The sequence below is a fragment of the Aegilops tauschii genome, chromosome 7 (assembly GCF_002575655.3).
Source record: "Aegilops tauschii subsp. strangulata cultivar AL8/78 chromosome 7, Aet v6.0, whole genome shotgun sequence".
NCBI classification, from domain to species: domain Eukaryota; kingdom Viridiplantae; phylum Streptophyta; class Magnoliopsida; order Poales; family Poaceae; genus Aegilops; species Aegilops tauschii.
Window position 1 is genome coordinate 545,657,665 of NC_053041.3, and position 144,179 is coordinate 545,801,843.

The 144,179-nt window shown below is 45.5% G+C and overlaps 3 protein-coding genes and 2 pseudogenes across 3 annotated transcripts; 4 read left to right on the forward strand and 1 right to left on the reverse strand.

Annotated features, from left to right (window-relative positions):
- The first annotated feature begins 24,816 nt into the window (after positions 1-24,816).
- Positions 24,817-90,333, forward strand: LOC120969052 (uncharacterized). The gene is made up of 6 exons (XM_073504373.1): positions 24,817-25,064; positions 86,299-86,859; positions 86,940-87,116; positions 88,961-89,243; positions 89,341-89,396; positions 90,098-90,333. Exons 1-4 carry the CDS (start codon positions 24,817-24,819, stop codon positions 89,049-89,051), a joined length of 1,077 nt encoding a protein of 358 aa, XP_073360474.1. The 3' UTR covers positions 89,052-89,243; positions 89,341-89,396; positions 90,098-90,333.
- A 3,963-nt stretch (positions 90,334-94,296) lies between these two features.
- On the forward strand, positions 94,297-95,673 carry LOC109737897 (probable xyloglucan endotransglucosylase/hydrolase protein 23; annotated as a pseudogene).
- A 6,900-nt stretch (positions 95,674-102,573) lies between these two features.
- LOC109737803 (probable xyloglucan endotransglucosylase/hydrolase protein 23) lies at positions 102,574-103,993 on the forward strand. The gene is made up of 3 exons (XM_020296934.4): positions 102,574-102,951; positions 103,044-103,237; positions 103,320-103,993. The coding sequence occupies exons 1-3, from the start codon at positions 102,694-102,696 to the stop codon at positions 103,732-103,734; spliced, it is 867 nt and encodes a 288-aa protein (XP_020152523.1). The 5' UTR covers positions 102,574-102,693; the 3' UTR covers positions 103,735-103,993.
- A 2,756-nt stretch (positions 103,994-106,749) lies between these two features.
- Positions 106,750-110,161, reverse strand: LOC109737690 (uncharacterized). The gene is made up of 2 exons (XM_020296815.1): positions 110,131-110,161; positions 106,750-107,666 (listed from the first exon to the last, which is right to left on the reverse strand). Exons 1-2 carry the CDS (start codon positions 110,159-110,161, stop codon positions 106,750-106,752), a joined length of 948 nt encoding a protein of 315 aa, XP_020152404.1.
- Positions 110,162-110,375: 214 nt separating this feature from the next.
- On the forward strand, positions 110,376-111,789 carry LOC109756234 (probable xyloglucan endotransglucosylase/hydrolase protein 23; annotated as a pseudogene).
- Positions 111,790-144,179: the final 32,390 nt, after the last annotated feature.

Below are 144,179 nucleotides of genomic sequence, written 5' to 3' on the forward strand. Positions count from 1 at the left end.
TGGGTCGGCCGCCCGCCCGGCGTCCGCCCTATTTTAGATATGGGTCGGCAGCGCGCCCAGCGCGCCGACCCATATGTGCCGGTGTGGCCGGCTGGCCGCCCTATTTTTGCATTGATACGAATTTGTATTTAATAAACATATAGTCAAATAGCATAGTTTGAACCGAATAAAAGAGCATAGTTTTATGAGCTGAATAAAAATAAAAATGTCTCACATAGTTCTCACAATAGTTTTTCAAACGAATAAAAAAAGATACATCTATTGGTTGCCAACATGAGCCCACATATGCTCTACCAAATTATTTTGCAGTTGCACGTCAGTTTTCCAATCACGCATGTCATGTTGAAATTGGGTGAACCGCGTTGTCGCTATTCCATGCTCAGGCACAACATTCTCACCCTGAAACTGAAAGCCTTGATCGTACAGACGCTCCGGGCGCTCGTCTTCTACGATCATATTGTGCATGATCACACAAGCAGTCACCACCTCCCACAGTTTCTACGTGCTCCAGGTATTAGCAGGATACCGAACGATGCCCCATCGAGATTGCAAAACACCAAAGGCACGCTCGACAGCCTTCCTAGCACTCTCTTGCTCTTGGGCAAATCTTTTCCTCTTCTCTCCGACAGGGTTGGGTATTGTCTTGACAATAGTGGTCCACTAAGGATAGATACCGTCACCCAGGTAGTATACTTTGTCGTAGTTGTGGCCGTTGACAGTAAAGTTCACTGGTGGGCTGTTGCCTTTGGCAAGCCTAGCAAACACTGGCGAGCGCTGAAGCACGTTGATATCATTGTGTGATCCGGCCATGCCAAAGAAAGAGTGCCAGATCCAGAGATCTTGAGACGCCACGGCCTCTAGTTGACAGTACAAGCCCTGACATGGCCCTTATACTGCCCTTGCCAAGCAGAAGGGCAGTTCTTCCACTCCCAGTGCATGCAGTCTATGCTACCAAGCATCCCTGGGAAGCCCCTGCTGGCATTCATCGCCAACAAACGGGATGTATTTTCAGCAGTCGGCTCTCTCGAGTACTCAGGGCCAAACACAGCAATAACAGCCTTGCAGAACTTATGCAGGGACTCTAGGCATGTAGACTCGCTCATACAGACGTACTTGTCAATGAGATCACCGGGCACTCCATATGCAAGCATTCAGATGGCAGCAGTGCATTTCTGATAAGAGGAGAAACCAATCTTGCCAACGGCATCCTCTTAGCACTCGAAATAGTCATCATAGCCGACCACCCCCTCTCTAATACGGTTGAAAAGATGCCTATTCATATGGAAATGGCGGCGGAATTTTTTATGTTTCAACAACGGGTTTGTTGTATCAAAGTAGTCCTTCCAAAGAAGGAAATGCTCGCTCTCTCGGTTGCGATTCAACGCCGGAAGGTGGCCCAGAATGGAGCCACGGGACAACGGGCGCTGGCTGTTGAGGTGGTGATGGACCAATACGGCAGCCAATATCTCCTCCTCGTCATCGGACGACGAATCGTCGGAGTCGCAAAGGAAATTGTGAAAAAAGAACTCGTCGGCGGAGTCCATTTTGTACCTTAGCAAACTGTCGAACAATTTGCGGGCGGCGACGAAGGAGACGACTGGCGAAGGGAGTCGCGGCGTGCACGGGCCAGCTAGCTGCCCTACCGGCGTCCGACGAGTGGGCCGACGTCCGATGAGCGTGCCGGCGAGGATCTGGCCGGGGCGGCGAGGCGGCTTCTTGGTCGGGGGCGGCTGTGTGGTGGGGGGCGCGGGGTGGGAAGCAGTCGGCTCCCCGGCGGCAAGATGGCGGTGGCGGGCAATGTGAGAGTGGGCGGCGTTGTTGGGCGGATGTGGAGGCACCGGCAGCTGGCAGAATCGCCGAAAAAAATGGACGGCGGCATTGGCGACGAAGGAGGCGGGCGAGGGTTGCTGTTGGATGGGGGAGGCCAATGTGCCACCGACCTGCGGGCCCGGGGGGAGCAGCAGGCGAGCGTGCGCGTGTCCGTGTCGACGCAAATCCGGCTCAAAAATGGACCGGGAATGGGTCGCCCGCGGACGAAAAGCGAACACGCGTCCGTTTGGGTCGGCGCGTTGGGCCGCCTTTTGTGTCTGCGCCGACCCAAACAACGGCGGCGCACGAAATGGGTCGCCCCATTGGAGTTGCTCTAATCGTTTGTTTCGAAAAACTATCAATTGCCGCACGTTTTCGCTCCTTTCTGACATCGTTAGTGTTAACCGCATGCACGGTCGTTATCAGGTGTGCATGTTTGATGTAGAGGGGCGAATTGAGCCTGGGTAAATCAGTTTACAACTACTCCGTGATTAGGATATCTTCAACCGCGACCCACAAACCGCCCGAAACTGTCTGGACCGTATAGTCTGGACGTGTTGTCATTCAACGTGTCCTTGCATCGGTCCGCAGGATTGTCAGATGTACTTTCTTCCGCTGTAACGCCCGGATAATTAGGCTACAGTAAAACTCTTCTGATGATGCCATGTCATCTCTGTTACTGTTGCTAATCAAGTGTTAGTTCCAAACATTTCAAATTCAAAAAAATGAATTAATGACAAACCCCCAAAGTTTTCAAAAGTCAAAACAAAAATGTTCGGTGGGTGCCAAATATTGCACTGGTAATTATAGTGGAGAAAATATTTTTTTAGAAAGTGCCTAAGTATTTTAAAGTGAAATAAAACATAAAAGAAAAATAAAGAAAAGAAAAGAAAAGGAACCTCCCCTCACTGGACCAGGCGGCCCAGCTCACAGGCCAGACCGGCCCACCTGGCCCAGCTGGCCAACCGCCGGCCCGCCTCCCCCTGCCGCCTCCTTCCCTGTTCCCCCGACCCGGGTCGGAACAGGGGCGCACTCCCGCCCGACCACCTCGCCGGCACCGACGCCGGAGAGGATAAGGTCGCCAGCGCCCCCCCCCCCCCGCCTCCTCGGGCCCCTCTCCCACTCGCCCCCGCTCTTCCTCTCGGCCTCTGCGCCTCCCCCCTCAGATCCACCTCCCTCTCCCCTTCGATCCCCACTGCCCGAGCGTGCTCGCCGCCGTTCTCCGTCGTCCCCGCGGCCACCGTCATCGCCCTGCACCCCCGACATGCCGTAGGCGTCCGTCGTCGTCCTCCACATCGACCGGTGCCCGCCGTTGGAGCCGGGAGGCACCACAGCGCCGGACCCACCTCGTCCCCTTCCGCCTCGGCCGCCGGTGATCCCCGTCGACCGCGGCCTCCCTCTGCGCTCCCGTTCACTCACGGGGCCTCCTTGCGCCCGCACGGTGAGCTCCACCCCTTCCTCTCCCCGTCCTAGCTCCGTTTACGCGCCGCAGCAAGCTGTGCGCGACGCGACGCCATTGCCGCGCCCGGGCGCCGCTGTCGAGCTCGTAGCCATCACGGTAGGGCTCGTCCCGGTCCGCCGAGCTCACCAACGCGTTCGTGGCTTCGAGTAGTCGCCGTAGGAGTAGCGCGCCGCCCCTTTTTGCCTCCGTTTCATCGCACGCGAGTTCGCTGTGCTTCGGGTCTCCGCCGTCCCTGTCGCCGGCGGCGGCTCCGGCCATCGCAGCTCGCGTGGCCACCCGCGTTGGAGCGTTGCTCACTCGTTCGAACGCGCCAACGCACGGGCCAAATGGCCCCCTGTACGTGGATTCCGGCGAGGTCCCGAGCGCCTCCGCCATGTTTTCGGTCGCCGGCGTTCAGCTGCCGGCCACTGCCAACGTGGCACACCTGGGCCCCACCCCTGGGTCACTGCCAGTGGGCCATGGGGGCCCCGTTGACTGGGTTGACCCAGTCAACGTGCTGACTGGGCTGCCCAGTGAGACTGACGTGCGGGTCCCACCTCCTAATCCTCTAATTAAAACATTTTAATAATTAAAACTAATTAGTTTAGTTAATTAGACACTGACAGGTGGGCCCAGTAGTTTTACTAACTAAAATAGATTAGTTTGAACTCTGTTTAACCCACTGTCTATGACAGGTGGGTCCCCCATGTCAATTTTGACCAGTCAACCGCACTGTTGACTGTTGACATCACACATACGTCATGCTGACGTCATAGTCCTTTTCTGTTTATTTAAGTAATTCCAGAAAATGATTAAATCTTTAGAAAATCATATAAAATAATCCATAACACGGATGAAAATACTTTCTACATGAAAGTTGCTTAGAACGACGAGACGAATCCGGATACGCAGCCCGTTCGTTCACCACACGTCCCTAGCATAGTGAACCTGCAACATTTCACCTCCGGTCCATCTGTCCGAAAACGCGAAACATCGGGAATACTTTCCCGGATGTTTCCCCCCTTCGCCGGTATCACCTAGTACCGCGTTTGGGCACACCTAGCCTCACACTTTGTCATGTCATGCATCGTTATGCATCTGTTTGCATTGTATTCATTGTTTCTTCCCCCTCTTCTCTCCGGTAGACTACGAGACCGACGCCGCTGCTGGTGCCCCTCCTTCTTGCCAGAGCAATCAGGCAAGCCCCCCCCGATCACCAGATATCGCCTATTCTTCTCTATACTGCTTGCATTAGAGTAGTGTAGCATGTTACAGCTTTTCGCTAATCCTATCCTGATGCATAGCCTGTCCTTGATACTACTGTTGTTACCTTTACCTGCAATCCTACATGCTTAGTATAGGATCCTAGTTTTCCATCAGTGGCCCTACATTCTTGTCCGTCTGCTGTGCTATACTATTGGGCCGTGATCACTTGGGCGGTGATCACGGGTATATACTTATATACTCTATACATGACACCTGTGGTGACTAAAGTCGGGTCGGCTCGTAGGAGTACCCGCGAGTGGATCTTTGTGGTGGAGCGACAGGGCAAGTTGAGACCACCTAGGCGAGAGGTGGGCCTGGCCTTGGACGGCATCCGCGGTTACTTCAAAATAACACGCTTAACGAGTTCTTGGTATTTGATCTGAGTCTGGCCATTTGGTCTATACGCACTAACCAACTACGCGGGAACAGTTATGGGCACTCGACGTCGTGGTATCAGCCGAAGCCTTCGTGACGTCAGCGACCGAGCGGCGCGCGCCGCATTGGACCGTAAGCTCGCACTTGTATTAAGGGGGCTAGGTATGCTTCCGGCCGCGTACGCAACGTGCAGGTGTGCAATGGGCGATAGGCCCAGACCCCTGCGCGCATAGGATTTAGACCAGCGTGCTGACCTCTCTGTTGTGCCTAGGTAGGGCTGCGACGTGTTGATCTTCCGAGGCCGGGCATGACCCAGGAAAGTGTGTCCGGCCAAATGGGATCGAGCGTGTTGGGTTATGTGGTGCACCCCTGCAGGGAAGTTTATTTATTCGAATAGCCGTGTCCCTCGGTAAAAGGACGACCCGGAGTTGTACCTTGACCTTATGACAACTGGAACCGGATACTTAATAAAATACACCCTTCCAAGTGCCAGATACAACCCGGTGATCGCTCTCTAACAGGGCGACGAGGAGGGGATCGCCGGGTAGGATTATGCTATGCGACGCTACTTGGAGGACTTCAATCTACTCTCTTCTACATGCTGCAAGATGGAGGCTGCCAGAAGCGTAGTCTTCGACAGGATTAGCTATCCCCCTCTTATTCTGGCATTCTGCAGTTCAGTCCACGGATATGGCCCTTTACACATATAACCATGCATATGTAGTGTAGCTCCTTGCTTGCGAGTACTTTGGATGAGTACTCACGGTTGCTTTTCTCCCTCTTTTCCCCCTTTCCTTTCTACCTGGTTGTCGCAACGAGATGTTGTGGCCCAGGAGCCAGACGCCACCGTCGACGATGACTCTTACTACACTGGAGGTGCCTACTACTACGTGCAGGCCGCTGACGACGACCAGGAGTAGTTAGGAGGATCCCAGGCAGGAGGCCTGTGCCTCTTTCGATCTGTATCCCCGTTTGTGCTAGCCTTCTTAAGGCAAACTTGTTTAACTTATGTCTGTGCTCAGATATTGTTGCTTCCGCTGACTCGTCTATGATCGAGCACTTGTATTCGAGCCCTCGAGGCCCCTGGCTTGTATTATGATGCTTGTATGACTTATTTATGTTTTAGAGTTGTGTTGTGATATCTTCCCGTGAGTCCCTGATCTTGATCGTACACGTTTGCGTGCATGATTAGTGTACGATTGAATCGGGGGCGTCACAAGTTGGTATCAGAGTCGACTGCCTGTAGGAATCCCCCTTCCACACTCCTTGGTCAAAGTCGAGTCTAGACATTCCAAAACTTTTACTAACATGGATGTGTGGCTTACGGGCCCACGTCGCCATTGGGTGGTACTAGGATCTTTTACTCCTCGACCTTTACTCTGGGACTCTGAACTCTCTTCTACTCGGGTTAAACGAATTTACTAACTCTAACACTAGGATCCGTGACCGCATTCACCCCAAAGTTGGATAAGCCATAGTTATTTCTTATAATAGTATTTTGAACAATTCCACACTGCCATTTGACTCCTTTGAAACATCTTTGCTTTCAGATGGAACCCACGAGGCAGGTCGTGCGCCACACGACGGCCATTGGTGCCTCGGGATCACCTGCTGTGCTAGCTGAGATGATGACCTATCTGGGTTATCGCTGGCACCCTGAGTACACCATCTACGAGGAGTACCAGGACTTTAACCAGGAGCAATACCGTGCCATCGTCCACCTCTACTCTTGGGAGTATGACTCCACTACTGTGCTGCACACCGCTCATGGTGTTGGAGTGACCATCGATATGGATGTCCACAGTGCTGCTTATGCTGCTCTGACACGTCTTCGTGGAGAGTATCGGGAGTTGGACACCTCCCCTTTCAGGCACATTGCTATCGCATCTGATGTTGGTGCGGAGGGATGCTATACTGTTGCCTACTCCACTGTCACCCGAGAGCCCTTCTACCATCAGAACCTGGTTCTGCATGCTGATGGGCTGGATCGAGCTAACCGAGCTCTTCGCCACGAGTTGTACACCACCCGTCAGCACCTTTACTGTGCTTTGACGTTGTTGCACCCCTTTGTCCGATCTAGAGAGCTGCCCCGTTCTGCGATCTACCCAGCCAGGACTGTGATGCCCCAGGGTGTCGGCTGGCCAGATGTGGGAGGCTACTCTCCCGCACTTGGTCCTCTTCTGCCAACTGAGCGTCAGGTTCTGCACCAGAGTATTCGCGGACCCCAGGTTGCTGACGTGGAGTTCCCGATGCGACACTACCAGCTTTCAGACTACACCTACCTCCACAGTACCTCTTGGGACTGATGTAGGCTTGCTTGTTAGTGTTAGATTCATTCGCCGCGAGCCTGTGTGCCGCCTATGGTGTTTTAGTCTATGTACTGAACTCTGTGTACTGAACTCTATGCATGACCCCTTTTGTAAGTTATGCCGACTACTATGTAGTAGCTATCGTGCTCCTTTCATTACGCATGTTTTATCATGAATGATTCTTGTCTTTGCAAATTTCTCAATGCTGAACTACCCCTGTTAAATATTAGCAGGATGGTTAGACCAGGTGGTCGTGGTAGTGGTGGCAATGCCCCACCACCACCTGAGACATGGCTGGTATGATCCAACAGTTCGAACTGAACCGCAATTCATGGAAAATATGATGGCTCAGTTTCCTCGCCCCAATATGAACCATCAGCCAACCCCAGTAACTCTGCAGGAATTCTTGCGCCTCAACCCAACTGTGTACCGCAGCTCAACTCAGCCTCTGGATGCTGATGACTGGCTCCGTGACATCACCTATGAGATGGAGTCTGCCGATGTAGCCCCTGCCAGCTATGTCACCTTTGCTTCCTTCTTCCTGAAGGGACCCGCAGCTCAATGGTGGGACAGCCACAGGCGTACTCTGCCAGCTGGAACAATCATCACCTGGCCAGACTTCCAAGCTGCTTTCCGTGCCCGCTTCATTCCTCAGGGAGTCATGGAGCGGAAGAAGCGTGAGTTCCGCAACCTCACCCAAGGCAACAAAATTGTTGAAGCTTATCAGCGGGAGTTTCTGGACTTGTCCCGCTATGCTGAAGAGGACATTGCAACTGATGCCCGTAGACAGGAGAAGTTCCGTGACGGCCTTCAAGCTGACATCAAGCTCGCACTTCTAGTGCATGACTTTGCTGATTTCGCCACCTTGGTGAACAAGGCCATCAATGTCGAAACTGGTCTGCAGGAATACCAGAGCTCTCACAGGCGCAACCGTGACACGGGCTCATCTTCGGGCCCGCCCTCGCAGAAGCGTAAGATATGGATCCCGAACAACATGTACCGTCCAAATGCACTTGCCCCAAGGCAGACCTATGCTGCACCTCGTCTGCCTCCACCACCATCTAGGCAGCCAAGACTTCCAGCTCCACCATCCCAAGCTCCTGTTCCCACTCCCAATAATGGTCTGTGCTACAGGTGTGGTCAACCAGGTCACCGTGCCAGGGACTGCAATCAGAATCAGAATCAACTTGCCCTTCCCGCAGCTGGCCGTGGTAACAACCAGCCCCGCAACAACAATGCTAAGTCTTATGGTCGTGCTCATGCCAACCACGTTGATCTGAACGAAGCTCAAGACCAGCCTGCTACTGTGATGGGTACACTCCTCGTAAATTCAGTACCAGCATCCATTTTATTTGATACAGGTGCATCGCATTCATTCATGTCAGAAGATTTTGCATACAAGCACGACGTTAAATGTGAGGAGATGAACACCTCGGTAGTGGTCAAAACCCCCGTGGGACAGTGTCAAACCTCCCTGGTTGGCATCGACGTCCCCGTGGAAATCGAAGGGTTGGAATTCTATGCCTCTCCCATTATCCTTAAGTCATCTAACATCGACCTCATTTTGGGGATGGATTGGTTGAAAGCGCATACTGCTTCTATAGTTTGCGCCACTAAGACCGTCCATCTACTTCACCCTTCAGATGAAATAGTTACTTACCAAGCTCATCTGGGGCAAAATGCCGAGGCCAGGCTCTATGCATTGAATGCATTGAACGCTGCACCACTCGAGGGCATTGAAAACATTCCCGTCGTGCATGAATTCCTCGACGTCTTTCCTGAAGAACTTCCAGGGATTCCCCCTGCTAGAGCTGTTGAATTCATCATCGACTTGAAATCAGGCACCACTCCTATAGCCAAACGATCCTACAAGATGCCGCCGCATGAACTCCTTGAGCTTAAGGAGGAAATTGACAAATCTCTTCGCAAAGGATTCATTCGCCCAAGTTGCTCTCCTTGGGGAGCAGCTTCTCTCTTTGTCAAGAAGAAGGATGGGACAAACCGATTAGTTCAAGACTACCGTCCTATAAACCAAGCTACCATTCAGAATAAATACCCTCTTCCTCGGATCAATGATCTGTATGATCAACTGGCGGGTTCATCAGTGTTCTCTAAGCTCGACTTGAGGTTGGGTTACCACCAGATCCGTGTTCGCGAAGAGGATATCCCAAAGACCGCCTTCGTGACTCGATATGGTTCATACGAGTACACCGTCATGTCTTTCGGTTTACCCAATGCTCCAGCCACCTTCTCTCGTCTGATGAACTATATATTGATGGATTACCTCGACAAGTTCGTCGTGGCTTATCTGGATGATATCCTGGTATTTTCCAAGAACGAAGAGGAACATGCTGAACATCTTCGTCTTGTGCTAGAAAAGCTACGAGAGCATCAACTATATGCCAAGTTCTCCAAATGTGAATTTTGGCTACCCGAAGTAACCTATCTTGGGCATGTCATCTCTAAGGATGGTATTGCCGTCAACCCTGAACGAGTCCAGGCTATCCTTGTTTGGACTCCTCCCAAGAACGTTAAGCAAGTCAGAAGTTTTCTCGGTCTCGCCAGCTATTGCCGTCGATTCGTCGAGAACTTCTCCAAGATCGCCAGGCCTCTGACTAACCTGTTGCATAAGGGCGTCAAGTTCCAATGGACAGACAAATGTCAGGAAAGTTTCCAGGCACTCAAAGACAAGTTGACTTCTGCTCCAATGCTTGCTCCACCTGATACTAAGAAGGACTTTGTCATTTACTCCGACGCTTCCCATCAAGGATTAGGATGTGTCCTTATGCAAGACCGCAAAGTGATTGCTTATGCCTCTCGGCAATTGCGCCCTCACAAAGAGAACTACCCAGTTCACGACCTCGAACTTGCTGCTGTCATTCATGCGCTGAAGCAGTGGCGACATTACCTTCTCGGTAATCGTTGCGAGATCTTCACTGACCACCAAAGTCTGAAGTATCTGTTTACTCAGCCAGACCTGAACCTCCGTCAGCAGAGATGGATGGAGATTGTTGCAGACTTTGACTTGGGTATTTCCTATACGCTAGGCAAGGCTAATGTAATGGCTGATGCCTTGAGCCGCAAGTCTTACTGCAGCCACCTTCAGGTTCGCAAAGTTTAGCCCTCACTTGTTGAAGAATTCAGAAAGCTGAACCTCCATATTGTTCCTCCGGGTGCACTCGCTCCCCCTCCTAAGGAGTTTCGCAAGATGAACCTCCGTGTTGTTTCCCAGGGTTCCCTCAATACCCTGGCTGTCGAACCTGATCTCTTGGACTCCATCAAGAGAATACAGGGATATGACTCTGAAGCCCACAAGATTAAGTGCTACCTCGCAGAAGGAAAGCCCTCATTCTTCACTATTGCTGATGATGGCACTTTGTACTTCAAGGGCCGCCTAGTGGTGCCATGTGGAGAGAAAAACCTGGATACGACTCAGGAAGTTATGAAAGAAGCTCATGATACGCCTCTATGTATCCATCCTGGTAGTACAAAGATGTACCAAGACATCCGTTAGAGATTCTGGTGGTCTAATATGAAGCAAGACATTGCTCGTTATGTTGTTGAGTGTGACGTTTGCCGTCGTATCAAAGCAGAACATCAAAGGCCTGCTGGAACTCTGCAACCTATCTCTATTCCTGAATGGAAATTGGACCATGTTGAGATGGACTTCGTCACTGGATTTCCCAAATCGCAGAAAGGTAATGATGCTATTCTTGTCGTCATTGACCGGCTTTCTAAGGTTGCACATTTTCTGGCAGTCAAAGAAACGATCACTGCTAGTCAGCTGAAAACGCTCTATATGTCCAGGATTGTTTTACTCCACGGTATTCCATTGGTTATCAGCTCAGACCGTGGCAGCTTATTCACTTCAAGATTCTGGGCAAGTTTCCTAGAAGCTATGGGAACTCATCTGTCATTCAGTACTGCGTTTCATCCTCAGTCGCAGGGGCAAGTTGAACGTGTCAACCAAGTTCTCGAAGACATGCTTCGAGCTTGTGTTATTTCCTTCGGCAAGAAATGGGAGGAATCTCTCCCGTATGGTAAGTTCTCTTATAATAATAGCTATCTAGCTAGTCTGAAGATGGCCCCCTTCGAAGTGTTATATGGACGAAAGTGTCGAACCCCTCTGAACTGGTCAGAAACTGGGGAATGTCCACTCTTTGGTCCGGATATTATCCAACATGCCGAAGAACAAGTCCGCATTATTCGTGAGAATCTCAAGACTGCTCAGTCGCGTCAGAAGAGTCAGAATGACCGTCATCATAAAGACATGGTCTATCAACCTGGCGAAAAGGCTTATCTTCGAGTCACACCAATGAAGGGTGCTCACCGCTTCGGAATCAAGGGCAAACTAGCTCCTCGCTATATTGGCGCATTCACTATTCTGGAAAGGCGTGGAAAAGTGGCATACCAACTGGAGCTTCCACCGAACCTTTCTCAGGTTCACGATGTGTTCCATGTGTCACAGCTCCGCCGTTTCTTCAAGGACCCAATCCAAGCAGTGGATCATGAAGTGCTCGAATTGCAGCAGGACCTCTCCTATAAAGAGCATCCGGTCCGCATTCTCGACCAAGCTGAACGCCGCACACGTCAGAAGGCGATCAAGTTCCTCAAAGTCCAGTGGTCGCACCATTCTGAGAATGAAGCCACTTGGGAACGCGAGGATCGCCTGCGTGATGAATACCCCGCACTGCTTCCTTCTACCTCCTAAATCTCGGGACGAGATTTCTTGTAGTGGAGGAGATTTGTAACGCCCGGATAATTAGGCTACAGTAAAACTCTCCTGATGATGCCATGTCATCTCTGTTACTGTTGCTAATCAAGTGTTAGTTCAAAACATTTTAAATTCAAAAAAATGAATTAGTGACAAACACCCAAAGTTTTCAAAAGTCAAAACAAAAATGTTCGGTGGGCGCCAAATATTGCACTGGTAATTATTGTGGAGAAAACATTTTTTTAGAAAGTGCCTAAGTATTTTAAAGTGAAATAAAACAGAAATGAAAAATAAAGAAAAGAAAAGAAAAGGAACCCCCCCTCACTGGACCAGGCAGCCCAGCTCACAGGCCAGACCGGCCCACCTGGCCCAGCTGGCCAACCGCCGGCCCGCCTCCCCCTGCCGCCTCCTTCCCTGTTCCCCCGACCCGGGTCGGAACAGGGGCGCGCTCCCACCCGACCACCTCGCCGGCACCGACGCCGGAGAGGATAAGGTCGCCAGCGCCCCCCGCCTCCTCGGGCCCCTCTCCCACTCGCCCCCGCTCTCCCTCTTGGCCTCTGCGCCTCACCCCTCAGATCCACCTCCCTCTCCCCTTCGATCCCACTTCCCGAGCGTGCTTGCCGCCATTCTCCGTCGTCCCCGCGGCCACCGTCATCGCCCTGCACCCCCGACATGCCGTAGGCGTCCGTCGTCGTCCTCCACGTCGACCGGTGCCCGCCGTTGGAGCCGGGAGGCACTACAGCGCCGGATCCACCTCGTCCCCTTCCGCCTCGGCCACCGGTGATCCCCGTCGACCGCGGCCTCCCTCTGCGCTCCCGTTCACTCACGGGGCCTCCTTACGCCCGCACGGTGAGCTCCACCCCTTCCTCTCCCCATCCTAGCTCCGTTTACGCACCGCAGCAAGCTGTGCGCGACGCGACGCCATTGCCGCGCCCGGGCGCCGCTGTCGAGCTCGTAGCCATCACGGTAGGGCTCGTCCCGGTCCGCCGAGCTCACCAACGCGTTCGTGGCTTCAGTAGTCGCCGTAGGAGTAGCGCGCCGCCCGTTTTGGCCTCCGTTTCATCGCACGCGAGTTCGCCGCGCTTCGGGTCTCCGCCGTCCCTGTCGCCGGCGGCGTCTCCGGCCATCGCAGCTCGCGTGGCCACCCGCGTTGGATGCGGCGTTGCTCACTCGTTCGAACGCGCCAACGCACGGGTCAAATGGCCCCCTGTACGTGGATTCTGGCAAGGTCCCGAGCGCCTCCGCCATGTTTTCGGTCGCCGGCGTTCAGCCGCCGCCCACCCCTGGGTCACTGCCAGTGGGCCATGGGGGCCCGTTGACTGGGTTGACCCCGTCAACGTGCTGACTGGGCTGCCTAGTGAGACTGACGTGCGGGTCCCACCTCCTAATCCTCTAATTAAAACATTTTAATAATTAAAACTAATTAGTTTAGTTAATTAGACACTGACAGGTGCGCCCAGTAGTTTTACTAACTAAAATAGATTAGTTTGAACTCTGTTTAACCCACTGTCTATGACAGGTGGGTCCCCCGTGTCAGTTTTGACCAGTCAACCGCACTGTTGACTGCTGACATCACACATACGTCATGCTGATGTCATTTTCCTTTTCTGTTAATTTAAGTAATTCCAGAAAATGATTAAATCTTTAGAAAACCATATAAAATAATCCGTAACTCGGATCAAAATACTTTCTACATGAAAGTTGCTCAGAACGACGAGACGAATCCGGACACGCAGCCCGTTCATTCACCACACGTCCCTAGCATAATGAACCTGCAACATTTCACCTCCGGTCCATCTGTCCGAAAACGCGAAACATCGGGAATACTTTCCCGGATGTTTCCCCCCTTCGCCGGTATCACCTAGTACCGCGTTTGGGCACACCTAGCCTCACGCTTTGTCATGTCATGCATCGTTATGCATCTGTTTGCATTGTATTCAAATTTTCTTCCCCCTCTTCTCTCCGGTAGACTACGAGACCGACGCCGCTGCTGGTGCCCCGACCGACTACGCTGTTGACGACCCCTCCTTCTTGCCAGAGCAATCAGGCAAGCCCCCCCCCTTGATCACCAGATATCGCCTATTCTTCTCTATACTGCTTGCATTAGAGTAGTGTAGCATGTTACTGCTTTCCGTTAATCGTATCCTGATGCATAGCCTGTCCTTGCTACTACTGTTGTTACCTTTACCTGCAATCCTACATGCTTAGTATAGGATGCTAGTTTTCCATCAGTGGCCCTACATTCTTGTCCGTCTGCTGTGCTATACTATCGGGCCGTGATCACTTGGGCGGTGATCACGAGTATATACTTATATACTCTATACATAACACCTGTGGTGACTAAAGTCGGGTCGGCTCGTAGGAGTACCCGCGAGTGGATCTTTGTGGCGGAGCGACAGGGCAGGTTGAGACCACCTAGGCGAGAGGTGGGCCTGGCCCTGGACGGCGTCCACGGTTACTTCAAAATAACACGCTTAACGAGTTCTTGGTATTGGATCCGAGTCTGGCCATTTCGTCTATACGCACTAACCAACTACGCGGGAACAGTTATGGGCACTCGACGTCGTGGTATCAGCCGAAGCCTTCGTGACGTCAGCGACCTAGAGGCGCGTGCCGCATTGGACTGTAAGCTGGCACTTGTATTAAGGGGGCTAGGTCTGCTTCCGGCCGCGTACGCAACATGCAGGTGTGCAATGGGCGATGGGCCCAGACCCCTGCGCGCATAGGATTTAGACCGGCGTGCTGACCTCTCTGTTGTGCCTAGGTAGGGCTGTGACGTGTTGATCTTCCGAGGCCGGGCATGACCCAGGAAAGTGTGTCCGGCCAAATGGGATCGAGCGTGTTGGGTTATGTGGTGCACCCCTGCAAGGAAGTTTATCTATTCGAATAGCCATGTCCCTCGGTAAAAGGACGACCCAGAGTTGTACCTTGACCTTATGACAACTAGAACCGGATACTTAATAAAATACACCCTTCCAAGTGCCAGATACAACCCGGTGATCGCTCTCTAACAGGGCGACGAGGAGGGGATCCCCGGGTAGGATTATGCTATGCGACGCTACTTGGAGGACTTCAATCTACTCTCTTCTACATGCTGCAAGATGGAGGCTGCCAGAAGCGTAGTCTTCGACAGGATTAGCTATCCCCCTCTTATTCTGGCATTCTGCAGTTCAGTCCACTGATATGGCCCTTTACACATATAACCATGCATATGTAGTGTAGCTCCTTGCTTGCGAGTACTTTGGATGAGTACTCACGGTTGCTTTTCTCCCTCTTTTCCCCCTTTCCTTTCTACCTGGTTGTCGCAACCAGATGCTGGAGCCCAGGAGCCAGACGCCACCGTCGACGACGACTCTTTCTACACTGGAGGTGCCTACTACTACGTGTAGGCCGCTGACGACGACCAGGAGTGGTTAGGAGGATCCCAGGCAGGAGGCCTGTGCCTCTTTCGATCTGTATCCCCGTTTGTGCTAGCCTTCTTAAGGCAAACTTGTTTAACTTATGTCTGTGCTCAGATATTGTTGCTTCCGCTGACTCGTCTATGATCGAGCACTTGTATTCGAGCCCTCGAGGCCCCTGGCTTGTATTATGATGCTTGTATGACTTATTTATGTTTTAGAGTTGTGTTGTGATATCTTCCCGTGAGTCCCTGATCTTGATCGTACACGTTTGCGTGCATGATTAGTGTACGATTGAATCGGCGGCGTCACATCCGCAAAATCAAAGACAAATGTGTGGGCTTTGAGGGCGTCCGAACAGCACCTATGCCCGCTTCTGACAGCTATGGCCACTCAAATGCTCTCCTCCTTCGCCTGCGCGTTCATGCCACTGTAGAGCGGCCGCTGCACATTGAAGATAACTTAGGGTGGACACGACCTCTCACTACCTCAGCCATTGAAGCAGCACGCCGGCTGAGGGCGTCGCCCGCTGCATGTCCGGTTGAACACGCCTCCTCACTGCATTCAAACACCTACATTAAACCCACGTGGAAACCGAGAAAGCTACTCTGGCCACACGTCTGCTCACGAGCGGACGGCATTAAACACAACGTCAGGCAAACTCCTTTCGTCCGTCCGCTATTTATAACAGGCCAGACACCAGGCAAGAATCGCACTACTCCGCCGCTCCCTATCTCCTCATTCCATCATTTTCTCCACCCTTTCGATGGCATCCGAGGAGCAGGAAAAGCAGTTCTCCAGCATAAAAGCTGGCTAGGTGGCCCGCAGAGTCCGCCGGATACGAGCGAGGCAACTCTCCGTTCCAAGCCAGCTCGCGGAAAAGTGGTGAGTTGCTCCAGGCTAGCACGAAGGGAGGACGACGGCAAGGGCATCGTCGTTGCCGTGGACGATGGCACGTCATACCATGCCTCCCGTGCCTGCGATTGCGCCATCTGCCGTCAACGCGCGTGTAACCCCTCGATGTCGGCAAAGAAAGAAGTCGTCTATGCGAAGATCGATGAGTCGGTGGCCAGCATGTCCGCCGCCAACATCGAGGGAAAGTAGAACACTCGAGGTCGCCGCCGCTTGGGTCCCAGGAAGGCCACTATTGGCGTGTCACCGGCTTGTACAGTCGGTGACCTATCCGGTACTTTATCTAAGACCATCGTCGGCCCCCGTCTGGGCTCCACGGAAGCGGAGGAGCCCCCCTTCTTCTCCAAATGAAGCACCCTCTTTGCCACTCCGATGAGCGACGCATCCGGACAAAAGGAATATACAGGGGAATAATTGGTCGGGAACGTAGCATGCAATTTCAAAAAAAATTCCAATGCTCACGCAAGATCTATCTAGGAGATTCATAGCAACGAGAGGGGGAGGGTGTGTCCACGTACCCTCGTAGACCAAAAGCAGAAGCGTTAGGTTAACGCGGTTGATGTAGTCGAATGTCTTCGCGATCCAACTGATCAAGTACCGAACGTACGGCACCTCTGAGTTCTGCACACGTTCAGCTCGATGACGTCCCTCGAACTCTTGATCCAGCAAAGTGTCGAGGGAGAGTTCCATCAGCACGACGGCGTGGTGACGGTGATGGTGATGTGATCCGTGCAGGGTTTCGCCTAAGCACTACGTGAATATGACCGGAGGAGTAAACCATGGAGGGAGACGCCGCACACGACTTGGAACAATTGGTGTGTCTCCAAGGGGTGCCCTTCCCACGTATATAAAGGTGGGAGAGGGAGGAGGCCGGCCCTAGGGGGCGCGCCATAAGGGGGGAGTCCTAATAGGACTCCTAGTCCTAGTAGGATTCGGCTCCCCTTCTTTTCCTTCTCATGGAGGTGGAAAGGGGGAGGAGAGGGAGTAGGAGAAGGAAAGAGGGGTGGCACCCCCTTCCCTAAACCAATTCGGCCTCCTCCCTTGTGGGGGGCGCACCAACCCCTTGTGGGCTGGTTAGCCTCCCTCCTATGGCCCATATGGCCCATATCTTCCCCTCGGGGGTTCCGGTAACCCCCCCCCCCCCGATACTCTGATATGTACCCGATACACTCTGGAACCCTTCCGGTGTCCGAATACTACCTTCCAATATATCAATCTTTACCTCTCAACCATTTCGAGACTCCTCGTCATGTCCGTGATCTCATCCAGGACTCCGAACAAACTTCGGTCACCAAAACACACAACTCATAATACAAATCGTCATCGAACGTTAAGCGTGCGGACCCCACGGGTTCGAGAGCTATGTAGACATGACCGAGACACATCTCTGGTCAATAACCAATAGCAGAACCTGGATTCCCATATTGGTTCCTACATATTCTACGAAGATCTTTATCGGTCAAACCGCATAACAACATACGTCATTCCTTTTGTCATCGGTATGTTACTTGCCCGAGATTCGATCGTCGGTATCGTCATACCTAGTTCAATATCTTTACCGGAAAGTCTCTTTACTCGTTCTGTAATGCATCATACCGCAACTAACTCATTAGTCACATTGCTTGCAAGGCTTATAGTGATGTGCATTACCGAGAGGGCCCAGAGATACCTCTGCGATACACGGAATGAAAAATCCTAATCTTGATCTATGCCAACCCAACAAACACGTTCCGAGACACCTCTAGAGCATCTTTATAATCACCCAGTTACGTTGTGACGTTTGATAGCACACAAGGTGTTCCTCCGGTATTCGGGAGTTGCATATTCTCATAGTCATAGGAATATGTATAAGTCATGAAGAAAGCGATAGCAATAAAACTTAACGATCATTATGCTAAGCTAATGGATGGGTCTTGTCCAGCACATCATTCTCTAATGATGTGATCCCGTTCATCAAATGACAAGACATGTCTATGGTTAGGAAACTTAACCATCTTTGATTAACGAGCTAGTCAAGTAGAGGCATACTAGGGATACTCTGCTTTGTCTATTTATTCACACATGTACTAAGTTTCCGGTTAATACAATTCTAGCATTAACAATAATAAACATTTATCATGATATAAGGAAATATAAATAACAACTTTATTATTGCCTCTAGGGCATATTTCCTTCAATAATACCTCTGGGGCTCCCGGCAATCCGATGAGCGGGCTGCCGGACATGGGGAAGACAAAGTGATCCATCGCGGTCAGCCGTAGACTAGTGTAGTGTATCCGTGTTGTGGGAGTGAAGCTCCGCGCGACTGTACGTGCATATAGTTTTATATTTTTAGTTAAAATATGTCCAAAATGTAACTGTTTTGGTTCGGTTTGTTTGAAATCCGATGTGTTGGATGACGGCCTCCCGCATCCATGTCAGTGGGCTGATCCCTTCCCCCTGTTTGTGGACGGATGCAGGAGGAAATTTGCGAGTATCGTTGGAGATGCCCTTATAAGAGCATCCTGTTGCGGAGTGGCAAAAGTGTGGAAGACAAATCTATTTTTGATTTTTGGAAACGTCTCTAACCCTATATCACCAACAAACTTAGTGGTTTTTATGTTATTAAGAAGGTTTTTTTCCTTGTTTTTTAGAAGAAACATCAGATTTATTCATCAACTGTCAATGTAGTATTATAAAGAACACCAGAAGTAAAATAATACACCCTTGTCTGTAGACCACCTAGCGACAACTACAAGCACTAGAGCGACCCGAAGGCGCGCCTCTGGGGCCTTGTTGTACGGAAGGGACTATGACTAAGTTTCCGAAGGCGCGTCGCTGTCATAGTCCCTTCCTTATACCTCTAGGGCATATTTGCTTCTAATTTGACCTATAGTAATAGAAAAATAAAGGACAAAATCGAATGTGACTAGTGTCAAAATACTATTCACCCGAAGCTGCCACTATTCACATTTAAATTTCTCTTTTTTGAATCACTAAATGTACATCAAGTCTTGAGATGGTTTTTTTAAGTTGTAGACATACCTTGCAGATATTTTGTTAAATAATTTTAGAATTTTTCAAAAATGTCTAAATTTAAAAAGAAAATAGTTGATCTCATTGATGTCACCTAATACGAGAGCCTATACTAGTCTCCCGTGTACCATACGTGCAGATTCAGCAATGGGCATGACCCGCCCCTAAAAAAGTAGCCAATACCAACGTAGCGGGCTAAAGATAGGTATCTGAATACCAGGCTACGCCTTCCCTACCCTAGCCGCCGCCATGCCTGGTGACTAGGGAGGCGATTTTCTTCCTCCGATCTCAGCCGGCCAGGGCGTTGGCCCCCTCTCCCTCCGGCTGCTCCGGCGGCAGGAGGGAGGGGAGACCCCGTTCCTCCACTCTGTAGTTAGGTTTTGCATTTGTAGGTCGTGGTGCACCGTTAGGGTGGTGGGAGCGGCGCCCGGACGAATAAATCTGCCTCAGCTTCACTCCCACATCGGCGGTGTCCTTCATGGCACTAGTAGAAAAAGGGTCAAATGTCAAGCACATTAGTGCCGGTTTGATTTTGAGCCGGCACTAATGTGTGCATTAGTGCCGGTTCCAACGGCTAGCCGGCCGCTCTCATTAGTACCGGTTCGTGGCGAACCTTTAGCACCGGTTCGTGCCACGAACCGGTACTAAAGTGAGTGGTGGCAGGATGTTGTCAGCCCGGGGACCCTCCAGCACCTTTAGTACCGGTTCGTGGCACGAACCCGTGCTAAAGGTCATCCTACATAAACCCTTCGTCCACCCGAGCTCGCTCTGTTCTTCCCCTTTCCCCTCTCCTCTCTGTTCTTCCCCTCTTCCTCTCGAGCTCGTCACACATTTTGCCCAAAATTTGTCAAGATTGAAGGCCCCCATCCATTCAAATGATCACAAAGGTTAGCAACTTTGTCCTTTCATCTCTCATTGCTAGATTAGCTCTTGCAATACTTTGTATAGTGATTAATTTATGAGTTTAGTAATTTTGGAGGAAATATATGTGCTACTATTTGATTTATATGCAATTTGAGGTCAAAAATAACACTTAGTTTGCATATGTAGGTGTGGTTTACTTAGTGCCTTCTAAATCTCCGTCGTAACCACAGTCGATTGCCCGCACCGTTCCGTCGCCGGCACCACCTTGTCGTGAGCCTCTTGTTCATGAATGTTTTACATTACCAAATTGATGTTTGCGTGATTTGGATATATAGTTACTCGTATAATTATCTTACCCGTACGTTGTTTTTTATACATAGTGCCATGGTTTTGATATCCGTCCCCGTCGGCCCTCGTCCTTATTATGATTCGGATGTGGTATATTCTCTTTTAAAACTAGTTGTTGCATTTCGTATTTATGACAAATTATGCCCATCAAGTTGACATAGATATTTTTGTCTAGGAGGTTTGTGAACCGGAACTTCCAACCGACCCTATTGTCGAGAGGTTAAATTTAGTTGAAAGAGAAAACGAGTATTTGAAAGAAAAATTGAAAAGAATTGAGGGGGAGAAGATGGAATTGGAGTTGCATGTTGCCGATGTCGTCGATGATCACAAGATCAAGATGGAGAAAATGCGCTTGAAGATTAGAAAGATTAGAAAATATGCCATTGATAGTGATGCTTGGTATCATTATGCTGTTGGATCAATTGTTACCTTAGTTGCGATCTTGATCGCATTTGTTGTTGCATTTACATGCTTTAGTTCGAGAGTTATTTGTTTGTTGCATTTAATTGGATATACGATGACCGATGCTCTCCCGAGTTCATTAATGGCGTGCAAACTTTTCTGCTTGCGGCTGAGGCAAACAAGCGGGCGGATGGTTTTATGCCTTGTCCATGTTTAGTCTGTAAGAATGATCACAATTACTCTACGTCAAGAACCATTCACGTCCACCTGTTTAAGTCATGTTTCATGCCCCACTATAATGTTTGGACCAAGCACGGAGAAAGAGGGGTTATGATGGAAGACAATGAAGAATAAGAGGACGACGACAGCTATCCTGGTCATGCGTTCCCTGAATACGATGATACAACAATGGGGGAAGAAGCTGAGCCGGCAATGCGGGAAGAAGCTGAAGAAGAGGCATCAGATGAGCCCGCTGATGATCTAGGTCGGGCCATTGCCGATGCAAAGAGAAACTGCGCAAGTGATTTGGAGAAGAAGAAGTTGCAGCGCATGTTAGAGGATCACAAGAAATTGTTGTACCCGAATTGCGAAGCTGACAAGAAAAAGTTGGGCCCCACACTGGAATTGCTGCAATAGAAGACAGAGAATGGTGTATCTGACAAGGGATTTGGAAAGTTGCTAGTAATGATAAAGAATATGCTTCCAAAGGACAACGAATTGCCCGAGAGTATGTACGAAGCAATGAAGGCTGTCTACCCTCTAGGTTTAGAGGTGCAGAAGATACATGCATGCCCTAATGACTGCATCCTCTACCGCGGTGAGTACGAGGATTTGAACGCTTGCCCGGTATGCGGTGCATTGCGCTATAAGATCAGGCGTGATGACCCTGGTGATGTCGAGGGCGAGCGCCCCAGGAAGAAGATTCCTGCCAAGGTGATGTGGTATGCTCCTATAATACCACGGTTGAAACGTTTGTTCCAAAACAAAGAGGATGCCAAGGCGATGCGATGGCATAGAGAAGACCGTAAGAAAGACGGAAAGTTGATAGTACCCGCTGACGGGTCGCAGTGGAGAAAAATCAAGAGAAAGTACAGGAAGGAGTTTGCAGATGACGCAAGGAACGTATGGTTTGGTCTAAGCGCAGATGGCATTAATCCTTTTGAGGAGCAGAGCAGCAACCATAGCACCTGGCCTGTGACTCTATGTTTGTATAACCTTCCTTGTTGGTTGTGCATGAAGCGGAAGTTCATTATGATGCCAGTGCTCATCCAAGGCCCTAAGCAACCCGGCAACGACATTGATGTGTACCTAAGGCCATTAGTTGAAGAACTCTTACAGCTGTGGAATGGAACAGGTGTACGTGCATGGGATGAGCACATGGGCGGAGAATTTGACCTAAAGGCCTTGCTGTTCGTGACCATCAATGATTGGCCTGCTCTCAGTAACCTTTCAGGACAGACAAACAAGGGATACCGCGCATGCATGCACTGTTTGGATGATACCGATAGTATATATTTGGACAATTGTAGGAAGAATGTGTACCTGGGACATCGTCGATTTCTTCCGAGCAGGCATCCCGTAAGAAAGAAAGGCAAGCATTTCAAAGGTAGGGCGGATCACCGGACGAAGCCTCGCCACCGTACTGGTGCTAATGTACATGATATGGTCAAGGATTTGAAGGTAGTCTTTGGAAAGGGTCCTGGCGGACAACTTGTTCCGAATGACGCTGACGGATGCGCACCCATGTGGAAGAAGAAACCTATATTTTGGGACCTGCCCTATTGGAAAGACCTAGAGGTACGCTCTGCAATCGACATGATGCACGTGACGAAGAATCTTTGCGTGACCCTGCTTGGCTTCTTGGGCGTGTATGGGAAGACAAAAGATACACATGAGGCACGGGAGGACCAGCAACGTATGCATGGAAAAGACGACATACATCAGGGTCATGCCAGCTACGCTCTTACCAAAGAAGAGAAGGAAATCTTCTTTGAATGTCCGCTCAGTATTAAGGTACCGTCTGGCTTCTCGTCGAATATAAAGGGGATAATAAACATGGCAGAGAAAAAGTTCCAGAACCTAAAGTCTCATGACTGCCACGTGATTATGACGCAACTGCTTCCGGTTGCATTGAGGGGGCTTCTACCGGATAACGTTCGATTAGCCATTGTGAAGCTATGTGCATTCCTCAATGCAATCTCTCAGAAGGTAATCGATCCAGAAACCATACCAAGGTTAGAGAATGATTTGGTGCAATGTCTTGTCAGTTTCGAGTTGGTGTTCCCACCATCCTTCTTCAACATCATGACGCACGTCCTAGTTCACCTATGCGAAGAGATTAACGTTTTGGGTCCTGTGTTTCTACACAATATTTTCCCCTTTGAGAGGTTCATGGGAGTCTTAAAGAAATATGTTCATAACTATGCTAGGCCAGAAGGAAGCATCTCCAAGGGCCATGAAAATGAGGAGGTCATTGAGTTTTGCATTGACTTTATTCCTGACCTTAAGCCGATTAGTGTTCCTGAATCGCGGCATAAGGGCAGACTGGATGGAAAAGGCACGCTAGGAGGGAATCGAAAAATATGTATGGACGGGCATTCTCTCACTGAAGCACACTACACAGTTCTACAGAATTCCGCCTTGGTGGCTCCGTATATGGACGAACACAAGAATTTTCTACGCTCCAAACACCCGGAGCGGTCTGATGACTGGATTACACGTGAACAAACCAAGAGTTTCGCCGGCTGGTTGCAGACACGTACCATGCATGACGCCTCTATTGAAGATGACCTGTACTCGCTGTCCCAGTTACCATCTTCGAATATAATGACTTTCAAAGGGTACGAGATAAATGGTAATACATTTTACACGATCGCCCAAGATAAGAAGAGCACCAACCAAAACAGCGGTGTCCGCTTTGATGCAACAACCAAGACGGGAAAGGAAACATATTATGGTTACATAGAGGAGATATGGGAACTTGACTATGGACGTGGTTTGAAGGTCCATTTGTTTTGGTGCAAATGGGTCAATATGACACGAGGCGGGGTAACGGAAGACCCGCAGTATGGAATGACAACAGTGGATCTCAACAATCTTGCGTATGCAGACGAACCATTCGTCCTAACTAATGATGTGGCACAGGTTTTCTATGTGAAGGATATGTATACCAAGCCGAGAAAAAGAAAAGATAAGGAAGCGAATGCATCATACGATGAGCCAAAGCGCCACATAGTTCTTTCTGGGAAGAGAAACATCGTGGGAGTGGATGACAAGACAGACATGTCAGAAGATTATGAAAAGTTTGATGAAATTGCTCCATTCACAGTGAATATTGACTCGAGCATCCAGTTAAATGATGAAGATTTTCCATGGCTATGCCGCAAAGGGACACACGCGAAGAAAAAGTTTCACACCGAAAGATCTGGGGTGTGATTGGCTTCACTATCATCACTTTCTTTTGTGTTTCACACCCAGGAGGGAATCTCTGTAATAGTTAGGGTAGTTATGTGTTTTGGCATTTGAAATGCGAAGAAATTTTATGTGCAAACAAATTCTTTCATGCATTTACTGATTTTTTCAGCTAAATGACCCTGAAATTCAAAAAGCATTTCAAATGAACTCAGAAAATGTTGAAACCTGGCATGGTATCATAATTTCACCCACATAGCATGTGCAAAAAAGTAGAGAGGGTTACCGCAAAAACTGGATGCACTTCGTGTACAAAATGGACAATCTCTTTCGAAGTATCAGGACCCTAAAGGCCCTTGCGAACCGGCGCTAAAGCCCGGTTCTGCACTAGTGTGGCGGTGTCTCGGAGTTGATGGCATCGTGTGTTTGCCGATCCTTCAGATCGGCTGTGTTAGGGTTCATGGATGGTGTCGGTGAGGTGGCGGCGGCGACTCCATCAGGTGTGTCTCTCCTTCTGCTCTGTCCCCGTTGTTGTGGCGTTGTCTCCACGTCATGGTGGAGCAGGGAGGTTTTATCGTCCAGGAGTACGTGCAGACGGTTGTCTGCGCAAGTGACAGCTGGAAGATGGTGCATCCCGTGCTGGGTTTGTGGTTGGTGGCTGACAGTTCAGGTTTCCTCCTTCGACGTCGTTGTCGTGCAGGGGTGTCAGACCTAGAGTTCGATGGCGTGTCCGGGGACATGTTGCCCCGGTCTGATTCTTTCAACGGCAATGGTTTTGCTTCTGGCAAACTACTTTCGAGGTCCGTAAAGCTGCTGAACAACGATGGAGCCGCGTCGAGCTCGGGTGAAGAGGTGATCTGTTTTCTTTCCCTTTGGTGGCCGCTTCGGTGGTGTCGGAGGAGAGGAATAGGCGCTAGTATTTTGCATAGGATTATCCTATCTTTTCAGTCTTGTAATGTTGGTGCTTACGTGCCTTGTAACCGGATCTTTATTTTATAAATAAGACACGTATTACCATGCAAAAAACAACAACATGGCATCAGATTTGTGAGGGGGCTGGAGCAAACGAATGGTTTGCTACGAGAAAGACCCTCGCACGAACAAACACGTTCGATATAAAAAAGAAAGGATTTGCCATGATGTAGGTAAAATAGGCAGGACTGAAAAATCCATCTTATACACAAAAAACTGCCACCTCTACTAAACATGGCAATATTTTAAAAAGGTTTGTACTGATTAGATGTCAAAAAATAAGATAATTTCAATTCCTAAAAAAAAAATCAAAGGCGACGGGTTTAGAAAAAAAGATAGTTGCATGGAAAAATTTAATTTAAGGAAATGTTCTCTAGAAAGATGGAAAATTTCAAAAATCCACCTAAGAATGACACGTCAGTTTTACCAAATTTATTTGAACATACCGTCGGAAAACTGATAAATGAAGTTTGCCAGGGAAACATTTGTATCTGATGAACACATGGCAATTTTAGCATGCCAAAAATTATTAAAAATAATTCACCATGGCAAAAATATTCAAATAATAAAATTATGAAAAGAATTTTCCATGGAATGTTCCACAAAATTGACATGGTGTGTTCAAGTAATTTACCATTGTGTAAATTTTTTACCATGATTTACCATCACATGACACAAATGTCTTTCAACTTTTCCATGGTAGCAGAATTTAAGTTGCCATGACAAAAATATTTGTTTCCATGGCAACAAAGTTTTTAGTTTTTCAATGATACTGATGCAAAAATTGAAAATTGATATAAAATACAAAGAAAAAGTGGCCATTACGGAATAATAAAATTTCCATCACATTTAAAAATTGATACGCTCTTAATAATAAAATGGCCATATATTATATTTTCTTTGTCATAACATAAAATAAGACACATAAAATTGCCATGATAGAAAATAATAAAAATATCATTATCTACCTAATAAAATTTGCATGCTGCCTAGACATAAAATTTACAAATGGAAAATTTAATAAGTTAGTTATTTGAAAAATATGGCAAATTTGGTAAAAAGAATCTCTAAAACAATCATGTTTTGGAATTTTGTAATTGGCATATGGCAAAGTTAGAGAATTTTTTCTTTGGAAATATGGCAAACTTTATGGATTCATAAAAAAGAATTTAGCATGTTATGAGCAGTACATGTATTGGACGCTACAAGGAAAAAAAATAGTCATGCTTCACATATTTGTTAAAGATGGCATCATATTAAGTTGAATTTAATATATTTTTCTTTTTACACATAATTTTGGATATATTTTTTTTGCATTAGGTTTTGTTGTTTTTAACAACATATTTATTTATTTTAACACAGTTCTCGCATCAACACTTGGGGCATCATCTAGTTTACTAAACATGGATATACACAGATCCTTATCTAGTAGTGGAATCATCATTTCTACTCGCTCTCTCTCAGTTTACAGGGCGTGCGCGTATCCCTAGGTCGTCAATTTGACCAACCTAATACAAGTCATATATTACAAAAAATATACCAATATAAACTTCAGATGTTCTATTTTCAAACGGTATAATTTTTGTGTTATATAGTTTATATTAGAGTGATAAATTGGCAATCTAGGTATACGCGCAGGGCTTGTAAACTGAAACGGAGGGAGTAATAGTTTTAAGGATTATGAAATATATGTGGTCTACTTGTATAGTTCTTCACATTTTTTGTAGTACGCAAACTGATTTTAGTGATTTTTCCTTACATAAAGAAGAACAATAGATTAAGCAAAATAAGAAATAAAAATAGAAAATTATTTCAGTATCAGACTATTAGAGTCAACGCCTCCGTACCTATAGCTACAAAAATGGGTGCATGCTTTCACAAGAAAAGAAATGGATGCTTGAGTAATCAGTTCTATTATTGCAATAGGGGAGAACCTAATTAATTGATGTCAAGAACTAGTTATCTCGTCGTTAGATTACTGAGGATAAAATTCAAGACTGCTAAATTATAAAACTAGATGGTACCTCATGCAGCGTTACATGAATTGGTTGCGGTACAATTCAATTCAGTGAGATTTGTTTGTACGTAACATGAATATTTTGATGAAAAGAAATGAAAAGTGGAATTGAAATACATATTGTTTATTGTATTTATTGCTTGTATATAGTTGAAAAAGATTATTGAATGTAAGTACCATGAATAGAATCAAAGCATTTTGTCATACATGATTGTAGGTGAGACTTTTTCCTAGGCATGGTTACATGCCGAGGTGACATACTTACATTTTCAAGTAACTGGGTTAGTGAAAATAACCTACTTATACTTATGTAGGATTAGAGGATCAGTGACCAGAACAGCCTCAACACGGTGACTGGAAAGTACATCACTAGCTATGCGGCATCGATTGCCAAGCCCAAACAATAGCAACGAGAGCTACAAAGGCAGTGTCCCAAGTATATTGAAAGCAAGGGAACACACACTTTTGGATTGGTCTAATGGCTACAAAGAAATACTTGTTCCACTTTGGATCCGTCGCTATTAAAGACCGATCATAAATTATATTCTGGGAGGATAAGTGGCTAGGCAATGCTACACTCCGAGAACAATACCCGGCTCCATACAATATTGTGCATCATAAGGGTAATACTATCATCACGGTTCTGAAATCCTTCCCGCCAAATGTGACGATCAAAAGAGATTTAATTAGTCATTGACTTGAATCGTGGAACACTTTCTTACTGACATTATCCACGGTACAAATGTCACAAGGAGCCGATGAAAGAGCCTACATGTAAATGGTAAATTCACGGTGTACTCTATGTATAGTGCACTCATCCAGTCAGAGGTGCTAATTGATAATAATAAGAAGATTTGGAAGATGAAGATACCGCTTAAGAATAAAATCTTTGCGTGGTATCTTCGCCGATGAGTCATTCTTACCAAAGATAACCTTAGTAAGAGGAATTGGCACGAAAGTACGCAATGTGTTTTTTGTCATCATGACAAAACAATAAAACACTTATTTTCAAATGCAATTTGGCTCATTCTATATAGTCGATCAGCTAAATAGATTCTGACTTGTACCCTCCACTTAGTGTTGCTGATATATCTGGCAACTGGTTACATGGGAGAGAGTACAAGTTTCAAATTCTTCTTAGGATGGGAGCGCTTGTTGTTATTTGGTCACTTTGGCTATGTAGAAATGATAAGGTTTTTAACGATTACTTCTCTTATGGAGGTTATCTACAGATGTACCGGTACGCAGATGCGGGCCCAGAACAAATTCTGACTGGGGGCACACCTTCTATAAAATTGTTGATTTTGAAGTTTTTCCTTTCAAAATATGCACAAATACAAAGGGAATTGGAAATTTTAAGTGGGGTCTAGGCCCACAATCGGTTGCACTTGGGTCCGCCCCTGCTGGTATGCTCCGTTTATGGTCGTCTTTATACAAGTGGAGAATCGATACCTGTTTATTGAGATGTGTACACGCATGAAGAACACGACGAGGGATACTTTTACTCAATATGGATGGCAGCATGATCTTAGGATTAGCCCTCCCACGTTTTAGGCGTCAAACAGTCTCTTCATGAATACTTGTATTTCGTCTTCTTTACTTTCTGAGACTGGACTTGATTTGGCCGTGTGCATCTTAGTTATGCAAAAGTCCGGGTGTAATACTTAAACCTTTTAAGTAATAACGAAAAAGGTTTCCGCTTCGCTTTATAAATAAAGCACCATAGCCCAACTAATACAAGCTGATGAGACACCCTCTTACAAAGCAGATCAAGGAAAGAAACATGAAAATAGGACGATCCACACCCTAACACAAAGCTACCGAAACTACCAACAAGGATGAAAGCTCGCCTCCAAGGAAAAGCTCCGGACCTTGTTGGACTGATCACGCCAAGCTGCCACCAGGGAGGTGCTACCTCTTGAGCTTGCGTTGGTTTTTCCCTTGAAGAGGAAAGGGTGATGCAGCAAAGTAGCGTAAGTATTTCCCTCCGTTTCGAGAACCAAGGTATCAATCCAGTAGGAGACAACGCGCAAGCCACCGAATACCCGCACAAACAAACACCAACCTTGCACCCAACGCGATAAAGGGGTTGCCAATCCCTTCACGGTTATTTGCAACGTGAGATATGATAGAGATGGATAAACGATAAAGTAATATTTTTGGTATTTTTAGTTTATGGAACGGAAAATAAGATTGCAAAACAAGGAAACGGCGACAGAAATTGGCATGTTGATGGGAAACTAATATGTTGTAAAATAGAACCGGGGGCCATAGGTTTCACTAGAGGCTTCTCTCAAGATAGAAATTATTACGGTGGGTGAACAAATTACTGCCGATCAATTGATAGGAAAGCGCAGAGTTATGACGATATCTATGGCAATGACATGAATATAGGCATCACGTCCGTGTCAAGTAGACCGAAATGATTCTGCATCTACTACTATTACTCCACACATCGACCACTATCCAGCATGCATCTAGAGTATTACGTTCATAAAGAATGGAGTAACGCTTTAAGCAAGATGACATGATGTAGAGGAATTAACTCAAGCAATATGATGAAAACCCCATCTTTTTATCCTCGATGGCAACAATACAATACGTGTCTTGCTGCCCCTACTGTCACTGGGAACGGACACCGCAAGATTGAACCCAAACCTAAGCACTTCTCCCATTGCAAGAAAAACTAATCTAGTTGGCCAAACCAAATCGATAGTTCGAAGAGACTTGCAAAGATATCAAATAATATTCATAGATAAGCTGATCATAAATCCACAATTCATCGGATCTCGGCAAACACACCGCAAAAGAGTAATACATCAAATAGATCTCCAAGAACATCGAGGAGAACTTTGTATTGAGAATCAAAGAGAGAGAAGAAGCCATCTAGCTACTAGCTATGGACCCGTAGGTCTGAGGTAAACTACTCACACTTCATCGGAGAGGCAATGATGTTGATGTAGAAGCTCTCCGTGATCGAATCCCCCTCCGGCAGGATGCTGGAAAAGGCCCCGAGATGGGATCTCACGGGTACAGAAGGTTGGGGCGGTGGAAAAGTGGTTTCGTTGCTCCCCTGGATGTTTTTGGGGTATAATAGTATATATAGGAGGAAGATCTAGGTCAGGAGGTCAACGAGGGGCGCACAAGGTTGGGGGGCGCACCCTACCCCCCTGGGCGCACCCTCCACCCTTGTGGCCGCCTCGTGGCTCTTCTGACTTGCACTCCAAGTCTCCTGGGTGTCTTCTGGTCCAAGAAAAATCATCGCGAAAGTTTTATTCCGTTTGGTATTCCTTTTTTGCGAAACTCTAAAACAAGGAAAAAACAGGAACTGGCATGCATGGAACAATCAAAAATTATATATACGTTGGAGTATCAAGCATCCCAAGCTTAATTCCTGCTCGTCCTCGAGTAGGTAAATGATAAAAACAGAATTTTTGATGTGGAATGCTACCTAACATATTTATCCATGTAATTCTCTTTATTGTGGCATGAATGTTCAGATCCGTAAGATTCAAAATAAAAGTTTAATATTGACATAAAAGTAATAATACTTCAAGCATACTAACAAAATAATTATGTGTAGCGACCAGACCTCAAATGGCCTGTGCTGCTGTGCACCAGTGTCATCCCTGGATGCTGCGGGTCCATCAAGCTGATGTGCGGCAAAACGCACTCTTTCCGCATCTGTGCATCCTGCAGTGGTCAACTCCCTTCCAACTTTGCGGAGCCAATCATCTGCTACAATCGGCTCGGTGCTACTGGAAAACACCAGCGGTTTTAGCCTTAGGAAACGGGCTAAGTGATCAACAGGTGGTGGTGGCGGTGGGTTGTTGTTGTTGTTGTTGCCTTCGTTCTGAACTAACACTTGCATTAGGGCATTCTGATGCTGAATCAACTGGGTGATCTCTGGCGGGAAAACAAATCCGGTGTCGCGTCTCGGAGGCATCTGATAGGTTTAGAAAAGATGAGAGTTAAGAGTAGAATGAGGTCTAGAGAGAAAACACTACCCATATGCTCATGAGACAAATTCAATCAATATCACTCAATTAATCCAAACAAGGCAAAACAATCGATCTAGCTAGCGTTACAAAGTGCTTGAACTATACTACTAAATGGGGGAAAACTACTACGAATATGGTGGTCTACTAGAAATTCTGATCCGTTGAAGACTCCATGATGTCTGCTCCAGCTTCATCAATCCATTCGTCTTCACTTGGTTCCGAGTCGGTGTCGTCGATGATGATGTAGTTATCCGGACAAGTGCATTCGTCGACTTCTGCTTTTGGCACTGGATTTCCCACGAATGATCCAATCTTATTCTCCAGGTCGTCAATCTTCCCTACTAGCGCGTTGATTTCCTCCAAGTAGTCTTCGCGTGTAGTCTTGAGTTCTTCTTGGAGTTCCTTGATCTTCGTGAATGCCTTCTTCAGTTCTTCCTTGTCCGTCCATATCTGATTCTCCTGGCGTCGAATATGTTGGTTCTGTTCCTGGATGAAAGCTGCAATTGATCCATCCTTCTTGGTCTTGATCATCTCCCATTGCGCGTCTCGACGTCCACAAATTTGGTAAATTGTATCCTTAAGCTCCTGGTGATAGACTTCTCCAATGCGTCCCATGGCGATGTGTGCGGCCATGCTCTTCCCTAAACTCCAAGTTGGTGCTTCGAAAACCAATCTCATGGCACTCAACATCCTTCCTGGAATGATAACTTGAATCTTCCAGCTCTCCTCTTCAGGTAAGGTGGCGTTGTAGGTTCTGGTGACGCTTGGTATTCCTATGTTCAAGTACTTGGTGACTTCCTTCAAGTGTCGACCAAACGGCGTGTTTTCATCTGGTTGCATGAACTTGCTCCTTGCATTCGCCATTCCTAAAAGAGTAGAAAGTGGAGAGGGGTCAGAAATGAGAAGAGAGAAGCTTTCTAGGGCTTAGGCTTAGTGGTCGTGTCCTACAATCAGCGTGTGCTCTGATACCAACTTTGTAGCGACCAGACCTCAAATGGCCTGTGCTGCTGTGCACCAGTGTCATCCATGGATCAGTAATGCTGACACGCACAATACAAATGGAGGATTTATAACAGAGTAGCAATCACACACTTATTACAACGAATATCTCCAAAGAGATTAAGTATGATAAGCATGGCTTAAGGCCATCTAATAACGATAACAGCGGAAGACTTGGAAGATAAGTGAGTCCATCAACTCCAGCGGCATCACTGAGTATAAGACCACGACCTAAGGCACCTTACTCGTCGTCTGAAAAGTCTGCAACATGAAACGTTGCAGCCCGAAAACGGCTCAGCACATAGAATATGCTGGTAATGTAACACATAGAGAGCAATGAACAAATAATAATGCTATACTATATGCAAATATGGCTGGTGGAAGGCTCTATGGTTACAGTTTTGCGAAAAGCCAATTTTATCCTACTGCAAAGGAATAAATTTTGTTTAACTATCATGGTGGTTGAAACATTGAGAAGGTACCTCCAACTCAATCCCAAGTAAGTATCATCATTAACCCAACAAAATTAATTATAAGTATCACGGTGATGAGATTCAAATGATAATCCAGGTACTAGATAATCAAGTTGTCCATAACCGGGGACACGGCTAATCATGATCAGTTTGTACACTCTGCAGAGGTTTGTGCACTTTTCCCCACAAGACTCGATCGCCTCCGTTTTATTTCTCGCACTGCATGGTGTTTGAGAAACGGATGACCGAGACACAGTCTTTCAGAAACAATCACTCTCTACTCTGGATGGACCGGTACACCTACTTTCCCCTACATCTGCTAGTCCACCTCTTCAAGAGATCCTGTAACCTACTCAGCTATGCTAGAGCCCATAATAGCTTGTGGCTACACACGGAAGTTTCTAGCATGAATAATCTTATGATCCCTTTGAGCCTGGGTGGCGGTCCTTATACAAACAGACAACACTGGGTTCTCCAGGTGCCTCAATCCACCCAGATGTGAGTTTTAGTTGCCACCTTAAGTAAACCATTATTAACAATCTCACATCTGTCATGAATATCTCTCAAACCCAATCCACGTCTACGAGCATAGCATGGCAATAATAAAAGCAACGTAGAAGTAACTCCCAAGGGTTTGATAAAGTAAAACAGGTAATAGGTACTACCTCAACTACTTCCCAGTTCCCACAATTTAATTAGATCCTAATCATGCAAGTGTTTGAGGAAAACAGATCTAATGCAATAAAACTGGGTATGAACGGGGTATGATCAAAGTGTTACTTGCCTTGCTGATGATCCGCAAAACCTAGCGATTCGAAGTAACAAGCGGCACACTCCGGGTACTCTATCGCAAACAAACAAGCATACAATCAGTACTCATCTAATGCACAGGTAAAACTCGAATGAAAGATCCAACCAGAAAGTTCAACTTAAGAACTCCGGTTTGCAAAAAGAATCAACTCGAAAGAAGCAACGAAAGTCAAACGGCGAAAGAAAGAAACTTCGTTTGCTAATCTGGATCTAGGTCAAATTTTACTGTAGCAAAAACTTGTTTGAGTAGATTAATCGGAAAGAGAATTTCGAGACGAAACTCTAGGCGCTTGAATCACCTGATTCCGATAAACGAGCGAGAAGTTAAACAGATTCGAAAATTCGATCAGAAATCGAATCTGAGAAAATAACGAGAAAATCCGACAAAAAGAAAAACGGGCGAACGGTTAAAGAACGGACGTTCGTTAACAGAGAAAAACCGACGAACGCGTTCGTTAAAACGAACGGTTCGGTGAACGCTCGCAAAATAATAAAACCGAAAAAAACTGATCTAGGGTTTTTTTTAAGACGAAGGGTTTTTTTTTTACAGAAAACCGGCAACGACGGAAAACGGCCGGCGGCAGTACCTCGACGGGCGGCTCCGGCGAGGGGCTCCGGCGGGCGCGGGGCTTGGCGGCGGGGCTCGGGGCTCGGGGAGGGGGTGCGGCGACGAGGGGCAGCGGCTCCGGGGCTCCCGGCGGCGGCGGCGGGCAAGGCAACCGGCGGCGGCGGCGGGCGGGATGCGGGCGGCGGCGGGGCTCCTCCGGCGGCGGCGGTGATGAAAAAGGAGAGGGGGGGCTATATAAAGGGGGGGTTCCGGTGCTTGGGGAAGGGGGCGGCCGGGGCGGCGTGCGGGCGGCGGACTCCGGCGGCGGCTCGGCGTCGTGCGGGAAGAGGAGAGCGCGGGCGGGCCGGCGCTCGGCTGGGCTTCGGCCCGGTCGGGCGTCGCGCAGTTTTTTTTTATAAATAAGTTCCGCAAAAAATATTGCGTAGAAAAATAAATAAAAATCAGAAAAATATGAAATAAATTTTCCCCGTCTTGTTAGAAAATCTAGAATAGGGTGAACATTTTTATAATCAAAAATAAATATTTTGAAAACATGCAATATTTTTAATGCAATAAAAATTGCAAATAAAATCCAAATAAATGCCAATAAATGATTTTAACATTTTTCCTCCAGTATTTCAAATGTTTTGGAGAAGTAGTATTTTCTCCTCTCGTTTATTTTAACAGGAAATATTTTTCCGGGGAGAAAAATAATTAAAACCCCAATCCTCGTTTGAAAAATCAAATTTAAGAATTCGAGAAAATCCCCAACTCTCTCCGAGGGTCCTTGAGTTGCTTAGGATTTATCGAGGATTTGTCAAAATGCAACAAAACATGATATGCAATGATGATCTATGTATAACATTCCAAATTGGAAATTTGGAATGTTACATTATGTCTTCTCAAAATAACATGGCCAAAGAAAGTTTATCCCTATGAAATCATGTAGTCTAGCTATGCTCCATCTTCATCACACAAAACATTCAAATCTTGCACAACCCCGTTGACTAGCCAATCAATTGTTTCATACTTTTGGCTTTCTCAATCCTTTTCAACTTTCACGCAATACATGAGCGTGAGCCATGGACATAGCACTATAGGTGGAATAGACGGTGGTTGTGGAGAAGACAAAAAAAGAAGGAGATAGTCTCACATCAACTAGGCGTATCAACGGGCTATGGAGATGCCCATTAATAGATATCAATGTGAGTGAGTAGGGATTGCCATGCAACGGATACACTAGAGCTATAAGTTTATGAAAGCTCAAAAAGGAAAACTAAGTGGGTGTGCATCCAACTTGCTTGCTCATGAAGACCTAAGGCGTTTGAGGAAGCCCATCGTTGGAATATACAAGCCAACTTCTATAATGAAAAATTTCCCACTAGTATATGAAAGTGATAACATAAGAGACTCTCTATCATGAAGATCACGATGCTACTTTGAAGCACAAGTGTGGCAAAAAGGATAGTAACATTGTCCCTTCTCTCTTTTTCTCTCATTTTTTCTTTTTTTTCTTTTCCCCTTTTTTTGGGCCTTCTTTTTTTTATTTGGCCTTTCTCTCTCTCTTTTTTAATTCCTCACATGGGACAATGCTCTAATAATGAAAATCATCACACACAACTGCAGGATGGTCCAAACGCGACACTACGATCAGAGACCCTGCTACCTCTTGAGCATGCGCTGGTTTTTCCTTGAAGATGAAAGGGTGATGCAGCAAATTAGCGTAAGTATTTCCCTCAGTTTTGAGAACCAAGGTATCAATCCAGTAGGAGGTTACGCACAAGTCGCCTCGTACCTACACAAACAAATAAGAACCTTGCAACCAACACGATAAAGGGGTTGTCAATCCCTTCACGACCACTTGCAAAAGTGAGATCTGATAGAGATAATAAGATAAATATTTTTGGTATTTTTATGATATAGATTGGAAAGTAAAGATTGCAAAATAAAAGACGGAAGGAATAGTAAATTGATAGGAAACTAATATGATGGAGAATAGACCCGGGGGCCATAGGTTTCACTAGTGGCTTCTCTCAAGATAGCATAATTTACGGTGGGTGAACGAATTACTGTCGAGCAATTGATAGAAAAGCGCATCGTTATGAGAATATCTAGGCATGATCATGTATATAGGCATCACGTCCGCGACAAGTAGACCGAAACGATTCTGCATCTACTACTATTACTCCACACATCGACCGCTATCCAGCATGCATCTAGAGTATTATGTTCATAAGAACAGAGTAACGCATTAGGCAAGATGACATGATGTAGAGGGATAAACTCAAGCAATATGATATAAACCCCATCTTTTTATCCTCGATGGCAACAATACAATACGTGCCTTGATGCCCCTGCTGTCACTGGGAAACGACACCGCAAGATTGAACCCAAAGCTAAGCACTTCTCCCATTGCAAGAAAGATCAATCTAGTAGGCCAAACCAAACTGATAATTCGAAGAGACTTGCAAAGATAATTAAATCATGCATAAAATAATTCAGAGAAGATTCAAATATTGTTCATAGATAATCTTGATCATAAACCCACAATTCATCGGATCTCGACAAACACACCGCAAAAAGAATTACATCCAATAGATCTCCAAGAAGATCGAGGAGAACTTTGTATTGAGATCCAAAGAGAGAGAAGAAACCATCTAGCTAATAACTATGGACCCGAAGGTCTGTGGTAAACTACTCACACATCATCGGAGAGGCTATGGTGTTGATGTAGAAGCCCTCCGTGATCGATTCCCCCTCCGTCGGAGCGCCGGAAAAGGCTCCAAGATGGGATCTCAAGGGTACAGAAGGTTGCGGCGGTGGAAATGGGGTTTCGTGGTGCTCTCGGATGTTTTCGGGGTATATGGGTATATATAGGAGGAAGAAGTAGGTCGGTGGAGCTGCGAGGGGCCCACGAGAGTGGGGGGCGCGCCTACCCCCTAGGCGCGCCCTCCTGCCTCGTGGCCTCCTCGCTTCTTTCTTGACGTCCACTCCAAGTCTCCTGGATCACGTTTGTTCCAAAAAGAACTCTCCTGAAGGTTTCATTCCGTTTGGATTCCGTTTGATATTCCTTTGTGTGAAACACTGAAATAGGCAAAAAAACAGCAATTTGCACTGGGCCTTCGGTTAATAGGTTAGTCCCAAAAATAATATAAAAGTGCATAGTAAAGCTCATTAAACATCCAAAACAGATAGTATAATAGCATGGAACAATCAAAAATTATAGATACGTTGGGGACGTATCAAGCATCCCCAAGCTTAATTCCTGCTCGTCCTCGAGTAGGTAAATGATAAAAACAGAACTTTTGATGTGGAATGCTACCTAGCATATTTCTCAATGTATTCTTCTTCATTGTGGCATGAATGTTCAGATCTGAAAGATTCAAGATAAAAGTTTAATATTGACATAAAAATAATAATACTTCAAGCATACTAACAAAGCAATCATGTCTTCTCGAAATAACATGGCCAAAGAAAGTTATCCCTACAAAATCATATAGTCTGGCTATGCTCTATCTTCATCACACAAAGTATTTAATCATGCACAACCCCGATGACAAGCCAAGCAATTGTTTCATACTTTTGATGTTCTCAAACTTTTTCAATCTTCACGCAATACTTGAGCGTGAGCCATGGACATAGCACTAAATGTGGAATAGAATGGTGGTTGTGGAGAAGACAATAAGGAGAAGATAGTCTCACATCAACTAGGCGTATCAACGGGCTATGGAGATGCCCATCAATAGATATCAATGTGAGTGAGTAGGGATTACCATGCAACGGATGTACTAGAGCTATAAGTGTATGAAATCTCAACAAAAGAAACTAAGTGGGTGTGCATCCAACTCGCTTGCTCACGAAGACCTAGGGCATTTTGAGGAAGCCCATCATTGGAATATACAAGCCAAGTTCTATAATGTAAAATTCCCACTAGTATATGAAAGTGATAGCATAGGAGACTCTCTATCATGAAGATCATGGTGCTACTTTGAAGCACAAGTGTGGTAAAAGGATAGTAACATTGTCCCTTCTCTCTTTTTCTCTCATCTCTCTTTTTTTTATATTTTTTTATTTAGGCCTTTTTCTCTTTTTATTGGCCTCTTTTTTCCTTTTTTCGTCTGGAGTCTCATCCCGACTTGTGGGGGAATCATAGTTTCCATCATCCTTTCCTCACATGGGACAATGCTCTAATAATGATGATCATCACACTTCTATTTACTTACAACTCAATACTTAGAACAAAATATGACTCTATGTTAATGCCTCCGGCGGTGTACCAGGATATGCAATGAATCAAGAGTGACATGTATGAAAGAATTATGAAGGTGGATTTGCCACAAATACGATGTCAAGTACATGATCATGCAAAGCAATATGACAATGATGAAACATGTCATAATAAATGGAATGATGGTAAGTTGCATGGCAATATATCTCAGAATGGCTATAAAATGCCATAATAGGTAGGTATGGTGTCTGTTTTGAGGAAGGTATATGGTGGGTGTATGATACCGGCGAAATGTGCACGGTATTAGAGAGGCTAGCAATGGTGGAAGGGTGAGAGTGCGTATAATCCATGGACTCAACATTAGTCATAAAGAACTCACATACTTATTGCAAAAATCTATTAGTTATCAAAATGAAGTACTACGCGCATGCTCCTAGTGGGATGGATTGGTAGGAAAAGACCATCGCTCGTCCCCGACCGCCACTCATAAGGAAGACAATCAATAAATAAATCATGCTCCGACTTCATCACATAACGGTTCACCATACGTGCATGCTACGGGAATTACAAACTTTAGAACAAGTATTTCTCAAATTCACAACTACTCAACTAGCATGACTCTAATATCACCATCTTCATATCTCAAAACAGTTATCAAGTATCAAACTTCTCATAGTATTCGATGCACTTTATATTATAGTTTTTATTATACCCATATTGGATGTTCATCATATTAGGACTAATTTTATAGCCAAAGCAAACTACCATGTTGTTCTAAAAGACTCTCAAAATAATATAAGTGAAGCATGAGAGATCAATTATTTCTATAAAATAAAACCACCACCGTGCTCTAAAAAGATTTAAGTGAAGCACTAGAGCAAAATTATCTAACTCAAAAGATATAAGTGAGCACATAGAGTATTCTAATAAATTCTGATTCATGTGTGTCTCTCCCAAAAAATGTATACAGCAAGGATGATTGTGGTAAACTAAAAATCAAAGACTCAAATCATACAAGACGCTCCAAGCAAAACACATATCATGTGGTGAATAAAAATATAGCCTCAAGTAAAGTTACCGATAGACGAAGACGAAAGAGGGGATGCCTTCCGGGGCATCCCCAAGCTCAGGCTTTTGGTTGTCCTTGAATTTTACCTTGGGGTGCCTTGGGCATCCCCAAGCTTAGGCTCTTGCCACTCCTTATTCCATAATCCATCAAATCTTTACCCAAAACTTGAAAACTTCACAACACAAAACTGAACAGTAAATCTCATGAGCTCCGTTAGTGTAAGAAAACAAACCACCACTTTAAGGTACTGTAATGAACTCATTATTTATTTATATTGGTGTTAAACCTACTTTATTCCAACTTATCTATGGTTCATACCCCCCGATACTAGCCATAGATTCATCAAAATAAGCAAACAACACACGAAAAACAGAATCTGTCAAAAACAGAACAGTCTGTAGTAATCTCGATCAAACGTATACTTATGTAACTCCAAAAATTATGAAATAAATTGGTGGACGTGAGGAATTTATCTATTAATCATACTCAAAAATAATCAACGTAATATCACTCTCCAGTAAAAAATCGCAGCTAATCTCGTGAGCGCTAAAGTTTCTGTTTTTTACAGCAAGATCATAAAGACTTCACCCAAGTCTTCCCAAAGGTTCTACTTGGCACAAACACTAATTTAAAACATGAAAACACATCTTAACAGAATCCAGATCAATTATTTATTACTAAACAGAACCAAAAAGCAAGAAACAAAAATAAAATTGGGTTGCCTCCCAACAAGCGCTATCGTTTAACGCCCCTAGCTAGGCATAAAGGCAAGAAATAGATCTAGGTATTATCATCTTTAGTATGCAATCCATAAGTGGCTCTCATAATAGATTCATAAGGTAATTTAATTTTCTTCCGAGGAAAGTGTTCCATGCCTTTCCTTAACAGAAATTGGAATCTAATATTCCTTCTTTCATATCAATAATTGCACCAATCGTTCTAAGGAAAGGTCTACCAAGAATAATAGGACATGTAGGATTGTAATCTATATCAATAACAATGAAATATAGGGGCACATAATTCCTATTTGCAACAATAAGAACATCATTAATTCTTGCCATAGGTTTCTTAATGGTGGAATCCGGAATATGCAAATTTAAAGAACAATCATCAAATTCACGGAAACTTAACACATCACATAAGGTTTTTGGAATCGTGGAAACACTAGCACCCAAATCACATAAAGCATAGCATTCATGGTCTTTAATCTTAATTTTAATAATAGTTTCACACTCATCGTAAAGTTTTCTAGGTATAGAAACTTCCAATTCAAGTTTTTCTTCATAGGATTGCATTAAGGCATCAATGATATGTTTGGTAAAAGCTTTATTTTGACTATAAGCATGAGCAGAATTTAACACGGATTGCAACAAGGAAATACAATCTATTAAAGAAAAATTATCATAATTAAATTCCTTGAAATCCAAAATAGTGGGTTCACTGCTATGTAAAGTTTTGACCTCTTCAATCCCACTTTTACCAATTTTTGCATGAAGATCTAAAAACTCCGAATATTGGGACACCTTTTAAATAAAGTTGACTCATCTCCAGTCCCATCATTATCAAGATTCATATTGCAAAACAAAGATTTAATTGGAGACACATCAATCACTTTTAGATCTTCATCCTTATTATCATGAAAACTAGAAGAACACGCCTTTACAAAGCAATCTTCCTTAACACACATCCTAGCGGTTATTTCCTTGCATTCATCAATGGAAATTATCATAGATTTGAGAGACTCATTGATATCATGCTTAGGTGGAATAGATCTAAGTTTCAAAGAATCAACATCAAGAAAAATTCTATCCACGTTCCTAGCCAATTCGTCAATCTTAGGCAATTTTTCTTCAAGCAAAGCATTGAAATTCTTTTGGGAAATCATAAATTCTTTAACACTAGTCTCAAAATCAGAGGGAATCTTAATTTCCATAAGAGTTGTTGTAGGAATTACCATAATTATTAGAGGAATTACTAGGAAAAGGCCTAGGATTAAAGTTTCCTCTATACGCGTTGTTACCAAAATTATTCCTACCAACAAAATTGACATCCATAGATTCATTATTATTCTCAATAAAAGTAGACAAAGGCATATCATTAGGATCAATAGGAGCACTCTTACTAGCAAACAATTTCATAAGTTCATCCATCTTTCCACTCAAAACATTAATCTCTTCTATCGCATGAACCTTTTTACTAGTAGATCTTTCGGTGTGCCATTGAGAATAATTAACCATAATATTATCTAGGAGTTTAGTAGCTTTTCCTAAAGTGATTTCCATAAAAGTGCCTCCCGCGTCCGAATCTAAAAGATTTCTAGAAGCAAAATTAAATCCGGCATAAATTTTTTGTATGATCATCCATAAATTTAATCCATGTGTAGGGCAATTGCGAATCATTAATTTCATCCTCTCCCAAGATTGTGCAACATGCTCATGATCAAGTTGCTTAAAATTCATAATATCGTTTCTAAGAGAGATGATCCTAGCGGGGGGGGAAATACTTAGAGATAAAAGCATCTTTGCACTTATTCCATGAATCAATACTATTTTTAGGCAAAGACGAAAACCAAGTTTTACCACGATCTCTAAGCGAAAACAGAAATAGCTTCAATTTAACAATATCATTATCCACATCGTTCTTCTTTTGCATATCACACAAATCAACAAAGTTGTTTAGATGTGTAGCGGCATCTTCACTAGGAAGGCAAGAGAATTGATCTTCGATGAAAAGATTCAACAAAGCAGCATTAATTTCACAAGATTCAGCATCGGTAAGAGGAGCAATCGGAGTGCTAAGAAAATCATTATTGTTGGTATTGGAAAAATCACACAATTTAGTATTATCTTGAGCCATCGTGACAAATAATCCAACACACAAGCACACAAGAAGCAAGCGAAAAAAAGGCGAACGGGAAAAAAAGAGGGTGAATAAAAATGGCAAGGGTGAAGTGGGGGAGAGGAAAACGAGAGGCAAATGGCAAATAATGTAATGCAAGGGATAAGAGTTGTGATGGGTACTTGGTATGTCTTGACTTGACGTAAGCCTCCCCGGCAACAGCGCCAGAAATCCTTCTTGCTACCTCTTGAGCATGCGTTGGTTTTCCCTTGAAGAGGAAAGGGTGATGCAGCAAATTAGCGTAAGTATTTCCCTCAGTTTTGAGAACCAAGGTATCAATCTAGTAGGAGGTTACGCACAAGTCGCCACGTACCTACACAAACAAATAAGAACCTTGCAACCAACGCGATAAAGGGGTTGTCAATCCCTTCACGGCCACTTGCAAAAGTGAGATCTGATAGAGATAATAAGATAAATATTTTTGGTATTTTTATGATATAGATTGGAAAGTAAAGATTGCAAAATAAAAGACGGAAGGAATAGTAAATTGATAGGAAACTAATATGATGGAGAATAGACCCGGGGGCCATAGGTTTCACTAGTGCTCTCAAGATAGCATGTGGGTGAACAAATTACTGTCGAGCAATTGATAGAAAAGCGCATAGTTATGAGAATATCTAGGCATGATCATGTATATAGGCATCACGTCCGCGACAAGTAGACCGAAACGATTCTGCATCTACTACTATTACTCCACACATCGACCGCTATCCAGCATGCATCTAGAGTACTAAGTTCATAAGAACAGAGTAACGCATTAGGCAAGATGACATGATGTAGAGGGATAAACTCAAGCAATATGATATAAACCCCATCTTTTTATCCTCGATGGCATCAATACAATACGTGCCTTGCTGCCCCTGCTGTCACTAGGAAAGGACACCGCAAGATTGAACCCAAAGCTAAGCACTTCTCCCATTGCAAGAAAGATCAATCTAGTAGGCCAAACCAAACTGATAATTCGAAGAGACTTGCAAAGATAATTAAATCATGCATAAAAGAATTCAGAGAAGATTCAAATATTGTTCATAGATAATCTTGATCATAAACCCACAATTCATCGGATCTCGATAAACCCACCGCAAAAAGAATTACATCGAATAGATCTCCAAGAAGATCGAGGAGAACTTTGTATTGAGATCCAAAGAGAGAGAAGAAGCCATCTAGCTAATAACTATGGACCCGAAGGTCTGTGGTAAACTACTCACACATCATCGGAGAGGCTATGGTGTTGATCTAGAAGCCCTCCGTGATCGATTCCCCCTCCGGCAGAGCGCCGGAAAAGGCTCCAAGATGGGATCTCACGGGTACAGAAGGTTGCGGCGGTGGAAATAGGGTTTCGTGGTGCTCTCGGATGTTTTCGGGGTATATGGGTATATATAGGAGGAAGAAGTAGGTAGGTGGAGCTGCGAGGGGCCCACGAGGGTGGGGCGCGCTTACCCCCCTAGGCGTGCCCTCCTGCCTCGTGGCCTCCTCGCTTCTTTCTTGACGTCCACTCCAAGTCTCCTGGATCACGTTTGTTCCAAAAATAACTCTCCCAAGGTTTCATTCCGTTTGGACTCCGTTTGATATTCCTTTTCCGCAAAACACTGAAATAGGCAGAAAAACAACAATTTGCACTGGGACTTCGGTTAATAGGTTAGTCCCAAAAATAATATAAAAGTGCATAGTAAAGCCCATTAAACATCCAAAATAGATAATATAATAGCATGGAACAATCAAAAATTATAGATACGTTGGAGACGTATCAGACCCTTCGACGAAACTGTGTGCGATGCCATAATCGCAAACGGTGGTGTAAAAAAACCGTCAAAAAGGGTGCAAAACATTTGCGATGACAGATGCATCAAACACGGTTCAGAATTTAGTTGCATGTGCGATGCAGGGCATACGGTTCAGCTCAATGAACTATTTGTGATGAGGACGCACAAAAGAAATGGGCAGCCAGATGAAGGCGCATGCGATATACATCATACGGTTCACTGGGATGAACTGTGTGTGATTAGGCAACACAATGGAAACGGTCCAACTGAACAAGATGTGCGTGATACGCGGCAAACAAGTCCGTAATCTGAAATGTGTGCGAAGACAAATAATAACACAGACGATTGCTGCTAGTAAGCCGTGTGAATTGCTCTGTTTACAGTAGAATAACATGTATATATATATAACTGAAATAAACATCCAATTACATAAGTGACTATACAGATCATTCGCACACACCTCAATAAACAATTGCATGCATTCTAAAGTAGGAGAAACGATCGTCTAGTCATCTACTTCTTGTGATGCTCCCGCCACTGCTATGTGGCTCGATCCCTCGTCTGGGTCAGGAAGAAGACAGTTCCTCATGTCAAAGATCCGCCTGTACATCTCATAGCTTGTGTACGCGTCCATGGCCGCGTACTTGACATGTTCTTCATCCAGTCTCTTATGCCACACACCGTGCCAGGAGTTCTTGTCCTTATTGCTCTCTTGCTTCATCTTCGCATAGTAGGGGTCGATGATGACCGAGGCGAGGTCAACCAGGGAGTTCAGTTTGCTTTTGTCGGTGCCCAAGACCTTGTAGTGGTGCTGGATGTTGACAAGATTCGGGCATTTCAAGTGCGAAACCTTGAGCGCTTTTAGATCGTTGGTGGTGTCCACAATAGCGAAACTGTAGTCAGAGCTCTTGATAAACCTGGAGAAACGCTCGCAAGGCCTTGTGGCAAGGTGGAAGTGGTAGACGAGGATGTCATGTCACACGCACAACTGGGCGACGGAAACCTTCTGATCGTGCCCGGCACGACCGATGGTGTACTCGAGGTCGAAGCCGACCACTCGGTACTTGTCCTTGGCAAGGAACTGCTCCATAGTTTGGACGGAGCTCTCCACCGAGACCGGATCGTTCGTGTACACCACAGAGAGGGCCTTCCCCCTCACGTGGGTGTCCACTACGTGATGCGTGGTGAACTGCCCGCCGTTGTCGTCGGCGACCGCTGGGAGCGCCATTGGAGCCACGGGGAGCGCCATTGGAACTGCTGGATGTCCTCTCTGTATGTGTCCTCGTGGGTGTGCTTATTGTGACGTGTGAGACGAGAGATGAAGGTAAAAGGCCGCAGGAATAAAAGGGGGCCGGGTGGCATGGATTCTCGGGGCGTCGGCATGGCAGTTTTTGCTGCGGGTAACTGCATCGTCGCGTCGCGCCCGGCGCAACCGCTTGCACACGAACGTGCGTGATCGTGCGCCAGCCCAAAACACTGGCAGCGCACGTGGAAGGACGAGGGCAGAGCACCCGGAGGGACGCGAGAGCAGAGCACGCGGCGCGGGACGCGAGTAGAGTGCGCCGCGGCCGCCTGAACCGCAAGCAACCACACGCATGGAGCAGTTGAACACGTAGCAAATGGTCGCCTACAAGCCGGCCGACAGTTGCCTCGCTGCGTAGAGAGCGGCCGTGTGGTACCACCTCCGTCTAGTCTATAGTCTCCTTTATATTCCGTGCCATACTTTGCCCTCAAATTTAACCAACAAAATGTTAATGCATGTTTTAAAAATTATATAATTGGAAACTATGCTCAAATACAAATCCAACTATATAATCTTTGGCGACATGCATTCATATTTTATTAGCTAAATCATACTTATAAACCAGGACGGTGGTATAGTAGGTAATTAAATCGCAAACATTTTTTTATTAATCGTATGTGTATGTGACCTTTCGTCCTCCTATCGCACGTCTTGTCACCCCGCTGCCGCAAACGGCTTATAGCGCAAGCTTGCGCAATGCGCGGGGGCGTTCTTTTTGCCAAACGGTGGCGCAAATGAATCGTCGGTGAGCCTATTCCCGCGCAACCTCACAGGTTCCCGCGCAAGCTTCCCGTCCGACTCGGTGAAATCCCCCAAAATCCCAATGCTTATCGGCCTGCTATAAAAACCCTCACGGTCGGCGAGTCATGCGTCGCATTTTCCCCTCCATCCCTGTAGCTTATCTTGTCTGCTTCTCCCACATTTGCCAATTGCACCGGTCCGTCGTCGTCTCTCAGCCACTCCGCCATCATCAGAGGACAGCTCCAGCTGGGAGGCTACACCGCAGCAGCGGCGCAGTCCTCGGCATAGTGTAGTGCGCATGGCGTCCCTGTTGGGTGTGCGTGGAACACCCCCACACGCACCGCCGTCGGTGCCCGTCGGCAGCTGTTGCCGGCCGCCGTTGCCGCCACACCACCGTCGAAAGCCAGGGCCATCGCCCGCTCCGCCGCCGCGGCCCGAAGGCGGGAGATGGCTGTCATGGCCGCCACCCCACTGCCAGCCACTGTGGCCATCACCCGCTCTGCCACCGTGGCCCGAAGGCGGGAGGTGGTGGTTGTGGCCGCCACCCCATCGTCGGCCGCCGTGGCCGCCAGCCCACCGTTGACCGCTGGGGTCAGCACCCGCTCCGCCACCGCCGCCCGAAGGCAGTAGGCGGAGGTGGATGCCCGCACGTGCGACAGCGACCTTGCGCGCTACACCGAGTTCCTGCGGGAGGAGGAGGAGTGCCTCGTCGAGCATGCAAAGAGCCTTACCACCGCACTAGTAGCGACACACGCTGCCTCAGAGGCAAGGAATCAGGAGATCTACGAGGAGAACCACCGCTTCGAGAGGGGTCGTCTGGAGCAGCAGAGGGTGTTCGAGGCGAGCGTCGCTGAAGCTGCATTAGCGGCAAGCACTGCATTGCGGTTGCCCAGCTCTTCGGTAGGCTCCTCCTCCTCTGCCTCTTACTGAGCGCGCTCGGCAGAGGAGAGGCAGCCGGAAGTAGTACAAAGCCCCTCCGCAGTGGTAGTAGTAGTATTTAGGGGCTATTTTGTTCAGTTCATCTGACTATAGATGTGGTGGAACTGTACGACGTACTTAAAATTAGCTAGTATATATAGTTGAACTAGCTATTTCAGTACGTGGTTGGCAACAATTGGGGAAAAGTTTGGTCAGTTCAGCTGTCGAGTTGAACTGTTTGTATAAATTAAGAACGACTGCTTAATCTATGAATGAAATCTATGCTTAATTACTGAATTTTAGTTGCAAAAATTAGATACTGCCAGGGATTTTTAGCTTCATATTTTGACAAATCGTAGTGTTACAAGGATCGACAAATCTTACCAAATTGTTTGTACGTGGTTCCACACGGGTCATCCAAAACAACCGTTTGCGTTGAAGGGATGCACAAATCCTACGCTGCTCTCACTTTGCATACGGGTGTTCTATCTAAAACGTTTGCGATAAAAAGCTGCAGAAATCTTGCTCGGCACATTTTCTCTTGGCTTCCTGGGGAAGCTGTCGGTTTGCATACGGGTGTTCTAACTAAAACGTTTGCGATGAGTGTTTTATATTTAAAAAGCGAATTAAGCTGCGGCTTGGGCACCATTAATGGAGAGGATGCGAGCAAGGAAGGCGGACATGGAAGTCAAAGGGCTTGCTTCCCAGTGAGCCTACGCAGCCTACAGCTCGCATGCTTACCGGTGAGCCTGCGCACTCAAGGACAGCTTGCATGCCTCTCGACCAGCCTGCGCACCGGACGACGCTCGCACGCCTCCCGTTCAGTCAAGGTCAAGCAGATGTCCGCACAGCGCCTCCTACAGCCATTAAAACCAAGACACGTGGCGTCACGTGAATGGTCAACAGAATTTTGGATTACTAGAATTTAAAAACCAGGCATCTCAATGTTTTGCCGGCAATCAACAGTGCCTTGGTGTTTGAAATTCATTCTCATTTCTTGCATGGGACCTAAGCATGCACCCAAGGACAAATATTTGATTTTTTTTCAACCAATTTATATGCGCTAGAGCATGTGCATGTAGTTTAAATTTGAATTATGCACATAAATGCATTGAAAACTCAGTTAATGCATAAAAATGTCCAAACAAACCCCGAAAAATCACAAAAAATGACACAACACTCCTGTTGTTCTATGTTGCACAAGAAAAAAATTGAAAGCAATAAGAGGCAATGGATATCGTTTCGTCCACAAAGGTGGGATGTTCCCTACCGAAACCATCATGCTTGTTGTGAGAAGCTCCAGTTTGTGAGAAGCATATACCCAAACCTGCCCCAAATGGGACAAAATTTGTACCACGGCATGTTGATGCCCGCTCCATGATAGCATGCCAAGTTTCATGAATTTCAGACGAGATTTGGATTTACTAGAATTTAAAAACCAGGCATCTCAATGTTTTGCCGGCAATCAACGGTGCCCCGGTGTTTGAAATTCATTCCCATTTCTTGCATGGGACCTAAGCATGCACCCAAGGACACAGATTTGATTTTTCAACCAATTTATATGCACTGGAGCATGTGTATGTAGTTCAAATTTGAATTATGCACATAAAATGCATTGAAAACTTAGTTAATGCATAAAAATGTCCAAATGAACCCCGAAAAATCACAAAAAATCACACAACACTCCTATTGTTCTATGTTGACACAAGAAAAAAAATTGAAAGCAATAAGAGGCAATGGATATCGTTTCGTCCACGAAGGTAGGACGTTCCCTACCGAAAACCATCATGCTTGTTGTGAGAAGCGCCGGTTTGTGAGAAGCATATACCCAAACCTGCCCCAAATGGACAAAATTTGTACCACGGTGTGTTGATGCCGCTCCATCATAGCATGCCAAGTTTCAAGAATTTCAGACGAATTTTGGATTTACTAGAATTTAAAAACCAGGCATCTTGATGTTTTGCCGGCAATCAACGGTGCAGCTGTTTGAAATTCATTCCCATTTCTTGCATGGGACCTAAGCGTGCACCCAAGGACATAGATTTGATTTTTCAACCAATTTATATGCACTGGAGCAAGTGCATGTAGTTCAAATTTGAATTATGCCCATAAAATGCATTTGAAACTCGGTTAATGCACAAAAATGTCCAAACGAATCCTGAAAAATCACACAACACTCCTGTTGTTCTATGTTGACGCGAGAAAAAAATTTGAAAGCAATAAGAGGCAATGGTTATCATTTTATCCCCAAAGGTGGGACGTTCCCTACCGAAAACCATCATGCTTGTTGTGAGAAGCTCCGGTTTGTGAGAAGCATATACCCACACCTGCCCCAAATGGGACAAAATTTGTACCATGGCATGTTGATGCCGCTCCATGATAGCATGCCAAGTTTCATGAAATTCGGACGAGTTTTGGATTTACTAGAATTTAAAAACCAGGCATCTCAATGTTTTGCCGGCAATCAACGGAGCCCCGGTGTTTGAAATTCATTCCCATTTCTTGCATGCGACCTAAGCATGCACCCAAGGACACAGATTTGATTTTTCAACCAATTTATATGCACTGGCCCAGTCAAAAAAATTTATATGCACTGGAGCATGTGCATGTAGTTCAAATTTGAATTATGTACATAAAATGCATTGAAAACTCAGTTAATGCATAAAAATGTCCAAACGAACCCCGAAAAATCCCAAAAAATCACACAACACACCTATTGTTCTATGTTGACACGAGAAAAAAATTTGAAAGCAATAAGAGGCAATGTATATCGTTTCGTCCACAAAGGTGGGACGTTCCCTACCAAAAACCATCATGCTTGTTGTGAGAAGCGCCGGTTTGTGAGAAGCATATACCCAAACCTTCCCCAAATGGGACAAAATTTGTACCACGGCATGTTGCTGCTGCTCCATGATAGCATGCCAAGTTTCAAGAATTTCAGACGAGTTTTGGATTTACTAGTATTTAAACCAGTTATCTTGATGTTTTGCGGGCAATCAACGGTGCCCCGGTGCTTGAAATTCATTCCCATTTCTTGCATGGGACCTAAGCGTGCACCTAAGGACACATATTTGATTTTTTTAACCAATTTATATGCACTGGAGCATGTGCATGTAGTTCAAATTTGAATTATGCACATAAAATGCATTGAAAACTCAGTTAATGCATAAAAATGTCCAAACGAATCCCGAAAAATCACACAACATTCCTGTTGTTCTATGTTCACGCGAGAAAAAAATTGAAAGCAATAAGAGGAAATGGATATCGTTTCGTCCCCAAAGGTGGGACGTTTCCTACCGAAAATCATCATGCTTGTTGTGAGAAGCATCTACCCAAACCTGCCCCAAATGGGACAAAATTTGTACCATAGCATGTTGATGCCGCTCCATGATAGCATGCCAAGTTTCAAGAATTTCAGACGAGTTTTGGATTTACTAGAATTTAAAAACCAGGCATCTTGATGTGTTGCCGGCAATCAACGGTGCCCCGGTGTTTGAAATTCATTCCCATTTCTTGCATGGGACCTAAGCATGAACCCAAGGACACATATTTGATTTTTCAACCAATTTATATGCACTGGAGCATGTGCATGTAGTTAAAATTATAATTATGCACATAAAATGCATTGAAAACTCAGCTAAAGCATAAAAATGTCCAAACGAACCCCGAAAAATCACAAAAAATCACACAACACTCCTGTTGTTCTATGTTGACATGAGAAAAAAAATTGAAAGCAATAAGAGGCAATGGATATCGTTTCGTCCACAAAGGTGGGACGTTCCCTACCGAAAACCATCATGCTTGTTGTGAGAAGCTCCGGTTTGTGTGAAGCATATACCCAAACCTGCTCCAAATGGGACAAAATTTGTACCACAGCATGTTGATGCCGCTCCATGATAGCATGCCAAGTTTCAAGAATTGCGGACGAGTTTTGGATCTGATAGAATTTAACAACCAGGCATCTTGATGTTTTGCCGGCAATCAACGGTGCCCCGGTGTTTGAAATTCATTCCCATTTCTTGCATGGGACCTAAGCATGCACCCAAGGACACAAATTTGATTTTTCAACCAATTTATATGCACTGGAGCATGTGCATGTAGTTCAAATTTGAATTATGCACACAAAATGCATTGAAAACTCAGTTAATGCATAAAAATGTCCAAACGAATCCCGAAAAATCACACAACACTCCTGTTGTTCTATGTTGACGCGAGAAAAAAATTTGAAAGCAATAAGAGGCAATGTATATCGTTTCGTCCACAAAGGTGGGACGTTCCCTACCGAAAACCATCATGCTTGTTGTGAGAAGCGCCGGTTTGTGAGAAGCATATACCCAAACCTTCCCCAAATGGGACAAAATTTGTACCACGGCATGTCGATGCCGCTCCATGATAGCATGCCAAGTTTCATGAATTTCAGACGAGTTTTGGATTACTAGAATTTAAAAACCAGGCATCTCAATGTTTTGCCGGCAATCAACGGTGCCCCGGTGTTTGAAATTCATTCCCATTTCTCGCACGGGACCTAAGCATGAACCCAAGGACACAGATTTGATTTTTCAACAAATTTATATGCACTGGAGCATGTGCATGTAGTTCAAATTTGAATTATGCACATAAAATGCATTTTAAACTCACTTAATGCATAAAAATGTCCAAACGAATCCCGAAAAATCACACAACACTCCTGTTGTTCTATGTTGACGCGAGAAAAAAAATTGAAAGCAATAAGAGGCAATGGATATCATTTCGTCCCCAAAGGTGGGACGTTCCCTACCAAAAACCATCATGCTTGTTGTGAGAAGCTCCGGTTTGTGAGAAGCATATGCCCAAACCTGCCCCGAATGGGACAAAATTTGTACATGGCAGGTTGATGCCGCTCCATGATAGCATGCCAAGTTTCATGAAATTCAGACGAGTTTTGGATTTACTAGAATTTAAAAACCAGGCATCTCAATGTTTTGCCGGCAATCAACGGTGCCCCGGTGTTTGAATTTCATTCCCATTTCTTGCATGGGACCTAAGCGTGCACCCAAGGACACAGATTTGATTTTTCAACCAATTTATATGCACTGGAGCATGTGCATGTAGTTCAAATTTGAAGTATGCACATAAAATACATTGAAAACTCAGTTAATGCATAAAAATGTCCAAACGAACCCCGAAAAATCACAAAAAATCACGCAACACTCCTGTTGTTCTATGTTGACACGAGAAAAAAATTTGAAAGCAATAAGAGGCAATGTATATCATTTCGTCCACAAAGGTGGGACGTTCCCTACCGAAAACCATCATCCTTGTTGTGAGAAGCGCCGGTTTGTGAGAAGCATGTACCCAAACCTTTCCCAAATGGGACAAAATTTGTACCACGGCATGTTGATGCCGCTCCATAATAGCATGCCAAGTTTCAAGAATTTCAGACGAGTTTTGGATTTACTAGTATTTAAAAACCAGGCATCTAGATGTTTTGCGGGCAATCAACGGTGCCCCGGTGATTGAAATTCATTCCCATTTCTTGCATGGGACCTAAGCGTGAACCTAAGGACACAGATTTGATTTTTTTAACAAATTTATATGCACTGGAGCATGTGCATGTAGTTAAAATTTGAATTATGCACATAAAATGCATTGAAAACTCAGTTAATGCATAAAAATGTTCAAACGAATCCCGAAAAATCACACAACACTCCTGTTGTTCTATGTTGACGCGAGAAAAAAAATTGAAAGCAATAAGAGGAAATGGATATCGTTTCGTCCCCAAAGGTGGGACGTTCCCTACCGAAAACCATCATGCTTGTTGTGAGAAGCTCCTATTTGAAAGAAGTATATACCCAAACCTGCCCCAAATGGGACAAAATTTGTACCATAGCATGTTGATGCCGCTCCATGATAGCATGCCAAGTTTCAAGAATTTCAGACGAGTTTTGGATTACTAGAATTTAAAAACCAGGCATCTCAATGTGTTGCCGGCAATCAACGGTGCCCCGGTGTTTGAAATTCATTCCCATTTCTTGCATGGGACCTAAGCATGAACCCAAGGACACATATTTGATTTTTCAACCAATTTATATGCACTGGAGCATGTGCATGTAGTTAAAATTATAATTATGCACATAAAATGCATTGAAAACTCAGCTAAAGCATAAAAATGTCCAAACGAACCCCGAAAAATCACAAAAAATCACACAACACTCCTGTTGTTCTATGTTGACATGAGAAAAAAATTTGAAAGCAATAAGAGGCAATGGATATCGTTTCGTCCACAAAGGTGGGACGTTCCCTACCGAAAACCATCATGCTTGTTGTGAGAAGCTCCGGTTTGTGAGAAGCATATACCCAAACCTGCCCCAAATGGGACAAAATTTGTACCACGGCATGTTGATGCCGCTCCATGATAGCATGCCAAGTTTCAAGAATTGCGGACGAGTTTTGGATCTGATAGAATTTAACAACCAGGCATCTTGATGTTTTGCCGGCAATCAACGGTGCCCCGGTGTTTGAAATTCATTCCCATTTCTTGCATGGGACCTAAGCATGCACCCAAGGACACAGATTTGATTTTCAACCAATTTATATGCACTGGAGCATGTGCATGTAGTTCAAATTTGAATTATGCACATAAAATGCATTGAAAACTCAGTTAATGCATAAAAATGTCCAAACGAATCCCGAAAAATCACACAACACTCCTGTTGTTCTATGTTGACGCGAGAAAAAAATTGGATGCAATAAGAGGAAATGGATATCGTTTCGTCCCCAAAGGTGGGACGTTTCCTACCGAAAATCATCATGCTTTTTGTGAGAAGCTACGGTTTGTGAGAAGCATCTACCCAAACCTCCCCCAAATGGGATAAAATTTGTACCATAGCATGTTGATGCCGCTCCATGATAGCATGCCAAGTTTCAAGAATTTCAAACGAGTTTTGGATTTACTAGAATTTAAAAACCAGGCATCTTGATGTGTTGCCAGCAATCAACGGTGCCGCGGTGTTTGAAATTCATTCCCATTTCTTGCATGGGACCTAAGCGTGCACCCAAGGACACATATTTGATTTTTCAACCAATTTATATGCACTGGAGCATGTGCATGTAGTTCAAATTTGAATTATGCACATAAAATGCATTTGAAACTCGGTTAATGCATAAAAATGTCCAAACGAATCCCAAAAAATCACACAACACTCCTGTTGTTCTATGTTGACGCGAGAGAAAAAAATTGAAAGCAATAAGAGGCAATGGATATCATTTCGTCCCCAAAGGTGGGACGTTCCCTACCAAAAACCATCATGCTTGTTGTGAGAAGCTCCGGTTTGTGAGAAGCATATGCCCAAACCTGCCCCGAATGGGACAAAATTTGTACATGGCATGTTGATGCCGCTCCATGATAGCATGCCAAGTTTCATGAAATTCAGACGAGTTTTGGATTTACTAGAATTTAAAAACCAGGCATCTCAATGTTTTGCCGGCAATCAACGGTGCCCCGGTGTTTGAATTTCATTCCCATTTCTTGCATGGGACCTAAGCGTGCACCCAAGGACACAGATTTGATTTGTCAACCAATTTATATGCACTGGAGCATGTGCATGTAGTTCAAATTTGAAGTATGCACATAAAATGCATTGAAAACTCAGTTAATGCATAAAAATGTCCAAACGAACCCCGAAAAATCACAAAAAATCACGCAACACTCCTGTTGTTCTATGTTGACACGAGAAAAAAATTAGAAAGCAATAAGAGGCAATGTATATCGTTCCGTCCACAAAGGTGGGACGTTCCCTACCGAAAACCATCATCTTGTTGTGAGAAGCGCCGGTTTGTGAGAAGCATGTACCCAAACCTTCCCCAAATGGGACAAAATTTGTACCACGGCATGATGATGCCGCTCCATAATAGCATGCCAAGTTTCAAGAATTTCAGACGAGTTTTGGATTTACTAGTATTTAAAAACCAGGCATCTTGATGTTTTGCGGGCAATCAACGGTGCCCCGGTGCTTGAAATTCATTCCCATTTCTTGCATGGGACCTAAGCGTGCACCTAAGGACACAGATTTGATTTTTTTTAACCAATTTATATGCACTGGAGCATGTGCATGTAGTTCAAATTTGAAGTATGCACATAAAATGCATTGAAAACTCAGTTAATGCATAAAAATGTCCAAACGAACCCCGAAAAATCACAAAAAATCACGCCACACTCCTGTTGTTCTATGTTGACATGAGAAAAAATTTGAAAGCAATAAGAGGCAATGGATATCGTTTCGTCCACAAAGGTGGGACGTTCCCTACCGAAAACCATCATGCTTGTTGTGAGAAGCTCCGGTTTGTGAGAAGCATGTACCCAAACCTGCTCCAAATGGGACAAAATTTGTACCACGGCATGTTGATGCCGCTCCATGATAGCATGCCAAGTTTCAAGAATTGCGGACGAGTTTTGGATTTACTAGAATTTAAAAACCAGGCATCTTGATGTTTTGCCGGCAATCAACGGTGCCCCGGTGTTTGAAATTCATTCCCATTTCTTGCATGGGACCTAAGCGTGCACCTAAGGACACAGATTTGATTTTTCAACCAATTTATATGCACTGGAGCATGTGCATGTAGTTCAAATTTGAATTATGCACATAAAATGCATTGAAAACTAAGTTAATGCATAAAAATGTCCAAACGAATCCCGAAAAATCACACAACACTCCTGTTGTTCTATGTTGACGCGAGAAAAAAATTGAAAGCAATAAGAGGAAATGGATATCGTTTCGTCCCCAAAGGTGGGACGTTTCCTACCGAAAATCATCATGCTTGTTGTGAGAAGCTACGGTTTGTGAGAAGCATCTACCCAAACCTGCCCCAAATGGGATAAAATTTGTACCACAGCATGTTGATGCCGCTCCATGATAGCATGCCAAGTTTCAAGAATTTCAGACGAGTTTTGGATTTACTAGAATTTAAAAACCAGGCATCTTGATGTGTTGCCGGCAATCAACGGTGCCCCGGTGTTTGAAATTCATTCCCATTTCTTGCATGGGACCTAAGCGTGCACCCAAGGACACATATTTGATTTTTCTACCAATTTATATGCACTAGAGCATGTGCATGTAGTTCAAATTTGAATTATGCACATAAAATGCATTTGAAACTCAGTTAATGCATAAAAATGTCCAAACGAATCCCGAAAAATCACACAACACTCCTGTTGTTCTATGTTGACGCGAGAAAAAAATTTGAAAGCAATAAGAGGCAATGGATATCATTTCGTCCCCAAAGGTGGGACGTTCCCTACCAAAAACCATCATGCTTGTTGTGAGAAGCTCCGGTTTGAAAGAAGTATATACCCAAACCTGCCCCAAATGGGACAAAATTTGTACCATAGCATGTTGATGCCGCTCCATGATAGCATGCCAAGTTTCATGAATTTCAGACGAGTTTTGAATTGAAAAATCACAAAAAATCACACAACACTCCTGTTGTTCTATGTTGACATGAGAAAAAAATTTGAAAGCAATAAGAGGCAATGGATATCGTTTCGTCCACACAGGTGGGACGTTCCCTACCGAAAACCATCATGCTTGTTGTGAGAAGCTCCGGTTTGTGAGAAGCATATACCCAAACCTGCTCCAAATGGGACAAAATTTGTACCACGGCATGTTGATGCCGCTCCATGATAGCATGCCAAGTTTCAAGAATTGCGGACGAGTTTTGGATTTACTAGAATTTAAAAACCAGGCATCTTGATGTTTTGCCGGCAATCAACGGTGCCCCGGTGTTTGAAATTCATTCCCATTTCTTGCATGGGACCTAAGCATGCACCTAAGGACACAGATTTGATTTTTCAACCAATTTATATGCACTGGAGCATGTGCATGTAGTTCAAATTTGAATTATGCACATAAAATGCATTGAAAACTCAGTTAATGCATAAAAATGTCCAAACGAATCCCGAAAAATCACACAACACTCCTGTTGTTCTATGTTGACGCGAGAAAAAAATTGAAAGCAATAAGAGGAAATGTATATCGTTTCGTCCCCAAAGGTGGGACGTTCCCTACCGAAAACCATCATGCTTGTTGTGAGAAGCTCCTGTTTGAAAGAAGTATATACCCAAACCTGCCCCAAATGGGACAAAATTTGTACCATAGCATGTTGATGCCGCTCCATGATAGCATGCCAAGTTTCATGAATTTCAGACGAGTTTTGGATTACTAGAATTTAAAAACCAGGCATCTCAATGTTTTGCCGGCAATCAACGGTGCCCCGGTGTTTGAAATTCATTCCCATTTCTCGCATGGGACCTAAGCAGGAACCCAAGGACACAGATTTGATTTTTCAACCAATTTATATGCACTGGAGCATGTGCATGTAGTTCAAATTTGAATTATGCACATAAAATGCATTGAAAACTCAGTTAATGCATAAAAATGTCCAAACGAACCCCGAAAAATCACAAAAAATCACACAACACTCCTGTTGTTCTATGTTGACACGAGAAAAAAATTTGAAAGCAATAAGAGGCAATGTATATCGTTTCGTCCACAAAGGTGGGACGTTCCCTACCGAAAACCATCATGCTTGTTGTGAGAAGCGCCGGTTTGTGAGAAGCATATACCCAAACCTTCCCCAAATGGGACAAAATTTGTACCACGGCATGTCGATGCCGCTCCATGATAGCATGCCAAGTTTCATGAATTTCAGACGAGTTTTGGATTACTAGAATTTAAAAACCAGGCATCTCAATGTTTTGCCGGCAATCAACGGTGCCCCGGTGTTTGAAATTCATTCCCATTTCTCGCACGGGACCTAAGCATGAACCCAAGGACACAGATTTGATTTTTCAACAAATTTATATGCACTGGAGCATGTGCATGTAGTTCAAATTTGAATTATGCACATAAAATGCATTGAAAACTCAGTTAATGCATAAAAATGTCCAAACGAACCCCGAAAAATCACAAAAAATCACACAACACTCCTGTTGTTCTATGTTGACATGAGAAAAAAAATTGAAAGCAATAAGAGGCAATGTATATCGTTTCGTCCACAAAGGTGGGACGTTCCCTACCGAAAACCATCATGCTTGTTGTGAGAAGCGCCGGTTTGTGAGAAGCATATACCCAAACCTTCCCCAAATGGGACAAAATTTGTACCACGGCATGTCGATGCCGCTCCATGATAGCATGCCAAGTTTCAAGAATTTCAGACGAGTTTTGGATTTACTAGTATTTAAAAACCAGGCATCTTGATGTTTTGCGGGCAATCAACGGTGCCCCGGTGCTTGAAATTCATTCCCATTTCTTGCATGGGACCTAAGCGTGCACCCAAGGACACAGATTTGATTTTTCAACCAATTTATATGCACTGGAGCATGTGCATGTAGTTCAAATTTGAAGTATGCACATAAAATGCATTGAAAACTCAGTTAATGCGTAAAAATGTCCAAACGAACCCCGAAAAATCACAAAAAATCACGCAACACTCCTGTTGTTCTATGTTGACACGAGAAAAAAAATTGAAAGCAATAAGAGGCAATGTATATCGTTTCGTCCAAAATTGTGGGACGTTACCTACCGAAAACCATCATCCTTGTTGTGAGAAGCGCCGGTCTGTGAGAAGCATCTACCCAAACCTTCCCCAAATGGGACAAAATTTGTACCATGACATGTTGATGCCGCTCCATCATAGCATGCCAAGTTTCAAGAAGTTCAGACGAGTTTTGGATTTATTAGTATTTAAAAACCAGGCATCTTGATGTTTTGCGGGCAATCAACGGTGCCCCGGTGTTTGAAATTCATTCCCATTTCTTGCATGGGACCTAAGCGTGCACCCAAGGACACAGATTTGATTTTTTAACCAATTTATATGCACTGGAGCATGTGCATGTAGTTCAAATTTGAATTATGCACATAAAATGCATTGAAAACTCAGTTAATGCATAAAAATGTCCAAACGAATCCCGAAAAATCACACAACACTCCTGTTGTTCTATGTTGACGCGAGAAAAAAATTGAAAGCAATAAGAGGAAATGGATATCGTTTCGTCCCCAAAGGTGGGACGTTCCCTACCGAAAACCATCATGCTTGTTGTGAGAAGCTCCTGTTTGAAAGAAGTATATACCCAAACCTGCCCCAAATGGGACAAAATTTGTACCATAGCATGTTGATGCCGCTCCATGATAGCATGCCAAGTTTCATGAATTTCAGACGAGTTTTGGATTACTAGAATTTAAAAACCAGGCATCTCAATGTTTTGCCGGCAATCAACGGTGCCCCGGTGTTTGAAATTCATTCCCATTTCTCGCATGGGACCTAAGCATGAACCCAAGGACACAGATTTGATTTTTCAACCAATTTATATGCACTGGAGCACGTGCATGTAGCTCAAATTTGAATTATGCACATAAAATGCATTGAAAACTCAGTTAATGCATAAAAATGTCCAAACGAACCCCGAAAAATCACAAAAAATCACACAACACTCCTGTTGTTCTATGTTGACACGAGAAAAAAATTTGAAAGCAATAAGAGGCAATGTATATCGTTTCGTCCACAAAGGTGGGACGTTCCCTACCGAAAACCATCATGCTTGTTGTGAGAAGCGCCGGTTTGTGAGAAGCATATACCCAAACCTTCCCCAAATGGGACAAAATTTGTACCACGCCATGTTCATGCCGCTCCATGATAGCATGCCAAGTTTCAAGAATTTCAGACGAGTTTTGGATTTACTAGTATTTAAAAACCAGGCATCTTGATGTTTTGCGGGCAATCAACGGTGCCCCGGTGTTTGAAATTCATTCCCATTTCTTGCATGGGACCTAAGCGTGCACCCAAGGACACAGATTTGATTTTTATCCAATTTATATGCACTGGAGCATGTGCATGTAGTTCAAATTTGAATTATGCACATAAAATGCATTGAAAACTCAGTTAATGCATAAAAATGTCCAAACGAATTCCGAAAAATCACACAACACTCCTGTTGTTCTATGTTGACGCGAGAAAAAAATTGAAAGCAATAAGAGGGAATGGATATCGTTTCGTCCCCAAAGGTGGGACGTTCCCTACCGAAAACCATCATGCTTGTTGTGAGAAGCTCCTGTTTGAAAGAAGTATATACCCAAACCTGCCCCAAATGGGAAAAAATTTGCACCATAGCATGTTGATGCCGCTCCATGATAGCATGCCAAGTTTCATGAATTTCAGACGAGTTTTGTATTACTAGAATTTAAAAACCAAGCATCTCAATGTTTTGCCGGCAATCAACGGTGCCCCGGTCTTTGAAATTCATTCCCATTTCTTGCATGGGACCTAAGCATGAACCCAAGGACACAGATTTGATTTTTCAACCAATTTATATGCACTGGAGCATGTGCATGTAGTTCAAATTTGAATTATGCACATAAAATGCATTGAAAACTCAGTTAATGCATAAAAATGTCCAAACGAACCCCGAAAAATCACAAAAAATCACACAACACTCCTGCTGTTCTATGTTGACACGAGAAAAAAGATTTGAAAGCAATAAGAGGCAATGTATATCGTTTCGTCCACAAAGGTGGGACGTTCCCTACCGAAACCATCATGCTTGTTGTGAGAAGCGCCGGTTTGTGAGAAGCATATACCCAAACCTTCCCCAATTGGGACAAAAATTGTACCACGGCATGTTGCTGCCGCTCCATGATAGCATGCCAAGTTTCAAGAATTGCAGACGAGTTTTGGATTTACTAGAATTTAAAAACCAGGCATCTTGATGTTTTATCGGCAATCAACGGTGCCCCGGTGTTTGAAATTCATTCCCGTTTCTTGCATGGGACCTAAGCGTGCACCCAAGGACACAGATTTGATTTTTCAACCAATTTATATGCACTGGAGCATGTGCATGTAGTTCAAATTTGAATTATGCACATAAAATGCATTTGAAACTCAGTTAATGCATAAAAATGTCCAAACGAATCCCGAAAAATCACACAACACTCCTGTTGTTCTATGTTGACGCGAGAAAAAAATTTGAAAGCAATAAGAGGAAATGGATATCATTTCGTCCCCAAAGGTGGGACGTTCCCTACCAAAAAGCATCATGCTTGTTGTGAGAAGCTACGGTTTGTGGGAAGCATATACCCAAACCTGCCCCAAATGGGACAAAGTTTGTACCATGGCATGTTGATGCCGCTCCATGATAGCAAGCCAAGTTTCATGAATTTCAGACAAGTTTTGGATTTAGTAGAATTTAAAAACCAGGCATCTCAATGTTTTGCAAGCAATCAACGGTGCCCCGGTGTTTGAAATTCATTCCCATTTCTTGCATGGGACCTAAGCATGCACCCAAGGACACATATTTGATTTTTCAACCAATTTATATGCACTGGAGCATGTGCATGTAGTTCAAATTTTAATTATGCACATAAAATGCATTGAAAACTCAGTTGATGCATAAAAATGTCCAAACGAACCTGGAAAATCTGAAAAAATCACATAACACTACTTTTGTTCTATGTAGACATGAGAAAAAAAATTGAAAGCAATAAGAGGCAATGGATATCGTTTCGTCCCCAAAGGTGGGATGTTCCCTACCGAAAACCATCATGCTTGTTGTGAGAAGCTCCGGTTTGTGAGAAGCATATACCCAAACCTGCCCCAAATGGGAACAAATTTGTAAGACGGCATGTTGATGCTGCTCCATGATAGCATGCCAAGTTTCATGAATTTCAGACAAGTTTTGGATTTACTAGAATTTAAAAACCATGCATCTCAATGTTTTGCCAGCAATCAACGGTGCCCCGGTGTTTGAAATTCATTCCCATTTCTTGCATGGGACCTAAGCATGCACCCAAGGACACATATTTGATTTTTCAACCAATTTATATGCACTTGAGCATGTGCATGTAGTTCAAATTTGAATTGTGCACATAAAATGCATTGAAAACTCAGTTAATGCATAAAAATGTCCAAACGAACCCAGAAAAATCACACAACACTCCTGTTGTTCTATGTTGACACGAGAAAAAAAATTGAAAGCAATAAGAGGCAATGTATATCGTTTCGTCCACAAAGGTGGGCCGTTCCCTACCGAAAACCATCATGCTTGTTGTGAGAAGCTTCGGTCTGTGAGAAGCATAAAGCCAAACCTGCCCCAAATGGGACAAAATTTGTACCACGGCATGTTGTTGCCACTCCATGATAGCATGCCAAGTTTCAAGAATTTCAGACGAGTTTTGGATTTACTAGAATTTAAAACCAGGCATCTTGATGTTTTGCCGGCAATCAACGGTGCCCCGGTGTTTGAAATTCATTCCCATTTCTTGCATGGGACCTAAGCGTGCACCCAAGGACACAGATTTGATTTTTCAACCAATTTATATGCACTGGAGCATGTGCATGTAGTTCAAATTTGAATTATGCACATAAAATGCATTTGAAACTCAGTTAATGCATAAAAATGTCGAAACGAATCTCGAAAAATCACACAACACTCATGTTGTTCTATGTTGACGCGAGAAAAAAATTTGAAAGCAATAAGAGGCAATGGATATCATTTCGTCCCCAAAGGTGGGACGTTCCCTACCAAAAACCATCATGCTTGTTGTGAGAAGCTCCGGTTTGTGAGAAGCATATACCCAAACCTGCCCCAAATGGGACAAAATTTGTACAATGGCATGTTGATGCCGCTCCATGATAGCATGCCAAGTTTCATGAATTTCAGACGATTTTTGGATTTACTAGAATTTAAAAACCAGGCATCTCAATGTTTTGCCGGCAATCAACTGTGCCCCGGTGTTTGAAATTCATTCCCATTTCTTTCATGGGACCTAAGCATGCACCCAAGGACACATATTTGATTTTTCAACCAATTTATATGCACTGGAGCATGTGTATGTAGTTCAAATTTTAATTATGCACATGAAATGCATTGAAAACTCACTTAATGCATAAAAATGTCCAAACGAACCCGAAAAAATCAGAAACAATCACACAACACTGCTGTTGTTCTATGTTGACATGAGAAAAAAATTGAAAGCAATAAGAGGCAATGGATATCGTTTCGTCCCCAAAGGTGGGACGTTCCCTACCGAAAACCATCATGCTTGTTGTGAGAAGCTCCGGTTTGTGAGAAGCATATACCCAAACCTGCCCCAAATGGGAAAAAATTTGTAAGACGTCATGTTGATGCTGCTCCATGATAGCATGCCAAGTTTCATGAATTTCAGACAAGTTTTGGATTTATTAGAATTTAAAAACCATGCATCTCAATGTTTTGCGAGCAATCAACGGTGCCCCGGTGTTTGAAATTCATTCCCATTTCTTGCGTGGGACCTAAGCATGCACCCAAGGACACATATTTGATTTTCAACCAATTTATATGCACTGGAGCATGTGCATGTAGTTCAAATTTGAATTGTGCACATAAAATGCATTGAAAACTCAGTTAATGCATAAAAATGTCCAAACGAATCCCGAAAAATTACACAACACTCCTGTTGTTCTATGTTGACACGAGAAAAAAAATTGAAAGCAATAAGAGGCAATGTATATCCTTTCGTCCACAATGGTGGGCCGTTCCCTACCGAAAACCATCATGCTTGTTGTGAGAAGCTTCGGTTTGTGAGAAGCATAAAGCCAAACCTGCCCCAAATGGGACCAAATTTGTACCACGGCATGTTGTTGCCACTCCATGATAGCAAGCCAAGTTTCATGAATTTCAGACAAGTTTTGGATTTAGTAGAATTTAAAAACCAGGCATCTCAATGTTTTGCAAGGAATCAACGGTGCCCCGGTGTTTGAAATTCATTCCCATTTCTTGCATGGGACCTAAGCATGCACCCAAGGACACAAATTTGATTTTTCAACCAATTTATATGCACTGGAGCATGTGCATGTAGTTCAAATTTTAATTATGCACATAAAATGCATTGAAAACTCAGTTGATGCATAAAAATGTCCAAACGAACCCGGAAAATCTGAAAAAATCACATAACACTACTTTTCTTCTATATTGACATGAGAAAAAAATTTGAAAGCAATAAGAGGCAATGGATATCGTTTCGTCCCCAAAGGTGGGATGTTCCCTACCGAAAACCATCATGCTTGTTGTGAGAAGCTCCGGTTTGTGAGCAGCATATACCCAAACCTGCCCCAAATGGGAAAAAAATTGTAAGACGGCATGTTGATGCTGCTCCATGATAGCATGCCAAGTTTCATGAATTTCAGACAAGTTTTGGATTTACTAGAATTTAAAAACCATGCATCTCAATGTTTTGCCAGCAATCAACGGTGCCCCGGTGTTTGAAATTCATTCCCATTTCTTGCATGGGACCTAAGCATGCACCCAAGGACACATATTTGATTTTTCAACCAATTTATATGCACTGGAGCATGTGCATGTAGTTCAAATTTGAATTGTGCACATAAAATGCATTGAAAACTCAGTTAATGCATAAAAATGTCCAAACGAACCCCGAAAAATCACACAACACTCCTGTTGTTCTATGTTGACACGAGAAAAAAAAATTGAAAGCAATAAGAGGCAATGTATATCGTTTCGTCCAGAAAGGTGGGCCGTTCCCTACCGAAACCATCATGCTTGATGTGAGAAGCGTATACCCAAACCTGCCCCAAATGGGACAAAATTTGTACCACGGCATGTTGTTGCCACTCCATGATAGCATGGCAAGTTTCAAGAATTTCAAACGAGTTTTGGATTTACTAGAATTTAATAACCAGGCATCTTGATGTTTTGCCGGCAATCAACGGTTCCCCGGTGTTTGAAATTCATTCCCATTTCTTGCATGGGACCTAAGCGTGCACCCAAGGACACATATTTGATTTTTCAACCAATTTATATGCACTGGAGCATGTGCATGTAGTTCAAATTTGAATTATGCACATAAAATGCATTTGAAACTCAGTTAGTGCATAAAAATGTCCAAACGAATCCCGAAAAATCACACAACACTCCTGTTGTTCTATGTTGACGCGAGAAAAAAATTTGAAAGCAATAAGAGGCAATGGATATCATTTCGTCCCCAAAGGTGGGACGTTCCCTACCAAAACCATCATGCTTGTTGTGAGAAGCTCCGGTTTGTGAGAAGCATATACCCAAACCTGCCCCAAATGGGACAAAATTTGTACCAGGGCATGTTGATGCCGCTCCATGATAGCATGCAGAGTTTCATGAATTTCAGACGAGTTTTGAATTTAGTAGAATTTAAAAACCAGGCATCTTGATGTTTTGCCGGCAATCAACGGTGCCCCGGTGTTTGAAATTCATTCCCATTTCTTGCATGGGATCTAAGCATGCACCAAAGGAGACAGATTTGATTTTTCAACCAAGAAATATGCACTGGAGCATGTGCATGTAGTTCAAATTTGAATTATGCACATAAAATGCATTGCAAACTCAGTTAATGCATAAAAATGTCCAAACGAATCCCGAAGAATCACACAACACTCCTGTTGGTCTATGTTGACGCGAGAAAAAAATTGAAAGCAATAAGAGGAAATGGATATCGTTTCGTCCCCAAAGGTGGGACGTTCCCTACCGAAAACCATCATGCTTGTTGTGAGAAGCTACGGTTTGTGAGAAGCATATACCCAAACCTGCCCCAAATCGGATAAATTTGTACCACGGCATGTTGATGCCGCTCCATGATAGCATGCCAAGCTTCAAGAATTTCAAACGAGTTTTGGATTTACTAGAATTTAAAAATCAGGCATCTTGATGTGTTGCCGGCAATCATCGGTGCCCCGGTGTTTGAAATTCATTCCCATTTCTTGCATGGGACCTAAGCGTGCACCCAAGGACACAGATTTGATTTTTCAACCAATTTATTTGCACTGGAGCATGTGCATGTAGTTCAAATTTGAATTATGCACATAAAATGCATTGAAAAATCAGTTAATGCATAAAATGTCCAAACGAATCCCGAAAAATCACACAACACTCCTGTTGTTCGATGTTGACGCGAGAAAAAAATTGAAAGCAATAAGAGGCAATGGATATCGTTTCGTCCACAAAGGTGGGACGTTCCCTACCGAAAACCATCATGCTTGTTGTGAGAAGCTCCGGTTTGTGAGAAGCATATACCCAAACCTGCCCCAAATGGGACAAAATTTGTACCATGGCATGTTGATGCCGCTCCATGATAGCAAGCCAAGTTTCATGAATTTCAGACAAGTTTTGGATTTAGTAGAATTTAAAAACAAGGCATCTCAATGTTTTGCAAGCAATCAACGGTGCCCCGGTGTTTGAAATTCATTCCCATTTCTTGCATGGGACCTAAGCATGCACCCAAGGACACATATTTGATTTTTCAACCAATTTGTATGCTCTGGAGCATGTGCATGTAGTTCAAATTTTAATTATGCAAATAAAATGCATTGAAAACTCAGTTGATGCATAAAAATGTCCAAACGAACCCGGAAAATCAGAAAAAATCACATAACACTACTTTTGTTCTATGTTGACATGAGAAAAAAATTTGAACGAAATAAGAGGCAATGGATATCGTTTCGTCCCCAAAGGTGGGATGTTCCCTACCGAAAACCATCATGCTTGTTGTGAGAAGCTCCGGTTTGTGAGAAGCATAAACCCAAACCTGCCCCAAATGGGAAAAAACTTGTAAGACGGCATGTTGATGCTGCTCCATGATAGCATGTCAAGTTTCATGAATTTCAGACAAGTTTTGGATTTACTAGAATTTAAAAACCATGCATCTCAATGTTTTGCTAGCAATCAACGGTGCCCCGGTGTTTGAAATTCATTCCCATTTCTTGCATGGGACCTAAGCATGCACCCAAGGACACATATTTGATTTTTCAGCCAATTTATATGCACTGGAGCATGTGCATGTAGTTCAAATTTGAATTGTGCACATAAAATGCATTGAAAACTCAGTTAATGCATAAAAATGTCCAAACGAACCCCGAAAAATCACACAACACTCCTGTTGTTCTATGTTGACACGAGAAAAAAAATTGAAAGTAATAAGAGGCAATGTATATCGTTTCGTCCACAAAGGTGGGCCGTTCCCTACTGAAAACCATCATGCTTGTTGTGAGAAGCGTCGGTTTGTGAGAAGCATATACCCAAACCTGCCCCAAATGAGACAAAATTTGTACCACGGCATGTTGTTGCCACTCCATGATAGCATGGCAAGTTTCAAAAATTTCAGACGAGTTTTGGATTTACTAGAATTTAAAAACCAGGCATCTTGATGTTTTGCCGGCAATCAACGGTGCCCCGGTGTTTGAAATTCATTCCCATTTCTCGCATGGGACCTAAGCATGAACCCAAGGACACAGATTTGATTTTTCAACCAATTTATATGCACTGGAGCATGTGCATGTAGTTCAAATTTGAATTATGCACATAAAATGCATTGAAAACTCAGTTAATGCATAAAAATGTCCAAACGAACCCCGAAAAATCACAAAAAATCACACAACACTCCTGTTGTTCTATGTTGACACGAGAAAAAAATTTGAAAGCAATAAGAGGCAATGTATATCGTTTCGTCCACAAAGGTGGGACGTTCCCTACCGAAAACCATCATGCTTGTTGTGAGAAGCGCCGGTTTGTGAGAAGCATATACCCAAACCTTCCCCAAATGGGAAAAAATTTGCACCATAGCATGTTGATGCCGCTCCATGATAGCATGCCAAGTTTCATGAATTTCAGACGAGTTTTGTATTACTAGAATTTAAAAACCAAGCATCTCAATGTTTTGCCGGCAATCAACGGTGCCCCGGTCTTTGAAATTCATTCCCATTTCTTGCATGGGACCTAAGCATGAACCCAAGGACACAGATTTGATTTTTCAACCAATTTATATGCACTGGAGCATGTGCATGTAGTTCAAATTTGAATTATGCACATAAAATGCATTGAAAACTCAGTTAATGCATAAAAATGTCCAAACGAACCCCGAAAAATCACAAAAAATCACACAACACTCCTGCTGTTCTATGTTGACACGAGAAAAAAAATTTGAAAGCAATAAGAGGCAATGTATATCGTTTCGTCCACAAAGGTGGGACGTTCCCTACCGAAACCATCATGCTTGTGGTGAGAAGCTCCGATTTGTGAGAAGCATATACCGAATCCTGCCCCAAATGGGACAAAAATTGTACCACGGAATATTGATGCCGCTCTATGATAGCATGCCAAGTTTCATGAATTTCAGACGATTTTTGGATTTACTAGAATTTAAAAACCAGGCATCTCAATGTTTTGCCGGCAATCAACGGTGCCCCGGTGTTTGAATTTCATTCCCATTTATTGCATGGGACCTAAGCAAGCACCCAAGGACACATATTTTATTTTTCAACCAATTTATATGCACTGGAGCATGTGCATGTAGTTCAAAATTGAATTGTTCACCTGAAATGGCTAGAAAACCAATTTAATGTATAAAATGTTCAAACGAACCCTGAATATTTCCAATTGTTTTACGACACACATATAGCGGCATGTTCACTCCAGATAAAAGGTCTAGCAATTCAAACACCATCCATTGCTGCTGTGACCCCATTATGTAATTCAAATCAAGATGAAAAATCAAGTAGATCGCACACAGTTTATTATGAACAACCGTGTGAGATGTAGTACAAAATATCTTGGAGCACCATCGGTGTATAGTACACCTATGGCTTACGTGAGAAGGTGCGTCGGCTACAGTCCACAGCCGGCGACTCAAACACACTAGCTCGTTCCCCAAATATCATTTCACTGTTCAATCGTCGCCGGTGAAAGATGGGCACGTGGACCCGCGTCGTGAGGGCAACTTCGGTGGCCCACTCCGGCGAGAGCACGGCCGCAGCCGCCATGCGCGTGCTAACAATGTGCATGAGCGCGGCCGCAATTTTCGACCGGGCGGCAAAGGCAGCCCAAACGGCCGCTGTTGCTTCTCAGGTGGCGGCAGCAACATCTGCCTCGGGGATAGCAACTGGCGAGAGGTGCACAGCAGCTGTCCGTTCCGCGGCGGCGGCCTTAGCCCTGATGGAGGCCGCCCACGAGCATGTCAAGGCCGCCCATGCCCAGCTCCTGGCGGTCACCGCACAAATCGAACGAAGCTTCTCTGACAATGGTCGGCAACCCACGGCCGAAGAGCCGGCAACTCGGCCTCTTTCTCCTCGTACATATGCACTCGGGGTGAGTCGTGTATAATATCGCAGGGCAATACAACCTCTGCACCGTACACCATGAAGAAAGGTGTGTATCCGGTAGTACGGTTGGGCGTGGTCTGCAGCCACCAGAGTACGGAGTCGAGCTCGTCGACCCAGTGTTTGTCTGATTCTTTCAAAGAATGCACTAGTCTGGGTTTGATGCCGCTCATGATAAGACCATTGGCTCGCTCGGCTTGACCGTTTGTTTGAGGGTGGTAGACAGAGGCGTAATCGAGCTTAATGCCCAGATTAGCGCACCAGGTTTTCACCTCATCGGCTATGAAATTCAAACCGTTATCGGTGATGATGCTGTGCGGTACACCGTAACAGTGTACCACATCGGATATGAATGCAATCACCGGTCCGGACTCGGCCGTTTTAACCGGTCTAGCCTCTATCCACTTGGTGAATTTGTCCACCATAACCAACAGATATTTTTTCTTATGGCTTCCCCTTTAAGGGGTCCGACCATGTCCAAGCCCCAGACCGCAAAGGGCCATGTAATGGGGATTGTGTGTAGAGGGGTTGGGGGCATATGACTTTGGTTGGCGAAGAGTTGGCATCCGATACAGCGTTGGACGAGGTCCTGTGCGTCTGCCCGGGCCGTAGGCCAGTAAAATCCTGTACGAAAGGCCTTGCTGACAAGTGCCCGAGCTGCGGCGTGGTGTCCGCCGAGACCGGCGTGAATTTCTGCCAAGAGTTGCCGCCCCTCCTCCTCGGAAATACACCTTTGAAGGACTCCGGTAGTGCTTTTCTTGTAGAGATCTCCTTCGTGAACTTCATAGGCCTTCGGACGCCGGACTATGCGGCGAGCCTCATTCTGATCTTCTGGGAGCTCCTTCCTATTAAAGTAGGCCAAGAATGGTTCGGTCCACGAGGTGGGCCGATGGTGTTACTTCGGTGGTTGAGCCTCCGATGATATCGGCATGTTCGTTATCCGAGTTTGTGTTCGGAAGGGGACTGTCGTTGCTATCTCCCCCTTGCCATACCACGGATGGCTTAAAGAGCCTTTCGAGGAAGATGTTAGGTGGGACCGTGTCGCGCTTAGCGCCGATGCGAGCAAGGACGTCTGCCGCCTGGTTACTTTCACGGGTGATGTGATGAAATTCGAGTCCCTCGAACCGAGCCGACATCTTCAAAACGGCATTGCGATAAGCTGCCATCTTTGGATCTTTGGCATCAAAGTCTCCATTGATTTGGGATATTGCGAGGTTTGAGTCCCCGCGCACCTCCAGGCGTTGTATGCCCATTGATACGGCCATCCGGAGGCCATGTAGCAAGGCCTTGTATTCGGCTGCGTTGTTGGAGTCTGTGTATAATATTTGGAGTACGTATTGGACGATGTCTCCTGTGGGGGACGTTAATACGACGCCCGCCCCTAGCCCTGCCAACATCTTGGAGCCGTCAAAATGCATCACCCAGTTGGAATACACGCCGTACTCTTTAGGGAGTTCGGCTTCTGTCCATTCAGCGACGAAATCGGCCAGTACCTGGGATTTGATGGCTTTACGTGGTTTGTATGTGATGTCAAATGGCAGGAGCTCAATGGCCCATTTGGCAATCCGGCCCGTTGCATCCCGGTTGTTAATTATATCATTGAGGGGCACTTCGGAGGCCACCGTGATAGAGCACTCCTGAAAGTAGTGTCGCAATTTTCTGGATGCCATGAAGACTACATATGCTATTTTTTGACAATGAGGGTACGGGGATTTGCATGGTGTGAGGACGGTGGATACGTAGTATACTGGCTTCTGGAGCGGGAATTTGTGTCCGTCCTATTCTCGTTCGACGACGAGTACGCCGCTCACCACCTGGTGTGTTGCTGATATGTATAAGAGCATTGGCTCGCCGGCGTTTGGTGCAGCTAGGATTGGGTTGCTCGCCAGAAGGGCTTTTAATTCTTCCAGTCCAGCCGTCGCCGCGTCTGTCCACTCGAAGTTGTCGGTGCGCCGTAGAAGGCGATAGAGCGGCAGTGCCTTTTCTCCCAACCTGGAGATGAAGCGTCTTAAAGCTGCCACGCACCCAGCGAGTTTTTGGACCTGCTTGAGTTCGGTCGGCGTGGCCAGTTGTGACAGAGCTCAGATTTTGGCTGGATTTGCTTCAATTCCTCTATTGGAAATGATGAAGCCCAATAGTTTACCGGCGGGGACGCCGAAGACGCACTTTTCTGGGTTAAGCTTGATGTCTTATGTGCGGAGGTTGTCGAATGTGAGACGCAAGTCGTCTATTAGTGTTTCCATGTGTCTGGTTTTGATGACGACGCCGTCCACGTAGGCCTCCACTGTTTTGCCAATCTGTTTCTCGAGGCATGTTTGGATCATGCGCTGGTAGGTGGCGCCGGCGTTCTTGAGCCCGAAAGGCATGGTGTTGAAGCAAAACGGCCCGTATGGTGTAATGAATACTGTTGCGGCTTGATCGGACTCCTTTATTTTGATTTGATGGTATCCGGAATATGCATCAAGGAAGCATAGCGAGTCGTGACCTGCGGTGGCGTCAATGATTTGATCAATGCGGGGAAGAGGGAAGGGATCCTTAGGGCAGGCCTTGTTAAGGTCTTTGAAATCGACGCATAGGCGCCAGGATTTATCCTTCTTTGGTACCATTACCAAGTTTGCCAGCCAATCCGGATGTTTAATGTCTTTGATCAATCCGGCCTCGATGAGTTTGGCTAGCTCCTCCCCCATAGCTTGTCGTTTGGGTTCGGAAAAGCGCCACAGAGCTTGCTTGACCGGCTTATATCCCTTTAGTATGTTGAGGCTATATTCGGCCAACTCGCGCGGGATTCCTGGCATATCGGAAGGATGCCAGGCGAATATATCCCAGTTTTCACGCAGGAAGTCTCGTAGTGCGGCGTCGACTGCAGGGCTGAGCTGTGCTTCAATAGACGTTGTCTTCTTCGGGTCTGTTGGATGGACCTGAAATTTGACTATTTCTTCTACTGACTTGAAGGAAGTGGATTTGGGTCGTTTATCCAGGATCACATCGTCCTTATCCACGGTGGAGCGTAGTGCGCTTAGTTTTTCGGCCGCAAGGGCCTCAGCCAGTGCCTCAAGGGCCAAGGATGCAGTTTTATTCTCAGCGCGGAGGGCTATGTCCGGGTCGCTGATGAGGGTGATTATTCCATTAGGCCCAGGCATTTTTAGCTTCATATACCCATAATAAGGTATGACTTGAAAGTGCGTGAAGGCCTCTCTCCCTAACAGGGCGTGGTACCCGCTGTTGAAAGGGGCCACCTGGAAAGTTATTTCTTCGGACCGATAATTCTCCGGCGTGCCGAACACCATATCAAGTGTAATTTTTTCTGCACACCGAGCTTCCTGGCTGGGAATGATACCTCGAAAGGTTGTGCTGCTTTTCTCGATGCGGCTCCTGTCTATTTCCATCTTGTGGAGCGTGTCCTCGTAAATGAGGTTTAGTCCGCTGTCGTCGTCCATGAGGACTTTTGTAAGTCGAAAGCCATCGACGATGGGACTGAGGACTAGGGCAGCTGGGGCTCGAATTGTTCTGTATTTAGGTTCGTCACTGCCATTGAAGGTTATGGCCGTGTCGTTCCAGGGGTCAATTGCAGCGACCTGGCAAACTTCGGCGAGATCGCGCAGGGCCCTTTTACGCTTGTTGTTTGAAGCGAATGTCTCGAAGACTGCCAATACTCTATTGTCGTCGTTTGTTGGAGGGTGTTGTTCTGGAGTGTCCTTGGTAAGGATGTCCTCGCCGCTCTTGGCTACCTGCCGGAGTATCCAACATGCTCTAAGGCTGTGGGTTGCCATGGTATCCAGCGTCGTGTGTATTTTGCATGGGCCATTGAGCCATCCCTCCAGAACGGTGCCGTGCAGCGGAATAGGTTTATGTTTTTTGACTGTTCGGTTGGTCGCGCCATGGGGGTGCGTCCTTTTTGCCTGTAAGGGGAGCCGGGATGGTTCCCAGCCGGCTGCCTGAGTTTTCCAGGCGCTTTCCATCGCGCTGTACTTTTGTACAATGGTTGCTAGGTCAGCGAACGACGATTGATGGCATTAAGGATACCTTCATCCGCGCAGTTGTTGCAGAATGCTGCTATCGCGTCTTCGTCGAGGCAGCCTTTTACCTTGTTTTTTACAAGGAGGAATCTGCCCCAGAAGTGGTGGACCGTTTCCTGAGGCTGTTGTTTGATGCTTCTGAGAGCATCTATGTCCGGGTGGGTGGGTGGAATTGATTCTGAACCCTGACCTGGTTTTGGATCCGGAGTTTGGAGGTCTACCGGGCCGGATAGTTCGGGCTACGGGATATCGACTGTTTTTTTAGGCTCGTCATCCGACTTTATGTTCGGAGGAAGAGACATGACCTTCGGCCGGAAATTATCCGGCTCTTCAAGATCGGCGACCCGAACATAGTTCGTCTTCAATATAGTGGAAGAGTTGCTCCGCTCCTTGACTACCGCTATCTGATGGGTGATCGGTGGAGTTTTAATTTCTCTCTGGTCGGGTTTAAGCCCGACCCGATCATAGTCTGTAGCGACCCCCAAGGCGGCCATGCGATCCAGGAGTTCATTCAACGACAACAACTCCACTGGATCCATGTGGGCGGAGTATTCGGGATCAACGCGGAGGTGATTTTTGATGACTTGAGAGGTCATCGTCGGCTTAAGGGCCGAGCCGGTGGTCATGACGAAGCCGCCGAGACGGAGGGTCTAACCTAGGGCCAGGACTCCTCCGGAGATGATATTATCCTTGACAACAAGGCGAGCCATCAACCCTCTTAGCGACGGCACAGAGGAACTCTCAATGAAAGCACCAATGTCGGTGTCAAAACCGGCGGATCTCGGGTAGTGGGTCCCGAACTGTGCGTCTGGGATCGATGGTAACAGGAGACGGGGGACACGATGTTTACCCAGGTTCGGGTCCTCTCTATGGAGGTAATGCCCTACTTCCTGCTTGATTGATCTTGATGAATATGAGTGTTACAAGAGTTGATCTACCACGAGATCGTAATGGCTAAACCCTAGAAGTCTAGCCTATGAGTATATGGTAATGAATCTGTCCTATCCGGACTATGCTCTCCGGTTTATATAGACACCGGAGAGATTTAGGGTTACATGAGGTCGGTTACATAAGAGGGAATCTTCATAGTCGGTCGCTTAGCTTGCCTCCCACGCCAAGGAGAGCCCAATCCGGACACGGGTATAGTCTTCGGTCTTCGTGTCTTCACAGCCCATCAGTCCGGCCCATGGATAACAGGCCGGACGCCCGAGGACCCCTTAGTCCAGGACTCCCTCAGGCGGCGGCAGAGATCGACGAGCACCAACCGTAGTAGTACTCTATGTTTTGTTTAATTAAGAGCGCCGGTCTTTAATTTGTTAGAGTAATGTTTAGGTCAGCTAGCTCTGTTTAATTGCTGAACTTGCTCGATTAAGAAGTGTGGGTGTGCTGTAGTCTCCTTTGTGTACCCAAATTATGCAATGACGTGGATGACCACTGTAACCATGGAAATTCGAACCAAAACTTTTGACGTTCAAACTCATCACACACGGGTTAAGCTATCTGAATCGTTTGTGATGTCCACATATCGTACACAGTTCTGAATAAGGGACCGTGTCTGATACTCTGATGACACTTTGCGCGTCAGTTTTTTGGCTGAAGCGATTCCAAATTTTCAGCTTCCGCGGAAATATCTACCTCCCCGCCCCCTCCCCCTTACCAAAAGCCACATTTCCCCTCTTTGCGCCTTCCTTTCCAAGTTGAAACCTTCACTCCTTGCTTGCAGCGCCGCCGCCTCCTCGCCGGCGACCCTCCTTCACGCTGCTGGGCCTCCTCTATCCAGGCAGGTAATCCACACCCGACCCCCATCCTCCTCCTCCTTCCACATCCCACATGCCTTGACCGCCGGCGCGAGCGCGACACCTTTCACCCAAATCACCGACCCCTCCACCAAATAAGCGCCGACCTAAGCCATGGTGCATGCAGTATAGCTAGGACCTCAAGGAGCATTTGGCAGCGGAGAAGCAAATCGCGGCCGCACGCGCCGACCCCCAGATCTTGGAGGAGCACCTTGCCAATTGCTAGCTACGCTGGTTAAGCATGCTCGGTTTACCCGTTGCGTGTGCTGCTCCTGCCTTTCCATCACAAAATCTAGTGAATTGTGCTATCTAATTTCACCATGCAATCTGTTGCTCTAGTGTATATGTTCTATATGTCGTGCAGTGTGGTGCTCACTTATTAACTGTTTTTTAATTAGTTGTCATCTTCAGTTAACCGTTTGGTTCAATTCTGCAAATGTGATGTTCAATTCTTCAGGCTGCAATTTTGTATTGTCTTCCATGTGAGAAATGAATCGAATTTATCTTTACAACATTGTGGGTGCATTCTGTTATTGTATACCATGTGAGGAATAAATTGAATTTGGCTATAGTAAATACATGAGAAACAAATACAATTGCTAAAATTGGTTGTAGTTAACTATTTGGTTAACTCTCTGATCTTCTATTAGGAGTATGTTATATTATGCAATGTCGTGCTCAGTTAATGTTTGGTTCATTTGTTGTGGTGCTTAGTTAACTGCTTGGTTCAATGTTATATTGTGCAATGTGGTGCTCAGCTAATGTTTGGTTCATTTGTTGTGGTGTTTAGTTAACTGCTTGGTTCAATTCTGCAATGCGATGTCCAATTGTCGTGGGTAGAATTTTGTATTGTTGTGCATGTGAGGAATAAATCGAATTTGGCTGCACTTAATACATGAGAAACATATACGAGTGCTATATTTCCTACTTCTTAATCATGCTTGGTTTGGGTCATGGGTTTTCCGTGTGGCTTCAATTAATCTGATGAATCTGCAATGTGCTTATTTTTCATCAACATATTTTACTGATAGCATGCGAACCCTTACTCAACCTGATGACTAACTACCCTATATGTGTTGCAGGGAAACAATGGGAAGCACTGAGGTTTACAATCGAGGTTAGCACGTGCCTGGTCCGTTGTCTAATAGCACATTATTGTGCAATTGCAGGAACCATTCTAATATTTTGGTTTTTAACAATTTGGTCTTGCACATGTAGGTCCTGCTGTTAGAGGTTTTGACCAACTGTTCGACCCTTTTTGCATATGGGGAAATGAGTTGTCCATGAATATCAATCAAATCAAGAAACTCAGAAAGATTGTTAGGATAAAGAAATTAGCAACAAAAAACAACAAGATCTTTGTCTGCATAATGAAGAAGACATCAGTTCACTACAAGATGGTACTAACTATTATACCTTGCCTTTTTTTATTCCTTTGCCCCATTTCCAATATAGAGAAGATATTTATGCACATCCTTGTTTTCAGGCCTTTCCAAAGCAGTTCACTGATGATTACCTCTCAAACCACCTCTATGGTCAGGAGGCGAGGAAGGTTTTCATACAAGACCCACGGTTCAATATTGAAGTGTTCCTGAAGAGGTCGAAGGACGGACGGTCAATCATCCACAGGCACTGGCCTAAAGTTGCAAAGACCTTCAACATGAATGAAGGCTCAATATTCGCCTTCCGCTTCAGCAGTTTTCCAGATGAGATGCATCTGTCTATATACCGTCTATGATGCTAATTTCGAAAGGTTCTACATGTTGCATGTGGAACTTGCTGCTGGTGCAGTTGTGTAATGGGGTAGCTAAGTGCTGAAGCTATATCATGTTGTACTCTAATGTATTTCAATTATGAAATTATGCTTCCTTAATATGGAAATGAAATATATTGTGTGCTTAATATGAATGTCAATTAGATTAATAAATGGATTATTAATAATAGGGCAATTAGCCTGCTAATGGCGAATTAGCCTGCTAATTGGGTTTTGATATTGCAAACGGTTGTTGAAAAAATACCGTGGGCGATGACCTCAGGCAACGCACACAGTTTCTAGGAATAAACCGTGTTGGATCAATGAACAATCACACACGACTTTCTCTTGAAAACTATTTGCGTTAGGCCACCTTGGGCAAACGTTTACCATATAAAAACTGTGTGTCATGGACAGCCTTTGCCACACAGTTTCTTCTAAGAACCGTGTGTGCTACATTCAACAACGCAAACGTTTTAACGGGAAAATTGTGTGTGATGTACCTGTGAACGGAAACGTTTTCCTTGGAGTGACTGTGTGGGATGTGCATACGAACGGAAACGTTTAGCGGGGACTGACTGTGTGGGATGTACTTGCGACCGGAAACAATTTTGCCGTATGATTGTATTTTTTTTATCTGTACTGTATGTATTTCCGTATTTGAGCGCTCGTCGGTCGCACACGACCTCATTTTGCCGAACGTGTGTGCCAGGAGGGCAAATCCCCGACGGTTTCTGGGTCGTGTGGGAAGGACCCCCTATCGCCCACACTCACTTGGAGACGGTCCCAGATGCCGACGCGGAAAGGGTTTTTAAACCGTTTGTTTAGGACCGACGTGCACCAGTGAAACTTCCATTTACTTACAACTCAAGAATTACAACTCGATACTAGAACAAAAATATGACTCTATGTGAATGCCTCCGGCGGTGTATCGGGATGTGCAATGAATCAAGAGCAACATATATAAAAACATGATAAATGGTGGCTTTGCCACAAATACGATGTCAACTACATGATCATGCAAAGCAATATGACAATGATGATGTATGTCATAATAAACGGAACGGTGGAAAGTTGCATGGCAATCTATCTCGGAATGGTTGTGGAAATGCCATGATAGGTAGGTATGGTCGCTGTTTTGAGGAAGCATATGTGGTGGGTTTATGGTACCGGTGAAAGTTGCGCGGTACTAGAGAGGCTAGCAATGGCGAAAAGGTGAGAGTGCGTATAATCCATGGACTCAACGTTACTCATAAAGAACTCACATACTTATTGCAAAAATCTATTAGTCATCAAGACAAAGTACTATGCGCATGCTCCTAGGGGGATAGATTGGTAGGAAAAGACCATCGCTCGTCCCCGACCACTACTCATAAGGAAGACAATCAAAAAACATCTCATGCTCCAACTCCGTTACATAATGGTTCACCATACGTGCATGCTACGGGACTCACAAAACTTAACACAAGTATTTCTCAAATTCACAACTACTTACTAGCATGACTCTAATATCACTATCTTCATATCTTAAAACAATCTTAAGGAATCAAACTTCTCATATTATTCAATGCACTTTATATGAAAGTTTTATTATATCCCTCTTGGATGCCTATCATATTAGGAATAATTTTATAACCAAAGCAAATTACCATGCTGTTCTAAAGACTCTCAAAATAATATAAGTGAAGTACGAGAGGTCATCAATTTCTATAAAATAAAACCACCGCCGTGCTCTAAAGATATATAAGTGAAGCACTAGAGCAAAATTGCCTAGCTCAAAAGATATAAGTGAAGCACATAGAGTATTCTAATAAATCACAATTCGTGCGTGCCTGTCTCAAAAGGTGTGTACAACAAGGATGATTGTCGCAAACTGAAAAGCAAAGACTCAAATCATACAAGACGCTCCAAGCAAAACACATATCATGTGATGAATAAAAATATAGCCTCAAGTGAAGTTACCGATAGACGAAGACGAAAGAGGGGATGCCTTCCCGGGGCACCCCAAGCTTAGGCTTTTTGACATCCTTGAATATTACCTTGGGGTGCCTTGGGCATCCCCAAGCTTAGGCTCTTTCCACTCCTTATTCCATAGTCCATCAAATCCTTACCCAAAACTTGAAAACTTCACAACACAAAACTCCAACAGAAAATCTCGTAAGCTCGGTTAGTATAAGAAAATAAATCACCACTTTTGCTACTGTCGTGAACTCCTTCTTTATTTATATTGGTGTAGTATCTACTGTATTCCAACTTTTCCATGGTTCATACCTCCCGATACTAGCCATAGATGCATAAAATAAGCAAACAACACACGAAAAATAGAATCTGTCGAAAACAGAACAGCCTGTAGTAATCTGAATAGTTCGCATACTTCTGTAACTCCAAAAATCTTGAAAAATTAGGACGCCCTAGGCAATTTGTATACCAATCTACTGTAAAACAATTCAGGATTTTATCATGCTTCTGTGATTTTAAACAATTCTGGGAATGAGCGCAAAGTTCTTTTTTTTCAGCAAGATCAAATCAACTATTACCGTAAGCTATCACAAAGGTCTTACTTGGCACAAACACTAATTAAACACAAAACCACATCTAACCAGAGGCTAGATGAAATATTTATTGCAAAACAGGACATAAAAAGCAAGAACAAAAATAAAATTGGGTTGCCTCCCAACAAGCGATACTGTTTAACGCCCTTAGCTAGGCATAAAAAACACAAATAGATCTAAGTTCTATCATCTTTGGCATGCAATCCATAAGTGGCTCTCATAATAGATTCATAAGGCAATTTAATCTTCTTTCTAGGGAAGTTTTCCATGCCTTTCCTTAAAGCAAATTGAATTCTAATGTTTCCTTCTTTCATATCAATAATTGCACCAATCGTTCTAAGGAAAGGTCTACCAAGAATAATAGGACATGTAGGATTGCAATCTATATCAAGAACAATGAAATCTACGGGCACATAATTCCTATTTGCAACAATAAGAACATCATTAATTCTTCCCATAGGTTTCTTAATAGTGGAATCCACAATATGCAAACTTAAGGAACAATCATCAAATTCACGAAAACCTAACACATCACATAAAGTTTTCGGAATCATGGAAACACTAGCACCCAAGTCAAACAAAGCATAGCATTCATAATCTTTAATCTTGATATTAATAGTAGATTCCCACTCATCATAAAGTTTTTCTAGGGATAGAAACTTCCAATTCAAGCTTTTCTTCATAAGGTTGCATCATAGCATCAACGATATGTTTAGTAAAAGATTTGTTTTGATTATAAGCATGAGGAGAATTCAGCATGGATTGCAACAAGAAAATACAATCAATTAAAGAACAATTATCATAATTAAATTCCTTGAAATCCAAAAGAGTGGGTTCATTGCTATCTAAAGTTTTGACCTCTCCAATCCCACTTTTATCAATTTTTGCATCAAGATCTAGAAACTCCGAATCATTGGGACGCCTTCTAACTAAAGTTGACTCATCTCCAGTCCCATCTTTATCAAGATTTTTACTGGAAAACATAGATTCAATAGGAGTCACATCAATCACTTTAAGATCTTCATCATTATTTTCACGGAAACTAGAAGAACACGCTTTTATAAACTAATCTTTCTGAGCACGCTCTTGACGGTTCTTTCTTTGCACTCATCAATGTAAATTATCATGGCTTTGAGAGACTCATTGATATCATGCTTTGGTGGAATAGATCTAAGTTTCAAAGAATCAACATCAAGAGAAATTCTATCCACGTTCCTAGCCAAATCATCAATCTTAAGCAGTTTTTCTTCAATCAAGGCATTGAAATTCTTTTGCGAACTAATAAATTCTTTAACATTATTCTCAAATTCAGAGGGCATCTTATTGTAATTTCCATAAGAATTGTTGCAGGAATTACCATAATTATTAGAGGAATTACTAGGAAACGGCCTAGGATTAAAATTACCTCTATACGCGTTATTACCAAAATTGTTCCTACCAACAAAATTCACATCCATAGATTTATTATTGTTTTCAATCAAAGTAGACAAAGGTATGTCATTAGGATCAATAGGAGCACTCTTATTAGCAAACAATTTCATAAGCTCATCCATCTTTCCACTCAAAACATTTATTTCTTCAATCGCATGCACTTTTTTACTAGTGGAAGATCTTTCGGTATGCCATTGAGAATAATTAACCATAATATTATCTAGGAGTTTAGTAGCTTCTCCTAAAGTAATTTCCACAAAAGTGCCTCCCGCGGCCGAATCTAAAAGATTTCTAGAAGCAAAATTCAATTCGGCATAAAAATTTTGTATAATCATCCACAAATTCAAACCATGAGTAGGGCAATTTCTAATCATCAATTTCATCCTCTCCCAAGATTGTGCAACATGTTCATGATCGAGTTGCTTAAAATTCATAATATTGTTCCTAAGGGAGATGATCTTAGCGGGATGAAAGTACTTGGAAATAAAAGCATCTTTACACTTATTCCATGAATCAATACTACTTTTAGGCAAAGATGAAAACTAAGTTTTAGCACGATCTCGAAGTGAGAACGGAAATAGCTTCAATTTAACAATATCATTATCCACATCTTTTTCTTTTGCATATCACACAAATCAACGAAATTATTAAGATGGGTTGCGGCATCTTCATTGGGAAGGCCGGAAAATTGATCTTTCATAACAAGATTCAGCAAAGCGGTATTAATTTCACAAGATTCCGCATTAGCATCGGGAGCAATCGGAGTACTAATAAAATCATTATTATTGGTGTTGGAAGAGGCAAGGCCACACAATTTGGTATTATCTTGAGCCATCGCGACAAAGCAAGCAATCCAACACACGAGCACACAAAAAGGCAAACAGACGAACGGAAGAGAGGCGAAGAAAAGGCAGAACTTTTCGAAAATCTTTTTAGAAGTGGGGGAGGGGAAAACGAGAGGCGAGTAGCGAATAATGTAATACGAGAGATGAGAGTTTATGATGGGTACTTGGTATGTCTTGGCTTGGCGTAGATCTCCCCGGCAACGGCGCCAGAAATCCTTCTTGCTACCTCTTGAGCTTGCATTGGTTTTTCCCTTGAAGAGGAAAGGGTGATGCAGCAAAGTAGCGTAAGTATTTCCCTCAGTTTTAAGAACCAAGGTATCAATCCAGTAGGAGACAACGCGCAAGCCACCGAATACCTACACAAACAAACACCAACCTTGCAACCAACGCGATAAAGGGGTTGTCAATCCCTTCACGATTATTTGCAACGTGAGATCTGATAGAGATGGATAAACGGTAAAGTAATATTTTTGGTATTTTTAGTTTATGGAACGGAAAGTAAAAGATTGCAAAATACACTACAAGAAATATGTCAACTTATGACCTTCTCTTAGTGACCCCAGCTGAATTGGTCGTAAATTCACGGCCATTTCGCTTGGAAGGGCTCAAACCCTGAAATTGCTTGCACCAAATGGTCACAAAGCAAACAAGAGGCGCCAATGACCTTATTTCTACCTGATTACGACCAATATAAATGGTCATGAGGTTGTGAACATGGATGCATTGGTACTTATTGCTATGACTAGGCGCCACCTCATCAGTTTTGCCTATGTGTCATGTCCATGTGACAATTTTTGCATTAGGTTGTGAAGCAACCTATATTTCTGTCATTCCAAAAATTCCCAAAAAAATTGGGCATTCTTTACTATCCAAATCATTGCCTCATGACAATATTCAACTCCATTTGCCTGGTAAATCTTCCTCGGCAAATTTACAAAGTTTTTGTTCAACTCGAACTGTTGTGAAGGAAGTACTAGCTAGGCATATCCTAATGAGCTGAATTTTTGCCACATCTTCTATATTCCCAAATCATAGCTCTCCACAAAATTTGAGCCCCATCTAACAATACATGTGAGTGTGGCTTCAACATTCATATTTCTGTCCAGTGTGGTACGTTGCAAAGCAAGTGACACCTAGGCTCCTCCATTTGAGCTGCAAATTTTCCAAGATAGTGTCCTTAGTAGATGATCATCCTCAGCCAAAACTCAGGCCCATTGGCCATGCGCATTTCCCGTACCACTAATCAAACACTTGGGGTGCTAATTCATGTTTGAGCTCAGTTCAGTCTCCTCGTGAGATTGTTCTATTGCCTTCTTCTTCCTGGCACCTATTAGGGGAGTGCCCAACCCACTAGACATGCCTAGGCCGCCCGGAACGGGTGGCAACACCACGGTCACGTGGTGACCACACGGCGGGCATGCGAGTCTACGCGCTTTGGAGTTGGGGCCCTGGGCCACCATCCAAACCTCAACATATCACCACCAAACCATGTGTTTCTGATTAAATAGATACTTATGTACCTATAAATATTTTTTGGAAAAAATAAAGAGCAAACTATGAGGTAGCTGCAGTTCAAATTTGACCCGCTTCCTACTCAATCATCGGAATTTTGTCTTTTTCACCAGAGGTGTATATGTACTTTTGATGACCAACCATTTTGTCAATTGTACATTAAATATGGCCTAATATATTATAAAAATTACCTGCTCCCATTTTGCAACAAATATATGGTAGGTCCGTCACAAAAAAACTCATTTTGGGCACTCGAAAAATGGAAAATTGATTTTTCGTCCAAAGAAAATGAAAACTCCCTTAGGCAACATTGTTTGCCATTCCAATATGCACCCTTGTGCACAATATAAGATCATTTGAACAAACTATGCCATGGATGTGGCCATAAGATAGATCATTTGGCTTGAAAGCCATGAATCTTCAGAGATGATAGCTCATTTGTGAGAACACTTTTTTAAAATAATTGCCGTATTACAAGTTCATTATTTTTCCTGGTAACTTGGTCACATATAATGACACAATGCGAAGGTTTTCCAATTATTTATTTATTTTTTGAATTTTTTTATGCCCGTTTCAAAATGCGGTCAAAATGGTGGGAATGACCGTTCCTAGCTAGTGGATGAATCTTGGAATTTTTTTGGTGTTTCTCTGATTAAATATTTATCTAGAAATGATTTTTGGAAAAATAAAGAGCAAACTATAAGGCAGCTACAGTTCAAATTTGACCCGCTTCCTACTTAATCGGCAAAAAATTGTCTTTTTCACCAGTGGTGGATCAAAACTTTTGACACCCAACCATTTTGTCAATTGTGCATTAAATATGTCCTAGTATTTTATAAAATTTATTTGGTCCAATTTTGCAACAAATATATGGTAGGTCCTTCACAAAAAAACTCATTTTGGGCACTCGAAAAATGGAAAATAAATTTTCCGTGCAAAGAAAATGAAAACTCCCTTAGGCAACATTGTTTGGAATTCCGAGATGCACCCTTGTTCACAATATGAGATCATTTGAACAAACTATGCCATGAATGTGGCCATAAGATTGATCATTTGGCTTGAAAGCCATGAATCTTCACGCATGGTAGCTCATTTCTGAGAACACTTTTTTAAAATAATTAAAATATTACAATTTTATTATTTTTCCTAGAAACTTTGTCACATATAATGACACAATGTGAAGGTTTTCCAATTTTTTGATTTTTTTTGAATTTTTTATGCTCGTTTCAAAATGCGGTCAAAACGGCGGGCTTGACCGTTCCTAGCTAGTGGTTGAATCTTGGAAAACTTTTGATGTTTCTCTGATTAAATAGATACTTATGTACCTATAAATGATTTTTGGAAAAAATAAAGAGCAAACTATGAGGCAGCTGCAGTTCAAATTTGACCCGCTTCCTACTGAATCATCGGAAATTTGTCTTTTTCACCAGAGGTGGATCAAAGCTTTTTACACCCAACCATTTGGTCAATTGTGCATTAAATATGTCCTAGTATTTTAGAAAATTTATTTGGTCCAATTTTACAACAAATATATGGTAGGTCCTTCACAAAAAAAACTCATTTCGGGCACTCGGAAAATGGAAAATGAATTTTCCGTGCAAAGAAAATGAAAACTCCCTTAGGCAACATTGTTTGGAATTCCAAGATGCACCCTTGTGCACAATATGAGATCATTTAAACAAACTATGCCATGAATGTGGCCATAAGATTGATCATTTGGCTTGAAAGCCACGAATCTTCACGCATGATAGCTAATTTCTGAGAACACTTTTTTAAAATAATTGCCGTATTACAAGTTTGTTATTTTTCCTGAAAACTTGGTGACATATAATGACACAATGCGAAAGTTTTCCAATTTTTTGATTTTTTTTGAATTTTTTATGCCCGTTTCATTATGGGGTCAAAACAGCGGGCATGACCGTTCCTAGCTAGTGGTTGAATCTTGGAAAACTTTTGATGTTTCTATGATTAAATAGATACTTATGTACCTATAAATGATTTTTGGAAAAAATATAGAACAAACTATGAGGCAGCTGCAGTTCAAATTTGACCCGCTTCCTACTAAATCATCGGAAATTTGCCTTTTTCACCAGAGATGGATCAAAACTTTTGACACCCAACCATTTGGTCAATTGTGCATTAAATATGGCCTAGTATTTTAGAAAATTTATTTGGTCCAATTTTGCAACAAATATATGGTAGGTCCTTCACAAAAAAAACTCATTTCGGGCACTCGAAAATGGAAAATGAATTTTCCGTGCAAAGAAAATGAAAACTCCCTTAGGCAAGATTGTTTGGAATTCCAAGATGCACCCTTGTGCACAATATGAGATCATTTGAACAAACTATGTCATGAATGTGGCCATAAGATTGATCATTTGGATTGAAAGCCACGAATCTTCACGCATGATAGCTAATTTCTGAGAACACTTTTTTAAAATAATTATCGTATTACAAGTTTGTTATTTTTCCTGGTAACTTGGTCACATATGATGACACAATGCGAGAGTTTTCCAATTTTTTGATTTATTTTTTATTTTTTATCCCCGTTTCAAAATGGGGTCAAAACAACGGGCATGACCGTTCCTAGCTAGAGGTTGAATCTTGGAAAACTTTTGATGTTTCTCTGATTAAATAGATACTTATGTACCTATAAATTATTTTTGGAAAAAATAAATAGCAAACTATTAGGCAGCTGTAGTTCAAATTTGACCCGCTTCTTGCTGAATCATCGGAAATTTATCTTTTTCACCAGAGGTGGATCAAAACTTTTGACACCCAACCATTTGGTCAATTGTGCATTAAATATGGCCTAATATTTTAGAAAATTGATTTGGTCCAATTTTGCAACAAATATATGGTAGGTCCTTCACACAAAAAACTCATTTTCGGGCACTCGCAAAATGGAAAATGTTTTTTTTGCCAAAAAACTCATTTCTGAAGACACATTTTAAAAGATATTTATCTTATTTCTTATTTGTTATTTTTCCTGAAAACTTGTTCACATTTGGTGATACAATGAGAAGGTTTTCCATTTTTTTTGAATTTTTCAGGTCATAAAATAGCCGACATGATTTTAACACGTTAATTTTAGTCAACCACGACCAATTTAGATTGTCATAACCTCATACTGTAATCTGATTGGTTCATGGACGTGTCACGCGGATCGTGCATCAAACACCGTCGGATGATCTGGGATCCAACGGCAGTCCTCAGCTCTTCCACACCATCCCCAAAACCCTAGCTATGTCCTGTGGTCATTTTCCATCCACCCCCCGCCTCCTTTCTTTCCCTCGCTCTCTCCTCTCCCCTTCCAGATCCAGCAGAGCTCCTCTCGATCCCCTCCCCTTCCTCCCCGCTGTCGCGACGTCGCACCCTCCCCGCTAGCCCCTCCCACTCCAGCCGCCGCCCCCATTCTCTCCAGATCCAATCCAAGTCCCCCTAGTCCACCGCCCCCTTCCTCCCATCACTACACCAACCTCGCCGCCGGCCCACCCCTGGTCCTCCCGGCACCTGAGCGCACCACCCACCGCGTCCACAGAGACTGCCGTGGACCTGCGGTGCGCGAGCTGGAGGACGGCGGGGGAGGCCAACAACCTGGCGCCGTGGGCCGCCGTGCCGCAGGACTGCGTGCCGCACGTGCACGCATACCTCACTGGCCCCGCCTACCGCTCCGACCTCGACCTCATCGCGGGGAGGCCTCCGCCTACGCCCGCGCCGCCGCCGCCGCCACCGGCGCCTGGGTCTTCGACGTCGACGAGACGCTGCTCTCCAACCTCCCCTACTACGCGCAGCACGGATACGGGTGGGCGACCCACGCTTGTCACATTCCGAGATCGCGGGCCTGCTATTAACACACACGGTTAATTTGCTGTTCGATTGCAGGCTGGAGCTATTCGACCACCAGGAGTTCGACCGGTGGGTGGAGACGGGGGAGGCGCCGGTGATCCCCTCCAGCCTCCGCCTCTACAGTGAGGTCCGCGACCTCGGCTTGAAGACCTTCCTGCTCACCGGCCGCAGCGAGGCCCACGAGGGTAGAAAGAGTTGCCGTGGACCTACTATGTACGTACGCCTCCTCTCCTAATCCCCACACTGCGTTCAGGTTCAGTCAGGAAGTGTCAAGACCATTCAGGTTCGGGTTCAGTTAGGGGTTGTCGGACATTAAATTCTCAACATCTGCATCGTGAGTAACACAATAGCGAGACCACTTTGTCAGTTTGGCTGCAGCTTGTTAGTCTCAGCAGGTTTCAGTCGACATCTAGCCGATTTAATTTCTGGGTTTCTTTTGTACCTCAACTTGGACTATAACATGTTGGTTGCAGTAAGTGCTGCAACTAGTAGATCAGTGTAGGAAGGCTCCACAGGGTAGAAAAAAGCATTGCTGGGAACAATTCTGTTGGTCCAGTGCACTGTGGAATCAATCAATCAATCCGGCAACAATTTAGTCTACTTATTCAGCCATAATAGCTCAATCCGTTCCAGTTATTGTCGTGCCTTTGTCCACAAATACACATTGTTCTACAATCAATCTCTTTCCAATTTGCAAATAGCATATGTTAACTCCGTCCGCTGTATTGCTTTTCAAGTCACTGTGTTGTTCTTTCAGTGGCATTTAGTCTGTTGTTGTATGGTTCAGAAGCTCGGATGGGATTGTGCAGACAATCTCTCTCTAGTTACTTTGCGCATGTAGTACGGATTAAGTTCAAGAACTGCTTCTGTAGCATCATTGCTTTTCCCCAGCAAGCTCAGTGAAAAGATGCATTGGTTGCTTTTGGTGCACATGGAGGAACATTTTTCTATAAAATAACTATTGTGTAGTGAATTGTACTGCTGGAGTAACATTCTTCTATGAAATAACTATTGTGTAGTGAATTTTGCTGCTGTAGATCAGATGGCATGGAATAGGCATTAGTCTAAAAAGATTTTTGTTTTATGGCGCCTATGGGTTCTTGGCCTTTGTTTATCTGTTATGCTGTGTGCTGTGCAAATATACATAAAGCACACTAACCTACTACTGCTATTTTCAAGTATGCCATCACAAAAGCCTTCTGTGTTGCTTTTGTCATGACATTCTTCTCGGTATTTGCCGTTGTGCCAGTCGGAGGTGCCGCTGCTACATTTGGCGGAGCTACCGCTGCCGCCCCAAAGGGCAACCTTCATCAGACACTACCTCATAACAGTGCCTCAAAGTTCTGTGCCCCATCTCCCCTCTTTCTAATTTACCGAAATAAAAACATTGTAAATACTAGTAGGAAAACATGTTAAATCTTTTGTGTATAGAACTGGAATAACCCTGCAGTTTGGTTCCGCAGAGTGGTAAATTCAAGCTTACACTTTATGGGTTTGTGTTCCTTTGTTTTATTTTCCTTTTGATCTGTACTGTCAGTTGGCTAGTTCTGCACTTGTCTTCTTTTTTTCAACCTTGTTTCATACTGGTAGAAAAATATGGAACCGGAACTATCATCAACTTTTGTGGGAAATACTGATCTTGACATTGTGACAATTCATCCTGGCGTGACGTGGGTACTGTTTGAGCATATTTTGTGTAGTGTCCACCTAAGAGCGGTGATTTCGTTGTTACGGTTCAGAATAGTGTTTTTATACTTGATCAGTGCACCTCTACTGTTCTGGTTACTTTTGCTTTCTTCTATGTAGTTCTCCAGGGCATGACAGTTTTATGTGTGGCTTGTTATTGTGTTACCAGCCTACTTTCTTGTACTGACTCTACAATCAGTGACACACCTCTTATGATTTTTGTATTACCGATGGCTTAATATTTAAACCGTTTAGCTTGATTTGAAATTGAAATCATAGGTTTTTTTAATCTCATTTTGAATTGTTTGTAGTTGCTCCAGGTCCTTCTCTAGCTGTGTTTATAACTGTCTTTGTTCCTTTTTTGATAACAGGACCAGTTTGACACGATTGACTTGTTGGACAACGAGATTGTCAAGCTTGAGAACTTCCCTTTCATGTATCGCCCAGGGAGCCCGCACCTGATTACAACTTACAATGAGAGGGAGCAGGTGACGCCCAGGGAGCTCAGCATCCGAGTCCCGGCCATCCTTCGCAGCAAGGATGAGGAGGGCGTCAAGGGCTGTCGCGTCGCCGGAGCCGTCAACAACTACACCTCCCAGCTCCTCACCTACGGATCATCATCACAATTGCCATCTTGTAAATCTTCCCGCCAATGTAATGTTCAATTAGATCATACGAGCTTCAGCACATCTCTTTTGGTTGACTGAATTCGTACTGAAGATGCCATGTTTTTCTGCGTGGAATACTGCAGATAACCTGATGGAAGCGCTCTTGTTCCTCTCACACTTCATGGGCGACATCGACAAGGTAGTACTCCTGGCAAACCCCCCAAGTGCCCGATTTTTGCAAGTGTTTCTGTTGCGGGTTGCAACTTAAGCCGATGCTTCTTGTTTATGTAGCCACTAAAATCTGTACTTCACCATGTAAGGCTAGTTCAGACTTGAGGCTGAACCCTTCTCTGTGTAGTATGATTCTGAGGAAACATATGTCAATAATGCTGAAACTTTTCACGTTGGCGTTGCTATGTTTGATGTGGTGGTGCCAAACAAAACTCATATGCTTATGCTGCGCTTACTTTTAATCTTGTGAACATGCTAATTTAGAGGATGTACTGTAGTTCCACTCATTTATTCTGTGTGATGAGCTTACTTTTGTACTGCATCCACCTTCTTGTTTACTTTGCTGAACCATGTCTTGTGTACTAATCATGAGTTACTAGCATTAATTAAACCTGATAAGTATGTATACTTCTTTGAGATACAACTTCGACATTGCATGTTTAGGAGGTTCAATTTCTATAGGTGTTGCCAAATGAATGTGTCAACGTGTCTCTCCTTAGGAGTTGATTAAACCGCATATGATCTACTGTATCAATTTCTTGCTGTTCAAACATTGAAATCCTGGTTCATTTTTCAAACATTGAAATGTTGTTGACCCTGTCTTTCTATGCTTAAATGATAAAATTTCGCATTTTGCTTGTTCTAACCATTTTGCTTGATAACTTGCAGATGCTGGCCTTCATTCATGTTTTGTCGTGAGGTCCAGGATGAACAAGTTGGGAGAAGCATTGGAGCTAGTTATACTGTGATAGCTGTGTTACCTGATGTGAACATTTTTTATTGTAAAACTAATGTGAACCATGTTTGGTTGTAATAATGTGCCAAGTTTGGCTCTTTTTGATTGTATTCATGATGTGAACCATATTTTTCTGGATTAGTCGTGCTCTGTTTGAAGCATTTTGTTTCCTCTTTGTTCTGATTTAAATATTGTTATTTATTTACTGGAAAATTGAGATCTGAAGAATATAACAGTGACAACTGGGACTCACTTATTAGAACCTGACAACTGGGTCCCATCTCACTAGTGGGCCTATCTTCTGAAAAAAATAAAATCAAAAACTTTGGAGCCAGAAAGGCCATGCCCTAGAAAATAAAAAGGCCAAATTGTTGGGCCAGGCCCATGTATCTAGAGAAAATTAACAGAAAAAATATACAGTAAAAATGCTGAATTGTTGGGCTCGGCCCATGTAAAACGCCGAATCGGACCGGGCTGATTCTTGTGCCACATCAGCTTGCCACGTTGGATGCCTACGTGGCCCGAGGAGGTTGCTAGTGACCAAAAATTTGGTCGTGGAACCAACGACCTTTTACATATCACAAAGAAGGTCACTAATTTCAGTTTACGACTGCCAGCTTTTGACCTTCTGTTTTTGGTCACAAAAAGGTCGCAAATGAAAAACTATGACCTTTCAGCGGCCAATAGTGAGGGTCACAAGTTGACATATTTCTTGTAGTGATAAGGGAACGGCGACAGAAATTGGCAAGTTGAAGGGAAACTAATATGTTGTAAAATAGACATGGATGTCGGTGTCAAAACCGGCGGATCTCGGGTAGGGGGTCCCGAACTGTGCGTCTAGGATTGATGGTAACAGGAGACGGGGGACACGATGTTTACCCAGGTTCGGGCTCTCTGTGTGGAGGTAATACCCTACTTCCTGCTTGATTGATCTAGATGAATATGAGTGTTACAAGAGTTGATCTACCACGAGATCGTAATGGCTAAACCCTAGAAGTCTAGCCTATCAGTATATGGTAATGAATCTGTCCTATCCGGACTATGCCCCCCGGTTAATATAGACACCGGAGGGACCTAGGGTTACATGGAGTCGGTTACATAGGAAGGGATCTTCATAATTGGTCGCCAAGCTTGCCTTCCACGCCAAGGAGAGTCCAATCCGGACACGGGTATAGTCTTCGGTCTTCGCGTCTTCACAGCCCATCAGTCCGGCCCAATGAGTAACAAGCCGGACGCCCGAGGACCCCTTAGTCCAGAACTCCCTCAACGGGGGCCATAGAATTCACTAGAGGCTTCTCTGAAGATAGAAATTATTACGGTGGGTGAACAAATTACTGCCGAGCAATTCATAGAAAAGCGCAAAGTTATGACGATATCTAAGGCAATGATCATGAATATAGGCATCACGTCTGTGTCAAGTTGACCGAAACGATTCTGCATCTATTACTATTACTCCATACATCAACCGCTATCCAACATGCATCTAGAGTATTAAGTTCATAAAGAACGGAGTAACACTTTAAGCAAGATGACATGATGTAGAGGAATTAACTCAAGCAATATGATGAAAACCCCATCTTTTTATCATTGATGGCAACAATACAATACATGCCTTGCTGCCCCTACTGTCACTGGGAAAGGACACCCAAGATTGAACCCAAAGCTAAGCACTTCTCCCATTGCAAGAAAAACCAATCTAGTTGGCCAAACCAAATCGACAGTTCGAAGAGACTTGCAAAGATATCAAATCATGCATAAAAGAATTCAGAGGAGATTCAAATAATATTCATAGATAAGCTTATCATAAATCCACAATTCATCGGATCTCGGCAAACATACCGCAAAAGAGTATTATATCGAATAGATCTCCAAGAATATCGAGAAGAACTTTGTATTGAGAATCAAAGAGAGAGAAGAAGCCATCTAGCTACTAGCTATGGACCCGTAGGTCTGAGGTAAACTACTCATGCTTCATCGAAGAGGCAATGGTGTTGATGTAGAAGCCCTCCGTGATCGAATCCCCCTCCGGCAGGATGCCGGAAAAGGCCCCAAGATGGGATCTCACGGGTACAGAAGGTTGCGGCAGTGGAGCTCCCCTGGATGTTTTTGGGGTATAAAAGTATATATAGGAGGAAGATCTAGGTCAGGAGGTCAACGAGGGGCCCACAAGGTTGGGAGGCGCGCCCTCCACCATTGTGGCCGCCTCGTGGCTCTTCTGACTTGCACTCCAAGTCTCCTGAGTGTCTTCTGGTCCAAGAAAAAATCATCGTGAAAGTTTTATTCCGTTTGGTATTCCTTTTCTGCGAAACTCTAAAACAAGGAAAAACCAGGAACTGTCACGGGGCTCTAGGTTAATAGGTTAGTCCCAAAAATCATATAAAATAGCATATTAATGCATATAAAACATCCAAAATAGATAATATAATAGCATGAAACAATCAAAAATTATAAATACGTTGGAGACGTATCAGGAGGGCCCCTTGCCCTCCCGCTCCGAATCGTGTAGCCCGATCCTGCTTGCGGACAGCGAGAACCACAAGTAGTGCCAAGGAGGACTCGTGTAAAAGGTGAGGAGACAAGAGCATCCGCCATTGCCAGAGTCGAAGAAGCTCCAAGCCAAGATCCAAAAGTGCCCGCCGATGACGACGTGACAAGGGTAACATGGGCTCCATGACGGCGCCTCAAGCAAGGATACGACACAACGCGCCGCCGCCGTCGAGGCCGAGAAACCGTTCAAGGATTTTCATTCGTGGCCCAAGAGGGACGCGACACCACGAGTATCGCTGCCGCTGGTGCCGAAGCACAGGGCTTTCACCCGGACCCGCTCAACTGTGCCACACGAGGCCTCCCGAGCACCAGCCCGCACTGGGGTGAACTTGTCGACACCAAGCCAGACCTCCCGAACACAATCTGGGCACCGCCAATGCAAAAGCACCACATACACCAGGAACTCCCAACACAACATCATCCTCCGCCGACACGGTGCCTACATCACTGTCGCCAAGACGCCTGTTGCGGGGTCAATCTGATGGACCGCCTCCCATGGACGCCGCCTCGGCGTCCAGGAGAACCCCCGACCTTGCGACACCACCAGCCAACATGGATACTCACCAGAGATGACACGCCCTCAAGCCAAGGCTAGGTGCCGCGGCGGCCACCAGTCCGCCTGCACCGTCGCCCAAGCAGCCACCTCCTGAAGCGCCGAGAAGGCCCCACCGGTGGCGCCCAGGCTGCCCACAACCAATAACCTCCGAATCTGGCCGATTCGGACTGCTACTGCCGCGGCCAGCGAACCTGCGAAGCCCACCGCGCCAGCACGCCACGCCTGCGGCCCGCCGCCAACGCCCGCCTGTGCGCCGCCGCCGTTCGACGCTTCGACCTGCGAAAGCCGCCACCGAACTGGGAGAGAGGAATCCCCGTTGCCGCCGATGCCAGCCGGCCTTTGCTCGACGGCGGCGAGAGGAGCGACTAGGGAGGGGAAGGGGGTGGCTAGGCCTTCTAAGTTGACCCAACCTTTTTAGTAATAAAGCGTCATTTATCGAAAATAAATAGCAATGATAGCTCTGAGAAGTCAGAGACTTCTATCCATTTTGAGTTGTCTCAACCAGAGCTGCTCTGAAGACAAAACGACTTTTTTTATTTGTGAATCTAACACACCAGGCATCATCACACGCTTCGAGATGGAAAAGATTGTCGAAAAGAATAGGTCGTCCATCCATCCCTGACTAATTCTTGTTCATGCATCATGTGTTTTCTGTACTACTGTACTGCCATTTGAGTAAAAAAAACACAAAATCATCTGCATATACAGATCCAACCAAAATAACCATAATAAAATCAAAAGCTGTTGCCTTGCCTCCAGAAATTTGCTATACGTCTCGATCGATGCTTAATGCCCTCTCTCTGTACGTGAGAGCCTCTGGCGTGGCCATGTCGGGGCAGTCGGGCGTCTCATTTTCGATCAGAAAATTGTTCGCTACTCGCTGCAGTACCGTCCTGTCCCCTCTCCTCTCCTCTGGCGCCAACTCACACGCAATACACCGGAGCTGGCGAGCTCCTCTCCGATTCGCCGAACCATCCATCCATCCGGCACGCCACGCTTATCTCCAAACCCCTATATAAAACCCCTCACGCCCCGCTCATTCCACTCACACAACACAAGCTTCCATCAAGCTTTCTCCTCATCTTCATCTTCTAGTACTTGTTCTTCCTAGCTAGCTATAGTTGGGAGCATCGAGCCCGCACGCATGGCTCGCATGGTGGTGTCGGTGCTGGCGATCCTGCTCGCATGTTCTGCCGTTGCTTCGGCGAGCTTCGACAAGGAGTTCGACGTTACCTGGGGTGACGGGCGCGGCAAGATCCTCAACAACGGCCAGCTCCTCACGCTGGGGCTCGATAAGATCTCCGGCTCCGGGTTCCAGTCCAAGCACGAGTACCTCTACGGCAAGATCGACATGCAGCTCAAGCTCGTCGCCGGTAATTCCGCCGGCACCGTCACCGCATACTACGTACGCCGACATTCATTCTTTCCTCTGCTTTTCGGTCTTGATCGGATGGCACGGTTCGCTAACTTGGTTCGGTTTGGTGTGTATGAATGTGCAGCTGTCGTCGCAGGGTCCGACGCACGACGAGATCGACTTCGAGTTCCTTGGCAACGCCACCGGCGAGCCCTACACGCTGCATACCAACGTGTTCACGCAGGGGCAGGGCCAGCGGGAGCAGCAGTTCCTCCTCTGGTTCGATCCCACAAACGACTTCCACACCTACTCCATCCTCTGGAACCCAAAGCACATCATGCAAGTGGATTGATCGCCGTCGCCCAACCTTCTTCTTTCTTTCAAGAACGCCGGCCATCTATTCAGCACAGGATGTTCAGTGACTAATTTTCTTGTAAATGCAGCTTCATGGTGGACGACATGCCGATCAGGGACTTCAAGAACCTGGAGGGAAAGGGGATCGCCTTCCCCAAGAACTAGCCGATGCGGCTCTACTCCAGCCTCTGGAATGCCGACGACTGGGCCACGCAGGGCGGACGCGTCAAGACGGATTGGTCCCACGCGCCGTTCTCCGCCTCCTACCGCGGCTTCAAGGCCGACGCGTGCGTGGTAATCGCCGGCGGCCAGCCTCACTGCGGCGCCAGCGTCGGCACGGAGGTTGCCCCCGGCTCAGGCGCGGCCGAAGATTGGTACGACCAGGAGCTGGACCTGTCGCGGCAGCAGCGGATGCGGTGGGTGCAGAGCAACTACATGATCTACAACTACTGCACGGGCCCCAAGCGCTTCGCCAAGGGCGTCCCGGCCGAGTGCACCATGTAGTCCACATGTGGATCGCCGGAGGAAGACGACCGGAGATGTGTAAACTAGCCGGTGGCCATTTACGCCCAGTTCATGTAATTGTGCTCACGCCCAACTCGTGTGTAATATATTTCCTCCTCTAGTCCTCGTACGTTCATCACCAGTATGCTACTCTCTGCTCACCTTATACAGAACTGAAACATTCGGTTCCACGATTGGATTGGCACAAGCAAAATCATTTTATTCTGCTTCGTCCATTGGTATGGTGCATGCATATAGCCACACCTAAACGCCGCGCGGTACGTGTAAGGTGCAAGGCGACACGAAGCGCGATAGAGGAAAGGACAATGGCCTCCCTTCGTAATGATCCCAGCCAGCTGCAGCTGCGAACCCTACGTACGTCGTCTGCACTGCCACACTGGCCGATGGTGAAATGCGTGTACGTTCGAAATTGATCAGGTTGCATATGCCACCAAATTAATAGCATTAGATTCATGATATAATATATTTTCATCATATGCCTATTTGATTGCACAAACATTAATATATTTTTACACAAACTTGATTAAACTTTCAAATAGTTTGACACTTTAATAAAGTTGGAAGTACACTCTTTTAAGGACGGAGAAAAAAAAGAAATTCAACACCAGTAATGTGAATAACGACAAGACATGAATATTGTCAAAAAGTGCACTATTCACATCTGTTCCTGTCCTTTTTGTTTCTCTTTGTGTACTTTGAATTTAGATATGAAATTTTTAGGTGTTGTATACATATATGTCAACGTGGGCGGTTGTGGGTAATTCTTCCCTCCCTTGCGCTTGCCCGATCGACGTGGGCGGATGTGGGTATTTCCTCCCTCCCTTGTGCGGTAGGGGTGGCACGGGTCGCGGCTGCCCGGCAGATGCGTCATGCTAGGCGTGGGGATCCTATGGTCCAAATGGTACATATGGATAAGAAATTTCCTTTACGGGACAATCATTCACTTTGGTCTAAATTAATTCCTTTGTTTCAGAAGATTCCTAAACCATTAGTCCACCTTTCAGCGACTATCTGCGCGATTGTATGGAAACACATGCCTTCAAAACCACACACTTTGTAAACATGCACCGTTTGAAGGGAGATAAGATTTTTTGTAAGCGTCTTAGTGTGACTACTCATCTTGGTTCAATACTTCTCCGATCGAGCCATGTCTGGAATTGCAAAGAGTAGGATCTATCCGTTCTTGCATTTGTTATACATGTGAAGCTAATAGATATGATGGTTCTATGTTTCGTATGCACTCACACTCGCATGACTAGTTTCCTTTATGTGATTTTGGGAACACTACTTTCATGAAGTTAGGCCAGATAAACTTAATTAGAAAATACTAATTATTTCAACGAGTCATTAGTTCTGATACCATACAGAATTTCACGCATCAATTGACCAATTTACGCAAAAGCGGGCAATGTGTATTGGAGAAGCGAAACACCAATTTTGCAAGAACGAATAACAATTAAACTACACTGCCCCAGTATTGTTCCTCTTTTTTCTTAGGAAACTCCATTATTGTTCCCCAGTACACTTGCGCACTTGCATGCCATGAACACATGTTGCTTTGCTCAAACCGTGAAGGACAAAAAAAACATCATGATTGTTGTCACTAACTCATGCAAGATCTTCCACAGCTGTTCACCATATTCTCTTAACTACCCTGTGATTGCAAATGAAATGATCATAATTAAAAGTAAGAGTGGGGGTGGGGGAGCAGATGTACAACATACATTCATGCTGGTAATCCCCGTCTTGCATGCCACAGCCGCCTAGACGACGATGACACTGACTCACGGACCGGGTCGACGATGACACTCTCGCCGTGCATGCCACAGCCGCCTAGACGGCCAGCTCGGCCGCGTGGATCTTTACACGAACCTGCCCCGGCACCACGCGCGTCACCAGCCCGCGCGCGTGCGCATGGCTGGCGCAGCACAAAGAATGTAGGTTTCTGGAGACCGCTATACTGAGCGAGTACGTGACACGGCTTGCTTTTGCTTGGGTTATAGCACGGTTTGGACTGATGAGTGAGTATTAAGTAGCCGGCTCCAAATCCAGCTTGTGCAGATCTGTGACACTACGGGCACGGAGGAGGAAGGTTGTTGTGCCCATATAATTCGCGAGTTGGTACAATTATACGGCTGCTGCTGATGATTAACACGGTGCAAGGCCCACGAATGAATGGACGTCGCCATTGTGCACCCACGTACATGCATCGCATAGCATGGCCCCGGCCGGAGCCGGACGCGCAGAGTTAAGGCGTGCGGCGGAGCGCATCCCATGCGCCCGGCAGGGGTTTAGACTAGATCCGAGATCAAGTCCCCAACGCCAGGGTTGTTTAATGGCGACTGAAGAAGCAGTCGTACGCAACGCCTTTCAACTCCACTTGAATTCGCTACACCGGCCCGCCCGATCGATCTACTCCATGCTCGAAGTCGCCATTGGCCTCTAGCCCTCTAGGCTCTGCTAGTAGCTACCGTCTAGCTAGATCTCCCTGGCCCTGGCTGTGCCGATCGAGCGAGCTGGCGCACGTACGGTCGATCGAGTTGATCTGCAACCCCACCCTCTTCATGGCGTTCTACCAGCCACTGCGATCGCGGGCAACAAATCCCGAAATATCTTGGCCTCACTCTGTGTAGTAGGCCGTACTGTAGTGAATTCTGTAAATGTTCGACAAGGGTCTGGATTCTGTAAATGTTTTAACTCTGTGTAGGCGCCGCGGTAATCTAGAGGACTATACTGTGTCTCCCACACCTCCGGCCCGTACTGCAATTTGTTCCACGTCTGATTTTCCACGGATGAGGAGATATGAATAGATGGCCCGCGTACAAATGTGCGAGCGTCACCTCGTCTAGCTCGAAAGCGTGGCCAATTCCTCGGAGTACTCCGTCCCTACTCCCCATATTAGTTTTGTCTTACTTATATCAAAGTTTTTAAAGATTGACCGAGTTTATACGGAAAAATATCAACACTCGCAGTAACAAATCAATACCATTTGATCCAGCATAGAATATATATTCATATTGTATTTATTTGGTATTATAAATGTTTATATTTTTCTAAAAGCTTTGTCAAAGTTTACAACATTTGATTTAAGACAAACCTAATATGCAAATTTAGTTGTCACTCAAACAGATGTATGTAGCACTAAATTACGTCTAGTTTTTGGTGCATTTTTTTACTTGCATGCAGTTTCCTTTGAAAAATCTATGTCGTACAATTAGGTTTGGAACCGACTAATAAGGAGTCCCCTGAAGTTCTAATTGGGCCCGTCAATGTTTTTACCGTGTCCAACAAAGATAGCTCAGCTGCACGGTGAGAAACCAAGGAAGAAAGGATGCGTACAGACGGTGAATTGGTTCACGTACCTTGCCTGTACGTGGTTAACTTGCGTGTTTCTCTAGACTAATGAATCTTCACATTAGTGGAGCTAGCACATGACAATGAGAGCAAAGGAAAAACAAAGATAAAATAGTGTTTTGTAAGGAAAAATGAATCATGAGAGTGGATTAACGCTAAATTAAAAAAACATAAATTTGGAAACGGAAATAATATTATGCAACTATACGTACCTAAATTCTAAAAAGTGCATATGCACTAATTAGAGGAAACGGGCGGCCGGTCTTACACACGCATGCATGTAGTTTTGTGGTCTAAATTTTGTCTTTATTCGTGACGTGCCATGTACTACTAGGATGGTCACATGGGCAAGACACCGCATTATTCCATGGATGCGCATGTCCATTTATTCGGGTTTTCAAATTTTTAAAAAGGCATATCTTTTAAACCGTGCTTCGGAATTTAGATCCGTTTTCACTATTGAAATCCTCGCGACGAGATCTTTGAAACTAGATCCCGCATGGGTATGTTTTGACGAATTTTTTTGATGCCAACTTTGATGCTATATTGTGCAACTCTATTACTGTATCGTGCAACTTTATTACTACATCGTGCAACTTTATTACTACATCGTGCAACTTTTTTTCAAAACTAATGTTTGGAGCTGCACCTTCGTATGAGGTTGCAACCTAGCAACCACGACAACTTTGATGTGCAACTAGTCTATTGCCTCGACGAAAGTCGATGTGCAACCTCCTCTTGTAATGTAGTCTATTTGCACACACATTGATGTTTAGTTGGCTTGTAATGTAATCTAGTTGCACACACATTGATGTTTAGTTGCCTTGTAATATAGTCTAGTTGCACACACATTGATGTTTAGTTGGCAGGAAGACTAGTTGCACACACATATGCTCAGTTGGCTTGTAATTTAGTCTAGTTGCACACACATTGATGTTTAGTTGGCAGGACACTAGTTGCACACACATATGCTCAGTTGGCGCGGCAATCTAGTATAATTGCACACACATTGATGTTTAGTTGGCAGGAAAACTAGTTCGTCGAAACATCCCCATGCGGGATCTAGTTTCGAAGAGCACGTCGCGAGAATTCCAGCGGTGAAAACGGATCTTAATTCCGACACGCGGATTAAAAGTTATGCTTTTTTTAGTTTTTAAACCACGATTAAATACATCAAAGAATAAAACGCATACATCAAAGGGATGGCTGTGCAGATATTTAAGAACCAGGTGAAAAGCTTTCTTAATTACGATGGTTAATTAGGAAGGGGACACAAAATTTCCAGTTTAGGCCGGCCGCTCGCGTAGGCTAAGCAAGCAGCCGGCCGCTCGCTAGACTTGGCCCTATACGTAACATAACATAACATAAAAACTTCTATAGTAATATACTAAAATAAAAAATAAAGTTTTAAAATAATGAATTAGTGGCATTGGTATTACCCAAAAAAGAAAAAAACGACAAAATTTGCACACAATTTACCCATAAGCTGCATCTTTTATCATATGCAAGAATAAGCATAAGAAAATGGAATTTTTCAAGAAACAAATTTCTAAGAAAAAAATGAATTGGTGACACTCGTATTACCCTTACAAAGAAAGGAAATAAAATGAAAACTAAAACAAATCAAAATTAATAAGTTTTCTCAAAAAAAAATGAATTAGTGGCTTTGGTATTACCCTTTCTGAAGAAAGAAAAATGAAAAATTTGCACACAATTTACTCCTAAGTTACGCTTTTTGAAATATATGGAAGAATAAATTTTGCACACGATTTAAATGGAAATTATACCTTCTTTTATGATATGCAAGAATAAGCATCCAATAGTGGACTTTTGTTTTGCAAAAACCAATTTTGATCAAGGAATGAATTAGTGGAATTGGTTTACCCTTAAACAAGAAAGAATTTGGAATAAAAATAAAATAAAATAAACTCAATGTAGTAAGTTTTCTAAGTGAGAGTGAATTAATGTCATTGGTACTTTTTAATACGCTAGAATATTCACAAATAAGGAATGAACTAGTGGAAGTGGTATTACCCTTAAAAGAAATAAAACGAAATAAAAAATATAATTGGTATAATTTACACACATATTGTGTAGTACTCCCTCCTTCCCAAAATATAAGCCGCGCTTTGACTTTTCTGGTCTTTATCGTACACTTTGACTATGATTTTTAGTTATTGCATGTCCACTAAATTATTATAAATGTACATTAAATAAAATTGTTTTACAGCACAAATACAACCTTGGCAGTTATACATATTCAATCCATGAAATGTTGTGCATCAAAGATCGTGAAAAGTTAAGCGTGCCTTACATTTTGGGAAAGAGGGAGTGCTTGTGTGTATACTTGCACACAAAAATAGAAAATTACATTTTCCCTGAAAGAATGAATTAGTAGCATTGGTATTACTCTTTTTTTTGTTGAATCATTGGTATTACTCTTAAGAGGAAAGAAAGAAAAAATAGTGAATTATTTCCACATAATTTACATATAAATTGTGTTTTTTATGATATGCAAAACAAGCATATAAAAGTGCAACTTTTGCAAAGAAAAAGTTTTTAGAATGAATGAATTAGTGGCATTGACACTACCCTTAAAGTAGAAAGAAAATGAAATTAAACACAATAAAAAAAAACTGCAGTTTTCGAAGAAAAAATGAATTAGTGTTATTGGTGTTATCCTTAAAATTGAACACCCCCCCCCCCCCCCCCCCCCGCTTTGCAGTTAAATTGTTTTTTAATATGCAAAGAATAAGCATATAATAATGCATTTTCGTAAACTAGTGTTTACACACATATTTTATAGTGTTTGTGCATATAAATTTACACTCATCCAACATCCCAAAAATACTAATAAAGAAAATGAACAAACAAACCGAGGGTAAATGGACGAGCTAGTAGAGAGATGGGTCGATCGCTGAGCTAAAAGAGAGGGAGGGAAGAAAAGGGTGAGTCACCTCAGTGGGCTAGAGAGAGGAGGGCACATGAATATTGGGGTAATGAGCTTCCGCCCGTCAAGTAACCGACTGATAAAAAAAAGCCATCAGTCGAAATATTCATCAGCCCAAAGAAGACAACACCCAAATCAACTGACCCAAATTTAAAAAAATCAGGCACTTATATATATAGTTATAGTGATTTAGGTTTCTGCACTTGAGATTTTCTCATGAAAGAGGCACTTGCAAATAAATGCAAAAGGATTGGAAGCGCCTGAGGAATGAAACCACCATGTGTTGGTAATCCAGACTGAAAAGGGATTGTCAAGCCGGGACACATAATGACAGAACCAGCTCGTCCTCAACAGCTGCCGAAACTTCACATACCGGAGGAAGAAGAAAAGGCTGATCATCCATCCCCTGCTCCATGATTTTCTTCTTCTTCTCTGTAGTGCCATATGCTTGCAAAACACAGGGCCATCTCAAACGCCATGGCTACAAATTAGGAGCCGTTGCATCCCGAAATCTGCTACACGTCTCGATCGATTTTAATGTGTTACTGTACGTACGCGAGCCTGTCTGCCTGTGGCATCGCCGCGCCAACCTTCTCATTGTCCATCACGCGCTACGTAGAGGGCCGTCCTGCCCGCCCTGTCTCCTCTCCTCTCCTCTGGCGCCAACTCACACGCATTACACTCACCGGGCTGGCAAAGTTCGGAGAACCATCCACCAGGCACGCCACGCTCATCTCCTGACCACTATATAAACCCCTCATGCCCTGCTCGTTCCACTCACACAAACACAAGCTTCCATCGGGCTTTCTCCTCCTCATCAACCTTCTTCTACTACTAGTTGTTCCTAGCTAGCTGGTTGAGTGAGCTTGCTTTCGGGAGCAAGAAACGCATGGCGGTGTCCTCGGTGCTGGCGATCCTGCTCGACGCCTCGTGTGCCCTTGCGTCGGCGACCTTCGACAAGGAGTTCGACATCACCTGGGGTGACGGGCGAGGGAAGATCATGAACAATGGCCAGCTCCTCACGCTGGGGCTGGACAAGGTCTCCGGCTCCGGATTCCAGTCCAAGCACGAGTACCTCTACGGCAAGATCGACATGCAGCTCAAGCTCGTCCCCGGCAACTCCGCCGGCACCGTCACCGCATACTACGTAATTAAGCCGACATCATCTGCTTCTTGGTTTGCTTAGTTCGTGTGCGTGCCTAACAAAAATCGATTGGTTTGGTGTGTGTGAATGTGCAGCTGTCGTCGCAGGGGCCGACGCACGACGAGATCGACTTTGAGTTCCTGGGCAATGTCACCGGCGAGCCGTACACTCTGCACACCAACGTGTTCACGCAGGGGCAGGGGCAGCGGGAGCAGCAGTTCCGCCTCTGGTTCGATCCCACCAACGACTTCCACACCTACTCCATCCTCTGGAACCCAAAGCACATCATGTGAGTTTGTTGAACGCCGTTTTTTCTTTCAAGAACAATGCAGGAGCGGATGGACTGACCGATTTGCCGTACTTAAATGCAGCTTCATGGTGGACGACATGCCGATCAGGGACTTCAGGAACCTGGAGGGAAAGGGGATCGCCTTCCCCAAGAACCAGCCGATGCGCCTCTACTCCAGCCTCTGGAACGCCGACGACTGGGCCACGCAAGGAGGCCGCGTCAAGACGGACTGGTCCCACGCGCCGTTCTCTGCCTCCTACCGCGGCTTCAAGGCCGACGCGTGCGTGGTGACCGCGGCCGGCCGGCCGCACTGCGGCGCCAGCGTGGGCACGGAGGTCGCCCCCGGCACGGGCGCGGCGGGCGAGTGGTACAACCAGGAGCTCGACCTGACGCGGCAGCAGCGGATGCGGTGGGTGCAGAGCAACTACATGATCTACAACTACTGCACCGACCCCAAGCGCTTCGCCCAGGGCGTTCCCGCCGAGTGCTCCATGTAGTCCATGCCTGTCGATCGCCGGAGAAAGACGGCCGGAGATAGGGAAGATGGGGTGTCTGTATAATCCGATATCAATAAGGATTGGTGACTGGGAGATGTGTAAAGTAGCCGGTGGTAGATTCTTCTTTGGCATTTACGCCCAGTTCTTCTAATCGTGATCACGATCATTTCGTGTGTAATCTATTGCCTCGTCGTACATACGTTCATCACCTGTATGCTGCTCTCGGCTCTAATTTGGAACAGCGTCATATTTGTCCTTACATCCTTACGTACGTGCGAAATAATACGGCCCTATTTTCGTTCACGATCGGGGTGATTGTCCGATGAAAAGACCTACCCACGAATGGATTGGCACAAGCAAAATCATTTTATTCTGCTTCGTCCATTGGGTACGCCGCACGGTACGTGTAAGGTGAAGGGAGCTCGGTCAGTGCAGGGGATGGGCGCACGGCAACTGACCGCAAGGCGACACGAAGCGCGACAGAGGAAAGGACAATGGCCTCCCGTCGTAATGATCCGTCAGGTCCCGGCCAGCTGCAGCTGCGAACCCTACGTACGTCGTCTGCACTGCCACACTGGCCGATGGTGAAATGCGTGTACGTTCGAAATTGATCAGGTTGCAGTCTTGCAGCTCTGTGAAAAATCACGAAACTGGCCCTTTGGCCAAAGTTCAGCACAAAATGGATCCTTTGTTAAAAAAAAAATCATGGAATGGCCCTACCAGCATGACGCCCGCGCCTGGGGCGCCATGCTAGATACCATAACACTCTGGTCAAAGGCGCCATCCGCGTCGGCGCTAACTGCCACCTCGGCCTGGACTTGGGCCCATGACGCCTCGGCCCAGGGTGCCATGGTCTGTACCACGACGCCCCGGCCTGGGGCGCCATACCCCTTCACCATATTGCTGCCCGAGCCCTCTGCTCTCTGCTTCGTTCTTTCCCCTTCTTTGTTTCTTGCCTCTGCCATGGCGCCCCTCAATTTGCCCCTCCCTCTCCCCACTCAAGTGTTGTGGATCTGAGACGAAAATATGTGGATCCGGTTGTCCTTCGAATCCCGAAGGTATTCTCCTCCTTTCCCCCTCTTTCTATTGGTTGAAATCTCCGCATTTGATTGATCTGGGTGAAACCCTAGTTCGTCTTTTTCTTGAAATTATCATTGGATTTTGGTGTGATAATGTTAGGGATTAGTGTGATTTAGGATATGTATGATTTAGGATTTTTATTGAAGTGGTATGAATTTGATTAGGATATGTACGCACATATATGTTGTAGGGAAGAATTAGTGTAAAATTAGGAAGGCGGATGGATGGATATCTGCAAATATATGGTGTATGATGTTGTAGAAAATTATATGCACATCTATGGTGTATGGTGTTGTAGAAAATTATATGCACATATATGGTGTATGGTGTTGTAGCAAATTATATGCACATATATGGTGTATGAAAGAATTAGTGTACAAATTTTTCACATGCACGTATGTTTTTGCACTAGTGCGGATATTTGCAAATGACAATGGGGCTTACCATATATCTTTGTAATTTGTAATATGCTTCCCAATGAAACTCGGAGTCAAGAGGCATTATCTACCCAACATTATACCTTCCAATTAAGTCTACTCCATCGCTTTCTTTCATCCAATTCAACCTTCTTCGAAGTAACCTCCTCAAGGCTAGGACTTGTGGGAAACACCATCACTACCGGCTTCTTCTTCGGGTCACCATACTCCGCGTCTCCCTTCTCAAAGGAGACAAAGTCCATAGACATGAAGTGTGCAAGGAGTACGACTTATCAATTCTTGAATTTGCTATACATGTGAAGTTCATAGATATGATGGTTCTATGTTTCGTATGCACTCGCACACGCATGACTAGTTTACTTTACGTGATTTGGGGAACACTAGTTTCATGAAGTTAGGCTAGATGAACTTAATTAGAAAATACTAATTATTTCAACAAGTCATTAGTTCTAATACCGTACAGAATTTCACGCATCGATTGACCAATTTACCCAAAAGCAGGCAATGTGTATTGGAGAAGCGGAGCACCAATTTTGCAAGAATGAATAACAATTAAACTACACTGCTCTAGTATTGTTCCTCTTTTTTTCTAGGAAACTCTATTATTGTTCCCTAGTACACTTGCACACTTGCATGTCATGGTTGTTCCCCTCGAGGCTCAAAAAGATCCATAATCAGTGGTCCTGTATTTTGTGCAGCACAAGTTGGTTTGCTCAAACCGTGAAGGAAAAAAAACATCATGATTGTTGTCACCAACTCATGCAAGATCTTCCACAGCTGTTGACCATAGTTTCTTAACTACCCTGTGATTGCAAATGGTCATAATTAAAAGTAAGAGTGGGGGTGGGGGGAGCAGAGCAGCTGTACTACGTAAGTTTCATGGTAACTGGAGACCGCTATACTGAGAGAGTACGTGGCACGGCTGGCTTGGGTTATAGCAGCACGGTTTGGACTGATGAATGAGTATTGAGTAGCCGGTTCCACTTCCAGCTTGTGCAGATCTTTGACACTACGGGCACGGCGGAGGAAGGTGGTTGTGCCCATATAAATTGGGCGCTGGTACAATCATACGGCTGCGGATGATTAACAGCAATTACGGCTGCTGATGATGATTAACACGGTGCAAGGCCCACGAATGAATGAACGTCGCCATTGTGCACACACCCGTTAATGCATCGCATTGCATCGCCCCGGCCGGAGCCGGATGCGCTCACTTAGGGCGAGCTTTTGTTGCCCGCATCGAGTCTAACCAGGCCAGCGCGGTACAGCATCTTTTCGGACCTCGGTTGTTTGGTTCCTCACATACACTGTTGAGTCTGCATATAGCACGGTTCTTAAAGTACCCCTGGGCCTGGCCCGTTGGGAACGGCCGAATCGGCAGTTTTCCGAGAGTCAGGCCCGAGCGATGCTTCGAGGCGCACGTGGGTGGCTCTCTGAAGACGTGTGTCTCGAGTTAATCCCTCTCTCTCTCCCTAATCCTCAACCCCCTCTTCTCCCTCTACTCCAGTGCGATCCCGTCGATCCCGTCCGTCGGCGTCCGCGGCGACGGCGACGATAGGTCCTCCAGGTCGAACGACCTTCCCGCTCCCGCCACCGCGGACGGCGTGGGGGTGGGGCTCACCGACGTGGCCACCAGCAGGCTTTGCAGCTCCTTGACGCTGTCGCGCGCCGCGGCCTCGCTCACCCGGAGGCACTCCAGCTCCTCCTTGTTGCACTTGACGGTGGTGTCCTTGCTCCCGACCATCTCCTTGAGCATGGCGTTCTCGCTCCTCGCCTCCTCCAGCGCCTCCTTGTCGAACTTGGTGTCCTTGACGGCCTGCTTCAGCTTGGCCACCTCGTGCCGCCCGGACCGCTGCGACTCGAGGAGCCGCGCGTTCTCGCGCCGGGACGCGGCGAGCTCCGCCTCCGACGACTTCATGCACGCCGTGAACCCGACCTCCTTGCCCCGGAACGCGGCGAACGCCTCCTCGGCGTCGGAGCGGAGGCGGGCCACATCGTCGGATAGCGCGCGGACCTTGTCGTCCTTGAGCTTCAGGGACACGTGCAGCCGGTCCGACTCCAGCCTCGCCGTCTCCGACTCGTGCTGCGCGTGCGCCAGCTGCTGCCGCGTGGTGTGCAGCTCCGCGTTCACCTCCTTGAGCGCCAGCACCAACTTCTCCATGGCCCGCTTGTTCTTCTCCTCAGCGGCCAGCGCCACCCGCAGCTCGCCGCTGACCCGCTGCAGGTCGCGGTCGAAGCGGCCCCTTGGCTTGGCGGCGGCGACGACGACGACGCTGGCCTCGAGCCGCTGCACCGTGTCCCGCAGCGACGCGACGTCGATCCGGGCCTCCTCCATCGCCACGGTAGTGAGTTGGGCGCGTCCACGGCCGCCGGGAGCTGGTGGTGGGCACGATGGGCAGTGGAAGCTCCGGCGCACTCAAAGTGTTTGACAAATGTCAAGCCCAACCTGATAACTGTTATTTTTTGTTGTTAACGCTGGTAATCATATGCATGTATGCAACCAAACGCCGGGTGAAAATTGCATCTCGATGACAAGACTCCCAATGCAGGCAACCAATCAACTGGTCATCTACGTTTTTGACCCTGTTTTTATTTACTAAGGCCCTGCTCAGCCTGGCTCGTTTTTTTCCTCTAAACCAGGCCCGGCAGCGAAAAAAACCAAACACGCCCTTAAGGCGTGAGGCGGAGCGCATCCCATGCGCCCGGCAGGGGTCTAGTCTAGATCGGAGATCAAAAGTCCCCAACGCCAGGCTTGTTTAATGGCGAGTGAGGAAGCAGTCGTACGCGTTGCCTTTCTACCCCACTTGAATTCGCTACACCGGCCCGCCCGATCGATCTACTCCAATCCATGCTCCAAGTCGCCATTGGCCTCTAGCCCTCTAGGCTCTAGCTAGTAGCCACCGTCTCTCTAGATCTCCCTGTGCTGTGCCGATCGAGCTAGCTGGCGCACGTACGACCGAATAAATTGATCTGCACCCCATCCTCTTCATGGAGAGCTACTAGGGAGACTTGTACAAGATCTCACACTGAGGTGAGATCCTTAGATCGGCCAAGAAAAAATCATATTTAAATATTTTGAAAAAAAATCTGAAATTACTTGACAACGTCCGTGTGGGTTATGTCTACAACTCCATAAAAAAAGCTCAAAACTCTATGTACATTTAGAGATTCAAAAAAGACAAATTCGAATGTGAATAGCAGCCTTGTCTGAATGGTACTTTGATACTATTCACATCCGATTTTCTCTTTTTAGTTTCTATTTATGTAAGTTGAAATAGGAGCTGGATTTTTTTTGAGATTGTGCATCAAACATTGATGTGTGTCTATAAGCCTTTTGAGATTGTATGAACATGTACTTTAAAAAACAAAGAATCGATCTCATAGATCTCACCCAATGTGAGATCACATACAAGTCTCCCCCGCTATATCTTGGCCTCACACGGCAGGCATGTTGTGGAGTAGGCTGTACTGTAGTAACGCCAAGGAACGGGAGGGGAGTTTTGCATGTTCGACAAGGGTCTGGATTTTCTAAATGTTCTTGCTCTGTGTAGGCGCCGTTGTGATCTAGAGGACAATACGGCGTCTCCCACACATCCCGCCGGTACCGAAATTTGTTCCATGTCTGGTTTTGCACGGACAAGAAGATATGAATAGATGACCCGCGTACAAACGTGCGAGCGTCGGCTCGTCTACCTAGAAAGCGTGGCCAATTCCTAAACCTTAGTACTTCCTTCGTCCGAATTTACTTGTCGAACAGATGTATTTAGCACTAAAATATGTTTTGATATTTTATTTCGGCGAGAACTAAATCCAGATGAAGACAGATGTTCTGCTTAGGACCTCCTGCACTTATATATAGTTAAAGTGATTTAAGTTTGTACGCTTGAGATTTTCTCATGAAAGAGGCACTTGCCAATAAATGCAAAAAATAGTGGAAGGGCACAGTACTACGCAGCTGCCTCCTCCACTAAAAATGACTAGGGCTTCTCTGCCTCCTGTTGGCGTCGCCGCCGATCCGCCTTGTCTCCGGCGGCTTTAGGGACATTGCGGTGGATCTCGGCTCTTGCCGACGAGAGGGCTCTGTTTTTACATGTTCCTTTGAGTTTGGTTAAGTTTTGTGTCCTGTTTAGAAAGATGACGGTGACGGTTACCAGAAGATGGTATAAGGTTCTCTCCGCCTAGCCTCCGTCCCGGTGGTGCGCCTAGCATCGTCCTTGGTGGATTTGCTCGGATCTGATCGTAGTTTATCTACGTTCATGTGTCTTCAGGTTGGATCCTTCCGATCTACGCTACTCTTCAATAGCGGCGGTTGCTATTCTGGTGCGCTGATCCTATGGGGCCTTAGCATGCATGACGACTTTCTGACTGTCTACTACAATAAATTTTGCCCGGCTCTGGCAAGAAAGAGGTGATGACGACGACGCACCTTCGGCTCGCTTCAATGCTTCTAGTCGTCGCTAGGTGGTCCGTCTATGGATCTAGATGTAACTTTTTTCTTTGTTATATTTTATGTTCATTGTACTGCCATGATTGAATGAATAGATTAAAGAATTTCACGTAAAAGAAAAATGAAACCACCACGTGTTGGTACCTAAAATATACTTCCTCCGTCTTAAAATAAGTGTCACGTGTTGGTACCTAAAATATACCTTCCCCGTCCCAAAATAGGTGTCATGTGTTGGTACCTAAAACATACTTCATCCGTCCTAAAAAAAAGTCACATGTTGATACTAAAATTGACACACTTATTTTAGGATGAAGAAAGTAACAAAGTACCGCCACACTGAAAAGTAGTCACGGATTGTCAAGCCGGGACACAGAATGACAGAAGGCTGATCATCCATCCCCTGCTCAAGTGCCTCAGTGCCATGCCATTTGCCTGCACAACACAGGGCCATCTCAAACGCCATGGCTGCAAATTAGGAGCCGTTGCATCCAGAAATCTGCTGCACGTCCCGATCGATTTTTAATGTGCTACTGTATGTACGCGAGCCTGTCTGGCCGTGGCATCGCCGTGCCAACCCTCTCATTGTCCATCATAAGCTACGTACAGGGCCGTCCTGCCCGCCCTGTCTCCTCTCCTCTCCTCTCCTCTGGCGCCAACTCACACGCACTACACTCACCGGGCTGGCAAAGTTCGCAGAACCATCCATCCATTCGGCACGCCACGCTCGTCTCCAAACCCCTCACGCCCCGCTCGTTCCACTCACACAACACAAGCTTCCATCCATTTTTCTCCTCCTCCTCAACCTTCTAGCTAGCTAGTTAGTTGAGTGAGCGTACTTTTGGTAGCACGAAACGCACGGCTCGCATGGCGGTTTCGGTGCTGGCGATCCTGCTCGCCTCTTGCGCCCTGGCGGTGGCGAGCTTCGACAAGGAGTTCGATATCACGTGGGGTGACGGGCGCGGCAAGATCCTCAACAACGGCCAGGTCCTCACGCTGGGGTTGGACAAGGTCTCTGGCTCCGGATTCCAGTCCAAGCACGAGTACCTCTTCGGCAAGATCGACATGCAGCTCAAGCTCGTTCCCGGCAACTCCGCCGGCACCGTCACCGCCTACTACGTAAGAGAACCAACATTCACTCATTGCTCTGCTTCTCTGTCCCAGATGACACGGTTGCTTGCTTGATTGATGTGCGTGCCTAACAAAACTCGATTGGTTTGGTGCGTATGAATGTGCAGCTGTCGTCGCAGGGGCCGACGCACGATGAGATCGACTTCGAGTTCCTCGGCAACGTCACCGGCGAGCCGTACACGCTGCACACCAACGTGTTCACGCAGGGGCAGGGCCAGCGGGAGCAGCAGTTCCGCCTCTGGTTCGATGCCACCAACGACTTCCACACCTACTCCATCCTCTGGAACCCAAAGCATATAATGTAAGTTGTTGATCGCCATTGCCCAACCTTCGTTTGTCATTCCGTGGCTTGTGCAGCACAATCACATGGACTGACCGATCATGGTGTACTTAAATGCAGCTTCATGGTGGACGACATGCCGATCAGGGACTTCAAGAACCTGGAGGGGAAGGGGATCGCTTCCCCAAGAACCAGCCGATGCGGCTCTACTCCAGCCTCTGGAACGCCGATGACTGGGCCACGCAGGGCGGCCGCGTCAAGACGGACTGGTCCCACGCGCCGTTCTCTGCTTCCTACCGCGGCTTCAAGGCCGACGCGTGCGTGGTGACCGCGGCCGGCCGGCCGCGCTGCGGCTCCAGCGTGGGCACGGAGGTTGCCCCCGGCACCGGCGCGGCGGGCGAGTGGTACAACCAGGAGCTGGACCTGACGCGGCAGCAGCGGATGCGGTGGGTGCAGAGCAACTACATGATCTACAACTACTGCACCGACCCCAAGCGCGTCGCCAAGGGCCTCCCCGCCGAGTGCTCCATGTAGTCCATGCATGTCGATCGCCGGAGGATGGCGGCCGGAGATAGGGAAGATGGGGTCTCTGTATAAACCCATATAAATAAGGATTGGAAATGGGAAACTGTGTAAAGTAGCCGATGGTAGATTCCTCTGTCATCTACGCCTAGTTCTTGTAATTGTGCTCACGATCGTTTCGTGTGTAATATCTTGCCTCCTCGTACGTTCGATTTTTTTTAAAAGAGACCATCTGCCGAACGGTATTGTCAAAAAAGACCTCCTCCGGATTAAAGTGACAAAAAAGATCCCCTCGGCCATGGCGGCAGGTGCCACGTGTCGGCATAACCGCAAAAGGCTGGCACGACGGAACGGGCTGGCAATGTGGGCCCCTGCCGCCTCAGGGGCTGGCGGCAGGACTGTGCCGGTAGGCCTGGCCGCCTCTCTGGCTGGCGGCAGGTCCGTGCATGCGCGCTACGGCGCCGCTCGTCTAAGACCAGTACGGACTAAGGAACATGCATGCGTGCTCTACATACCAGTGCTAAATAAACAGGCATGGGGGGCAAGGCAACTACGTAAGCAGTTTAATTAAGCCAAGTCTGATCTGCCATGCATCATTTCTTGTCGTCTCGTCACAAGTTTTCATGTTCGTTCTCATGCATGCTACGAAAGCAATTCCATCGTCTCTTTCTCTGTGTGTATGCGGGGTATTTCAGATCGACGACACGACGCGACGAGGCTACCTAGCTAGGCTAGGCCACTGTGATGTGCGCCACGACGCGACGAGGCTACCTACCTGTGCTGCCGCCTCAGCCACAGGCGGCAGGCCCCACCACCGGGCCTCTGTTACGTTGCGCGAGCAACTGCACCGTAATCCGCGGGCCGCCGCCTGCCCGGCTGGCACCAGGGCTGGGAGGCGGGTGCCACGTGTCGCCCGGCGCGCCTGCCGCCACGGCTGTGGTGGTCTTTTTTGTCAATTTCATCCGGAAAATGTCTTTTTTGTCAATTCTGTTGTGTAGGGTTTTTTTCCAACAAAAATTCCGTACATTCATCACCTTTGTGCTGCTCTCGGCTCACCTTTCAAAACTGAAACATTCGGTTCGATGAAAAGACCTATCCACGATTGCATTGGCACACTCAAAATCATTGGGTACGGTGCATGCATAGCCACACCTAAGCGCCGCGCAGTACGTGTAAGGTGAAGGGAGCTCGGTCCGTGCAGGGCATGGGCGGACGGCCACTGACCGCAAGGCGACATGAAGCGCGACAGAGGAAAGGACAATGGCTTCCCTTCGTAATGATCCGTCAGGTCCAGCCAACTGCAGCTGCGAACCCTACCTACGTCGTCTTCACTGCCACACTAGCGGATGGGTGAAATGCGTGTACGTTCGAAATTGACCAGGTTGCAGTCTTGCAGCTCTACAGTTGGGAAATATAGGGTGATACATCAATTAGATGCTCCCATGATGTCAATTTTAAAAAAAACAAGCTTAATTGTTTCAAAAAAATAAAAAAATGTTCACAACACATATATCTACAACCCATAAAAATTTCAGATACAAATTCATACTATACACTGAGAAAGAAAAAAGAGAAATTCAACACCAATAGTGTCAATAACCACAAAACATATAACTAACCCTCAGTGAAAGAAAGAGGACTTTCAGCTAGGGTTTTTGGTGCCTCCCGTTGGTGCTGCCGCCGGTCTACCTCGGCTCATGTGGTCTTAGGGTCATCGAGGCGTGGTGGATCCCGTCCGTTGTCGCGGGAGGGCTCTGTGTTTTCATGCTCTTTTGACTTTTGTTAAGATTTTTGTCCTGCTCAGAGAGGCGAGGCGGTGGCAGCTCTCGAAAGATGGAATAAGGTTCTCCCTGCCTAGTCCATGTCCTGGCGGTTTATCTAGCATCGTCGGAGGGCATGCGAAGGTTTGTCTCTGACGAGTATCATGGGATTCGGTCGATGTTTGTCTTTGGTGCATCCACGTTGATCCTGTCTTCGTTCGTCTGTGTTCATGTGTCTACAGGTCGGATCCTTTCGATCTACGCTTCTCATCATCGGCGGCAGTTGCTCTTCTGGTGCGCTGGTCGTATGGAGCCTTAGCACGACGACTTTCCAATTGTCAACTACAACAAGGTTTGCCAGCTCCGACGAGGGAGGGGCGAAGACGGTGGCGCGCCTTCGGCTCGCTCCAGTGCGAGTAGTCGTTGCTAGGTGGTCAACGGACCTGGATGCATTTTTTTACTTCTGGTGTTCTTTGTACTTCCTTGACAGTTGATGAATAGATCAGAAGTTATCCTCACAAAAAAAAAAGAAAACATGAACAATGTCAAAAACTGCACTATTCACATTTGGTTTTGTCCTTTTTGTTTCTCTTTGTGTACTTTGAATTTTGATATAATATTTGTAGGGCTTGTATACATATGTGTTGTGACATTCACAACACATATGTATACAACCCCTTCTGTCCTATGTTCTCACTAGTCCACACCGCCACTCGAATGGTGGCCATGCAGGTCTCCTCCTCCTCAGCTCCGCTCCTCACCTCTCCCTCTCCTCGTCTTCCCCATCACCGCCGCTTGGCCACGCTGCCATGCAAAGTTCGGTCGACATCGACGGTTGTGGGTAATTCCTCCCTCCATTGTGCTTACCCGGTCGACGTGGGCGGTGTGGGTATTGAAGGAAATATGCCCTAGAGGCAATAATAAAGTATTATTTATTTGCTTATATCATGATAAATGTTTATTATTCATGCTAGAATTGTATTAACCGGAAACATAATACATGTGTGAATACATAGACAAACAGAGTGTCACTAGTATGCCTCTACTTGACTAGTTCGTTAATCAAAGATGGTTATGTTTCCTAGCCACAGACATGAGTTGTCATTTGATTAACGGGATCACCTCATTAGGAGAATGAGGTGATTGACTTGACCCATTCCGTTAGCTTAGCACTCGATCGTTTAGTATGTTGCTATTGCTTTCTTCATGACTTATACATGTTCCTATGACTATGAGATTATGCAACTCCCGTTTACCGGAGGAACACTTTGTGTGCTACCAAACGTCACAACGTAACTGGGTGATTATAAAGGTGCTCTACAGGTGTCTCGTAAGGTACTTGTTGGGTTGGCGTATTTCGAGATTAGGATTTGTCACTCCGATTGTCGGAGAGGTATCTCTGGGCCCACTCGGTAATGCACATCACTATAAGCCTTGCAAGCATTGTAACTAATGAGTTAGTTGCGGGATGATGTATTACGGAACGAGTAAAGAGACTTGTCGGTAACGAGATTGAACTAGGTATCGAGATACCAACGATCGAATCTCGGGCAAGTAACATACCGATGACAAAGGGAACAACGTATGTTGTTATGCGGTCTGACCGATAAAGATCTTCGTAGAATATGTGGGAACCAATATGAGCATCCAGGTTCCGCTATTGGTTATTGACCGGAGAGGTGTCTCGGTCATGTCTACATAGTTCTCGAACCCGTAGGGTCCGCACGCTTAAAGTTACGATGACAGTTATATTATGAGTTTATATGTTTTGATGTACCGAAGGTTGTTCGGAGTCCCGGATGTGATCACGGACATGACGAGGAGTCTCGAAATGGTCGAGACATAAAGATTGATATATTGGAAGCCTATGTTTGGACATCGGAAGTGTTCCGGGTGAAATCGGGATTTTTCCGGAGTACCGGGAGGTTACCGGAACCCCCCGGTAACTTAATGGGCCTTATTGGGCCTAGGTGGAAGAGAGGAGAGGAGGCTAGGGCAGGGCCGCGCCCCCCTTCCCCCCAGTCCGAATAGGACAAGGAGAGGGGGGGCGGCGCCCCCCTTCCTTCCTCCCCTCCACCTCTTCCCCTTTCCCACTCCTAGTCCAACATGGAAAGGGGGGGAGTCCTACTCCCGGTAGGAGTAGGACTCCTCCTAGGCGCGCCACACCTCCTAGGCCGGAGGCCTCCCCCTTGCACCTTTATATACGGGGGCAGGGGGCACCTCTAGACACACAATTGATATACGATATTTTAGCCGTGTGCGGTGCCCCCCTCCACCATATTACACCTCGATAATATCGTTGCGGAGCTTAGGCGAAGCCCTGCGTCGGTAGAACATCATCATCGTCACCACGCCGTCGTGCTGACGAAACTGTCCCTCAACACTCGGCTGGATCGGAGTTCGAGGGACGTCATCGAGCTGAACGTGTGCTGAACTCGGAGGTGCCGTGCGTTCGGTACTTGATCGGTCGGATCGTGAAGACGTACGACTACATCAACCGCGTTGTGTTAACGCTTCCGCTTTCGGTCTACGAGGGTACGTGGACAACACTCTCCCCTCTCGCTGCTATGCATCACCATGATCTTGCGTGTGCGTAGGAATTTTTTTGAAATTACTACGTTCCCCAACAGTGGCATCCGAGCCTGGTTTTATGCGTTGATGCAATGCACGAGTAGAACACAAGTGAGTTGTGGGCGATATAAGTCATACTGCTTACCAGCATGTCATACTTTGGTTCGGCGGTATTGTGAGATGAAGCGGCCCGGACCGACATTACGCGTACGCTTACGCGAGACTGGTTTCACCGTTGCGAGCACTCGTAGCTTAAAGGTGACTGGCGGGTGTCTGTCTCTCTCACTTTAGTTGAACCGAGTGTGGCTACGCCCGGTCCTTGCGAAGGTTAAAACAGCACCAACTTGACAAACTATCGTTGTGGTTTTGATGCGTAGGTAAGAACGGTTCTTGCTAAGCCCGTAGCAGCCACGTAAAACTTGCAACAATAAAGTAGAGGACATCTAACTTGTTTTTCCAGGGCATGTTGTGATGTGATATGGTCAAGACATGATGCTATATTTTATTGTATGAGATGATCATGTTTTGTAACCGAGTTATCGGCAACTGGCAGGAGCCATATGGTTGTCGCTTTATTGTATGCAATGCAATCGCCATGTAATTGTTTTACTTTATCACTAAGCGGTAGCGATAGTCGTAAAAGCAATAAGTTGGCGAAACGACAACGATACTACGATGGAGATCAAGGTGTCACGCCGGTGACGATGGTGATCATGACGGTGCTTCGGAGATGGAGATCACAAGCACAAGATGATGATGGCCATATCATATCACTTATATTGATTGCATGTGATGTTAATCTTTTATGCATCTTATCTTGCTTTGATTGACGGTAGCATTATAAGATGATCTCTCACTAAACATTCAAGATAAAAGTGTTCTCCCTGAGTATGCACCGTCGCGAAAGTTCTTCGCACTGAGACACCACGTGATGATCGGGTGTGATAGGCTCTACGTTCAAATACAACGGGTGCAAAACAGTTGCACACGCGGAATACTCAGGTTAAACTTGACGAGCCTAGCATATGCAGATATGGCCTCGGAACACAGAGACCGAAAGGTCGAGCGTGAATCATATAGTAGATATGATCAACATAGTGATGTTCACCATTGAAACTACTCCATTTCACGTGATGATCGAACATGGTTTAGTTGATTTGGATCACGTAATCACTTAGATGATTAGAGGGATGTCTATCTAAGTGGGAGTTCTTAAGTAATATGATTAATTGAACTTAAATTTATCATGAACTTAGTACCTGATAGTATCTTGCTTGTCTATGTTAATTGTAGATAAATGGCCCGTGCTGTTGTTCCGTTGAATTTTAATGCGTTCCTTGAGAAAGCAAAGTTGAAAGATGATGGTAGCAATTACACGGACTGGGTCCGTAACTTGAGGATTATCCTCATTGCTGCACAGAAGAATTACGTCCTGGAAGCACCGCTAGGTGCCAGGCCTCCTGCAAGAGCAACACCAGAAGTTATGAAAGTCTGGCAGAGCAAAGCTGATGACTACTCGATAGTTCAGTGTGCCATGCTTTACGGCTTAGAACCGGGTCTTCAACGACGTTTTGAACGTCATGGAGCATATGAGACATTCCAGGAGTTGAAGTTAATATTTCAAGCAAATGCCCGGATTGAGAGATATGAAGTCTCCAATAAGTTCTACAGCTGCAAGATGGAAGAGAATAGTTCTGTCAGTGAGCATATACTCAAAATGTCTGGGTATAATAATCACTTGATTCAACTGGGAGTTAATCTTCCGGATGATAGCGTCATTGACAGAATTCTTCAATCACTACCACCAAGCTACAAGAGCTTCGTGATGAACTATAACATGCAAGGGATGAATAAGACAATTCCCGAGCTCTTCGCAATGCTAAAGGCAGCGGAGGTAGAAATCAAAAAGGAGCATCAAGTGTTGATGGTCAGTAAGACCACTAGTTTCAAGAAAAAGGGCAAAGGGAAGAAGGGGAACTTCAAGAAGAATAGCAAGCAAGTTGCTGTTCAGGAGAAGAAACCCAAGTCTGGACCTAAGCCTGAAACTGAGTGCTTCTACTGCAAACAGACTGGTCACTGGAAGCGGAACTGCCCCAAGTATTTGGCGGATAAGAAGGATGGCAAGGTTAACAAAGGTATATGTGATATACATGTTATTGATGTGTACCTTACTAATGCTCGCAGTAGCACCTGGGTATTTGATACTGGTTCTGTTGCTAATATTTGCAACTCGAAACAGGGGCTACAGATTAAGCGAAGATTGGCTAAGGACGAGGTGACGATGCGCGTGGGAAATGGTTCCAAAGTCGATGTGATCGTCGTCGGCACACTACCTCTACATCTACCTTCGGGATTAGTATTAGACCTAAATAATTGTTATTTGGTGCCAGCGTTGAGCATGAACATTATATCTGGATCTTGTTTGATGCGAGACGGTTATTCATTTAAATCAGAGAATAATGGTTGTTCTATTTATATGAATAATATCTTTTATGGTCATGCACCCTTAAAGAGTGGTCTATTTTTAATGAATCTCGATAGTAGTGACACACATATTCATAATGTCGAAGCCAAAAGATGCAGAGTTGATAATGATAGTGCAACTTATTTGTGGCACTGCCGTTTAGGTCATATCGGTGTAAAGCGCATGAAGAAACTCCATACTGATGGACTTTTGGAATCACTTGATTATGAATCACTTGGTACTTGTGAACCGTGCCTCACGGGCAAGATGACTAAAACACCGTTCTCCGGAACTATGGAGAGAGCAACAGATTTATTGGAAATCATACATACAGATGTATGTGGTCCGATGAATATTGAGGCTCGTGGCGGATATCGTTATTTTCTCACCTTCACAGATGATTTGAGCACATATGGGTATATCTACTTAATGAAACACAAGTCTGAAACATTTGAAAAGTTCAAAGAATTTCAGAGTGAAGTTGAAAATCATCGTAACAAGAAAATAAAATTTCTACGATCTGATCGTGGAGGAGAATATTTGAGTTACGAGTTTGGCCTACATTTTAAACAATGCGGAATAGTTTCGCAACTCACGCCACCCGGAACACCACAGCGTAATGGTGTGTCCGAACGTCGTAATCGTACTTTACTAGATATGGTGCGATCTATGATGTCTCTTACTGATTTACCGCTATCGTTTTGGGGTTATGCTTTAGAGACGGCTGCATTCACTCTAAATAGGGCACCATCGAAATCCGTTAAAATGACACCTTATGAACTATGGTTTGGCAAGAAACCAAAGTTGTCGTATCTTAAAGTTTGGGGTTGCGATGCTTATGAGAAGAAACTTCAACCTGATAAGCCCGAACCTAAATCGGAGAAATGTGTCTTCATAGGATACCCAAAGGAAACTGTTGGGTACACCTTCTATCACAGATCCGAAGGCAAGACATTCGTTGCTAAGAATGGATCCTTTCTAGAGAAGGAGTTTCTCTCGAAAGAAGTGAGTGGGAGGAAAGTAGAACTTGATGAGGTAACTGTACCTGCTCCCTTATTGGAAAGTAGATCATCACAGAAACCAGTTTCTGCGACACCTACACCAATTAGTGGGGAAGTTAATGATAATGATCATGAAACTTCAGATCAAGTTATTACAGAACCTCGTAGGTCAACCAGATTAAGTTACTAGATCATGACGAACCTACGAACTATGAAGAAGCGACGGTGAGCCCAGATTCCGCAAAATGGCTTGAGGCCATGAAATCCGAGATGGGATCCATGTATGAGAACAAAGTATGGACTTTGGTTGACTTGCCCGATGGTCAGCAAGCCATTGAAAATAAATGGATCTTCAAGAAGAAGACTGACGCTGATGGTAATGTTATTGTCTATAAAGCTCGACTTGTTGCGAAAGGTTTTCGACAAGTTCAAGGGATTGACTACGATGAGACCTTCTCACCCGTAGCGATGCTTAAGTCTGTCCAAATCATGTTAGCAATTGCCGCATTTTATGATTATGAAATTTGGCAAATGGATGTAAAAACTGCATTCCTGAATGGATTTCTGGAAGAAGAGTTGTATATGATGCAACCGGAAGGTTTTATCGATCCAAAGGGAGCTAACAAAGTGTGCAAGCTCCAGCGATCCATTTATGAACTGGTGCAAGCCTCTCGGAGTTGGAATAAACGCTTTGATAGTGTGATCAAAGCATTTGGTTTTATACAGACTTTTGGAGAAGCCTGTATTTACAAGAAAGTGAGTGGGAGCTCAGTAGCATTTCTGATATTATATGTGGATGACATATTGCTGATTGGAAATGATATAAAATTTCTGGATAGCATAAAGGGATACTTGAATAAGAGTTTTTCAATGAAAGACCTCGGTGAAGCTGCATATATATTAGGCATTAAGATCTATAGAGATAGATCAAGACGCTTAATTGGACTTTCACAAAGCACATACCTTGACAAAGTTTTGAAGAAGTTCAAAATGGATCAAGAAAAGAAAGGGTTCTTGCCTGTACTACAAGGTGTGAGATTGAGTAAGACTCAATGCCCGACCACTGCAGAAGATAGAGAGAAAATGAAAGATGTTCCCTATGCTTGAGCCATAGGCTCTATCATGTATGCAATGCTGTGTACCAGACCTGATGTGTGCCATGCTATAAGTTTAGCAGGGAGGTACCAAAGTAATCCAGGAGTGGATCACTGGATAGCGGTCAAGAACATCCTGAAATACCTGAAAAGGACTAAGGATATGTTTCTCGTTTATGGAGGTGACAAAGAGCTCATCGTAAATGGTTACGTTGATGCAAGCTTTGACACTGATCCGGACGATTCTAAATTGCAAACCGGATACGTATTTACATTGAACGGTGGAGCTATCAGTTGGTGCAGTTCTAAGCAAACTGTCGTGGCGGGATCTACGTGTGAAGCGGAGTACATAGCTGCTTCGGAAGCAGCAAATGAAGGAGTCTGGATGAAGGAGTTCATATCCGATCTAGGTGTCATACCTAGTGCATCGGGACCAATGAAAATCTTTTGTGAAAACACTGGTGCAATTGCCTTAGCAAAGGAATCTAGATTTCACAAGAGAACCAAGCACATCAAAAGACGCTTCAATTCCATCCGGGATTTAGTCCAGGTGGGAGACATAGAAATTTGCAAGATACATACGGATCTGAATGTTGCAGACCCGTTGACTAAGCCTCTTCCACGAGCAAAACATGATCAACACCAAGACTCCATGGGTGTAAGAATCATTACTATGTAATCTAGATTATTGACTCTAGTGCAAGTGGGAGACTGAAGGAAATATGCCCTAGAGGCAATAATAAAGTTATTATTTATTTCCTTATATCATGATAAATGTTTATTATTCATGCTAGAATTGTATTAACCGGAAACATAATACATGTGTGAATACATAGACAAACAGAGTGTCACTAGTATGCCTCTACTTGACTAGCTCGTTAATCAAAGATGGTTATGTTTCCTAGCCATAGACATGAGTTGTCATTCGATTAACGGGATCACCTCATTAGGAGAATGACGTGATTGACTTGACCCATTCCGTTAGCTTAGCACTCGATCGTTTAGTATGTTGCTATTGCTTTCTTCATGACTTATACATGTTCCTATGACTATGAGATTATGCAACTCCCGTTTACCGGAGGAACACTTTGTGTGCTACGAAACGTCACAACGTAACTGGGTGATTATAAAGGTGCTCTACAGGTCTCTCCAAAGGTACTTGTTGGGTTGGCGTATTTCGAGATTAGGATTTGTCACTCCGATTGTCGGAGAGGTATCTCTGGGCCCACTCGGTAATGCACATCACTATAAGCCTTGCAACCATTGTAACTAATGAGTTAGTTGCGGGATGATTTATTACGGAACGAGTAAAGAGACTTGCCGGTAACGAGATTGAACTAGGTATCGAGATACCGACGATCGAATCTCGGGCAAGTAACATACCAATGACAAAGGGAACAACGTATGCTGTTATGCGGTCTGACCGATAAAGATCTTCGTAGAATATGTGGGAACCAATATGAGAATCCAGGTTCCTCTATTGGTTATTGACCGGAGAGGTGTCTCGGTCATGTCTACATAGTTCTCGAACCCGTAGGGTCCGCACGCTTAAAGTTACGATGACAGTTATATTATGAGTTTATATGTTTTGATGTACCGAAGGTTGTTCGGAGTCCCGGATGTGATCACGCACATGACGAGGAGTCTCGAAATGGTCGAGACATAAAGATTGATATATTGGAAGCCTATGTTTGGACATCGGAAGTGTTCCGGGTGAAATCGGGATTTTTCCGGAGTACCGGGAGGTTACCGGAACCCCCCGGTAACTTAATGGGCCTTATTGGGCCTAGGTGGAAGAGAGGAGAGGAGGCTAGGGCAGGGCCGCGCCCCCCTTCCCCCCAGTCCGAATAGGACAAGGAGAGGGGGGCGGCGCCCCCCTTCCTTCCTCCCCTCCACCTCTTCCCCTCTCCCACTCCTAGTCCAACATGGAAAGGGGGGAGTCCTACTCCCGGTAGGAGTAGGACTCCTCCTAGGCGCGCCACACCTCCTAGGCCGGCGGCCTCCCCCTTGCACCTTTATATACGGGGGCAGGGGGCACCTCTAGACACACAATTGATATACGATATTTTAGCCGTGTGCGGTGCCCCCCTCCACCATATTACACCTCGATAATATCGTTGCGGAGCTTAGGCGAAGCCCTGCGTCGGTAGAACATCATCATCGTCACCACGCCGTCGTGCTGACGAAACTGTCCCTCAACACTCGGCTGGATCGGAGTTCGAGGGACGTCATCGAGCTGAACGTGTGCTGAACTCGGAGGTGCCGTGCGTTCGGTACTTGATCGGTCGGATCGTGAAGACGTACGACTACATCAACCACGTTGTGCTAACGCTTCCGCTTTCGGTCTACGAGGGTACGTGGACAACACTCTCCCCTCTCGTTGCTATGCATCACCATGATCTTGCGTGTGCGTAGGAATTTTTTTGAAATTACTACGTTCCCCAACAGGTATTTCCTCCCTCCCTTATGCGCTAGGGGTGGTACGGGTCGCGACTGTCTGGTAGATGCGTCATGCTAGGTGTGGGGATCCTATGGTCCAAATGGTATATATGGATAAGAAATTTCCTTTACACTACACTCTTTCACTTTGGTCTAAATTAATTCCGTTGTTTGGGAAGAGCCCTAAACTAATAGACCTCCTTTCAGCGACTACCTGCGCGATTGTATTGAAGCGCATGCCTCAAAAAACCACGCACTTTGTAAATATGCACCGTTTGAAGGGAGATAAGGTTTTGTGTAAGCTTCTTAGCTCATCTTTGTTCAATACTTCTCCTATCGAGCCATGTTTGGATACTGACGCTTCAAAGAGTACGATCTATTGGTTCTTGCGTTTGTTATACATGTGAAGTTAATACAGATATGATGTTTCTATGTTTCGTATGCACTCGCACTCTTGCGACTAGTTTACTTTACATGATATTGATAACACTACTTTCATGAAGTTAGTTTAGATAAAATTAATTAAAAAATACTAATTATTTCAACAATTCATTAGTTCTGATACCATACCGAATTTCACGCATAAATTAACCAGTTAATCAAAAAGCGAGCAATGTCTATTGGAGAAGAGGAGCACCAATTTTGCAAGAACGAGTAACAACTAAATTTAGGGCGTGGCTACATGCCAGTCGCCTGAAAAAAATCAGCACAAATAGGAAAAGGGCTATAGCTAATCTGGACATTAATGGCGCACCATGTATGTGGTGCGCCACTGCTATATAGCAGTGGCGCACCAGATACAGGTGCGTCATTATTGTCCTCATTACTAATGGCGCACCAGACACAGGGTGCGCCATTACTAACAATTTTTTTTATTTTTCCAAAACTATTAATGGCGCACCATGGCACAGTGCGCCATTACTAGTTTTAACTAGTAATGGCGCACCACACACTCTGTGCGCCACTACTAACAATTTTTTTTTACTTTTTTTCAAAACTAGTAATGGCGCACCTCGTACAGTGCGCCATTACAAGTTACTTGTAATGGCGCACCACATCCACAGTGCGCCACTACTAACATTTTTTTTGCAAAACTAGTAATGGCGCACCACGTAACAGGTGCGTCATTAGTAACCAGGGTTACTAATGGCGCATTTTTAGGTGGTGCGCTATTAGTAACCTGAGACCAGCTAGATATTTTGCACAGCCACCTACCACACTCACTTTCCTCACTTCATTCTCTCCACCTCCTCCTCCAAGATTGTCTCGTCTGCCTCCTCCTCCTCACCTCATTTGCACCATAGATTCACCCAAATTAAGTGGTTAAATTACCTTTTTTGATAGGTAAGTAAGGGGAAAGCTTTCTTTATATTGTAGATCTACTTTTTTCTCCCTCCAACAACATGCACATGCACTTTTTATGGCCTAGCTAGATCTACGTATGTTTGTGGTGTTGCATATGTTTGTGGTGTTGCATATATGTTTGTGTTTGCAGGTACCGGTATTTGAAATGCGATAGTTGCCAATATTTTGCCGAAATGTTGATTCATTTCCGTTTCGGCGAGAATTTGGCACTATGCATTCTTTTTGGTCCTATTTTTAGGCAAAGTCATGCCAAATTTTTTCTTGGTTCTAAAATATCGTTTTGCTCTACCCCGCAGGCGACCATGGTCCGCACGATGACCGAAGGCATCATGAATAGGTTTTTGAGCTCCGCGAAGGCCGAGATGCTTCAAAAGAACGAGACGGAGATAAGATGTCCGTGTCGAAGATGCAAGCTGAAGAGCCTTATTACGGACCCGGATTCCGGACAGGTGCGGGACCACCTACTCTTGCGTGGTTTCATGGATGGCTATCGGTGGCAAGGTGATGAAGATGACTATGAAGTCGTCCATGGGGGCCGGGCAAGAAATGAGGAAGGGCAGCAAGACAACCACCGCGGCGAGGGCGGGCGAGAAGACGAAGAATCTCGAGGACATGATCACGACGGCGATGCAGTACACAGTCATCATGTAGAAGATGCCGGACATGATGATGAGGAAGATCAAGACGAAGGGCATGATCATGAAGCTGAAGATGCCAGAGCAGACGACGATGGACCATCGATGGGCTGGGTGCAGGACCCTCATATTCAAGAGCTGCTTCTCAAGCAGACGGATAACGCAAGAGCTGCCGCCCGAGAGAAAGCCAAGCTGGATCAACTGGAGATAGACGCGGTTACTCCATTGTATGAAGGATGCAGGCCCAAGGATACCCGCCTGAAAGTAACGCTCATGGCTCTGGAGATGAAGGTAAAACACAAAATGACCGACGCATGCTTCGACGAGAACATGTTATTCTGGCACGAACGTCTTCCCAAGGGGAACAAGTCCCCGACCAGTTTCGAGGAGGCGAAGAAAATCGTGTGTCCTCTGGATTTACCGCACGTGAAATACCATGTGTGCATGAACAATTGCATCATTTATCGGGACGAGCACGCGGAGTCTACCATATGTCCGGTGTGCGGCATCACTCGATACAAGAAGAGGAAGAAAGCTCCTCGAAAAGTGGTGTGGTACTTTCCGATCACTCCTCGTCTGCAGCGGTATTTCGCGGACCCTAAGCTAGCAAAGCTCCTGCGTTGGCACGCGGATATGGAGGAGAAGAAGCGAGAAGATGACGAAAATGATCCGGAGATAAATAAAAAAGACAAGATGCTGAGTCACCCTAAGGATGCGAGTAAGTGGCGGGTAGGCCGATGTACCAACTAATCTGCTCAATACTGCAACCGGTGCTATGCGGAGTCTGCATGACAGTGTTCTTTCTTTGGAGAAGCGGCGTCTCTCCGAGAATGATGTGGCATACCCGGTTTTCGTGGCGAAGGTGCCAGAGGGCAAGGGCTTTGTGGATAGCGCCATCGGGAGTACGATCGTCCTGCGGTTTGATGACATCTTCGCTATGTTTAACCTTCATCCGCTGCACTACACCTTCGTTCGGCTATTTTCGCTGAGTATGGAGATGCAGATCATTAGAGACAAGACCCCGGACATCGTGATAGTCGACCCCTTCTACATGCGTGCCAAGATCTTGGGCAGCGCTGGGGACTGGCAAGTCGCGAGTTCATACCTCGAAGGCGTCATTCTAGCAAACCCAGATAAGGATAACTTCCTCGTGCCTTACTTTCCCGAGTAAGTCATCCCCTCATCGCCCCGTAACATATGATTTCTTGGATTTCGATCGTTCTTTTTTTTCTAACATTCCGTGTTTTGTGCAGTGACACACATTGCACACTCATCCTCTTAAGCCCGAAATATTCCATGGCCACATATTTCGACTCGGACCGTCAGTCGAAGAAAGACTACACAAATATCAAGAAAGTTCTTGATGATGTTCTCCCCGGCTACGCCAGATCTGGAGGCACCTTTAGCAGGCCAGTTTGTACGTACGGCAAGCACGTGTTCACCCACAATACGACGTTCCCCTGCGTCAAGCAGCCGCCTGGCTGTCAGAAGGATGCCTACTACGCCCTCCATCACATGTGGACGATCGTACGGGACCATAATCACCTTCTGCTACCAAATAATCTCAAAGATTGGGCCGCACGCTTGTCGGCAATCCAGGAGGCGGACATCAGACAAGAATTCTTTCGCATCCAGTCGGAGTTTGCGAAAATCATCCATCAAGATGTCATTCGTACCTCGGGGCAGTTCTACCTCAGATATCAACCGTCCAACAGTGAGATAGAAACAACACTACAAATGCAGGCTGACAACGCCCACGATTTCATGACCATCTGTAACGCCCGGATAATTAGGCTACAGTAAAACTCTCCTGATGATGCCATGTCATCTCTGTTACTGTTGCTAATCAAGTGTTAGTTCAAAACATTTCAAATTCAAAAAATGAATTAGTGACAAACACCCAAAGTTTTCAAAAGTCAAAATAAAAATGTTCGGTGGGTGCCAAATATTGCACTGGTAATTATTGTGGAGAAAACATTTTTTTAGAAAGTGCCTAAGTATTTTAAAGTGAAATAAAACAGAAAAGAAAAATAAAGAAAAGAAAAGAAAAAGAACCCCCACTGGACCAGGCGGCCCAACTCACAGGCCACACCGGCCCACCTGGTGTTGGGGAACGTAGTAATTTCAAAAAAATTCTACGCACACGCAAGATCATGGTGATGCATAGCAACGAGAGGGGAGAGTGTTGTCCATGTACCCTCGTAGACCGATAGCGGAAGCGTTTAACACAACGCAGTTGATGTAGTCGTACGTCTTCACGATCCGATCGATCAAGTACCGAACGCACGGCACCTCCGAGTTCAGCACACGTTCAGCTCGATGACGTCCCTCGAACTCCGATCTAGCCGAGTGTTGAGGGAGAGTTTCGTCAGCACGACGGCGTGGTGACAATGTTGATGTTCTACCGACGCAGGGCTTCGCCTAAGCACCGCTACGATATTATCGAGGTGTAATATGGTGGAGGGGGGCACCGCACACGGCTAAGAGATCAATGATCAATTGTGTGTCTAGAGGTGCCCCCTGCCCCCGTATATAAAGGTGCAAGGGGGGGTTCGGCCGGCCTAAGGGAGAGGCGCGCCAGGAGGAGTCCTACTCCTACCGGGAGTAGGACTCCCCCCCTTTTCCATGTTGGACTAGGAGAGAAAGGGGGAAAAGGTGGAGGGGAGGAAGGAAGGGGGGCGCCGCCCCCCTCTCCTTGTCCTATTCGGACTGGGGGGGAGGGGCGCGCGGCCCTGCCCTGGCCTCCTCTCCTCTCATCCACCTAGGCCCACTAAGGCCCATTAAGTTACCGGGGGGTTTCGGTAACCTCCCGGTACTCCGGAAAAATCCCGATTTCACCCGGAACACTTCCGATGTCCAAACATAGGCTTCCAATATATCAATCTTTATGTCTCGACCATTTCGAGACTCCTCGTCATGTCCGTGATCACATCCGGGACTCCGAACAACCTTCGGTACATCAAAACATATAAACTCATAATATAACTGTCATCGTAACGTTAAGCGTGCGGACACTACGGGTTCGAGAACTATGTAGACATGACCGAGACACCTCTCCGGTCAATAACCAATAGCGAAACCTGGATGCTCATATTGGTTCCCACATATTCTACGAAGATCTTTATCGGTCAGACCGCATAACAACATACGTTGTTCCCTTTGTCATCGGTATGTTACTTGCCCGAGATTCGATCGTCGGTATCTCGATACCTAGTTCAATCTCATTACCGGCAAGTCTCTTTACTCGTTCCGTAATACATCATCCTGCAACTAACTCATTAGTCACAATTCTTGAAAGGCTTATAGTGATGTGTATTACTGAGTGGGACCAGAGATACCTCTCCGACAATCGGAGTGACAAATCCTAATCTCGAAATACGCCAACCCAACAAGTACCTTTGGAGACACCTGTAGAGCACCTTTATAATCACCCAGTTACGTTGTGACGTTTGGTAGCACACAAAGTGTTCCTCCGGTAAACGGGAGTTGCATAATCTCATAGTCATAGGAACATGTATAAGTCATGAAGAAAGCAATAGCAACATACTAAACGATCGAGTGCTAAGCTAACGGAAAGGGTAAAGTCAATCACATCATTCTCCTAATGATGTGATCCCGTTAATCAAATGACAACTCATGTCTATGGCTAGGAAACATAACCATCTTTGATCAACGAGCTAGTCAAGTAGAGGCATACTAGTGACACTCTGTTTGTCTATGTATTCACACATGTATTATGTTTCCGGTTAATACAATTCTAGCATGAATAATAAACATTTATCATGATATAAGGAAATAAATAATAACTTTATTATTGCCTCTAGGGCATATTTCCTTCAGTCTCCCACTTGCACTAGTGTCAATAATGTAGATTACACAGTAATGATTCTTACACCCATGGAGTCTTGGTGCTGATCATGATTTGCTCGTGGAAGAGGCTTAGTCAACGGGTCTGCAACATTCAGATCCGTATGTATCTTGCAAATTTCTATGTCTCCCACCTGGACTAAATCCCGGATGGAATTGAAGCGTCTTTTGATGTGCTTGGTTCTCTTGTGTAATCTGGATTCCTTTGCTAAGGCAATTGCACCAGTATTGTCACAAAATATTTTCATTGGTCCCAATGCACTAGGTATGACACCTAGATCGGATATGAACTCCTTCATCCAGACTCCTTCATTTGCTGCTTCCGAAGCAGCTATGTACTCCGCTTCACACGTAGATCCCGCCACGACACTTTGTTTAGAACTACACGAACTGACAGCTCCACCGTTCAATTTAAACATGTATCCGGTTTGCGATTTAGAATCGTCTGGATCAGTGTCAAAGCTTGCATCAACGTAACCATTTACGATGAGCTCTTTGTCACCTCCATAAACGAGAAACATATCCTTAGTCCTTTTCAGGTATTTCAAGATGTTCTTGACCACTGTCCAGTGATCCACTCCTGGATTACTTTGGTACCTCCCTGCTAAACTTATAGCAAGGCACACATCAGGTCTGGTACACAGCATTGCATACATGATAGAGCCTGTGGCTGAAGCATAGGGAACATCTTTCATATTCTCTCTATCTTCTGCAGTGGTCGGGCATTGAGTCTTACTCAATTTCACACCTTGTAGTATAGGCAAGAACCCTTTCTTTGCTTGATCCATTTTGAACTTCTTCAAAACTTTGTCAAGGTATGTGCTTTGTGAAAGTCCAATTAAGCGTCTTGATCTATCTCTATAGATCTTGATGCCTAATATATATGCAGCTTCACCGAGGTCTTTCATTGAAAAACTCTTATTCAAGTATCCCTTTATGCTATCCAGAAATTCTATATCATTTCCAATTAGCAATATGTCATCCACATATAATATCAGAAATGCTACTGAGCTCCCACTCACTTTCTTGTAAATACAGGCTTCTCCAAAAGTCTGTATAAAACCAAATGCTTTGATCACACTATCAAAGCGTTTACTCCAACTCCGAGAGGCTTGCACTAGTCCATAAATGGATCGCTGGAGCTTGCACACTTTGTTAGCTCCCTTTGGATCGATAAAACCTTCCGGTTGCATCATATACAACTCTTCTTCCAGAAATCCATTCAGGAACGCAGTTTTGACATCCATTTGCCAAATTTCATAATCATAAAATGCGGCAATTGCTAACATGATTCGGACAGACTTGAGCATCGCTACGGGTGAGAAATTCTCGTCGTAGTCAGTCCCTTGAACTTGTCGAAAACCTTTCGCAACAAGTCGAGCTTTATAGACAGTAACATTACCGTCAGCGTCAGTCTTCTTCTTGAAGATCCATTTATTTTCAATGGCTTGCCGATCATCGGGCAAGTCAACCAAAGTCCATACTTTGTTCTCATACATGGATCCCATCTCGGATTTCATGGCCTCAAGCCATTTTGCGGAATCTGGGCTCACCATCGCTTCTTCATAGTTCATAGGTTCGTCATGGTCTAGTAACATAACCTCCAGAACAGGATTACCGTACCACTCTGGTGCGGATCTTAATCTGGTTGACCTACGAGGTTCAGTAATAACTTGATCTGAAGTTTCATGATCATTATCATTAACTTCCCCGCTAATTGGCGTAGGTGTCGCAGAAACTGGTTTCTGTGATGATCTACTTTCCAATAAGGGAGCAGGTACAGTTACCTCATCAAGTTCTACTTTCCTCCCAGTCACTTCTTTCGAGAGAAACTCCTTCTCTAGAAAGGATCCATTCTTAGCAACGAATGTCTTGCGTTCGGATCTGTGATAGAAGGTGTACCCAACAGTCTCCTTTGGGTATCCTATGAAGACACATTTCTCCGATTTAGGTTCGAGCTTATCAGGTTGAAGTTTCTTCACATAAGCATCGCAACCCCAAACTTTAACAAACGGCAACTTTGGTTTCTTGCCAAACCATAGTTCATAAGGCGTCGTCTCAACGGATTTCGATGGTGCCCTATTTAGAGTGAATGCAGCCGTCTCTAAAGCATAACCACAAAACGATAGCGGTAAATCGGTAAGAGACATCATAGATCGCACCATATCTAGTAAAGTACGATTACGACGTTCGGACACACCATTACGTTGTGGTGTTTCGGGTGGCGTGAGTTGCGAAACTATTCCGCATTGTTTCAAATGTAGGCCAAACTCGTAACTCAAATATTATCCTCCACGATCTGATCGTAGAAAATTTATTTTCTTGTTACGATGATTTTCAACTTCGCTCTGAAATTCTTTGAACTTTTCAAATGTTCCATACTTATGTTTCATTAAGTAGATATACCCATATCTGCTCAAATCATCTGTGAAGGTGAGAAAATAACGATATCCGCCACGAGCCTCAATATTCATTGGACCACATACATCTGTATGTATGATTTACAACAAATCAGTTGCTCTCTCCAAAGTTCCGGAGAACGGTGTTTTAGTCATCTTGCCCATGAGACACGGTTCGCAAGTACCAAGTGATTCCAAAAGTCCATCATTATGGAGTTTCTTCATGCGCTTTACACCGATATGACCTAAACGGCAGTGCCACAAATAAGTTGCACTATCATTATCAACTCTGCATCTTTTGGCTTCGACATTATGAATATGTGTGTCACTACTACCGAGATTCATTAAAAATAGACCACTCTTCAAGGGTGCATGACCATAAAAGATATTACTCATATAAATAGAACAACCATTATTCTCTGATTTAAATGAATAACCGTCTCGCATCAAACAAGATCCAGATATAATGTTCATGCTCAACGCTGGCACCAAATAATTATTATTTAGGTCTAATACTAATCCCGAAGGTAGATGTAGAGTTAGCGTGCCGACGGCGATCACATCGACTTTGGAACCGTTTCCCACACGCATCGTCACCTCGTCCTTGGCCAGTGTTCGCTTAATCCGTAGTCCCTGTTTCGAGTTGCAAATATTAGCAACAGAACCAGTATCAAATACCCAGGTGCTACTGCGAGCTCTGGTAAGGTACACATCAATAACATGTATATCACATATACCTTTGTTCACCTTGCCATCCTTCTTATCCGTCAAATACATGGGGCAGTTTCGCTTCCAGTGACCAGTCTGCTTGCAGTAGAAGCACTCAGTCTCAGGCTTAGGTCCAGATTTGGGTTTCTTCTCCTGAACAGCAACTTGCTTGCTGTTCTTCTTGAAGTTCCCCGTCTTCTTCCCTTTGCCCTTTTTCTTGAAACTAGTGGTCTTATTGACCATCAACACTTGATGCTCCTTTTTGATTTCTACCTCCGCTGCCTTTAGCATTGCGAAGAGCTCGGGAATTGTCTTGTTCATCCCTTGCATGTTATAGTTCATCACGAAGCTCTTGTAGCTTGGTGGCAGTGATTGAAGAATTCTGTCAATGACGCTATCATCCGGAAGATTAACTCCCAGTTGAATCAAGTGATTATTATACCCAGACATTTTGAGTATATGCTCACTGACAGAACTATTCTCTTCCATCTTGCAGCTGTAGAACTTATTGGAGACTTCATATCTCTCAATCCGGGCATTTGCTTGAAATATTAACTTCAACTCCTGGAACATCTCATATGCTCCATGACGTTCAAAACGTCGTTGAAGACCCGGTTCTAAGCCGTAAAGCATGGCACACTGAACTATCGAGTAGTCATCAGCTTTGCTCTGCCAGACGTTCATAACTTCTGGTGTTGCTCTTGCAGCAGGCCTGACACCCAGCGGTGTTTCCAGGACGTAATTCTTCTGTGCAGCAATGAGGATAATCCTCAAGTTACGGACCCAGTCCGTGTAATTGCTACCATCATCTTTCAACTTTGCTTTCTCAAGGAACGCATTAAAATTCATCGGAACAACAGCACGGGCCATCTATCTACAATTAACATAGACAAGCAAGATACTATCAGGTACTAAGTTCATGATAAATTTAAGTTCTATTAATCATATTACTTAAGAACTCCCACTTAGATAGACATCCCTCTAATCATCTAAGTGATTACGTGATCCAAACCAACTAAACCATAACCGATCATCACGTGAAATGGAGTAGTTTTCAATGGTGAACATCACTATGTTGATCATATCTACTATATGATTCACGCTCGACCTTTCGGTCTCTGTGTTCCGAGGCCATATCTGCATATGCTAGGCTCGTCAAGTTTAACCTGACTATTCCACGTGTGCAACTGTTTTGCACCCGTTGTATTTGAACGTAGAGCCTATCACACCCGATCATCACGTGGTGTCTCAGCGCGAAGAACTTTCGCAATGGTGCATACTCAGGGAGAACACTTTTATCTTGAATGTTTAGTGAGAGATCATCTTATAATGCTACCGTCAATCAAAGCAAGATAAGATGCATAAAAGATAAACATCACATGCAATCAATATAAGTGATATGATATGGCCATCATCATCTTGTGCTTGTGATCTCCATCTCCGAAGCACTGTCATGATCACCATCGTCACCGGCGCGACACCTTGATCTCCATCGTAGCATCGTTGTCGTCACGCCAACTATTGCTTTTACGACTATCGCTACCGCTTAGTGATAAAGTAAAACAATTACATGGCGATTGCATTGCATACAATAAAGCGACAACCATATGGCTCCTGCCAGTTGCCGATAACTAGGTTACAAAACATGATCATCTCATACAATAAAATATAGCATCACGTCTTGACCATAACACATCACAACATGCCCTGCAAAAACAAGTTAGACGTCCTCTACTTTGTTGTTGCAAGTTTTACGTGGCTGCTACGGGCTTAGCAAGAACCGTTCTTACCTACGCATCAAAACCACAACGATAGTTTGTCAAGTTGGTGCTGTTTTAACCTTCGCAAGGACCGGGCGTAGCCACACTCGGTTCAACTAAAGTGAGAGAGACAGACACCCGCCAGTCACCTTTAAGCAACGAGTGCTCGCAACGGTGAAACCAGTCTCGCGTAAGCGTACGCGTAATGTCGGTCCGGGCCGCTTCATCTCACAATACCGCCGAACCAAAGTATGACATGCTGGTAAGCAGTATGACTTATATCGCCCACAACTCACTTGTGTTCTACTCGTGCATATAACATCAACGCATAAAACCAGGCTCGGATGCCACTGTTGGGGAACGTAGTAATTTCAAAAAATTTCTACGCACACGCAAGATCATGGTGATGCATAGCAACGAGAGGGGAGAGTGTTGTCCACGTACCCTCGTAGACCAATAGCGGAACCGTTTAACACAACGCGGTTGATGTAGTCGTACGTCTTCACGATCCGACCGATCAAGTACCGAACACACGGCACCTCCGAGATTAGCACACGTTTAGCTCGATGACGTCCCTCGAACTCCGATCCAGCCGAGTGTTGAGGGAGAGTTTCGTCAGCATGACGGCGTGGTGACAATGTTGATGTTCTACCGACGCAGGGCTTCGCCTAAGCACCGCTACGATATTATCGAGGTGTAATATGGTGGAGGGGGGCACCGCACACGGCTAAGAGATCAATGATCAATTGTGTGTCTAGAGGTGCCCCCTGCCCCCGTATATAAAGGTGCAAGGGGGGTTCGGCCGGCCTAAGGGAGAGGCGCGCCAGGAGGAGTCCTACTCCTACCGGGAGTAGGACTCCCCCCCCTTTTCCATGTTGGACTAGGAGAGAAAGGGGGAAAAGGTGGAGGGGAGGAAGGAAGGGGGGCGCCGCCCACCTCTCCTTGTCCTATTCGGACTGGGGGGAAGGGGCGCGCGGCCCTCCCCTGGCCTCCTCTCCTCTCTTCCACCTAGGCCCACTAAGGCCCATTAAGTTACCGGGGGGTTCCGGTAACCTCCCGGTACTCCGAAAAATCCCGATTTCACCCGGTAACTTCCGATGTCCAAACATAGGCTTCCAATATATCAATCTTTATGTCTCGATCATTTCGAGACTCCTCGTCATGTCCGTGATCACATCCGGGACTCCGAACAACCTTCGGTACATCAAAACATATAAACTCATAATATAACTATCATCGTAACGTTAAGCGTGCGGACCCTACGGGTTCGAGAACTATGTAGACATGACCGGGACACCTCTCCGGTCAATAACCAATAGCGGAACCTGGATGCTCATATTGGTTCCCACATATTCTACGAAGATCTTTACCGGTCAGACCGCATAACAACATACGTTGTTCCCTTTGTCATTGGTATGTTACTTGCCCGAGATTCGATCGTCGGTATCTCGATACCTAGTTCAATCTCGTTACCGGCAAGTCTCTTTACTCATTCCGTAATACATCATCCCGCAACTAACTCATTAGTCACAATGCTTGCAAGGCTTATAGTGATGTGTAATACTGAGTGGGCCCAGAGATACCTCTCGGACAATCGAAGTGACAAATCCTAATCTCGAAATACGCCAACCCAACAAGTACCTTTGGAGACACCTGTAGAGCACCTTTATAATCACCCAGTTACGTTGTGACGTTTGGTAGCACACAAAGTGTTCCTCCGGTAAACGGGAGTTGCATAATCGCATAGTCATAGGAACATGTATAAGTCATGAAGAAAGCAATAGCAACATACTAAACGATCGAGTGCTAAGCTAACGGAATGGGTCAAGTCAATCACATCATTCTCCTAATGATGTGATCCCGTTAATCAAATGACAACTCATGTCTATGGCTAGGAAACATAACCATCTTTGATCAACGAGCTAGTCAAGTAGGGGCATACTAGTGACACTCTGTTTGTCTATGTATTCACACATGTATTATGTTTCCGGTTAATACAATTCTAGCATGAATAATAAAAATTTATCATGATATAAGGAAATAAATAATAACTTTATTATTGCCTCTAGGGCATATTTCCTTCACCTGGCCCAGCTTGCCAACCGCCGGCCCAGCCCACCTACCTCGTCTCCCTTCCCTGTTCCCCCGACCCGGGTCGGAACAGGGGCGCATCGCCACCGGACCCCTCCTCGATCCCGCCTCCCACTCACCCCCACTCTTGCCCTCGGTTCCTGCGCCTTTCCCTCTCCCCTCAGATCCACCTCGCCACTCCCCCTCGTTCCCCCACCGCAACCGAGCGCCGCCATGGCCTCGCGGCCTTAGAACTCGCGGCCACCGCGACCTCCGCGCCTCTCCGACGTGTCCGCTCGCTGCGCCTCCCTCGACTATGCCTCCCCGTCAAGCCGCAGGACGCCGGGCACCCTCGAACGCTGCCCCGGCCTCGTCTTCTTCCTCGGATCCCCGACGCGTCTCCGACGAGCGCCGTCGACTCTGCAGCTCCTAAACCCCCCAAGGACCTTTCGTGTGTGCCGCTCGGTGAGCTCCACCCCTCCTGCTCTCCGTTTGCTCTCTCGCACGCCCTAGCTAGCTGTCGCCGAAGCGCCCGAACGCAGTGCCGCGGAGCTCGTCGCCGACGAGTCTCCGGTGACCAAATGGTCACGTGCGTGTTGCCATTGAACTCGCCGCGTCGAGTAGGGCCCGACTAGCCCTCCCGTTTGCCCAATAGCGCGCCACATCGCCGTTGCCGTTGCTCGCCCGAAACACCCCGCCGCCGGCGATGTCGTACTGCTCGTCTCTAGCCACCCCCGTGCCTGCGACCACCTCCACTCGACGCGCGCTGTCGTGTGCGTTCGAACACACACAACCGCGCGTAAAACCGTGCCCCATACCACCATTTGCCCTCACGCCCGACTCCGGCCGTCCGCCGATGTGCTCGCCGCCGTCGCTTCCGGCCACCTCCGGCCACGCCACCGCTAGACGCGGGGCACTCTCCTCGTTCGAACGCAAGAGACGGCGCTCGTTTTGGTGCCCCGTAGGCGAAACCCGACGCTCGCCGGCGTTCGGCCGCTGCGCGCGAGCTCGCCGGAGCTACTCCGGCGGCTCCGCTGAGCTGGCACACCTGGGTCACCCCTGGGTCACTGCCTGGTGGCCCCGTGGGCCCGGCTGGCCCAGTTGACCAGGGCCAACGTGCTGACTGGGCTGGTCCCAGCAGCTGACCAGTGGCCCCCACACTATAAACTAATTAATTAGTTAATCTAATTAATCTGGGCTAATTAGTCACTGACTAATGGGGCCCGCACTTAGTTAATCATAGTTAGTTTAAAACAAATCCATTTCAGCTCTAGCTCAATGACAGGTGGGTCCCATAGGACCCACAAGTCTGTTTTAACTCCATTCAACCGCACTGTTGACTGCTAACATCACACATACGTCATGCTGACGTCATCCATACTGTTCTGGATAATTTTGGATTTAAATAAATAATTAAAATCAGAAAATGATTAAAACTTTAGAAAATCATATAAAATAATCCGTAACTCGGATGAAAATACTTTCTACATGAAAGTTGCTCAGAACGACGAGACGAATCCGGATACGCAGCCCGTTCGTCCGCCACACATCCCTAACATATCAAGCTTGCAACTTTCCCCCTCCGGTTCATCTGTCCGAAAAGGCGAAACACCGGGAATACTTTCTCGGATGTTTCCCCCCTTTGCCGGAATCACCTAGTACCGCGTTTGGGCACACCTAGCCTCACGCTTTGTCATGTCATGCATCGTTATGCATATGTTTGCATTGTATTCATTGTTTCTCCCCCTCTTCTCTCCGGTAGACTACGAGACCGACGCCGCTACTGGTGCCCCGACCGACTACGCTGTTGACGACCCCTCCTTCTTGCCAGAGCAATCAGGCAAGCCCCCCCTTGATCACCAGATATCGCCTATTCTTCTATACTGCTTGCATTAGAGTAGTGTAGCATGTTACTGCTTTCGGTTAATCCTATTCTGTTGCATAGCCTGTCATTGTTGCTACAGTTGTTACCCTTACCTGCTATCCTACTGCTTAGTATAGGATGCTAGTGTTCCATCAGTGGCCCTACACTCTTGTCCGTCTGCCATGCTATACTATTGGGCCGTGATCACTTCGGGAGGTGATCGCGGGTATATACTATATACTTTATATACATGACACATGTGGTGACTAAAGTCGGGTCGGCTCGTGGAGTACCCGCAAGTGATTCTGATGAGGGGGCTGAAAGGACAGGTGGCTCCATCCCAGTAGAGGTGGGCCTAGGTTCCTGACGGCCCCCGACTATTACTTTGTGGGCGGTGTGGGTATTTCCTCCCTCCCTTGTGCGGTAGGGGTGGCACGGGTCACGACTGTCCGGTAGATGCGTGATGCTAGGTGTGGGGATCCTATGGTCCAAATGGTATATATGGATAAGAAATTTCCTTTACAGTACACTCTTTCACTTTGGTCTAAATTAATTCCTTTGTTTGGGAAGAGCCCTAAACTGATAGACCTCCTTTCAGCGACTACCTGCGCGATTGTATTGAAGCGCATGCCTCAAAAAAGTACCGTTTGAAGGGAGATAAGGTTTTGTGTAAGCTTCTTAGCTCATCTTTGTTCAATACTTCTCCTATCGAGCCATGTTTGGATACTGACGCTTCAAAGAGTACAATCGATTGGTTCTTGCGTTTGTTATACATGTGAAGTTAATACAGATATGATGTTTCTATGTTTCGTATGCACTCGCACTCTTGCGACTAGTTTACTTTACATGATATTGATAACACTACTTTCTTGAAGTTAGTTTAGATAAAATTAATTAAAAAATACTAATTATTTCAACAATTCATTAGTTCTGATACCATACCGAATTTCACGCATAAATTGACCAGTTAATCCAAAAGCGAGCAATGTCTATTAGAGAAGAGGAGCACCAATTTTGCAAGAACGAGTAACAACTAAATTAGGGCGTGGCTACATGCCATTCGCCTGAAAAAAATCTGCACTACTAGGAAAAGGGCTATAGCTAATATGGACATTAATGGCGCACCATGTATGTGGTGCGCCACTGCTATATAGCAGTGGCGCACCAGATACAGGTGCGCCATTAGTGTCCTCATTACTAATGGCGCACCAGACACAGGGTGCGCCATTACTAACAATTTTTTTATTTTTCCAAAACTATTAATGGCGCACCATGGCACAGTGCGCCATTACTAGTTTTAACTAGTAATGGCGCACCACACACTCTGTGCGCCACTACTAACAAATTTTTGTACTTTTTTTTTCAAAACTAGTAATGGCGCACTTGGGTACAGTGCGCCATTACAAGTTCAAACTAGTAATAGCGCACCACATCCACGGTGCGCCACTACTAACATTTTTTTTTGCAAAACTAGTAATGGCGCACCACGTAACAGGTGCGTCATTAGTAACCAGGGTTACTAATGGTGCATTTTTAGGTGGTGCGCCATTAGTAACCTGAGACCAGCTAGATATTTTGGACAGCCACCTACCACACTCACTTTCCTCACTTCATTCTCTCCACCTCCTCCTCCAAGCTTGTCTCGTCTGCCTCCTCCTCCTCACCTCATTTGCACCATAGATTCACCCAAATTAAGTGGTTAAATTACCTTTTTTGATAGGTAAGTAAGGGGAAAGCTTTCTTTATATTGTAGATCTACTTTTTTCTCCCTCCAACAACGTGCACATGCAATTTTTATGGCCTAGCTAGATCTACGTATGTTTGTGGTGTTGCCTATATGTTTGTGTTTGCAGGTACCGGTATTTGAAATGCGATAGTTGCCAATATTTTGCCGGAATGTTGATTCATTTCCGTTTCGGCGAGAATTTGGCACTATGCATTCTTTTTGGTCCTATTTTTAGGCAAAGTCATGCCAAATTTTTTCTTGGTTCTAAAATATCGTTTTGCTCTACCCCGCAGGCGACCATGGTCCGCACGATGACCGAAGGCATCATGAATAGGTTTTTGAGCTCCGCGAAGGCCGAGATGCTTCAAAAGAACGAGACGGAGATCAGACGTCCGTGTCGAAGATGCAAGCTGAAGAGCCTTATTACGGACCCGGATTCCGGACACGTGCGGGACCACCTGCTCTTGCGTGGTTTCATGGACGGCTATCGGTGGCAAGGTGATGAAGATGACTATGAAGTCGTCCATGGGGGCCGGGCAAGAAATGAGGAAGGTTAGCAAGACAACTACCGCGGCGAGGGCGGGCGAGAAGACGAAGAATCTCGAGGACATGATCACGACGGCGATGCAATACACAGTCATCATGTAGAAGATGCCGGACATGATGATGAGGAAGATCAAGACGAAGGGCATGATCATGAAGCTGAAGATGCCGGAGCAGACGACGATGGACCATCGATGGGCTGGGTGCAGGACCCTCATATTCAAGAGCTGCTTCTCAAGCAGACGGATAACGCAAGAGCTGCCGCCCGAGAGAAAGCCAAGCTGGATCAACTGGAGATAGACGCGGTTACTCCATTGTATGAAGGATGCAGGCCCGAGGATACCCGCCTGAAAGTAACGCTCATGGCTCTGGAGATGAAGGTAAAACACAAAATGACCGACGCATGCTTCGACGAGAACATGTTATTCTGGCACGAACGTCTTCCCAAGGGGAACAAGTGCCCGACCAGTTTCGAGGAGGCGAAGAAAATCGTGTGTCCTCTGGATTTACCGCACGTGAAATACCATGTGTGCATGAACAATTGCATCATTTATCGGGACGAGCACGCGGAGTCTACCATATGTCCGGTGTGCGACGTCACTCGATACAAGAAGAGGAAGAAAGCTCCTCGAAAAGTGGTGTGGTACTTTCCGATCACTCCTCGTCTGCAGCGGTATTTCGCGGACCCTAAGCTAGCAAAGCTCCTGCGTTGGCACGCGGATAGGGAGGAGAAGAAGCGAGAAGATGATGAAAATGATCCGGAGATAAATAAAAAAGACAAGATGCCGAGTCACCCTAAGGATGCGAGCGAGTGGCGGGTAGGCCGATGCTACCAACTAATCTGCTCAATACTGCAACCGGTGCTATGCGGAGTCTGCATGATAGTGTTCTTTCTTTGGAGAAGCGGCGTCTCTCCGAGAATGATGTGGCATACCCGGTTTTCGTGGCCAAGGTGCCAGAGGGTAAGGGCTTTGTGGATAGCGCCATCGGGGGTACGATCGTCCTGTGGTTTGATGACATCTTCGCTATGTTTAACCTTCATCCGCTGCACTACACCTTCGTTTGGCTATTTTCGTTGAGTATGGAGATGCAGATCATTAGAGACAAGACCCCGGACATCGTGATAGTCGACCCCTTCTACATGCGTGCAAAGATCTTGGGCAGCGCTGGGGACCGGCAAGTCGCGAGTTCATACCTCGAAGGCGTCATTCTAGACAACCCAGATAAGGATAACTTCCTTGTGCCTTACTTTCCCGAGTAAGTCATCCCCTCACCGCCCCATAACATATGATTTCTTAGATTTCGATTGTTCTTTTTTTCCTAACATTCCGTGTTTTGTGCAGTGACACACATTGCACACTCATCCTCTTAAGCCCGAAATATTCCATGGCCACGTATTTCGACTCGGACCGTCAGTCGAAGAAAGACTACACAAATATCAAGAAAGTTCTTGATGATGTTCTCCCCGGCTACGCCAGATCTGGAGGCACCTTCAGCAGGCCAGTTCGTAGGTACGGCAAGCACGTGTTCACCCACAATACGACGTTCCCCTATGTCAAGCAGCCGCCTGGCGGTCAGAAGGATGCCTACTACGCCCTCCATCACATGCGGGCGATCGTACGGGACCATAATCACCTTCTGCTACCAAATAATCTCAAAGATTGGGCCGCACGTTTGTCGGCAATCCAGGAGGCAGACATCAGACAAGAATTCTTTCGCATCCAGTCGGAGTTTGCGAAAATCATCCATCAAGATGTCATTCGTACCTCGGGGCAGTTCTACCTCAGATATCAACCGTCCAACAGTGAGATAGAAACAACACTACAAATGCAGGCTGACAACGCCCGCGATTTCATGACCATCTGTAACGCCCGGATAATTAGGCTACAATAAAACTCTCCTGATGATGCCATGTCATCTCTGTTACTGTTGCTAATCAAGTGTTAGTTCAAAACATTTCAAATTCAAAAAAATGAATTAGTGACAAACACCCAGAGCTTTCAAAAGTCAAAATAAAAATGTTCGGTGGGTGCCAAATATTGCACTGGTAATTATTGTGGAGAAAACATTTTTTTAGAAAGTGCCTAAGTATTTTATAGTGAAATAAAACAGAAAAGAAAAATAAAGAAAAGAAAAGAAAAAGAACCCCCCCATTAGACCAGGCGGCCCAGCTCACAGGCCACACCGGCCCACCTGGCCCAGCTTGCCAACCGCCGGCCCAGCCCCCCTACCTCGTCTCCCTTCCCTGTTCCCCCGACCCGGGTCGGAACAGGGGCGCGTCACCACCGGACCCCCCTCGCCGGCGTCGAGGAGAGGATAAGGCCGCCACGCCCCCACCTCCTTGATCCCGCCTCCCACTCGCCCCCTACTCTTGCCCTCGGTTCCTGTGCCTCTCCCTCTCCCCTCAGATCCACCTCGCCACTCCCCCTCGTTCCCCCACCGCAACCGAGCACCGCCATGGCCTCGCGGCCGTAGAACTCGCGGCCACCGCAACCTCCGCGCCTCTCCGACGTGTCCGCTCGCTCCGCCTCCCTCGACTACGCCTCACCGTCAAGCCGCAGGATGCCGGGCACCCTCGAACGCTGCCCCGGCCTCGTCTTCTTCCTCGGATCCCCGGCGCGTCTCCGACGAGCGCAGTCGACTCTGCAGCTCCTAAACCCCCCAAGGACCTTTCGTGTGTGCCGCTCGGTGAGCTCCACCCCTCCTGCTCTCCGTTTGCTCTCTCGCACGCCCTAGCTAGCTGTCGCCGAAGCGCCCGAACGCAGCGCCGCGGAGCTCATCGCCGACGAGTCTCCGGTGACCAAATGGTCACGGGCGTGTTGCCATTGAACTCGCTGCGTCGAGTAGGGCCCGACTAGCCCTCCCGTTTTCCCAATAGCGCGCCACATCGCCGTTGCCGTTGCTCGCCCGAAACACCCCGCCGCCGGCGACGTCGTACTGCTCGTCTCCAGCCACCCCCGTGTCTGCGACCACCGCCACTCGACGCGCGCTGTCGTGTGCGTTCGAACACACCCAACCGCGCATAAAACCGTGCCCCATACCACCATTTGCCCTCACGCCCGACTCCGGCCGTCCGCCGATGTGCTCGCCGCCGTCGCTTCCGGCCACCTCCGGCCACGCCACCGCCACCACTAGACGCGGGGCACTCTCCTCGTTCGAACGCAAGAGTAGGCGCTCGTTTTGGTGCCCCGTAGGCGAAACCCGACGTTCACCGGCGTTCGGCCGCTGCGCGCGAGCTCGCTGGAGCTACTCCGGCGGCTCCGCTGAGGTGGCACACCTGGGGCCACCCCTGGGTCACTGCCTGGTGGCCCCGTGGGCCCGGCTGGCCCAATTGACGAGGGTCAACGTGCTGACTGGGCTGGTCCCAGCAGCTGACCAGTGGCCCCCACACTATAAACTAATTAATTAGTTAATCTAATTAATCTGGGCTAATTAGTCACTGACTAATGGGGCCCGCACTTAGTTAATCATAGTTAGTTTAAAACAAATCCATTTCAGCTCTGGCTCAATGACAGGTCGGTCCCACTGGACCCACAAGTCAGTTTTGACTCCAGTCAACCGCACTGTTGTCTGGTGACATCACACATACGTCATGCTGACGTCATCCCATACTGTTCTGGATAATGTTGGATTTAAATAAATAATTAAAATCAAAAAATGATTAAAACTTTAGAAAATCATATAAAATAATCTGTAACTCGGATGAAAATACTTTCTACATGAAAGTTGCTCAGAACGATGAGATGAATCCGGATAAGCAGCCCGTTCGTCCACCACACATCCCTAACATATCGAACTCGCAACTTCCCCCTCCGGTTCATTTGTCCGAAAACGCGAAACACCGGGAATACTTTCCCGGATGTTTCCCCCCTTTGCCGGAATCACCTAGTACCGCGTTTGGGCACACCTAGCCTCACGCTTTGTCATGTCATGCATCGTTATGCATCTGTTTGCATTGTATTCATTGTTTCTTCCCCCTCTTCTCTCCGGTAGACTACAAGACCGACGCCGCTGCTGGTGCCCCGACCGACTACGCTGTTGACGACCCCTCCTTCTTGCCAGAGCAATCAGGCAAGCCCCCCCTTGATCACCAGATATCGCCTATTCTTCTCTATACTGCTTGCATTAGAGTAGTAACGTGTACGCAACGTGCAGGTGTGCAATGGGCGATGGGCCCAGACCCCTGCGCGCATAGGATTTAGACCGGCGTGCTGACCTCTCTGTTGTGCCTAGGTAGGGCTGCGACATGTTGATCTTCCGCGGCCAGGCATGACCCGGAAAAGTG

Excerpts from the sequence above, each read along its gene's own strand:
- LOC120969052 (XM_073504373.1), top strand. The coding sequence starts at position 24,817 with ATGGTGGAGCAGGGAGGTTTTATCGTCCAGGAGTACGTGCAGACGGTT. Across the intron at positions 25,065-86,298 it reads TCTGGCAAACTACTTTCGAG|CTATGTCCTGTGGTCATTTT; the intron begins GTCCGTAAAGCT and ends CCAAAACCCTAG. Across the intron at positions 86,860-86,939 it reads TACGCGCAGCACGGATACGG|GCTGGAGCTATTCGACCACC; the intron begins GTGGGCGACCCA and ends GTTCGATTGCAG.
- LOC109737803 (XM_020296934.4), top strand. The coding sequence starts at position 102,694 with ATGGCGGTGTCCTCGGTGCTGGCGATCCTGCTCGACGCCTCGTGTGCC. Across the intron at positions 102,952-103,043 it reads GCACCGTCACCGCATACTAC|CTGTCGTCGCAGGGGCCGAC; the intron begins GTAATTAAGCCG and ends GTGAATGTGCAG. Across the intron at positions 103,238-103,319 it reads TGGAACCCAAAGCACATCAT|CTTCATGGTGGACGACATGC; the intron begins GTGAGTTTGTTG and ends ACTTAAATGCAG.
- LOC109737690 (XM_020296815.1), bottom strand. The coding sequence starts at position 110,161 with ATGGCGTTTGAGATGGCCCTGTGTTGTGCAG. Across the intron at positions 107,667-110,130 it reads GATGGCCCTGTGTTGTGCAG|TGCGCCGGAGCTTCCACTGC; the intron begins GCAAATGGCATG and ends AAACACTTTGAG.